This window comes from Phoenix dactylifera, chromosome 16, assembly GCF_051530095.1.
Source record: "Phoenix dactylifera cultivar Ajwa chromosome 16, Ajwa_hap1_PhDact_Kaust_v1.1, whole genome shotgun sequence".
Lineage (NCBI taxonomy): Eukaryota > Viridiplantae > Streptophyta > Magnoliopsida > Arecales > Arecaceae > Phoenix > Phoenix dactylifera.
The window spans coordinates 7210871-7355049 of NC_143205.1; the positions used below are offsets into that span (position 1 = coordinate 7210871).

At 41.2% G+C, this 144179-nt stretch overlaps 3 protein-coding genes across 11 annotated transcripts; all 3 read right to left on the bottom strand.

The window, feature by feature from the left end:
- Positions 1-12074: 12074 nt before the first annotated feature.
- LOC103720178 (serine/arginine-rich splicing factor SR34A-like) lies at positions 12075-59285 on the bottom strand. 4 transcript variants are annotated; one of them, XM_008809772.6, is made up of 14 exons: positions 59017-59285; positions 55182-55409; positions 54917-55027; positions 47782-47847; positions 47633-47707; positions 47446-47557; positions 47049-47095; positions 46914-46971; positions 43705-43754; positions 43566-43622; positions 26688-26773; positions 26520-26606; positions 26370-26406; positions 12075-12410 (listed from the first exon to the last, which is right to left on the bottom strand). In XM_008809772.6, the coding sequence occupies exons 2-13, from the start codon at positions 55212-55214 to the stop codon at positions 26379-26381; spliced, it is 810 nt and encodes a 269-aa protein (XP_008807994.3). In that variant the 5' UTR covers positions 55215-55409; positions 59017-59285; the 3' UTR covers positions 12075-12410; positions 26370-26378. The 4 variants fall into 4 exon arrangements, with proteins under 4 accessions (XP_008807994.3, XP_008807993.3, XP_008807995.3 ...); XM_008809771.6 differs by having other exon boundaries at positions 55176-55409; positions 59017-59228; XM_008809773.5 differs by lacking the exon at positions 55182-55409.
- Positions 59286-71645: 12360 nt separating this feature from the next.
- On the bottom strand, positions 71646-72521 carry LOC148699721 (uncharacterized). Its single transcript, XM_088712892.2, has one exon. It carries the CDS (start codon positions 72519-72521, stop codon positions 71646-71648), a length of 876 nt encoding a protein of 291 aa, XP_088569018.2.
- Positions 72522-85035: 12514 nt separating this feature from the next.
- On the bottom strand, positions 85036-108470 carry LOC103696585 (polyadenylate-binding protein-interacting protein 11-like). Of its 6 annotated transcripts, none has more exons than XM_008778258.6 (10): positions 107526-108470; positions 107293-107382; positions 92908-92952; positions 92758-92830; positions 92548-92660; positions 92363-92422; positions 92221-92268; positions 92049-92117; positions 85802-85863; positions 85036-85699 (listed from the first exon to the last, which is right to left on the bottom strand). In XM_008778258.6, the coding sequence occupies exons 1-10, from the start codon at positions 108132-108134 to the stop codon at positions 85642-85644; spliced, it is 1227 nt and encodes a 408-aa protein (XP_008776480.3). In that variant the 5' UTR covers positions 108135-108470; the 3' UTR covers positions 85036-85641. The 6 variants fall into 6 exon arrangements, 5 of the variants coding, with proteins under 5 accessions (XP_008776480.3, XP_008776478.3, XP_088569118.2 ...); XM_008778256.6 differs by having other exon boundaries at positions 107293-107397; positions 107526-108419; XM_088712992.2 differs by lacking the exon at positions 107293-107382 and having other exon boundaries at positions 107526-108419.
- Between the last annotated feature and the right edge of the window lie 35709 nt (positions 108471-144179).

Sequence of the window (144179 nt, forward strand, 5' to 3'; positions counted from 1 at the left end):
CGTGTTTTGTGGATCCTGAAGAGGAGCCTACAAATTCTGGTCAGAAGACTCAGTCAGAGCAAGAACCTGAAGCATTGGCACCTCCTCCACAACTAAGAAGGTCCACTCGTAGTACTCATGGGAAGCCTCCTCAAAGGTATGATGGGACTCTTAGTTATTTGTTGCTCACAGATAATGGCGAACCTGAATGCTTCACGGAGGCATTGGAGGTTGATACCAGGAAGGAGTGGGAGTTGGCCATGGATGATGAGATGAAGTCATTGGAGCAGAATCAAACGTGGGATTTGGTGGATCTGCCCAAGGGGAAGAAAGCACTGTCAAACAAATGGGTTTACAGGCTGAAGGAAGAGCAGGATGGGAAGAAGCGATACAAGGCCAGGCTGGTTGTAAAAGGATTTCAGCAGAGAGCAGGTATCGACTTCACAGAGATTTTTTCTCCTGTAGTCAAGATGAGTTCTATTCGAACGGTGCTGAGCATGGTGGTTGTAGAGGATCTTCACTTAGAGCAGCTTGATGTGAAGACGGCCTTTCTCCACGGAGATCTCGATGAGGAGATATATATGCAGCAGCCGGAGGGATACATTGCAGCTGGCATGGGTGACTTGGTTTGCAAATTGAAGAAAAGCCTCTATGGTTTGAAACAGGCACCCAGACAATGGTATCTCAAGTTCGATAGTTACATGCTTGAGATAGGATACAGGAGATGTCAGGAGGATCACTGTTGCTACTTCCGGGACTTCGGTACATCTTACATTATCTTGCTATTGTATGTTGATGACATGTTAGTTGCAGGAGCTAGCATGCATGAGATTGCAAAATTGAAGCTAAAGCTGTCAAGAAAATTTGCAATGAAGGATCTAGGAGCAGCAAAACAGATCCTTGGGATGCGGATCAGCAGAGATAGGTCTAAACATATCCTCAGACTATCTCAGGCGGAGTACATCAGCCGAGTACTCAGGAGATTCTGCATGGAGGGTGCCAAACCTGTTGGCACACCGCTGGGTGCCCATTTTAAGCTCTCAAAAGGGCAAAGTCCGAAGACGCGGGTGGAGGAGCTCAATATGTCAAAAATCCCGTATGCATCGGCAGTGGGGAGCTTGATGTACGCTATGGTGTGTACAAGACCAGACATTGCTCAAGCAGTGGGAGTTGTGAGTCGCTTCATGAGCTGCCCAGGCTTGGAGCATTGGCGCGCGGTCAAATGGATACTGAGGTATCTGAAAGGCACTGAGCACATGTCATTGTGCTATGGAGGTTCTGAGATCCGGTTACAGGGCTATGTGGACTCAGATATGGCAGGAGACTTGGACGGCAGGAGAAGCACGACAGGGTACTTGTTCACCTTGGGCAGTGGAGCTGTCAGTTGGATTTCCAGGTTGCAACCAATTGTTGCATTGTCGACTACGGAGGCGGAGTATGTGGCAGCCACAGAGGCATGCAAGGAACTAATATGGCTTCAAGGCTTGATGAAGGAGCTTGGGAAGGAACAGAAGGATTGCATGTTATATTCAGACAGTCAAAGTGCAATTCATCTGGCGAAGAATTCAGCTTTTCATTCAAGGACGAAGCATATTGACATACGGTACCACTTCGTGAGGTCATTGCTCGAGCAGGGACTCGTCAAGTTGGAGAAAATTCATACAAGTCAGAATCCTGCAGATATGTTGACGAAGGTCGTCACGGTGGAGAAGCTGAGGAGTTGTTCAGCTTCTGCTGGTCTTCATGCTTGAAGACGTTGAGGAGGCATCATACCGATTTCATTAGGATGATCCAGTTTCAGTGGGAGCACAGAGGAGAACCAAGTAACAAGAGGACATACCCAAGGTCTCCAAGTGGGAGATTGTTGGGGTATGTGGAGACCTTTGATGATGAAGAGAATTGAAAGAGAATCAATTCTGCATAGTTCCGTCTGGCGGACTGTCAGAGTCGACTCGGGCTACAGTCGAGTCGACTCGGGAATAGTCGAGTCGACTCGAGGTCTGTCGAGTCGACCCGAGAAGAGAAAAGCCGCAAAAACCATGTTTCTGTCTGGACTGTCAGAGTCGACTCGAACTACAGTCGAGTCGACTCGGAGCATCGTCGAGTCGACTCGAGATACAGTGGAGTCGACTCGAGATCGTGCCAGTTAAACTGGAAATTGTCCAGACGTGCCAGAGTCGACTCGGACTTCAGCCGAGTCGACTCGGGCTCGCGGGAAATCATACGGATGAGTTTTTTCTTTTGGTGTTTTGTTGGCGTTTCGACGGCTATGATCATCTGAAGGTCTTGAGACTATATATAGGACTCATGAGAGCCCTAGGGTAATAGGATTGGCCGTATTTTGAGAGAAACTCTTGTTTGTGAGGCTAGGGTTCTAGAGAAGAAGAGGATTGGGATCCTACTTCTTGTGCAAGGGGAATTCTGTGTGAATCTCTTGTAGATCGATCGCTTGTGATCGTTCGGATGTGTGCTATCTCTGTAATCAGTCCATCCTTATTGAGATTTGGAGCGGTGGAGGACGTAGGCTATTTGTAGCCGAACCTCGTTACATCTTTGTGTTTGCTTTGCTATTTTCTTCCTTCTTCTTCCTTTGATCTTTGATAATCCGTTGCGGTGCTCAAGTGTTTTACCCTACTGATACCAAGGGGTAATCTTTTGCCCTTCGTAGGCGGAGCGAAGAGGTGATCCTTGAGTCCGGAGTCGAGGGAGCGAGAGAGTGCTTATCCTTTTGTATCTCTCTTGCTTGTCCGACGTCGGTGGCGGCGCTGGTGTGAGTGGGTTCCGGCGTGGGCTCCGACAACAATTGGTATTTGAGCTATTGGTTATTCTGCAATGGCGGATGAAGGGAAGTTGCGAATTGAGAAGTTCAATGGCACGAACTTCGGGTTTTGGAAGATGCAAATAGAAGATTACCTTTACCAGAAGGATCTCTATTTACCTCTTGGAGGTAGAGCAAAGAAACCAGAGAAGATGTCCGATGAAGACTGGGAGGTCCTCGATCGGAAGACGCTCGGCACCATCAGATTGTCACTTGCATCCCAAGTGGCATTCAACATCAAAAACGAGAAGACGACGATGGAGTTGATGGCAACATTGTCACGGATGTACGAGAAACCCTCAGCATCAAACAAGGTATTTCTCATGAAGAGGTTGTTTAATCTTCGTATGAAAAATGGCGGCAGCATTGCAGAATACCTCAACGAGTTCAATGGACTCACGGCCCAGTTGGAGTCAATGGAGATTAGTTTTGACGATGAGATTCGGGCATTGCTAATCCTCTCCGGATTGCCTGATAGCTGGGAGGGCCTGGTGATGGCGGTGAGCAACTCTTCGGCAACGGGGAAGTTGATTTTTGATGACGTTGTGGGAGTGCTTCTGAGTGAAGAAGCAAGAAGGAAATCTTCTGGAGCTACGGAGTCATCTGGAAGTGCACTAAACACCTCTGACCGGGGAAGACAAAAGAAGGACGGTCGATTTCGAAGCGACTCGAAGTCGAGATCCAGCAGGTCTCGAGCACCTCAGAACAAGGGAGCGAAGTGCTGGAACTGCGGGAAGACGGGGCACTTTAGGAGGGATTGCAAATCTCCTAAAGGGAAGCAAGGCGACCACACCGAAGGAGTCAGCAAGGATCTGGCAAATCTTGCTGAAGACGGTGATATGGATGCCCTCGTTCTATCTTTGTCTACCTGTGACGAGTCTTGGGTGATAGACTCGGGCGCGTCTTTCCATGCTACATCCCAACGGAAGCTTCTTGGAGGATATGAGAAGGGAGACTTTGGCAAAGTCTACCTAGGGGATGGAGAGCCTTGCACCATACAAGGAAGGGGAAGCGCGGAAGTGAAGTTGGTTTCTGGATCTTCACTTGAGCTTGAGGACGTACGGCACGTGCCTCAACTGCAGAGGAATCTGATTTCTGTTGGACAGTTGGCGAGCCAGGGGTACAAGGCTACTTTCACAGCTGATCAGTGGAAGATATCCAGAGGTTCGTTGACGGTGGCTAGTGGCAAGAAGGTTGGGACACTTTATGTCACCAACGGCACGGAGAACTCTATTGGAGTTGTTGCAGCAGATGTGGACACCAAGTTATGGCATTGTAGACTTGGGCACATGAGTTATCAGGGACTGGAGGTGATGCACCAGTTGGGAAAGCTGCAGGGTCTCAGGAGTGTTGAGATGGACTTCTGTGAGGATTGTGTTCTCGGAAAGCAGAAGCGTGTTTCATTCAACAAAGAAGGTAAACCTCGGAAGCAAGAAAAGCTAGATCTCGTGCACACGGATGTGTGGGGGCCTGCACCGGTTTCTTCCATTGGTGGATCTCAGTACTATGTTACTTTTATTGATGATGCTACCAGGAAGCTTTGGGTGTTCTTCTTGAAGCACAAGTCAGAGGTATTTGGGGTCTTCAGGAGATGGCAGGCGATGGTAGAACTCGAGACAGGAAAGAGGTTGAAATGCCTGAGATCGGACAACGGTGGTGAGTATTGTAGCAGGGAGTTTGAGGACTACTGTGCAGATGCTGGGATCGTCAGGCAGAGGACAGTTCCAGGAACACCACAACAAAATGGAGTTGCTGAAAGGATGAACAGAACAATTAATGAGCGTGCCAGGAGTATGAGGATACATGCTGGATTGCCACAGCAGTTTTGGGCGGAAGCAGTTAACACTGCTGCCTACTTGATCAACAGAGGGCCATCAAAGAAACTTGAATTTGGGATTCCTGAGGAAGCATGGACAGCGAAGAAGATTGATTTGGCGCACTTATGAGTATTCGGTTGTACCAGTTATGTCCATGTTGATTCCAGTCAAAGAAGCAAACTAGACGCCAAATCAAAGAAGTGTATTTTCGTTGGATACGGAGGTCAACAGTTTGGGTACCGGCTTTGGGATCCCGAACACAAGAAGATCATTCGTAGTAATGATGTGGTATTCAATGAGAAAATGCAGCAGAGCACTGAATCAGAAACAAAACCTGTTGAGCCGTGTTTTGTGGATCCTGAAGAGGAGCCTACAAATTCTGGTCAGAAGACTCAGTCAGAGCAAGAACCTGAAGCATTGGCACCTCCTCCACAACTAAGAAGGTCCACTCGTAGTACTCATGGGAAGCCTCCTCAAAGGTATGATGGGACTCTTAGTTATTTGTTGCTCACAGATAATGGCGAACCTGAATGCTTCACGGAGGCATTGGAGGTTGATACCAGGAAGGAGTGGGAGTTGGCCATGGATGATGAGATGAAGTCATTGGAGCAGAATCAAACGTGGGATTTGGTGGATCTGCCCAAGGGGAAGAAAGCACTGTCAAACAAATGGGTTTACAGGCTGAAGGAAGAGCAGGATGGGAAGAAGCGATACAAGGCCAGGCTGGTTGTAAAAGGATTTCAGCAGAGAGCAGGTATCGACTTCACAGAGATTTTTTCTCCTGTAGTCAAGATGAGTTCTATTCGAACGGTGCTGAGCATGGTGGCTGTAGAGGATCTTCACTTAGAGCAGCTTGATGTGAAGACGGCCTTTCTCCACGGAGATCTCGATGAGGAGATATATATGCAGCAGCCGGAGGGATACATTGCAGCTGGCATGGGTGACTTGGTTTGCAAATTGAAGAAAAGCCTCTATGGTTTGAAACAGGCACCCAGACAATGGTATCTCAAGTTCGATAGTTACATGCTTGAGATAGGATACAGGAGATGTCAGGAGGATCACTGTTGCTACTTCCGGGACTTCGGTACATCTTACATTATCTTGCTATTGTATGTTGATGACATGTTAGTTGCAGGAGCTAGCATGCATGAGATTGCAAAATTGAAGCTGAAGCTGTCAAGAAAATTTGCAATGAAGGATCTAGGAGCAGCAAAACAGATCCTTGGGATGCGGATCAGCAGAGATAGGTCTAAACATATCCTCAGACTATCTCAGGCGGAGTACATCAGCCGAGTACTCAGGAGATTCTGCATGGAGGGTGCCAAACCTGTTGGCACACCGCTGGGTGCCCATTTTAAGCTCTCAAAAGGGCAAAGTCCGAAGACGCGGGTGGAGGAGCTCAATATGTCAAAAATCCCGTATGCATCGGCAGTGGGGAGCTTGATGTACGCTATGGTGTGTACAAGACCAGACATTGCTCAAGCAGTGGGAGTTGTGAGTCGCTTCATGAGCTGCCCAGGCTTGGAGCATTGGCGCGCGGTCAAATGGATACTGAGGTATCTGAAAGGCACTGAGCACATGTCATTGTGCTATAGAGGTTCTGAGATCCGGTTACAGGGCTATGTGGACTCAGATATGGCAGGGGACTTGGACGGCAGGAGAAGCACGACAGGGTACTTGTTCACCTTGGGCAGTGGAGCTGTCAGTTGGATTTCCAGGTTGCAACCAATTGTTGCATTGTCGACTACGGAGGCGGAGTATGTGGCAGCCACAGAGGCATGCAAGGAACTAATATGGTTTCAAGGCTTGATGAAGGAGCTTGGGAAGGAACAGAAGGATTGCATGTTATATTCAGACAGTCAAAGTGCAATTCATCTGGCGAAGAATTCAGCTTTTCATTCAAGGACGAAGCATATTGACATACGGTACCACTTCGTGAGGTCATTGCTCGAGCAGGGACTCGTCAAGTTGGAGAAAATTCATACAAGTCAGAATCCTGCAGATATGTTGACGAAGGTCGTCACGGTGGAGAAGCTGAGGAGTTGTTCAGCTTCTGCTGGTCTTCATGCTTGAAGACGTTGAGGAGGCATCATACCGATTTCATTAGGATGATCCAGTTTCAGTGGGAGCACAGAGGAGAACCAAGTAACAAGAGGACATACCCAAGGTCTCCAAGTGGGAGATTGTTGGGGTATGTGGAGACCTTTGATGATGAAGAGAATTGAAAGAGAATCAATTCTGCATAGTTCCGTCTGGCGGACTGTCAGAGTCGACTCGGGCTACAGTCGAGTCGACTCGGGAACAGTCGAGTCGACTCGAGGTCTGTCGAGTCGACCCGAGAAGAGAAAAGCCGCAAAAACCATGTTTCTGTCTGGACTGTCAGAGTCGACTCGAACTACAGTCGAGTCGACTCGGAGCATCGTCGAGTCGACTCGAGATACAGTGGAGTCGACTCGAGATCGTGCCAGTTAAACTGGAAATTGTCCAGACGTGCCAGAGTCGACTCGGACTTCAGCCGAGTCGACTCGGGCTCGCGGGAAATCATACGGATGAGTTTTTTCTTTTGGTGTTTTGTTGGCGTTTCGACGGCTATGATCATCTGAAGGTCTTGAGACTATATATAGGACTCATGAGAGCCCTAGGGTAATAGGATTGGCCGTATTTTGAGAGAGACTCTTGTTTGTGAGGCTAGGGTTCTAGAGAAGAAGAGGATTGGGATCCTACTTCTTGTGCAAGGGGAATTCTGTGTGAATCTCTTGTAGATCGATCGCTTGTGATCGTTCGGGTGTGTGCTATCTCTGTAATCAGTTTATCCTTATTGAGATTTGGAGCGGTGGAGGACGTAGGCTATTTGTAGCCGAACCTCGTTACATCTTTGTGTTTGCTTTGCTATTTTCTTCCTTCTTCTTCCTTTGATCTTTGATAATCCGTTGCGGTGCTCAAGTGTTTTACCCTACTGATACCAAGGGGTAATCTTTTGCCCTTCGTAGGCGGAGCGAAGAGGTGATCCTTGAGTCCGGAGTCGAGGGAGCGAGAGAGTGCTTATCCGTTTGTATCTCTCTTGCTTGTCCGACGTCGGTGGCGGCGCTGGTGTGAGTGGGTTCCGGCGTGGGCTCCGACAACAATACCCATCGCTCGCTAACTATCCAATAGAAATCAGATTCCTTTGTAGCCGAGGTACGTGTCTCACGTCATTCAACTCTAGTGAAGTACCACCATTGATCTTTACTTCCACATTTCCCTTTCCTTCGATATTGCAAGGCTCTCCATCCCCTAGATAGACTGTGCAGAAGTCATCAATCTGATATCCTCTGAAAAATTTCTTTTGGGATGTAGCATGGAAAGACGCACTTGAGTATATCATCCAAGACTCATCACCGGTAAACAAAGATAGGACTAGGGTATCAGAATCACTACCTTCAGCAAGATTGGCCGAATCTCCGCTGATTCCTTCCGTGTGGTCGCCTTGCTTCCCTTTAAGAGAGCTTTGCAGTCCCTCCTAAAGTGTCATTTCTTACCGCAGTTCCAGCACTCCGATTACGTCATCGAACTTCAGCTTACCCGTCAGCGACGAGTTGCTTACTGCCATCACCAGGCCTTCCCAGCTATCTGATAATCCAGACAGAATCAGCAACATCCGAATCTCATCGTCGAAACTGATCTCCACTGATTCCAACTAAGCCGTGAGTCCATTGAAGTCGTTGAGGTACTCCACCACGCTACCGCCGTTCTTCATGCGCAAATTGAACAGCCTCTTTATGAGAAAGACCTTATTTGATACCGATAGTTTCTCGTACATCTTTGACAATGTTGCCATCAAATCCATCGTCGACTTTTCATTCTTTATGTTGAACACAACCTGTGGAGAGAGAGTTATCCTGATTGTGCCAAGCGCCTTCCAATCGAAGACTTCCCAATCCACGTCGGACATCTTTTCTAGTTTTTGTGCCTTCCCTCCGAGAGGTAAATGGAGATCCTTTTGGTAAAGGTAGTCCTCTATTTGTATCTTCTAGAACCCAAAGTTTGCACCGTTGAACTTCTCGATCTCCATCTTGCCTTCGCTCGCCATATATAATGAACCTTGCGCTCTAATACCAGTTGTTAGAAACCGTGGTATGCTCAGATACCACTCATTTGAAGATGAACAAACAAGGAGAGCCCAGAATCCCTAGCAGATTTCGACCACTTATTGGGGAGGACAATCCTAACGCGGAACCACAGGATTTTACACCTTGTACGAGATGAGAAACAATACGAAACAAAACACTATGAAAGACAGTTAACAAGACACACTAGAATTTATCGAGGTTCGGCAAAACTTGCCTACTTCCTCAAGACCGCCCGATTCTATTGCAGTAGAACAATTACAACGAAGAGCATAATCTTGAGTCAATCACAAACCGATTGCTCAAACAAAGGAGAAACAAACTTCTTTCTTTTATAGAAGAAAAATCTTCCTCTCAATCTCTCACGTTTTATGTCTCTCTCTGGTTTGTAACCCTGGCCATCACAACCATTTATGTACCCAGAGTTTTTGGCCACGAATTTATATTCTTGAGATCCCAAAAATAGCACTCCTTTTCGCCTATTTTAGTAAATTTCCGTAAATCCCGTCCGACCTGGAGTCGACTCCTAAAGTGCTTGAATCGACTCCCCAACCTCGAGTCGACTCCATTGCAACGCGAGTCAACTCTCTCTCATATGAAACAGAAACATCTGAAATCTAGACAAAGTTCGAGTTGACTCTGGCACAGTGCGAGTTGACTCCAACATGGCGCGAGTCGACTCCATCGCAGAGCAAGTCGACTCTCTCAGACGAGATAAAAACATCCAAAATCTGGACCAATCTCGAGTCGACTCCGGTACAGTGCGAGTCGACTCCGAAATTGCTGGGGTCAACTCCATTGCTGCTGAAACCTGTAGAAGCATCCACGTGTAAACTAAAACACCTTGGGTCTCCACACACTTTAACATCTGATACTTGCTGTCTATTATAAAAAATCTTGTTTGGCAGGAAAATCTAAAAGAGATCAATCTACAAACATCACAAGAAAGAGTTGCTATTGATGTTTTTCTAAGGCTGGCACTGTGGCTGCGAGCCAACGCCTTTGGCATTGTAATGCCATTGCATGCCATACATTGGCATAGCATGGCATACATTGGCATAGCACGACATAAACATATAAATGCCAATCTGCCGTATCTTCAATGCTTGATATTTAAGTTCTTACATTTTGTTTGCACTTAAAATTTGGATTTTTTTTTTTTTTGAATGCTTGTACTTTTCTAGCCAGTGTCAATTAGCTGCAGCTAGCTGCCTAAAGTTACTTCTTTATGATGTAATTTATTTAAAATTTTCAGTGACTATTGAACTAGCTAGTTTTATGACACAATAAGATAGAAATTCTGTTTAGTTGGCTTGGACTTTTGGCTAGCCGTACCCTAATTTTTTTAAAACTTCAGTATACTTTGCTTAACATAGACACTAATTCGCACAACATTTATTTGTGCAGATACAAAGGAGCAGATGATATTTAATTTTGCTTCCATCTTTTGCTCACGAGGACCATTTTTCCTTGATATTTTTGACTTTCTATAGTCAATTGAAATTCTACAACAGGTAGCATCAAAAAAAGATCTCCTTAAGACTTGATCTAACGTCTATACTAGAAATTATAAGATTAAAGAACATGAAGCCTACAATTTTGTCAAGATTGTCAACATATTTGTGCATCAAAAATTAAAACATGCATTGCTAATAAGGCATTTGATGAACATGTTGCATAGGAAATATTCATTGAGTTAACTCGAACTATTGGAAGTGAATAACAGAAATTATATTGGCTTCAAAATAGGAGTCATATCTACATGGAAGCTCGGTTCACAATATAAATCTAGAAGACTACATAGCACCATATAACACGGATCGCATATTTCTAGGTTGGACCATTGGAACTCCATCTAATATAAATATACAAGCTCGGCTCCCCATGTCCACCTAGCATTTAATAATGCGAGAGTTACATCAAAGTTCTAGATATCCAGGTTGGAATGGTTTATTTATTAACAACAAAATATAAGCTTTTACCTTTATTCCTCTGACAAGATATCACTACGCCATGACCTACTACAAAAGAATTAATGGGGTTTCAGATTTACCATGTTCATTTGGAAGGGTATGCATTTCCTAACGATGGGGCAACTAAATTTCCAAACCCTTGCAAAACAACATTAGGATGAGCTAAGATTTTTTCAAATGCCGTCTCTTGTACCAGGACGACTTGCGTTCAGAATAAAACAATTACAAGTGTTTATGTCAAAGATTTTAGATCGTATCGATCATAACCATCTCTTCATGCATTCCACCTTTAATATTGAGTATTCATCCCCGGCACATCTAAATAGGCTGAAGCTTGCTTTTTCTTCAATCTTCTAACACTTTCTTTTCATATGCTTCAATTTCCTTCTCAAACCATATACCAAGCCTTATGCCTCAATCCCAAGAAAGTGGCATGAAGTGTTGCAATGGTGAAACCACAGAAAAAATCACACATGGACAAAGAAACGAAAGGAATTAAAATAAAATGAGCAAGACATGCCAAGTATAGAGCTATTCTAAAGGCAGGATTTTCACCAGATCATAGATGCAGATAAACTACCATATCATAGTCCCAGATACTACAATACCCTGTTGATTTATAAAACAGAATAGCAAAGTTAAATATGAACAAAGAAATGAAACTTAATAAAAGATTTTTAAGGAGGTCGGTAGATACAAAAAGGGAGAGGGAGATTTACACAGATTTCTACACAAAAAAATACAGCTCTCTTTCATATTAAAAATGAAGGGTTGTGCCTAGTAACAGTTGAATACCAAATAGTCATAAGCTACAGAACCCGACAGTCACCTCAAAGGAAAAACTAAAGTTCCAAAGCATGCCTATTAGAATCCAATAGTCAATTTGAAAATACTTTAACCCAGCAGTCCAAAATAGTGAGAGAGTAGCTGGAATCATCCTTCAGTTCCAACATTCAAAAGAAAAAAAAAGAGCACCTGTTTCAGCATTCTGAGTGCAGAAAGATGACTCTATGACTGATCCATTTTGTCCGTAAGATGGCTGGCCATTTCATAATATGCGAAGATTGCACAGTCCCAAATACAATGAAATAAAGAATACGTGCAAACCGTATATATCTAGCAGATTACCTATCCGTAACCTTGAAAAAGATTGGTTCGTGAAACATCATGAACAACCAATGTCTGAACTCTTCAATGGGAAGTTCCAAATTTTGAGTCTCCAAGTAGCACAATCATCGGATATGATGGCCACATTGCTATATTTTACTCTCCACTCCATGTCAGGAGAGCTACTTCCATATACCTTACAAAACCCTTCAGTAACATCCATTCAAATGAGCTCAAGCTATTGAATAGACCATACTATCCTGAAGAGTAAATATGACTAGCAAAATAATGCATTCTAACTTATCAATCGTTTCATAATACATCATTTGGATATGCTGATCACTTAGTTGAGAAGATTCACAGAATAGAGTTAAAAAGAACATAATTGTGATAGCCTAGTATTTCAAGATCAAAGTTACCAAAAGCTAACTTCTCTGTCACATTTCAGAAAGTAGATCCACCCGAATACTGATAACCTGAAAACTAAGTGTCACCTCCATACAACATGGCTGCCATGAAGCAATAGCAACCATTGATAACTTTCAAGTAGAATAACGCAAAACAAGAGTCCCGAGCACTGCACAGTGCCTGACTGCACCTGAACAATTTCCTGCATCATGACACCAGGAAAACCAAAAAACACAAGATCATTAGTGGCGTTAACAAGCTTGGATTAGAAACTTGTGAGATAAATAAAAGCTTAAAGGAAAAACATATGTACTAATTGAAGGGTTCTAGCATGTTATAATGCGCAGCGGAAGCTAGGAATTTTAAAATTTTCTTAATAAAGTCCCTATGCATGAAACCCTTTTAAGCCTAGATCACCTTAATGATTACAATCAAATGATATAATATAAATGCAGAATTAGTAGAATACCTCAAACGCTAATCCAAAGTGTACAATCTCCACGAGGCGTCCAAGTGTCCGCCCTCCAATGGTGATCCACACGAAAAACTTGATCAAGAATTTAGCTCCAAAGACTTTTGATCCTTAATGCAGAATTCTTCTAAAGAACTCAATTGGCTTGCTTTCTTTCCTCTAATTTTCTTTCACCTTCTAAAATCACTTCTAATTCTTTTGTCCTAAAGAAGACCACCTTGTCTTGGATTAGGACACCCTAGAAGCAATCCTAGAAAGAAGGAAACTAATGTAAGAAAGAAGGAATATGAGAGAGAGAGAGAGAGTTGGATTGATTTCCGATAATTAGAAAACACCGGGAGCATTCCCTATTTATAGATGGCGTACGGATGCATTGTAGCCATCCATTCATGCATGAAGAGGGGCGTGAGATCAACGGAGGCGTCATTTGATGAGAGGGCATATCAAAAAGTGGTTAGGATGAGATCAAACGCTTATGATATGGCGCTTCATTCCCTAAGCACCTCTTCATGAAATGCGCCGTACTCTTCCCTTCTTCTCATGCATGAAAAATAGGAACCAACCTTATCCATTCATCAAGGGTTAATGATGATCCAAAGGCCATGAAAGAGGGCGCCACATATCCCTTAGGCGTGATGAAGAGAGAAGAGAGAGAATGGATAAGATCAAATAAATGGTTCATCCTTATCCATTTAATCTTCACGTATTCTCTCTCTTTCCTTCACCTATTTTTCATCACCACGCCTCCCAATGATATCCATCACGTCATCATGATCTCCCATCATCCTATGATGAAAATCCAATGGCTCCAATTCATGGCGCCATCTATTTGATCCATCTCTTCATCCAAATGTTGATCCAATGGTCAAAAATGAATGATTTATCAAATCTAATCCAATTAGACTCAAACCAAGCCAATTAGGTGCCAACTCTTGGCTAACCCATATTAGAATATGATCTAATCAAATTAGATCAATTAAGAATCAGATTCGAATCCAATTCGAATCAGATTCGATCCAATTCGAATCAGATTCGATTCCAATTCGAATCAGATTCGAATCCAATTCGAATCAGATTCGAATCCAATTCGAATCAGGAGCTAAGGTTTGCAACATCTGCTAGGATGTTTATCTTGCAAACATGATCTAATCCAATTAGATCCTTGATAAGTTTTCTTGTGTGTGACCCATTGGGTTCCATACTTAGCCAGCAATGGGTGTGAGTGCAAGTTGACCCAACTTGATTAGAACTCTTCTAATCGATTTAAGTCCAAACTGCGCGAACCCGAACTTAACAATTAGAATCCTTTCTAATTGGTGATCGAATTAAACTCTTTAATTGATCAAACCTATAAGACAAGATTGACGTCTAGCAACATATCATGTCTACCCGGAAAATATGGAATTTGGTAGAAATACCAAAAATACCCTTCAGTGGCAAGTTACCGTGCAATTCAATCCTTTAATCAAACTGCATCCCAAATATGTATATGAGTATGAATATATGTCAAACTCAATTTCATATTCATATTTTTCTCAATCTTTTAATGATAATTCAAATAATGAAACATTAGAAACTCTTTCTAATTTTCATTCTGCTTTGATCAAAGGCTTTCTGAATTATCATATGATTAGAATAAATAGGATGCTATCTTCTCTTACTAGAAGTGATTAATTTCTTGTTGACCTACTCATAATCTTCGTACACAATTCACCATATCCAGAAGACCTCGTACACAACTTATTGTCATGAATGAGTGTAAACCAAAATATGGGTTCATGTGCACAAGATACCATGGTGATCTCAGGTCATAGGATCAGTTGCACAACTCCCACTAAGAGAATCATCTTTTGACATGTAAGTAAGACTTCATAAGATTTCTCTTTGTAGGTCAATTCAGTGAACTCATTCTTCTAATGAGCACCCACATCTTTGTATTAGTGTCTCTACACAAATGATTTGTGAAATCAATCATCCTCTGCATCGAGCATACATAAGACGTGCCAGTCTTTCCGGTAAACATTGATCCCCGACTCAATGTACCAATGACTGAAAATATTTAAGATTAGGATTTTAGGGTTTTAGGTCTCACTAGTATGATCTCATCATAGCCTCAAAACCATTGCTCTAATCTAAGGGGTTTATCACAAATATAATCAACATCATATGATAAAACACAATGCCTTTATTCATATTTAAATGTCATGTATATGATTTGGACAAATCAAAAAGAAAAACCCTTCGCAATACATATTGCGATTGGCTTGTAGGGCATCTACTCTTTCAATCTCCCACTTGCACTAAAGCCAATCGCTCTTATATTTCATCCCCATACAATCGAGGCGGCGATCGAACTGCTGTTGTGGTAGAGCTTTAGTGAACGAGTCTGCCAGGTTGTTCTTTGTGTCTACTCGTTCAATGACTATGTCTTGTCTCTCGATAATCTCTCGAACAAGATGGAAGCATCTTAGAATGTGCTTGGATTTGTGATGAGACCTTGGTTCCTTCGCTTGAGCAACAGCTCCAGTGTTATCACAATAAACTGGGACTGGTCCAGCAATCTCAGGAACTACTCCTAACTCAGAGATGAACTTCTTCATCCAGACAGCTTCCTTAGCGGCTTCACTTACAGCAATGTATTCTGCCTCAGTAGTTGAGTCAGCTACAGTTTGCTGTTTGGAACTCTTCCAGCTCACTTGCACCACCATTTAGGGTAAAGACATACCCTGAAGTGGACTTGCTATCATCTGGATCTGACTGAAAACTAGAATCAGAAAATTCTTCTAGTTTCAACTCAGATCCTCCATAAACTAGAAAAATATCTTTAGTTCTTCTCAAGTACTTAAGAATATTTTTCACAGCTATCCAATGATCCTCTCCTGGATCAGCCTGGAATCTGCTTGTTATGCCTAAGGCATAAGCAACATCAGGCCTAGTACATAGCATAGCATACATAATCGATCCTACTGCCGAAGCATAGGGAATAGAATTCATTCTATTTCTCTCTTCAGATGTCTTAGGAGACATCTTCTTAGAGAGACGTATGCCATGATTCATAGGCAAGTAACCTCTTTTACTTCCTTCCATGCTGAATCTTTTCAACACATGATCTATGTACCTAGACTGGGACAAGCCTAACATCCTTTTAGATCTATCCCTATAGATCTTTATACCAAGTATATAGGATGCTTCTCCCAAGTCTTTCATGGAAAAGCTTTTTGATAGCCAAGTCTTGACCGATTGTAACATTGGAATATCATTTCCAATGATCAATATGTCATCTACATACAATATTAAGAAGACAATGGCACTCCCACTAGTCTTCTTGTACACACATGGTTCATCCACATTTTTGATAAAACCAAACTCTTTGACTATTATATCAAAACGGATGTTCCAACTCCTCGATGCTTGCTTTAATCCATAAATGGATCTCTTAAGCTTGCATACTTGATTTGCTCTCTTACTTGAGATAAATCCTTCTGGCTGTGTCATGTAAACCTCTTCCTCAAGATGACCATTAAGGAAGACGGTTTTGACATCGATCTGCCAGATTTCATAATCATAGTATGCAGCTATTGCAAGCAAAATCCGAATAGATTTGAGCATAGCTACTAGTGAAAAAGTTTCATCATAGTCAATTCCTTGCTTTTGCCTGAACCTTTTGCCACCAATCTAGCCTTGTAGGTTTCTACTTGGCCATCTGCTCCAATCTTTTTCTTATAGACCCATTTGCAATATATAGGGTTTACACCCTCTGGTGCATCAACCAAAGTCCATACTTGGTTGGTATACATAGAATCTATTTCGGATTTCATGGCTTCTAGCCATTTGTCAGAGTCACTACTCATGACAGCTTCCGAATAGGTTAGAGGATCATTATTCTGAACAATGTGGGCTTCATCATTCTCAATGATGAACCCATATCTCTCAGGTGCTCTTTGCACTCTTTTTGACCTTCGGAGAGGAGATGTGTGTTGTGGTTGTACCTCATTTATGGGTACATCTGGTTGAAGAATTTCTTGTGTTTCTATTTGTAGGTCTTGAACTTCATTAAGTTCAATTCTTCTTTCACTGCCCTTTTCTAAGATAAACTCTTTTTCTAAGAAAGTGGCATGTCTACTAACAAATACCTTTTATTCAGTAGGGTGATAGAAGAGATATCCAATACTTTCTTTGGAATAACCTATAAATGTACATTTATCTGATCTAGCACTTAGCTTATGTCCAAAATTTCTTTTGACATATGCTTGGCAGCCCTATATTTTAAAATATTTAAGATTGGGCTTCCTACCTCTCCATATCTCATATGGAGTACTAGATACAGATTTTGAAGGTATCCTGTTTAGCACATATGTGGCAGTTTCTAAGGCAAAACCCTAGAAGAAAATAGAAAGATCTGTAAAGCACATCATGGACCTTACCATATCTAATAGAGTACGATTCCTCCGTTCAGCTACACCATTTAATTGTGGCGTATACGGAGGTGTCCATTCAGAGAGAATACCCTTTTCTTTAAGATGATTTAAAAACTCACTAGAAAGGTATTCACCTCCTCGATCAAATCGAAGGATTTTAATACACTTTTCAGTTTGTATTTCAACCATACTTTGATACTCTTTAAATTTATCAAAGGCTTCAGATTTATGTTTCATAAGATACACAAATCCGAACCTTGATAAATCATCAGTGAATGTGATGAAGTAAGAGTATCCACCTCTAGCTGGAGTTGTCATAGGACCATATACATCTGTATGTATAAGTCCTAATAACTCACTTGCCCTTTCTTCATGTCTAGTGAATGGAGATTTGGTCATTTTTTCCATAAGACAAGATTCACAAGTTCCTAATGATTCATAATCATAAGGATCAAAGAACTCTCCTTTGTATAACTTGTGTATTCTTGACTCACTAATATGACCTAGACGGCAATGCCAAAGGAGGGTATTATTCATCTCTTCTCTCTTTCTTTTATTACTTTTATCAATATGATAAATATTGTCATTAAGGGATAGAACTAGAAGACCATTTTCCATAATGCCATTACAAAGATGCTTATTAGAAAAAGAAATAGAGCAACCATTGCCTTTTCCATTAATCTCAAATCCTTTCTTTAATAACAAAGGAATAGAAATTACATTTCTAATAATCTTGGGCATGTAATAACAATCTTCTAATTGTAGGAGCTTTCCCGAAGGTAACTCTAAGTTGTAGGTTCCAACAGCTTCAGCCTGGATGGACTTTCCTCCAGCGCCATACAGCTCGAAGTCACCTTTCTTCAAACTTCTAATTCTCTGTAGTCCATGCAATGACTTGCATATATGAAAACCACAGCCGGTATCCAATACCCATGAATTTGAATTTGAAGAACTTAATGACCAACTGGCATGTAACATAAACATACCTTCTAATGCAACTCTTGCATCAGGCTTTACAGTTGCAAGAAAACTCTTGCAATTCCTTTTCCAGTGGCCAGCTTTACCGCAATGGAAACAGGTACTTGATCCGAAGATTTTCTTTCCTTTCTTCCTCTTTATCTTACTACTTTTAGTAGCATCATCCCCTATTGATCCAAGATCAGGGGTTTCAAGTATATAGGAAATTTTCTCCTGAGTGAGTACTATCTTTAAATTCCTCAACCAGTCCACATAGTTTGGACCAGTCAACTTGTTGGCATCTAAGATGCCTCTTAGTGAAAGTGAAGAAGCCATTTATGCAGAATTTTATTCTACATATATAAAGAACAAAACTAACATAAGCAGACCAATCATGATGACACATATGTAATTAGACTAGGACTTTAATCTAATTTGTCTCCTACTATTTTTATCGAATATCATAGCCCTCTCCTATGATAAACGTGAAAATATAATTTTTCTTAGTAGGGTTGAGATCCTGATTCATCATAAAAAGCCTTGTGGTTACACAACAAACTCTTATGAGTTCAAAGGTAGGAAACTCTTTCCAGTTGCATCTCATGCAATTCTCAACTTTATCTTGTCCTCTTAAAACACTTATTGCCTTGTGTTAGCACAACAAACAATAATGTTTTAGTTAAGTCAAACCCTTCATTTCCATATAGTCATATTCGAATAATATTGCCCTTATGGTTGCACAACAAAGCAATATATTAAAATATGCCATAAGCATCTTAATGCACCAAGACAATATAAAATCAGTCCCCATAGCAAGCCTTGTGTTAGCACAACAAACTAGCATGGATCTTGACATAATAATGTCGAGGCATGAAGGAAGGCTATCAATAGTGTTATATAAATATTAAGCTTATCCATAATAGGTAATCAAACAATTGGCCAGGTAAGCAGGTGGGAGGCTCCCCTTACTCAGAGAGTAAGGTCCTAATTAGAGAACCACCTTTAGTGCTTTCCTTAGACACCAATTAGATTAATTGTTCTAGAATGGGTTAGCTCAAAGTTTTTCAACACTATGACTTAATATAATTTTTATTGAGGGCTTACTAGTCTCTAGCACATTCTTTAATTGTAACATATATTTAACATGTCTAAAATAAACTATCATGCATCATGGCTATCTCATAGCATGTATAAATTATAAGCAATTGATTGAATCAATTAACATGCTTCAACATATCTTCATATGGAAAATTTCATATCATGACATTTTATTACATATCACATCATATATGAATCATATATTTCAGCATTTCATTAAGCATACGACATTACTATCTCATAGTAAATTAATAATCATACATCATGCATTATTTGATTGAACCAACTAAGGACGGCTCTGATACCACTGAAGGGTTCTAGCATGTTATAATGCGCAGCGGAAGCTAGGAATTTTAAAATTTTCTTAATAAAGTCCCTATGCATGAAACCCTTTTAAGCCTAGATCACCTTAATGATTACAATCAAATGATATAATATAAATGCAGAATTAGTAAAATACCTCAAACGCTAATCCAAAGTGTACAATCTCCACGAGGCGTCCAAGTGTCCGCCCTCCAATGGTGATCCACACGAAAAACTTGATCAAGACTTTAGCTCCAAAGACTTTTGATCCTTAATGCAGAATTCTTCTAAAGAACTCAATTGGCTTGCTTTCTTTCCTCTCTAATTTTCTTTCACCTTCTAAAATCACTTCTAATTCTTTTGTCCTAAAGAAGACCACCTTGTCTTGGATTAGGACACCCTAGAAGCAATCCTAGAAAGAAGGAAACTAATGTAAGAAAGAAGGGATATGAGAGAGAGAGAGTTGGATTGATTTCCGATAATTAGAAAACACCGGGAGCATTCCCTATTTATAGATGGCGTACGGATGCATTGTAGCCATCCATTCATGCATGAAGAGGGGCGTGAGATCAACGGAGGCGTCATTTGATGAGAGGGCATATCAAAAAGTGGTTAGGATAAGATCAAGCGCTTATGATATGGCGCTTCATTCCCTAAGCACCTCTTCATGAAATGCGCCGTACTCTTCCCTTCTTCTCACGCATGAAAAATAGGAACCAACCTTATCCATTCATCAAGGGTTGATGATGATCCAAAGGCCATGAAAGAGGGCGCCACATATCCCTTAGGCGTGATGAAGAGAGAAGAGAGGGAATGGATAAGATCAAATAAATGGTTCATCCTTATCCATTTAATCTTCACGTATTCTCTCTTTCCTTCACCTATTTTTCATCACCACGCCTCCCAATGATATCCATCACGTCATCATGATCTCCCATCATCCTATGATGAAAATCCAATGGCTCCAATTCATGGCGCCATCCATTTGATCCATCTCTTCATCCAAATGTTGATCCAACGGTCAAAAATGAATGATTTATCAAATCTAATCCAATTAGACTCAAACCAAGCCAATTAGGTGCCAACTCTTGGCTAACCCATATTAGAATATGATCTAATCAAATTAGATCAATTAAGAATCAGATTCGAATCCAATTCGAATCAGATTCGAATCCAATTCGAATCAGATTCGAATCCAATTCGAATCAGGAGCTAAGGTTTGCAACACCAGCTAGGATGTTTATCTTGCAAACATGATCTAATCCAATTAGATCCTTGATAAGTTTTTTTGTGTGTGACCCATTGGGTTCCATACTTAGCCAGCAATAGGTGTGAGTGCGAGTTGACCCAACTTGATTAGAACTCTTCTAATCGATTTAAGTCCAAACTGCGTGAACCCGAACTTAATAATTAGAATCCTTTCTAATTGGTGATCGAATTAAACTCTTTAATTCGATCAAACCTATAAGACAAGATTGACGTCTAGCAACATATCATGTCTACCCGAAAAATATGGAATTTGGTGGAAATACCAAAAATACCCTTCAGTGGCAAGTTACCGTGCAATTCAATCCTTTAATCAAACTGCATCCCAAATATGTATATGAGTATGAATATATGTCAAACTCAATTTCATATTCATATTTTTCTCAATCTTTTAATGATAATTCAAATAATGAAACATTAGAAACTCTTTCTAATTTTTATTCTGCTTTGATCAAAGGCTTTCTGAATTATCATATGATTATAATAAATAGGATGCTATCTTCTCTTACTAGAAGTGATTAATTCATTGTTGACCTACTCATAATCTTCGTACACAATTCACCATATCCAGAAGACCTCGTACACAACTTATTGTCATGAATGAGTGTAAACCAAAATATGGGTTCATGTGCACAAGATACCATGGTGATCTCAGGTCATAGGATCAGTTGCACAACTCCCACTAAGAGAATCATCTTTTGACATGTAAGTAAGACTTCATAAGATTTCTCTTTGTAGGTCAATTCAGTGAACTCATTCTTCTAATGAGCACCCACATCTTTGTATTAGTGTCTCTACACAAATGATTTGTGAAATCAATCATCCTCTGCATCGAGCATACATAAGACGTGCCAGTCTTTCCGGTAAACATTGATCCCCGACTCAATGTACCAATGACTGGGAATATTTAAGATTAGGATTTTAGGATTTTAGGTCTCACTAGTATGATCTCATCATAGCCTCAAAACCATTGCTCTAATCTAAGGGGTTTATCACAAATATAATCAACAGCATATGATAAAACACAATGCCTTTATTCATATTTAAATGTCATGTATATGATTTGGACAAATCAAAAAGAAAAACCCTTCGCAATACATATTGCGATTGGCATGTAGGGCATCTACTGTTTCACTAATTGATTTGAAAAATATATGTCAATAGATACTTTTGGTCAGAAGATCAGAGCAACAAGAATCTCTTGAAAAACTGTCCCTCCATATGTTAATCCAATCTATGGAATATCAATTACCTTCTTCAACCAAAATTACTTACCAATAACTTCAACTAGAGGATGGTGTGGTACATGAAAAAAATCCAGGATGGTGTACGTCCATAGTATATCAGGTTTCTAACATGGACTTACAAAGAGAAGCAAGAGGACTCTCGTAGTGCTTTTACTTAATTTGTTGAGTTGATCTATCTTGGTGCATTTCTATTTAGGAGACACGTGAAGAAAGAAAATTAGTTACTTGGTTCTTAAAATCAAAATTGCCTAGAGGCGATCTTGAATAAACCAAGGATGGGAATTCATTACAGGAGTACCATGGTAACTTTTGACATTAATTTATCTTTGTTAGGCTTGAACCTATAAACTCATTTCCCCATAACTAAGATAAACAAAGAGGATTCAAAACATGTGTTCATAGGGTGTCAAATGTGAAAGAGTGTTAAGATGTCAAGATTCCAAAAGCCTAACAAGATTTTTTCCATGTAATTTTAGATAGGCAAAGGGTTCAAGGTTCAAAGCTTCGGTTTAATTTTGCATTTTAGTGGGCCAAACAAGTTCAAGTTTTGACAGCTTTAGTGGTTTCAGCTCCAGTTTCTTGTAAATATAAAATTGTCCAAAGTTGGGGGAAAATATAAATATCTAACTAAGACAAATTATTAAAATAAGTTCTGGCTTTCATCAATAAATAACTGTTATGCATAGTATGTATTGTGTAACCTGTATTTGTGCAGGTGTTTCTGCTTATGACTTTTCGTGAACTTGGGCATGTGCTCATATGATGACTATGTCTCCATGGTATGTAATTGTCCAACATCATATGGGTGTGGCTAAAATTAGTAAATTACCTAGGTGTTTCTATATGCACTGCACGTGTCAATGAATCTGTGTTGTTTATGATATTTATATTGTCAGATATGTTCACATTATAAGTTCCTTGTTGTATTTTCCCTTTTTCTTCTTTTGTTGTATTTGGCGCCTTCACCAAATCAGGTGCCTCATTGGCACCTTGAACCTAGGCTACAAGAGAACTTGGCATCTCGGTGCCCCTTGAACCTTCATAACTTGGCTAAGAAACAACTAAGTGGACATCTATAGAGTCTACGAGAATGGCACAAATTTTGAGCATTTATGCAGACCAATTTAACAGGACCAATTGCACCCTCAATCATTATTGCACTGTTTATCTTTACGATCTTAATTTCATACCTTATTGAGGGCGGGCCTTGGCACAGAAACAACGTTGCTCCATTGTGAGCTAGGCATCATGGGTTCAAAACATAAAAATTTCTCTTCATGCGAGGTAAAGCTATATACATTTGACCCTTCACAGACCCCACAGAGGTGAGAGCCTCATGCACTAGAGATACCCTTTTTATAACGTTCTTACCTTATTTTGCACATCAAGAAAAGCCATGCCTACTTCTAATTCCTCTTCACAAATACGAAAAAACAAATTGCATGTCAAAGGTGGAGCATTCCATTTTCTTTTCCCTTAATATTCAGCTAGCCTCATGCATTGGGATGCCCTTTGAAAATGTTCCTACCTTATTTTGCACGAAAAATTAAGCCTACTTTAAATTCCTCTTCACAAATATGGAAAACCAAATTGCATGTCACAGGTGTAGCATGCCATTTTCCTTTTCCCTCACCATGTTTATAATTCCTTCTAGATACTATAATAACTTGATAGTGCTGACTAATTCTCACCTACCAATCTAATGATAATGCCCAACTTTGCAAATATTCTATTATCTGTCCAGTCACAACCTATTTCATGCACCGCACCTAGACTGAAAAAAGGTATGGATGATTACATCAAGAACTACAAGGCATCCAGACTGGGGGAGAAGCATGACCCAGACCAACCCATTTTTCTGTGGGGCCAATCATTTTGGCCAGAAAGAGTCAAGCATGACCCAATCCCAAAACCAATGCATTCAAAACAGGTGGATCAGGTAGATTTTTCCAATGCAAGATAAAGATAAGTACCTAATCCATGTATGATAGAAAAAAGAATACTGATATATACCAAGCAGAGAGAGCTGTAAGAGTGTGTCAATCAAGGTTGCTACTAATGCCACTGATACAAACATTAACAATAGCAATGGGTTTTAGGCAAGACTTGGATGAGCCAATGTTGCCCTGGATCAGGTCATTCACGGTTCAACTGGTTTAGACCAGGTTAGTACATGGCTAAGGCCGCGTAGGAAAAATAAGACCCATAGCCCATCCAATTTTTAAATCAGTTAATTTATCAGATCTAGGCCACGCCTGCTGGCCCAAAAAATTGGCGCAACTCACCTTACTGGCCCACAAAACCAGAATAGCCCACTACCATAATATGGGCATCCAACGGCTCCTATGATTCAAGCCCATCTTGATTTACACACAAGGTAGGATCATGTGGCACAACTATATATGGGTTCCTGGACATAGTCTCCTTGGTTCCTTGGAACTCACCATTCATAGAAACTTCCGATGTAAACCACATCACTAACATATAGGTTGCACATGTCCTAACCAAGTCAGATCCAAGTTGGCTCACATGTTATATATGTAGAGGAAATCTGTTATTAAATTTAAAAAATAAAATAAAGAAAAAGGTTAAGGACTTTTTCAAGGTTATATGCACAGTATATACTGATGTTGGTGGATTTGAGGATCTAACATGCTGAGGGTCATGCTCATGGTAACAACTTGTGGAGCATGAAGGCCTTTATAGATCTGGAATATCAGTTCATTTCTTAAGATTATTATTCTTCTTAAGATTTTTATAACTTTTCTCTTTGCTTGCATTAAAGAGATCAGAGCACATTTTGCTGTGCAAATATAAGAAAATGTATGCACAATTGAATGAATGAATGAATCAAGAGAAACAAAGATCCACTACTAAGCAGTAACTTAGAATCAAGAACAAATCTAGTTGCATAAGTCTAAATCAAGTTTTTTTTTTATTTTTCTTCCCCCAAGAATGGGGCAAAAATCCAAAATGATTAGCAACCAATCATGAGATTATTCACTTTATCGCCCTGTCATTGCTTTTATAAGGCCAAAAAACACTTCTTGGAGTGCTAAAAGCACTTTTGGATGATTTTGAGGTATTTGATAAAAATTTAAAAATAGCTTTTCGGCTCCTAAAGCTGAACAGGGTCTACTAGGGAAAGCTCCAATTTTGAGCTTTTGGGCAAAAATCTACTTCAGATAAGTCAAAAGTTATTTTTTGGGGCAAAATCTCATCCGAGAGACTTGAGTTCGAGTCTCAGCATTAACATTTTTTAAAATAATTTAAAATACTTTTTATTGCCATAATTATTTAAGTTGGTATCATTTTATTGCCATAATCATGCAATTAAGAATTTTGAGTGTAACCTTATGATGATGATGAGGATCTACTCCCTCCTGATGGTTTAGAGATTGAAGAACTACGGGAACAAAGTGCAGAACAAAGTCAAACATTAAATAACCATGAGTTGGATGTTTTGCATAATCGTATTATGGCTCTTCTTGAACATTAACTTGTTTATTTACGCTTGTAACATGGATATCTAGAAATATCAGTGAACATTTATGTTTCTTTTAATTGCAGATATATGAACAATTTTATTGCCATTTGTATCCGCATAAACAAAGTCAAACATATATATTGCTATTAAAATAAAAAATATCCAGTTTGCAATTATAATATGATTTATTATTTCGTAATCACCATAAAAATTAATTTATTTATTATTTGGATTAAATGTAAAGAAATAATTTATTTAATTAACAATATTATAATATAATATAATAATAATATAATATAAATATAATCGTATTTATTATTATAATATTATCATCACTATTATTATATTATAGCAAGAATATAATAATCTTATAATATATTATTATTCTAATAAATATAAAAAATTATTTATTTATTAATAAAATATCAAAACAAAAAAATTTATAAATTACTACTTTTTAATAGCAGTTTTTGATAGTATATACAATTGGATAATTGAAAGCACGATGCAATGACCTTTATTATCATATCCTAATAATAAAAGTACTTTCCCAATTTTATTACGAAATAACAAACAGCTTTTTATCAAAAGCTTTACTAGTGAAAGCTCTATTGCCAAAAGCTCTACAAGCTCTACTCTCTAAATAATGTCAAACAAGACCTATTTCACATTTTGGCTTATGTAACATAATTGTATCCAATCCAACAAACTGTCTAAATGTAAATAGTAGTCTTTCTAATCTCAATTATCGCTAGTGTGATGTGACACTATTGTATGAAAGGACTATTTGACTGGGTTTTGCATTAAAGCTTCAATAACTGAAAGGCATCCAAAAATATACTCTCACAGCACAAATTTTGCAATTGTGTTAAGGGTAGATAAGGCCATAAAAACTGCAACATGAAGAGATTACCTGTCACAATCAGCCTGACCTCGACCTAGATCTTGATCTGCATATTCAATTTTTTTTAAAACAGCAGGGATTAGCAAGATTGATTGATAATAAATAATAGAAGTTTCAATATCAGAACTTATACAACCTATCATATGTACTTATAACTACCTTGAAAATCTGGCAGGAGAAACAGATCTGGATCTTGGAGAAACAGATTTTGATGGTGATCTAGAGACAGGCCTTCCCATTGACTTGCTGTAGAGGGAAAAAAATGAAATAAATTGTAAATGAAAAGAGGACCTCCAGCTATGCAGATATGCAAAAGTAAGAATTCACCTCCGACTCCGTCTAGGGCTTCTGCTCCTACTAGGGCTCCTGCTTTGGCTTCGACTCCTCGACATGCTTCCTTCATAGCTTCTTACCTAAAAACAGATCAAGTTTTGACATTAAAATAACATCATATTGGGCAAATTTGATTTTTAAGTATCATGGTCTGATTTAGTGCATGTTTGTTGTTGCTTAAAAAAAGTCTTTCTCTACCTTTTAAAGCAAAAAAATGCTTCTATGGAAATGCAATCCACACCAAAGAATTTGTGAAAGCAAACATGAAATAGAAAATACAGATGACATATTGAACTCCTGGTGAGCAGAAGCAACAAAATGTGTGGCAAAAACTATAAATAATAAATTTCATGTTGAGCTCACCCCTCCCAGTAGTACCAAAGTAAATGTCACTTGAACTTTAACAAGCACCAAAATTCTAGGACATGATGATATCATTACTGTTGATTGTACTGGCAATCGACACTAAATTTTCATTGGTATCTGTTGTTCAAAATTATGAAATATAACTGAAATAAATCCACAAAAGACACCAAGTATTGGTATATATAACACAGAAGGTTCATAAAGGGCTGAGTAAACGAGGTTGCTTCTGAAAGGCAATTAATCTATAAATGAATGAGAAATCAGGATCATAGTAAATAGGTGGTCAATTGTAAAATATAATCCTGGTGCAGAAGCATGACCAGGGAAAGAACACTAGCTAAAATAATATGTTGAGTTCTAAATATATATTAATGACAATAGCAGAATATCATAGACAACTAATACATAGGCCATTTCATGAAGCAATGCATGGCCATATTAGCAATTTGAAATTTTCGACAGTGATTCATGGAATTCACTTCAGAGTAGTGTTCTAAAAGGAGGCTGCAGTATGTGGGCAGTCAAAGGATTGCATAGTGCATACGAGGTATGCGGAACACATATGCCAGCGCATATGCAATTATTATTTTTTAACTAGTTAAAATAAATATAGCATATTAAATACAACAATAACAATAATAATGATAGCAATATCTTTCTGGATGGATAACAACAATATTAATAACAGTATCAACCAAACAATTAGTGCTTATTATTCAATACCTAACACCTAATAACAATAATATAACATAATTCATATTTCTAATACCTATGTCAGTCTCACTCAGAACCCACATCAAACCTAACCATCAGCTTGAACCTGCTTCACCAACATGGATCAACATAGCAGTAGGCAGTATATGCGACTCCAAAATACCAAGTGGGCTCCCATAAGCAGTCATGCAGTACTAAGCAGGCCATGTATGTGGCCACACAATGCTAACCAGATCACTTATTCAGTCCATATGGAATATGACCACATATGGTAACTGCATGTATACACAGAGGTGCGATCAAGGGACTATGCATATCTAGGTGTGCATGTAGCAGTATACACCTCATTTTAAAACATTGCCACAAGGCAGCTCGGGCCCCTAAAGAATTTTGAGGTGGTTTAATAAAAATAGGGCTAGATCTATTCAATTCTACAAGTTAAAAGTATATTGAATGCTTCCTAACACAAACTGTTTGAGAACTTTATCCAACAATTCAATAACATATTGTTGTCACTTGGATCTTTGAAGGAACGTGCATACATCTAGTATCTCAAGGAAGTAGTTTCAAACATGGTCATGGGCTTCGTACATACCTGCCAGCCTTATAAGTCCAGGAAGAACTATTAGAATGAAAGCAAGAAACACTTCATTTGCATGGGAATGGAAGGAAAACATGCAATGGGAGGGACAGTGGTTTTTGGAGGGAGATGGCATTCTCATTGACTATGCTGTTCGACCCCTTTACAAATTTATGGTAGCAAACCAAACTCTTCTCCCATCTACCAAGAAATCAGTTTTCCACCTCACATAGCATTTAACAAGGAAAACAGATCAAGACAACACATCTTTAAGACTCTTTTTACCTGCCAAATATCTTAAACACATCTTACGAATATCAATAACAAAAATTAGGTAGAAGATAGTGGAAAGCTTAGTTGACATATGTTTACGAATATAAATAAAAAAAAGAAAAGATAAGGAATATAATTGTGCTTGTCTTTCCAGTTGTTACTCTATAGTTCCTTTATGGTAAACAGATGTTTTTGCATGTTTTTCAATGATATGGCCTGATTCCTGCATTAGAGCAAATCTTCGGCATACTTTCCCCTTAGTTGTTGTTATTTAACTCTTCGAAGCATTAATCAATGTGGTACATATGGTTGTAGGGACTAAAAAGAACTCCCAGTTGCCCACATCAAGATTGGGTGCAAGAGTGAGAAGTGGAGCTATCAAAAAAGCATACGTCAAAGTAACGAAAAGTATTACAAAACAATATAAATCTTCCTGCAACCATAGTAACAGGATTCAGCAAATTTTTGAAAAATCCACAAAGATTTGCAAGGAGTTTACAGATGAAACCACAATTGGATGATCCTGTAAATAGTTTGGCGGTTTTACAATCATGGAATTCACAAGAGATTCACAAATAAAATGAGAACTTTTGTAAAAACTTCAACTCCTAATGCTTGCAGTTATGGCCTCACGTGTTCAAGAGTGTAGGTGGGGGGTCATAGGGGTTTGAGCTATTAAATGTGGAAGGGTAAAAATTGTTCCAAATCTATCAATGGTATGTCCGATTATCTTTCATGTTCTCAAGTTCCCACTCTCAGCTTTCATGTTCTCAACTTCCAGACCTCTTAGCCCCCCTCGCCAAGGTTTGTTATACCAAACGATACCGTACCATATCAGGCATACCATAACATACCAAGCATACCATACTGTACTGGTACCGAACAGTATGCTAACCATACCGTACTGACACTTGGTATACACAATTGTATCATATCAAACCACGTACCGACAATATAATAGGATGATACCGGTATATGAGGTCCGGTGTTGAGACAGCGAACCTTACCCCTTATCATTTCTAGTGTGGACACCAGTACCAGACCGCCTGTGACGCGGGTCTACGATCGTCACAGGAGGAGGGTCCAGCCACTCTCGTTATGGCTAGACTGTTTTGATGTTAGTTTATTTTATGTTATGTTGCTTGGGTATATGTACATATTGTTATGTTATGTTAGGGTCTTATTGGGATTAGTTTATTTGGAGGGACCTTTTTTGTATTTTGTAACCCTATATATGGGTCTGTGCATGTGTTGACTGGATAATGAATGTATATAACAAAAAAAATTGTTTCCCTTCTATTTTCCCCTCATCTCCCTTCTCTGTTCTTCTTCATCCTCTTCTCTCCTCTTTCCTCTCTCCTCTTTTCTCCCACTCCTCTCACGAAGCAGTGCTGCATCAGTTTGGTGTCAGAGCTTTAACAGGCTTGCCACTGTGCTAAAGCCTCAGTCCCTTTTCTTTCTCTTCCACTGTTGCCACTGTTCTCTTCCTCTTTCGATTCTAGACAAAAAAAAAACAAAACAGCTTCTGCTGCCTCCTTCCCCTCTCTCTCGGATCTCGCACCAGAAAAAAAAAAAAAAAGAGGAACCATTCTTCGTTGGCTGGTTCTCCCCGTCGTCGCACTTGAGCCCACCGCTGCCATCAGTCGCCGCCAGCAACCTCACAACGCCGCCGCACCACTGATTTCTGCCGGCGAACGTCGACCCACAGAAGCTCCACCCTGGTGTATGGCGGAGCAGCGTCGGATTCCAAGATTCCGGTGGGCGCACGAGATCTATGCTGTACCCCGAGCACCACGGATGCCGGAGCATGTTGACGGGCCACGTGCCACTCCCGTTGCCAAAAAGAGGAGCATCGCCTCTCTTTTTTCGTCTCTGTCCCTCAGACCTACAGTAGCAGCCGCCGGCCACCGCACACAGGAAGAGAGCTAGGAAGACACCACTAGTGAGAAGAGAACCAGTGTCGGAGCGGGTGACCGGTCGCCGGCCACCATCACTGGCCACCGAGATCCACCTGCAACCGCTAGCGAGAACTTCGGCACGATCGGCCGCTGAGAACCACCAGCAACCGTGGGCGTCAATCTCGGCACGTTCACTTGAAACCGTCAGTGAGTTCAAGTTGGTTAACGGGTAGGCTCCAAACCCGTTAACCCTCGTTCAGTAACCCAGATGCGTTTTCGGGATATTAAAAAAAAAGGAAAAAAAAAAGGTCACGTGACCTTCACGTGACTCCCGCACGTGACTTCCGCATGTGACAACCACAGGCGAAAGCACGTAACTTGCACGTGCTGTTCAAAAAAAAAAAAAGCGTACCTTTCGTCCCGACGAAGAACCCTAGATCTAGGGTTCCGCCGCCGTCGACGCATCGCCGCCACGCACGCTAAGTCGCCACTCTTGCCACCTCGCCCCACACTTCTGCAGCCTCTTCGCTGCTTCCGTCACCTCCCACCACCACCACCATGAACGCCCCCCATCCATCCCCCATCTCTCCTTCCTCCATCTTCCCGACCTCCCACCACCTTTTTCCACCCCTTTTTCACCTCACTGGCAGGAGGATCGGAGGGTCCTGAACCCTCCTGAGCATCTTCTACCACCTCACGGCCAGTCGACATCCGGCTGTCCAACCGCCACCGCCTTCGCCCGAGTTTCACGACCACCCTTCCGCCGTTGAAGAACCACCACCTCTTTCGTTTCTTCCGCTACCACCCCATCTCCCTTGCTCGCCACTGCCTTTACTTTGGTTGCCGCCTTCCTTCTTCTCAAACCCATCCACCTCCCCGATCCCCCATCTCATCGCTCCATTCCCCTCTTCCCCTCCCCACTTCCACTCGTTCACGGGCCACCCTTTCATCAGGCCCGCGCCCGACTTTCCTCAGGCCCAAGCCCGAACGCCCTCCTCCCTTTGGACCTCGGCCCAGTGGCCTGACCCGACTTTGTCCACACGGACCAGCCCACAGGCCTGCCACGTCACTGCAGAGCCCACTGCAGCTTGCCCTTTTCCCTCCTTTCTTCGGACCACAGCCCAGCAGGTCAGATTTGCGCCGATTGGCGAGCTGGTTTGCCGCACTTGAATCGTCATCTTCCACCAGATCAAGTTTGCCCTTGATATTTTTGTTTGCTTTCATTTTGGCATCAAATAGTTGTTTTGTGCTTGGTGGCATATTCTGAATATCCAAACACACGCTCTCACACACCTCCACGCAACACACAGCAACCCTTGTGACAACCCTCTTTATTATTAATTGTAGAGCTAGTTATCGTTGGGGCCTACAAGGTTTCGTAACACCTGATAATCCACTGGACACCTACTCTACTTGACTGCGGCTACTTGTTGGCTTGCGTCCCTTTCTAGTTCCCAGTTTGGAGTATTTCTCTGTTCGAGCATAGTCTTGTGTTATATTGAGCATTCACCTTGCATCTTAATCATCTATGCATGCAATAGGTCTACTTCACATCAATATTATCATCCTATGATAGGATAGCATATAATTAAGTTTAATCTTCATATGCACCTTCGTAGTGGTCGTGTCCTCTCACATTCCGACACCCAATTTACCATGGACGACCGCATCGAAGCCATACTAAAAGCTGTTGAAGACTTAACCACTAAATCCACTCATACCAATGCCCGCCTTGAGTCAGTTGAATCTTCCCTACATAGGCTCATAGAATCCAAAGAAGATAGTGCTGCCCACTTCCCCAATCTCGACTTCGATGAAACCCTAGCACCCCACGGCTCTGTTGGACAGGAAAATTTTGACACTGTACCCTTACCAGGACGTCATCATGCCTACCCATGCCCTAGAGGATCGGACACCATCCATAATGCTAACTGGGGTCATCGCTATATTGTGGAACCTAGACAGCCTCGTGACCATGAGGACGATGTGTTGAAGGGCATTCGTGTTGAGGCCCCCACCTTTGAAGGTCGCCTAGACCCAAAGGTCTTTTCAGACTGGACGCACAAAATGGACCACTTCTTTGAGTGGTATAATTTGTCTGAGGACAAGAAGGTCCGGTTTGCTAGGATGAAGCTAGTTGGTCGCGCCAAACTTTTTTGGCAAAGCACCGAACATTTGCTAGCTAGGAGACATCAACCCGCGATTATCGACTAGGTAGAGATGAAAGAAAAACTGAAAGAAAAATATCTGCCCTTTAGCTACCAAGATGATCTTCTCGATCGGTGGAATACCTTGCGACAAGGCAATCGGTCCGTTAGTGATTACATTGCCCAATTTGACGAATTTATGATGCGATGTAATGTGGAAGAAAATGAACGGATGGTCCTGAGCAGGTTTCGACGAGGTCTTAATGATGAGCTCAGGAAGGAACTCATCCTTCGAGAAATATCCACCCTCGACCAGGCATACGCATTCGCCCAGAACTATGAGCAGGTAACCAGGTCTACATTTGCTCGACGTCCTGACCATCGCGGACCACCCACCAGCACTTCCCCTTCAGGATCCCGACATTCGCTTGGGCCCACGCCTTCTAAACCTATTTCCTCCAATCCTACCTCTAACCGGGACAATAAGGGCAAGGGCATTCTTGGCGAAGCCCCAAAGGCAAGTTTTCGAATCCAATGCTTTAAGTGTCAGGGTTTTGGTCATGTCGCTTCTCAATGTGTGAACACCTCTCTTGTCATTGCAGCGCAAGAACAAGAGGATCAAGACGACGAAATTGAAGAACAAATCTATGAACCAAATTTAGACATCCATGATGTCGATGATAACCAAGAACGTACCGAAACTTTAGGATGCATCCAAACCACAACTCCATCGGTTGTGACTGAATCAACTCAATCTGCTATGAATGTAGTACGGTGTGCTCTCGCCCAACCCACAGAACAAGCTGACTGGAGGCGTACTTCGATCTTCCACACCTATCTTAAGTGCGGAGATAAGGACTGTAAAGTTATCATTGATAGCGGGAGCTGCATTAATGCAATATCATCAAATATTGTCTCTCGTTTGGGTTTGACTCCCGTTCTTCAGACCCGACCTTACAAGGTCTCCTGGATCGATACGTCTTCTATTCAAATCAAAGAACGGTGTCTCGTCCCAATTCAAATTCTTTCGTATAAAGACACCATCTGGTGTGATGTAATTCCGATGAACGTAGGTCACCTAATATTGGAAAGACCTTGGTTGTTCGACCTTGATGTCACCATCTTTGGTCGTTCTAATTCTTGTTCCTTCCTATTTGAGGGCAAGAGAATTAAACTTAATCTCCTACGGTCTAGGACACTTGACGAGGGCAAGAAAACAAGTGAGACAAAGGGCAAGGAACTCCATATCCTGAGTCCGTCCAAATTTGAACGGAAAGTCTCTAGTGATTCTATGGTGTATGCTTTACTTGTCTTCGAACACCAACTGCTTCCGCCAAGTGAGCTACCATCAGAAGTTCAGCTCATCCTTGAAGAGTTTTCTGAAATTTTTCCTGTGGACCTCCCGGATCACCTGCCGCCTTTGCGTGACATACAGCACGCTATTGATCTAGTTCCGGGAGCTACCTTGCCTAATCTACCCCACTATCGAATGAATCCTTCTGAGCATGCTGAGCTGCAACAGCAAATTAACGAGCTCATCCGAAAGGGGTTCATTCGTGAAAGTTTAAGTCCGTGTGCCATACCTGCACTCCTAACTCCAAAGAAAAATGGCACGTGGAGGATATGTGTCGACAGTCGGGCCATCAACCGAATCACGGTCAAATACCGTTTTTCCATCCCTCGCCTCGATGATATGTTGGATATGATGGCAGGCGCCACTATCTTCTCCAAAATTGATTTAAAAAGTGGGTATCATCAAATTCGGATCCGTCCAGATGATGAATGAAAAATGGCTTTTAAAACAAAAGCTGGCCTGTATGAGTGGTTGGTCATGCCTTTTGGCCTCTCGAATGCTCCTAGTACTTTTATGCGAGTGATGACACAAGTATTACGACCTTTCATGGGCAAATTTCTAGTCGTGTACTTTGATGATATCCTCATCTACAGCCAATCAAAGGAGCAACACTTCGATCATTTACGACTGGTATGTACAGCCCTGCGGAATGCCAAACTTTATGCTAACCTTAAGAAGTGTCCATTCTTTACTTCTTATGTCAACTTCCTCGGTTACATTGTCTCCTCCGAAGGTTTGTCCGCTGACCTTGATAAAGTCACTGCGATAGTCGAGTGGCCTGAACCTAAAACCCTCACCGAGGTTCGCAATTTTCATGGGCTTGCTACTTTTTACCGTTGTTTCATTAAGGGGTTTAGCACACTTATATCCCCAATCACTGATTGCCTAAAAAGGGGCGACTTCCAGTGGACTAGTGCTGCTGCTAATGCATTCCACGATGTCAAGAAGATGATGACAGAGGCGCCAGTTATGCGTTTGCCTGACTTCAGTAAGGCATTTGAAGTGGAGTGTGATGCATCTGGCCTTGGCATCGGTGGGGTGCTCAGTCAAGAACACCATCCCATAGCATACTTTAGTGAGAAGTTAAATGAGACTAAGTAAAAATACTCTACCTATGATAAGAAATTTTATGCTGTAGTCCAGGCTCTCCGGTATTGGCGCCACTACCTCCTACCCAATGAATTCGTACTTTACTCCGATCATGAAGTTCTTCGCTACCTTAACTCCCAAAAGAAGTTGAAGAAGTTGGACACCAGTACCAGACCGCCTGTGACGCGGGTCTACGATCGTCGCAGGAGGGTCCAGCCACTCTCGTTATGGCTGGACTGATTTTATGTTAGTTTATTTTATGTATTGTTATGTTGCTTGGGTATATGTACATATTGTTATGTTATGTTAGGGTCTTATTGGGATTAGTTTATTTGGAGGACCTTTTTGTATTTTGTAACCCTTTATATGGGTTTGTATTTTACTATTACTAAGGCTCGTATTGAAGTTGAATATTTTTGATGTAGGACAAGAAGAGAGAATTATAGTAATAGAGAAGAGAGACGAGAGGAGGGCAGGAGAGGGGCGGAGAGAAGAAACAAGATGGCCGAACTGGGCTTCAAACCTTCATTCATTTCCGAAAAAAAAAAAGAGCAAACAAATCTTTTCATCGAGCCTCTTTATAAACTCAAACTTTACCTACAAGTTAATGAATTTTAGTCCTTTCAGGACTCTTTACAAAGATAAAACCAAATCCTTAATATAGCTATAAAGACAAGGGGAAGAGGGCAGTGGGGGTGGGGGTGGAGTCAATTGTAACTGACTGCTTAACTTGCCTAAATTGACTCCCGGACATCATAAAATTATGGAGTTAAATCTTATGAAACAACTTTAATTGGTTTTTATTAGATTTCAAAAAACCCTAATGATGTCAATCTAAATCCTACAACTGAAAAACTTTAAATCAGCAAACTTCAAGCTATTAAATGTGACAATTCAGTCCTACCTCAAGTCCCAAAACTCATGTACTTTTTATCCCTTTATAAAGATTTTTCTTGGATTAATAAAAAACTAATATTCTTCTTGAAGCTTAGGGTTTTTTTTGTAACATTGTAATTTGAAGAAATTTGATTATTTTATCGGTCATGATATGGAATTGTGAAAATTTAGTGAAGAATAATTTATTTTTCTTATTCCTAAGAAAATTCAAAATATTATGAACTATTCCCAAACTTTTTCTAGATTTGCCAATGAATTTTGAACCTTCCAATCATTTCAAATTGCTCCGAGTGCCAAATTTGTGACTTGCCCGCAAAGTCACAATTTGCTGTAAAGGTGTTTACGAAATGATCTATGATAAATAAAACAATTATTACTAAATTAAGGTTTATTTTGGTAAACCATGCGAGCAATAAAATTTGATTGATGGATCAGAAGTTAGGTGTGATTGGAAATGTAATGCAGCAAGAATAGAAAAGATTATAGCCAAGAATGTGTAAAAGTGAATTAAGAACGAAAAAAAGAAAAAATTACAGCAATACCCCTTCAACTTTTAGCGAGAAACACTTTGACCCCAAAACTTCAAATTTTTTTCAGTCAGACCCAAGACTTAATTTTTCATTCCAATGTGACCCAGTAGTCCATCTCTGTTAGGAACCGTCGACACGGGATCATCACGTGACATAGAATCAGGCCTCCTATTCTTTTAATGCCCTTCCTACCTGGATTAGAAGAGGGATATCAACCTAATCTCTCCATTCAATTCACTCAAACAACCTAACACAAGTTCTTCAAAAAGAAAAAAATCCCAAAACTAAAACCCACTGAATATCTTCAATACGAAAGACTAAATTTTCCCATCAACTCTCTGAACCATTGTGGAGATGAAACCCACAAAAATAATATTAAAACAAAAACCTCAACGGTGTCAGACCCACAATCGTTAGTGCTGCAGGTGAACTTGCTGGTTGTGGAGTTGGTGGAGAAGAGGGTGCAGCACTAGATATGGCCGGACCACTTGGCCGGCGCATCTGCGGCTCCAGATACAACCACATCGCCCTTATTACCCGGGAATTCAATTATTCTCTATCTTTATTTACTCAATCATTGCACATCCTCCACCATCTACATATAAAACTCATCACCCACTATGCCTTGCCTCTTTCTTCGATTCTCGCTGAGCCGCTTCAAAGAGGAGGGTCCAAGAACTCCACCAGGTATCATCCCCCAGTGCCCCGCACCTCTCCTCTCTCATTGCATTTTTTTTGGCTTTCTCCTGCTGCTAATCTTTGGATTGGTCTAGGACTTTGAGGGATTCCAATCTTCGGCTATGGCTTGAAAGAGGATCTTGAAGGAGCTGAAGGATCTCCAGAAGGATCCTCCTGCATCTTGCAGCAGGTATATCAGGTCTTGACTCCCACTTGTTATCTTTTATGCGATCTCTCTCTTTCCCTCTGATTCTAATGATTGGTCTGATCTGGATTCCCTTTTCTTCTCTTTTTGATGATAAGGGAGGCAAATCCACCTGTCTTTTACTAAATGCTAGTTAAGAGATGATACAACAGTGGAGGAAAAAAACAGAGAAAAGGTTCTGTTGCTGTCCACCAGCAGGGATAGGCAGCCAAAAAAAAGAAAATCAGAGGTCTATATACTACTCTGGTTTACAGAAAAGGAGAACGAAAAGGAGAACACAGCCCTCTGAAGAACAGTAGAGAAGAAGAAAGCATGCATTCAGTTGCTGGCTCAATTTAGAAGCAGATGATGACACCTCTCCAAGACCTGCAGGTGAGTTATGTTTCTCTTCTGACACCTCTCCGAGATCTAGATTCTGTTTCTCTTGTGAAATCCTTGAATTATGTGGAAATGAGAACTTTCGCTTAGGAAATAGTGTGATCTTTAATGTTATTTATCTTTTCATGCAATGGTCTTGTGATAGAATTCGACTGATAGGGAAAAACTATTTATTTTGGGCACAGTGCAATCTTTATTGCCAAATACTTCTCATGCAGTCAATGTTGTGTTCAAATTTGCTCAATGGGAAAATCGATTTCCTAATCATTTCATGCAGCCAAAGAACCAAACCTCCACATGCCAAAATTAATCCACCAACTAACCAAACCTCCAAAAAACAAAGAGCAGGGGGTTAGAGGAGTGTGGGTATACCGCTTAACAAGGTTCACCATCTCGATACTGGATCTCGTACCAGTACCATTCTATTACAGTGTCGGTACGTGGTGCGACATGAGTCGGCAAGGCATACTGAGTTCAATATGGTACCAATATGGTACAATACCAATCGATGCTGCAAACCTTCTGGCTTAAGGTTTGCTAATGTGAAGATTTGGCTCACTAGGTGGTGACAAGACCCAGGTGTCGTACCAAAAGAGGAATACAATAAAGGAGACCTCCCAGCCTGATCTCCTCCCCCTCATCGTCACCACCAAAACAAAGATAAGGAAGGTGGGTTCTTTCTCTGCAACAGGAGCTCCAAGATTGGTGCAGTGGGAGGAGATAGATGGTGGGCTCTTTTTTACCAAGTCAGGGATGTTTGTTTTCTATACAAGCCTTAAAGATTTATTACAAATGACATTTATTACAAGGCCTGGAGGAGGAGATGAGAGAGCTGAGAGGGATTAGCCGAGAGCCAGGCCGAGATTTTCCCCAAATTTTCTTTCTTCCATCAGTAATCCCCCGAGGGTAACTCAGTCATTTTCTACATGCCATTAATGGTGTTCGAACTCGGATGGGCGGCTAGACAACATTGCAACAAAAAAAAAAGTTTTGGTATCTAATTGAAAAAATTTGAAGTTTTGGGGTCAACTGTTTCTCACCCAAAGTTGAAAGGGTGTCGTCGTAATTTTCCCCCAAAAAAAAACATTTGGGTTCAATATGCCTAAAAATTCTTCGATCCATATTATTCTCATACAATGGCAAAAATACCTACAAACCTTAATTGACCTTCTATACAAAATACCTAATAACCCTAACATCATAACCCTTCATCCCACAAGGTTTTATTAAATCTCAGGCCTCCAAGTTTATTAAAAGGTCACATGCAAGCAAGGATTGCCAAACCGGGCCATACCGCCCGGTTCAGGCAACACCAAGCCGACCCGGTCTCAGATCGGGTCGGTTCGCTATAGAAAAACGGTTTCGGCGGAGCCAGAACCTCAATAAACTGGCCGGAAATGGTAATTTTTAGCCAGTACTGGCCAGAACCAGACTCGCTGCAAACCGGTCGGTTCGCACTGAGTCCGGAGCTATTGCCACAGCGGATGCTATGGCAATAATTGCCATGCCTTACTTAGCACCCGCTGTGGTTGTGGCCTAGTGTTCGGCTTTTTCCAAACTTATGAAACTAGTTCTCTTTCCAAAAAATCCAGAAACAACACTGATTCAGGCTATTAAAAGGAAGAGCCAAGGCTAGATAAGGTGTGCTTTCTTTCTCCTATCTTCTTCCATTTTTTAAAAAACTTTGAAAAAATAGCTCAAAAATTGCAAAATAAAAGATCACGCCAAATTTTTCGATTTGGGCTTAATTTTTTTATATGTTGTAGATCTATAGACGATGTATATGCTGACATCAAAATTTTTAACTTTCAGATTATATATTTTTTAAAAATTATAAATATATTTTTGAATTAAAAAATATTTTTTAAAAAAATAAAAAAATAAAAAAAATGTAAAATCAGAAACGTATTTAGAGGCCTGCAAGCTACTCTATATAAAAATTTAGTGTCCATTCACTCAAGTTTTTATGCTCATGCGCACAGTAACCTAAAAGAAATAAGTAACCTTTTATGCATACCCGAGGGCCATTATTAGGTTCTATATGGGTCTGAGCTGAAATTAATTTTTTAAAATATTATTATTAATATCAAAAATTATTTAAAATATATAATTAATATCAAAAATTATGAAAAATTAGTAGTATGTATTACATAATTCAGAAGTAATTTCTAAGGTAGAAATCATAAATTTATGATATATAAACATTTTTTTAAACTAAAAATTATTAAAAATATATAAATAAATACATAAATAAAAAAATTAGGGTTATATATTAGATAAATCAGATGTATTTTTGAGGTAAAAAAATTATTGTCCTGATATTAATAATTTGCTAATTTTAAATAATTGATAAACTGGCGAACTTGATCGACCTGATGTAAGAATGAAATCATCAAGGAAAAAGGATCCACAACGTGATATTGACTGAGAACATGGGCGAATGCTCTCGAGCCAGCACCAATGGCAGTGCAACTGGTGCAACCAAGAGTTCCGGAGAGGGATAACCAAGTTGAAGCAGCACTTACTGGTGGTCACTCCGATGTACCTATGGGCCACAAATGCCCATTGAAGGTTCGGCTGCTAATGAAAAAGAACCTCGTTGATTTCAAAGAAACGAAGAAGAGGGCTGCCAAGAAGAAGGCGGAGGTGGAATGCCGAGCGGCAGAGCCACCTTTCTATCACTCTAGAGAGTCAGAGGAGGTGTCCGCTCCAGATGACGAGGCACAAATCCAAGCTGCCATGCAGGCGAGCCTGGATGATCAGTGGCAGCAGGAGGTGGCCAGGCATAGGGCTCGATTTGGGCCCTTATTCTACGAGTCGGACTCCGGTTCTCGAGCAGCAGAGCATATCCAAAATTCACGAAAACCTCCTCAGTCAAAGAGGGTGCCAGTAGAGGCAGTGGCTGGATTGCATCTATGCTGGAGGCTTTTAGTAAAAAAAAGTTATCCAAAGAGATTCCACCAACAGTAGCAATCCATGATTTAAATCTGCATTCCTTCTCCAGCAGAGATTCGAAGCAACAGAGGGTTGACTCAATGCCGAAGAAGAATAAGAAGAAGGATATATGACGAGCTATTGGATCCTGGTTCTACTTTAGCCACATTCCAGCAAATGTGGCAGACAATACGTACTATCGGTCTGCCATTTCCGCCATAGAGCATGTCGGTTCTGATGTAGATGTTCTAGGCCCGAAGAAAATTTACATTCTAGGCCCGAAGAAAATTTACAGTGAGCTTCTTGGCAGCAATAAAGAGGAACTCGAGAAATGGATTGCCTCCTACAAGAGCAAGTGGCCCGCATATAGACTAACTGTGATGTGTGATAGTTGGACCAGTCCTACCAAGCGGAGCATTAACTTTCTGACATACTGTGATACGAAGACTTTCTTCCACAAATCGGTTAATGCTTTTGATCAGGTGCGCGACTCCATGTACATCCTCAAACTTATGGAGGAGGTGATTGATCGAGTAGGAGAGAAAAATGTCGTGCAGGCCATCACTGATAATGGGTCACAATATAAGGTCATCGGAGGATATTGATGGAGCCGAATGGTTAGAATAACCCAATCAGTGTATTTTTTAGTTTGTGTTTGTCCATGAGGCCCACTGATTTGATAGAAAAAATAGTGATATTTGAGTGTGCCAAGAAACTTATTGGCTGACGAAGAGGATGACAAGTTAAATAACAGGTAAGTAGGTGTGTGGGCATTCCACCGACATTAGAGCAACAGAAAAAATGGTGATCAAAGGGAGGATACGAGAGTAGAGTGGGTCCAAGTGTCTTAACATGCAAGGACTTTCGCCACCATCATACCACCATTCGAAGAAGATGGATTTGGATAGGGATGGGGGTGTAGCCTGGGCTACAATAATAGAAATCTAAATTAACACTATTCTTAAGCTTGACTGGTTAGATAAGCTAAGATAAAATAGAATTCATTAATAAGTTAAATGTCAAGAGATCCTTTTTTTTCAGATCACAATTTAATATCAATAAGTGGTTCCCCTTAACTGGTAAGATTGGTGCTATTATGCATCTCAGATACTTATCCTCACTATTATGTGCCACATGGCCTACTATCACCATACATGATAGGTAGTGCTACCTCACCTCTTATGTCATGAGCAGTGGAAAGTTGGAAAAGTTGGAAACCATTACTTACTATGAACACTTGTCCTTACTATTGTGTACCACATAAGCCACTATTCCCATATATGATAAGTAGTTTGACCGCTCCTATGCATAGTTGGTTGTAACCATTGGCCAACCACCACTAAGGCTTTGTCCTAGGCCAAAAACTCTTGCTCCCTAGGGTGTATAGTCTGTATACAATATTCACTTGATCTGCGCCCTTGATGTTTCAGCCTGCATCTCCCTTAATGTATCGGTCTCTTGATTGCAGTCGATCTAGATGTGGTGTAAACAATATTCCCATCCCATCAGTCGACAATCAGGAGGTTAACAGAATGTATCTGACACCACATCTATCGGCCTAATTTTAGACTTGGATATCTTTCAACTTGGCCGATTTGAAGAACCGGCTATCCGACTTCTCTTGGATGCACAACACCATTGCTTTAGTGGCCGAAGAAGTTGGCCATGCAACATCCCAAAAGGAAGAATTCGAGCTTGACACAACGAAGCCAAACCCTACAAAAGCTCCTATGACAACCTTCAGCCTAAAGTTGCATCCACCAAATAGTTGATCACTTCTCTCGAGGCTCAACTAGTAGATGCTGGCATCATGTTGACAAGGTTGAAGGTAAATTTGGCCAAGGAGAGAGCACATGAAGTGAAGTTGCAGGCTCTAGTTGAAGCATGTGCCTGGCTCTAAGACTACATATCTCAATTCCCTTCCCTCCTGGCCAAGATAGCCAAAGCTAACGAATTAGCCGAGTAGTCATAACGTGAATGGGAGCACATTAAGGACATAGGAGTTTGTAGACCCCTTTCAAATTGTAACACTTTGCACAAGGATGTACTTCGGCCATAAAAGTAATGGACGACCTTTAGCAACCATCATGTGGATTTTATTATACTACTATTTTAATTTATTTACAATTTCCACTTCTAGATCTAACGAACCATCTGCGGATATTGATGCCTGATAGAGGAGCATTTCATCCATAATCCACATGTGGGTCTCCAGTTATATGCCTCCCCCAACATATACACTCGGAACACACATCAAATGGAAAAACACTAGAGGCATGCATTGGTAAGGTTGCCCCCTAGCCCTGATGACACAGATAGCCGGTTCTATGAGGCCATTGTAATTTTTCCCCCTATTCCTTTGCGAGGGATCATCGGTTCCTATCGACGTATATTCACCAACTTCACTAGTAATTTTCTGCTAATGACCGCAACTTATGACTTCAAACACTGTCCAAGTACGGACTGAAGTATCAGTTGTTGGTTCGGTGTGTTGTAGCCCTACACTTGCAGGCAAAATTTCCACATTACCTCGATTTATAAATCCCAGAAGCCTTGCAATATACATCCACAGAAAAATTTAAATATCTTTCTTTACCATTAGTGATGGTTGACATTAAGTTGCAAGTTGATAAACTGCAGCTGGGAAAACCTCATATTAACCCAATAAAAAAAAAACTCCTTAAAATATACCACATATTGCCTAAACTCTATGATTATCCTCCTCTTATCAGAATTTTGAAAATACTAGAATACTAAGTTATGCTTTATAAAACAAATGAATGTCACTTACTTTTAAGAAATTATATCCACAGTACTAAGAGAACTTACCCGAATATAGGACGTCGAGAAGGGATTTCGGAACTCAGAATCATCAAGCTTCCGAATCTGATAATAATCAACAAATACATTATGTATCACAAAAGATGTGGCAAGTAGAAAAGGAAAAATAACAGAAACTGATGCTTACAGCATACTTCATGTCGTCATAATTAGTATAATCAACCAAACCCATGGTGCCTAAAATAGCAAGGGAAAAATCTAAGTCAGCAAGTCCATAATTAGAGACATAAATTCAACAGGTGAACTATAGGCAAAACAGTAAGCATGGAAAGCGTTCCAAACAGAGCATGTGATGCATGAAAGTTGTAGTAGAAAGTTTCATAAGAATACAATATCTAGAAGTAGAGATAGTTCATCAAGTAAACAATAAGCAAAGGAGAAATCAGGGAATGCATCTTAAACAGGAAATATAATGCATGAGAGCTGCAGTAGAAAGTTTCTATTAATTGGGTTGAATAATAACTCCATTTTTCTACTTGTAGCTTCAATGGCAATATCTATTCTCGCTATGATCCATTTACAAAACTATCTTCCTCATGTATAGGTGTTTGTTGGTTGAACTAAATGTGATATCAGCTTCCATATGTATGCTTCTCGTTTCACAAATGCAAATAGTAGGCATGTAAGCTTGCAATAATGACACAAAGTTTTAGCTCAGGCATAAACTATCTTAGCTATTAATTTTATTCTGATATGTCCGGAGTCAAACTGACCTATAAATCTTTTTCAAATACCTCAAACTTTAGAACAAGACATGCCATACCGTACCAAAACCGGGCAATATGGGGCGCACTATATTGTACAGATTCAATACCCATACACGGTATGGAGGGCGTACTGACACTTGGTATGCTGAACTAACCCCCATAATAGATGTACCGACACAGTAACAAGGTAGCACCAGTACAGGGCCTGGTACCAAGACATTGTACCTTACTTTATAAGGTCATTTGGGTATATTAACACAATTTTACGTGGTTTCAAGTATTTTAACTACATAGGTGCCAAAGGCTAAGCTAGATCTAGCTGTTACTGTTCCCGTAGGATGCTAAATTAGTATCTAAAGTTGATTATAATACTCTATAAAAAAGCAGGAAGGTAGCTTCAATAATTGCAGAAGTTGATGCTTCCAAAGAGCATCAACAAATTAAGCAGAATTAGGTCAAGGAATGTAATAAATACTCAGTATTTTCAAAATTTCTGCTTAGTATAGTTAAAAATTGGTCATCACCATCAAATCAGGCTATTATCTTGAGGACATAAATCCTCACCAATCAGGTAATTCCAAACATCTTTAAAAAAAGATATGGTTTCTTTCAATTCAAACTATGAACAGCCACCAATAAATGAAACATAGAACTTAACAGGACAAACTCAGAGTTTTAAAAATATAAGAGATATTTCAGAAGAACCTAAAAATAAAGTGTGTAAATCTGTCAACATTATATCTGCTCCCTAAAAATCATAAGGGATATATAAAACCGACCTCTATAAAAAAAAGGGTTTTAATGATTTTTTTTTTCTTTTCAAATACTGGATCAGGAAAGAAAGAAAGCCACAGGATATTGAAATTACAAAATCTTGTCTAAGGTTAACAAAATTTAAACAAATCGTCAAATCAAACCTTACATGGAAAAGTGTTATGTAAGGTAACACATCTTAGCCCCCACCAAAAAATGAGACTGTCAAACAAAGAGTTTACAATAGGTTGAGGAGCTCAAATTCTGGCTTTATTTCTAAAGCATCAAAGTAAAGCTACATTCAGGATCACATCAAATATTTTAAAAGCAGCCATGGAATTCAGGTGGTTGGTATATCGCATAGACAATTGTTATCTGAGAAATATTAAAAGGCAATAAGGTTTATTAAGATAGACAGACAGAAATAAGTGAAGAATAAAAAAAGGAAGCCATTAAGAAATAAGAAAAATTAAGCATAAATGTCACACTTATATGAGAGCCTATTTCAGTACAGCATGATATGTTAGATTCAAAATAAAAATAAAAATATAAACAACTGCTGTACTCTATGCTTAAATTTCAAGTAGTCTTCTAATGCAACAAGCAATTTGACCAAATATCAAATGTAGTGGAGAAGAGAAAAACAAGCAATTTGACCAAATATCAAATGTAGAGGAGAGGAGAAAAATATGTATCACTAGCACATGGCCCAGGCCACATATGCAAGCCAATTAGGCTGATGAAAATGCCCATGACCCACTATGTTACCTGCCCCCACATGGAAATTGCCTTTGCCCAAAACAGTGCAGTCAAATGACTGCATCTGCATATGCGGCTGATAAACCATATTTTAAAACAATGGTTGCAATGTACATGAAGGCAATCACTTTGGATAGATTGATCATTATATAGACCATACAGCATGAGGGAGAGAAAATTATCCAAGACCTGAATACAGAAACTAAAGTTGCATTTGGCATCATTTTCACTTTCTTTTTATTTCCTAGTTTCAAAGATAGGAAACACATTTTGTTTTTACTTTATTTTAAAAGTTTAAGAAATTGTAAAGATGTTTCATATAGTCAACTATTTTTTTTTTCTCTAGACACAGAAAAAATCCCTCTTCCATACTTGGGCAGCTGCAGTGGCCAATGGTGAGAAAAGCAGCAGTCGTGGTGACTGTCCCATGGTGGAAAGGGTATCGAGGTGGATTTTTTTGAAGTCCGTTTGAAAACTTCAGTTCTCTGTTTTTAAAAGAAAAAAAAAGGTGAAAGCAAGATATTTTTTGCTTCCACTTTTTCAGAAATCATCAGAATTGTTTTTTCAGAACAGAAAATAGGAAACCAGTACCAAACATGTCTTCAAAGTCACTTTCAATATTTTTATTTTAAAAAGAAAACAACGAAAAAAGTAATGCCAAATAAGCCCCTTTATTTGAGGAAACAGAAGCTAAATATATTACAACATGAACTCATAGGATTTGCATCACATGAAGTACTTTCACCATGACATGGCTGACGAGTTTCAAGAACATATTCTTATCATGGTGAGGAATCCAGGCCTTGAGCTTCACTCTTATCATTATGAGCAGTCACTTCTGAAAAGGAGATGTACCAACAAATGAATAGCATTATCTCCACCAGCAACAGGTTGTGCACGTAGGTGTGCAAATGAATGCAGAAGCACATGCGCATACAAGCACACATTCACACAATTTTAGAATCATAGGACAAAACTAATCAAGTTAATATGATGATCAGGCATCATTGATATCTTTACTGCAAGCCAATCATCATCATTCCTTGCTTTAAGATTTATTGCTTTAAGAATTAAACCAAAACCAAACAACAAATCGTGATAGTTGTAAAAGGCCTACCATCACCATCCCGGAAAACTTGAGCAAAACAAACATCCCCAGCCTTTCTCATATGATCCTAAGAATAGAAAAGGTTAGAAACAACAAGCTCGGAAAGGGGAAAAAATTAATAATTTTAGTAGGAGGTGCTCACACCTTTAAATCTTGCCATGAAGCAGAAGAAGGAAGCCCACGAACAACAACTGCAAAAGTTAAAAAATATTGAGAGCATGATATGCCATATGTACCAAATTGGGCAGTACGGGACAATTCCGTATCGTACCGGTTTGGTACCAGTATACGGTATAGAGGGTGTACCGATACTTGGTATACCAACCCGTCCTCCATACAGGGCATACCAATACAGTAACAAGGTGGCACCGGTATGGAGCCCGATACCAAGACGACGTACCTTGGTTAAGAGTTTAAAATTCAGTTCCACAAAAATAATAACTACCCATTTATTGTCGTGTTTATCAAAGCATATACAGCTATAATAACAGGAAATGAGAACTTCATTAAAATAAGATAAAATTCGATTTCTTGCAAGCACCTCGATATTCAGAACGGTGTGAAACTCCATATTTACTGCCCCTCCCACTTCCATAACCATTGCTCCGTCCAATTGAAGATGACTGCCCTCTGCCCCCATGGGCTAGCTCAACCTGCAGGCAAAACCCAAGAAGGATCAAATCGCTGGTGGTATAATGATCACAAAGACAAAAAATAGTCTCATTTACCCTCAAACGGTGGCCATCAAAATTATAGCCATCACGACCCCGAATTGCATTATCAGCATCTCTAGAACTTTCAAACTGTAGAATAACAAATTAAACACAAAGCAAGAAATAATTGCTGAAAGGTCTGAATGTTAAGTAATAGAGTTTACCTCAACAAAACAATAACCAGGCGGCCGAGGTGGGTTCTTTAATTCAATTTCCACTATGCGACCATACTGCAATCAGAATATAACAAGATATCAAAGGTACAAGCAGCCGTAAATTCCACGAAGTACAAACGTTAATAAGTTGCATGTTCCGAGAGAGGAAGAACAGGTCTTTATGACTGCTGGCACTTATACATATCATACATAACAGAATAGCTACTTGAGCATTCAAAAGATTGAGTTAAAGCACGTCTTCAGAAGTCTTCACCTCATAAAGCAATTATGCAATACAGGTTATATACTGGAGCACCAACATCATTTGGTTTGAGTCATGCAGCTTTCTACATTGGCTTCTCCCCTGATGAGAGATAACACAATCTACCACTCACTTTTCATATTTCATGGTATTTGAGCCCCAAATCATCGGACTCGATTATTTTTAGGAAAACCCCAATAGAATCAATCATTGTGATGAAGAAGCACCATGGTAACTTTTGTTACTGTCATTGATAAGTAGAGAAGCCAATGAGGGTTACATAATTCCTTCATGGTTATTTATGTTAAACTATCAATGATGTCTATGAAAGGCAGTGAGTGTTATAATGTCCTACCTAATACACCTAATACCCTAACAAACCAAATGTAATACCAACCTAACCAAATAAATGTAAAAGCAGGCTAGCCAAGAACTAAGAGGAATCTGTTGGGCACCCACTTGGCAGCCAGCCTGCGTACAAGTCCAAGACTAGGCAGTTCAACCCTAAGCCCTTTTAAAATAGTGTTGGGCTATAGTTTTTGTTTCTTATTTGTATGTGTAAGGCCCATATTCAAGGTCTAGATGAAAGATTTAAATCCTAAGGATCGGTATTGTAATAGTAGCAGGCCATTATGGAACGATCGTTGATAAAAGGGCAATATGCAAGGTTCGTTGTCTCGGAACCGGACCTCGTACCGGTGCCACACTAGCATAGTGTCGAACGATATGATACGGAGGTTTTTTTGGCGTATCGTGTCAGTACGCCACCCATATCGGATACCGATGTTGAGCTGGTACGATACTGTATGCCTTGTACTGCTCGATTCGGGCCGATTTGGATCCAAACCCGACCCGACTTGGACCCGGACCCGACCCGACCCGGTTGAAGGGTCTGGGTCCAAAATTAGGACCCGAACAAAAAATCGGGTCAGATCGAGATCACCCAGGACCCAACCCGACCCAACCCATTTGCACCCCTATGAGTGACACATCATGATATAGGCCCGATTTGCCTAATATCACTCTGCAACTCGGCACCTTTGTGCAAATTCCATAGCTTTGTCCCACAAGCCAATTACCACCTAGCAAAGTTCCTTCATGCCACAACAAAACCACTGTGACCCCAATCCACAAACCACCATGTTTCCCTTTAGGAATACATGGACCAAAATCACAAGACACAGCCATGCAACGCCACATCTATGCATGAGGCTAAGGCAAACCATCTTCTAGTGTCACTCAGCCGAAGCACTAAGTCTACATGCCTCGCAGTCCCCCAAAGCCATGGCTGATCGTGCAAGTTCGAGCCCTCCCCGATTCCACAATTCAAGCTTCCCCACAAGCTCTCAGGCCACAATCATGGTCTTGCTCCTCAGTGTGCCTACCCTTTCCATGGCCATACTGCTCGACAATATTCATGATCTATTCGCATATCCCTGTGCACTATCACAACCCTCAAGGTCCAGTCCATACCGCCCAACATTTTTTGTCCATGCTCGCATACATTGCGCACTGCCATGGCACGAGCATCCAAGTCTGTCCATCAGGTAAATATATTTGGTTGACAAATCCTTGCACCACACTATCCTCTCCTCAGCACGACCCTCTTAGTCGTCATTCATCCTTGGCCTAGCTCCAAGGCACAATATCAGACCGGTATTCGTTCAGCCACACTCATTCTCCATGGCTGATTGGCTCCCATGGATGCCCACAAGACATCACACCCTATAATGCTCACAAGATTGGCCTATCGGGGTAGGTCAAATCATTCCTCAACTAGTCTCCTATCACTTCTACACTCCATCATAGAGATCAAGAATGCACAAGGTAGCCCGGACAACTCCATAAGACCCAACCTCATGGAAATCCTCTTCGCACAATGTGGCCAACTTGTCCGACCAGCACTACCCCAAATGCCTCCGCACAAGACCCTCCGAGCACAGCACCTACTTGCCCTGCAATCATGACATGGCCGGCATGTGTCCCACGGGCCTGAGAGAGTCAAAAATGTCCAAAACACCACACCCCTCCTCAAATCTGTAAGGAATCCTCAAGCATCCCCAAAACTTGGTAGTCTGCCACCAATGCCAAATATCAAGCTTCCTACGTCCCTCGATATCATGCCATGACCATGCTACGCCGCAACAATTGCTCCTCTCAATACCCCAACAAGGCATCCGCTAGATGGTGACCCCAGGGGTTTCAAGTATCAACGAGTAGTGGCAAGCCAATATGGTACTACTCAGTGTCCGTCGAGCCGACCGAACCGGCGTACCGGTGGCCTCCGATGCCAAACCGAAACCACAAAAAAAAAATGACTGATGCGTGCGCACGTCCGCGTTTTAGCCACAGAGTGGCAATAAATGCCCACGCGGGCCGCGTGGGCTCACGCTCGTGAGCGGTGCCGCGTGGGCTCGCTACCCTGCGCAAGAAACCGCACGCAGGCACCGAAAAACAGTGCGAGCGCGGGGAACTGCGTTGGACCGAGGTTCCCTACGCGTGGAATCGCGCGCAGGCACGAGCGATTCCCCGCTCGTGCCCGCGCACGCAGCCCCGCGCGGGCCCGAGCGATTCCCCGCTCGTGCCCGCGCACGCAGCCCCGCGCGGGCCCGAGCGATTCCCCGCTTGCGCCCGCGCGCGGAAAGATTTTTTTCTTTTCTTTTCCCTTCCCTTCTTCCTCCTTCTCGAACTCTCTCTCCTCTCCTTTCTTCCCCTCTCTCCTCCTCTCTTCTCCTCTCTTTCCCCCCTTCTCCTACGAGCAAGGAATGAACCGTTGAGAGGGCCACATGCGCGTCGGGGTGCTCGGGAGTGGGTCAGCCCGAGGTACGTCAAACTATCTTCTTCTTCTTTTCTTCTTCTTCTCTTCTTCTTCTCCTCTTCTTCCTCTGCTTCTTCTTCTTTCCTCCGCTTATTTCCTCTTCTTTCTTCCTCTTCTCCTCTTTCTCTTCTTTCTTCTTCCCCACTTGGTTCCGGCCCCGAACCATTTTATGTGGTTGTACCGTACTGGTGGGGGTCAATGCCGGTACGGTACGTGCTACAGCAGACCATGGTACGACTATTGATACAAGGGCAGTACGCCCTGACATACCATGGTTATAAATGAGACAAAAAGAATGTACCGAGTGTTACGGAGTCAATGCACCTTAGTGTGTCTTGTAAGAGCCACACAACATGATACAAGCTTGACTTGCCTAAAATCACTCCTGTTGGTTCATGATCAAATAATGTATACCAGCCATTACAAGACAAATAAACACTCAATTTCAACCTTGGGTAGGCTCTTTCTAAGTTAAGGATTACACCTCACCACTAGCACATAGGAGCTCTCAATGAACTCTTGCAAGTTGGTTTGCCTATTTTAAGCCGGCAATCTTCACTAATCCAGAATTTTTTATCGAATTCATCTGTTTTTGTGTGACCCACCACCTCTTGTTAGTTCTCGATTTTGCCCCATTGGGCCTATTCCATTTAACTTGTAATTGTTATTCAAAGAAAGGAGAAGAAAACAAGGTAAAAGTTTTGCACAATTTTCAATTCTGGAAACAATCCAATATATAAAATGTATAAATTTTTTATATATAGGTGGTAAATAAAACAACAGAAGAACTAAAAAAAGTAAGAACAAGCAATTTTCATATACATACCTATAAACTATCCCTCAAATTCACGATCAATCATACATCAAAAGCTTGCCTAGGAAAGAGAATCTAATAACAATTTACAGAGGATATAAGTAGTAAAAAAAGACTCCAAGCAAGGTTTACATAAAGTAAAAAAAGAATCATGCAGAGTTTGGTACACTCAAAAAGTCAAAATATTGAATTGCTGAAAAACAAAAAAGTACTCTGGTTGTCTTAGTGACAAGGACTAAGAGTGTCAAAAAAGACACCATTGTCAAGGCAATGGAGCAAAACAAATTTCTTGTAAGTGTAAGCCCTAGATCAAGATCCGTAATCTCAGTACCAGATACCATAGCGGTCCTTATTGGTTTGGTACGGTACGGTGCACCTCTATGCCAAAATAGCTCTTTTACCCATTTTCTCAATTTTCATCTTGATACGTCTCGGTACGGACCGGTATGCACCCCAATACATACCTCGATATGCCTAGGTACAAGTCGGTACACCTCGATACGGGCAGTACGAAACTTGTACCGACTTGAATATGTGTTTCGTACTGGTTTTCTTCCGGTACAATGCAGTATACCTCATATCAGGTGGTATGGCAGACCTTGCTCTGAATCATACTTCATCTCAGCTCTCTTCCTCATGTTCCAAGACAGAGGCTCAGCTCTCTTCCTCATGTTCCAAGACAGAGGATAAAGCCCAAGAAAGATACAGAAGACGGCAAGGAGAAGCAAACTGTAAAACATCAAGCTAGCATGCATCAAAAAGGGCTCAAAGTTGAAGTACCAAATAAGACCAAAGGGACTGTTTGTTGTGGTCCTATAATATAGATAGCAGAGGTTACAAATAGAAGCATCTGAGTAGTTCATCCTAGAATTACAAACCGCATCGCCATATGTACTCTAGGCAATGTCATGGCAAGAGATTGAGAAACAGTACACATTGTCAACAAGCAACTGCAATGTGTACGTTAAAACAAAAACTTGTCTTTGCCAAGCCAAAGCTTCAAATGAAGCTTTATGAAAAAGCGATCCAAGCATCTATAAAGTGAGCATGAAATGATGTCAATCATTTACTTATGCTGACAAAACAGATATTTTCAAAATTATGGGTCCGCTTAAGTCTGAGGAAATAACAACAAAATCCAACGTGCATATCAAATTAATGTTGATGATATTTCTAACGAGTTTAATATGATGTGGGTGATCTCTATATTAATCATGTCATCCATCCATATGATAAAATGGGGAGAATAAAACAAAAGGCAGCATGATTACACTAGTCTTAGTTCACTCTGACTGTAAAGACATCTGGACTACATTTTCTTGAATAAGACCAAGGAGGCCGTTTAGTATCAAGAATTGCTAGACACAAACAAGTTATTTGGAAGGGGAAGACTACAGGAAGGCTACACCAAAGAATTATGAAGATCACTCTGAAGAGAGGCATTCTTCGCATATAACAAAAAGGCCACCATAGAAGATCACAAACAACAAGAACAATTGTGGATGGTAGTTATCCTAGAAAAGGCAAGATCAAAGGTCTAATAGTACATATTTTACTTTCTGATGAAGCCATAAACTATTAATCAAGCATTATGCCACCCCACCGAACCATCATATTCCTATTTAAGATATATTTGCAATTTTCCAAGTTTAGACGGAATGATTTTTCAAATGTGTAAGCTAGGGAACAAAAAGAGTCAGCAATAGGCTCCAACAATAAGCTACCATAAGATACCTCCAGACTGTGCAGTTATACATCAGTAACAGAAATCCACTTTGGTGATCTTGTCCTCATGAGCAGGATAGCAAAACTTGAGGGAGAGAAAGTGAAGCAGGATTGCATCCATGGAGACGTAGAGAATCAGCATGTTTATGAGTAACTAGCTGGATAAAGCATGGTCTTTTGGTATAAATACAAGAACTGGAAATTTTGAAAACAGAAAGGTCAGTCAAAATGCCATTGATGGAAACAAGATTACCATCCATGGAAAGATAATTGAAACAGCAGACAAAATAGCATAAGAGGGTAGATGCTCAAAAGCAGTAACATCTCAGGGACCCATGAATGATGCTCCATAGGCATCAAACTGATAGATTGCACACCCAACATTTAGTCTAGAAAGATGTACATAGTGCACACAGCTATGTATTTGGTTCAATTAGCAGGAGGAAGAAAAAGAAAACAGATTAACAACCAAATACGCAGATGAGAACAAAGAATCTAGTAACATAGATGATAAAGAAGAGAGCTAACAGCAGTTACTCTGGATGCATATAATTGATAAGATACACCAATGTTACAACTGCTAGGAGACAGGAGGTTGGAACAGTTTAGCAGCAAGAAAAGATTGGGTGGTCTCGAGGATGTAATAACTACTATTAAAACCCATTTTTTAGATGGATAACAATAATGTCTATAATAACAATGACTGACAGTTAGTACTTATTGCTTATTACCCATACCTAATACCAACAATTATATAATAATTAATATTTTAACATTACTAATACTTGTACAGAACCTACCTGAAAAGCTGAAACCATTATCAATTCTAACCATCAGCTTCCCCTGCTCAAGCATATATAAGAGTGGTCCATATATACGGGCCTTAGAATGCTAAGCAAGCTCACATATTAGTTGTACAATCTTGACCATGCAATATATGCGGCCGCACAATGCTACATGGAATGCCTTTTCAATCCATTTGCAATATGACTGCATATAGTAACTGTGCATAGGCAATGAGGTACAATCAAGGGACGCATGCTGGCACATATGCAGCAGTATGCACAACATGTTAAAACACTAATGAATCATTATATCAAACTATTAATAACCAAAGTTTATAAGTTTCAATAAATCATCCTATTTAATCTTTGTAACAATTCAGTGTCCTGATTAGAATGATGTTTCATCATCCCTTAGAACTCAGCATGATAGGCTTGTAAATCTATCATTTTTTTAAATCTGTTAGTCTGCTCATCAGATACTCTTCACAGACAAATAAATAAATAAAGTAGATAAGAACCATAGAGGATACTACACAGATACATGTGGTTATAACCACATAATGTGGTATTTAAATGTAGGCAGTCAACAAAGATACCGTTATTATAACACAGCTAGCAAAGCTGCATCCAATGAAAGATCGAAAATTTATATAAAGTAAATCTGGAGAGATGCATCACTAAAATGAGAACATAGTACAAGCAAAATTTAAAGACTAGAGAAAAGTTTGACCAATACAAACCTTGTAAAATAAATCTTCAATTTCTGATTCTCGTGTATCTATAGGAAGGTTGCCAACATAGATGGTACGACTTAAATGACCACTCATTATTGACTCAATAGATAGTAGAGCCTGAACAAGGAGAAAAGATAAACCATTAAAAACATGATCTCTTAACAAAACTACATTTCATCTTCAATCCAATTCTAACGGTGGCCAGTTCATAACAGCATGGATCTTGCGTGATGACTAAAAAATGAAGAAAAGTCAAAACTGTGACCCAAACCAAGAATGGTGCTCCACCAGCTCCATTGCTCATATCCACCAAAAGGCTCCACAGCTATAAATAATTGAAAAAATAAGTTGAAAAAATCATCCACTTTATCAAGGTGCAGAGTAGAGCTCCTCTTTACATGCCAGAACCTCTACCAAAATTCCTACTACTCCACTGACTTCTCCCACTCTCTACAGTCCTACTGACAGCTGCAAAGCTCCTATTTCCAGCATCTTTCATCTAGCATAAAGGAAGTGTGCGTGTTACAAGATGCATAAAATTTACAAAAGATCTATTGATTTACCTTGTTTAGATTTCTTCACAACAGCATTGAGAGAAACAAGACCTGGAATATGCGTGAACTACAAAACTTTGATTACCTCAACTCTAGTTGTGTTGATGAACAATGAAATCATAATAGTTGGAGGGATGATAGAAACAATATCCAAATGCTACCTTTCTCGAATGTCTACAAGGTTGACAATTAATTGAAACCATATTGCAGATCTCATTGCTATTTGTACCCTCATATAAATTTCAGATAGTCAAGACATTATGAGATATAATCAAAAATTTAAAAAAGAAGAAACCATAGCCATATTGTCAGACATATGTGCATATATATACAGGCACACACGCATACAAACATAAATACATACATATATGGCTTAGGTGACTCTCTCAATGGTCAACATAACTGCTCCTCTCCCCACCCCCCCTTCCATTTCTTAAAAACCACTATCCATTTAATAATGCTTATCTATTGTAATTTGAGTGAAATGCTTGTTCCATTTAGTTCCTATAAAATAAATCACTTAAATATCAACCATTAATTCCTAATAGCTTCATTTGTTAATATGTAAACTTCTTCTTTATCTATAATTATTTTCATTTCTATAGACATAATTAGTATACTTTTTGTAACATTTATACTTTTCAAGACTAAACATGCAATACACATGTTTATAGACTAGTATATATGTATAAAGGAGAGCGCCTATACCATAACCCAATCCAACATAATAGTTCACTCTTATTTGCTTTGGATATACATCAGAGCAAGCAGTCTCATCTGGACAGCCAAAATAGCATATGCATGGTCTCAACAATCGCTGGAAGATACAAAAAGATGAATATACCAAAAAAGAAAAAAAAAATTCAAGGATGTAGACTAATGAAATAAATAACAGTCATGACTTGAAAGAGCTCTGTCTAAATGTATTTCCTAACTTAATGTGACATGCTGAACTGCCAAAGATGCAAACTTATTGTAAAACAGAAGCACTAGAACATCTGACTGACCTAGCTTTGTTAAACCGTCTTTGTGAATCATTCCATTTAAGGCATAATTTCTCAGACATTGCAAGCTCTTCCAGGACTTCCTCAAAATTCTTTCCGGTTTTTCATATCATCTTCTTTTCCAACACTTCCAACAAATTGTTGATGCAACTGCTATACATGCATATGCATATGCAACACAAACGCGAATGCATGTGCGCGGACGCACACAAGGCACACACAGTAAAATAACTTCACTTTGATCTCATAAGTGTAGCAGTCAAAAAACAGTACAATAGCATATCCTTGCTTTAGCCAGCCTACTCTATGATGTTGCCTTAAACTGGTATGAAAAAAGTACTTGCTTGTTAAATCTTGGCTGCTGATTTTAAGTGGACCCTTGTTTGCAAATGTAAATACAAATAAAAAGAATTTCACATTTTTTACATTCAACAAAAATTTAGACCCTCATTTTCCAAATACAAACACATAGATCAATTTAACACCTGCCCTCCTTGCCTTTCTGTTAAATAAAACTGCAAGAAAAGCCCTACAGGATATAAGCCAAATATTAGTTGTCAACTAACCTATCTAATCTATAACAGGTGTACGAAGTGAAATCATAGAGCAAAACCTTGGTACAGTCTTTTTTTTTTCTTTCTGGTAGATCAGTATGGTCCTCTACAACAAGAAACTTACACATTTGTCCACACTACAGCTCATACTAACCTTTCTGGTGAAATTATCACCTCTATGTGATTGTATCAAGAAACTATAACATCTGTTGCAAAGAGATTATCCCGACACCCCACGAACTCTTCCCCACATTACCGAGAGGTGTGATTGTGCCTAATGAACGGTATTGAGACCATTTATATATTAATAGGATGCTTAGTTGCACAATATCCATTAGAGGACTAAAGGGAGACCCAAACAAGATCAAGGCCGGGGATGGTGAATGCCATCTTCACTTTGACATATTCAAAGCTTCCAAGGATTGGCTTCTTTCTATCAAAGATTCATCAGGTCTATAGGGGGATTTAGTTCCATCATGAGCCCTTCAAGTTATAAATGAACCCCTTTGATTGATCATGATTTTTAAAAGGTTACATAATCCATAACTAAGGAATGATGACTTCCATTTTCTGATTTCAAAAGCTATTCATCGTATAATCTGATGATACTCATGTTTGATTGGTGGAAAAAGGATGATCAGTGTCTTTTTTATGAGACCTCAACAAGGCAAAAAAAAAAAAAAAGATATTTACCTATGGCCTTGAATTCTATACATTTTTATCATGCCATGCAGCACTTGGAAAGTATCTTTTGCAACAGGAATTTATCATCTAGATTAATCATGAAAGCACTTTGGTTTATCAGTCAGCAAATGAAACCCAACCTGATCATGCTAACTAAAGTTTGTCTCTTCAGCAATTCACCCTTACCTCTAAGTAAAAATCAGTGGAACAGAACAAAGTGACAAATAACTTGAATATCGTATTACCTAGACAACTGATACAGATGTAAGGGTCCAAGTGTCCCAGAAGTCAGACATATGATCTTTCAAAAAATCAGACACATGGACATGTCCATATTATATAGATATGTCTGCAAATGTCATAGTTGTCAAAATACTCACTTGACCCTAGGAGATGGACCCTCCTATAACCTAGGTGACAGCCCAGGTGATTTGGTAGCCGCCCAGGCTACAGAATGTTTACATCATTTATCAAACAACTTATATCTTAATATTATCAGTTATTGATTAAAACTTGCATCTTTCTCAAAAAACTATCCATGTCACATGACATGAAGATACATCGGTAACAATTAATGCATGATTTAGACTTATGATATAATTACAATTTTATCTTTTGATCTATAATTGTAAAATGCAACTATCCAACCACTACAGATTATTGTTAACAAGATTGTGTCACTAGTATGACAACAATTGTGACACTCGTATGTCACTACAATCAAAGACATATTAAAAGACAGCAAACCAAAGTTACTTATTTCTACAGCATAAACAACAAAATCAAGAGTAAAAAATCAGAGGATTTCAAACCCAAGAGATAATCTTGAAGTTTTTTAATTAAAAAAAGAAGCATAAACTCTCGCAGTGCTTTCACAGTGTTTGTCGGAGCATTCTGAGCTCTCACGACCATAATAAAAATATTAATTGCTATAATCGAGGACAGACAACGATAGTTCAAAAGGTTCAGAATGTAAAACATAGCAAAATACTTGTAACAACTATTCTGAACAAGGAAAAAAAATTACAAAAATTGAGAATATGCAAAGCACATAAGCAATTTTTTGCATCCTAAGATTTGAATAGAACAAGCTATGTTTCGGAACAACAAATATAGGCTATGGAAGAAAATTCAAAGATCTTTCATAGACAGAGGGGGAAGGGAAACAAGAAGTAAAAGTACCGTCCTCTTTTGGAGGCTTGGAACGATCCTATTTCTCAGAGGAATTGCAACAAGATCTAAAGGAAAGCAAAAAGTACGGATAGGGAGGGGGGAGAGAGAGTAGAGAGAGGAAGGGAGGGAGGAATTACCTCAATCAACCGTTGATCAGTAGAGTTGTCGACCCCGATCCTTGCAAGCCTCGCCGGCCAGCGGCCGTCCACCAAGATCGAAACGAAGAGGTTGGAGAGCGGGAGCGAGACGTAAGCGATGGAGAATGCTCCCTTCTGCCCTAGGTTGGATGATAGCAAAGGGGCTGCTTTTCCTCCCCCTCTCCCTGTGTGCGCGTGCTCCTCCCTGCTCTGGTTTTGCCCGAGTCACTCGACCTGACTTGCCATCCAATTTCGCTCGGCGCGACTCCACTTAGGATGACGTAGGCGAGCGCCCATTTAAACAAAGCGACCAAGCGAGGCCCAATGGCCTTAATTAACGGCACGTTTGGTATCACATTTTCTTCTTATTTAAAAAATAAAATATAAAATCCGATAAAAAATATATATTTTTTTAGTTTTATATTTATTGTCTCTTTTTCCATCTTATCTCAAGTGAGGCTCGCTAGCGAAGTTCCATCTAGATATGGTTGAAAAGAGCGATGATAAGCCAGATGGCAAGAGTTGGTGCATACGAGCGTACCATCAGCATCAGACTGAGAGTTGGTAAAGTGCATTCAAGATCAATCAAAACTAACCAAGTCAAGCTCCATTTATTTCTTTGTATTTATTTGTTCAAGAGCTATACTTTATTGAGGTTACATATTACTTTTTATATTCTATTGTGACAAGTTTTAGAGACTGAAACTTGGAGAAAGGTCCATCCAAACCGTAAATTGGATTGTATTGAGCCTGGAGAATGGGGATAGGCTCGTTGTTGGTTTTAATTAATTAGCGATGAAAATTAACTTGGTTGATTGTGAACCTGAGTAAAACAATCGGGCTATAATTTTGAAAAGATTATAGTGGAAATTTTCAAGACGAGTGTCTTAAAGAGTCGACGTAGATGCAGGGTTAGCACCAAACCACTATAAATTTTGTATATTTGTGTTGCTTAATTTGTCTGCATTGATTTTCTGCATACTCACTTATTAGTTAATTGCTATTAATGTTCACCTATCAAGTTTTTATTCAGTTGCATTATATTTAAATTTTCGAGAAACCGAATTTACCCTCCGCCTCTTAGGCTGCATAGCTAGGCAACAACAACTCTGTTATAAAGCTGCATGTACACCGCCATTGCAATGAATGAACTATGTAAGTACTTTCTAGCAATCTTTCAAGAAAGTTGAAAACAACCCTGCAATAAAATGGACGAACTCTGCAATTTCAATGCCCGAATTTTGTGAGAATCTTGCAAAAAAAAAAAAAAATCCATTACAAACTTGCATGAATTTTGTGAAAAACTCTCTCACACTTTGCTACATTGTTGTAAACAAAACTATTACGAACCAAAATGAGTACCACTATTACAATGCATGAATTTTGTGGGAGCCAAGCAACTCTATTATAAACTTGCATGAACTAGACAATTACAATGCACAAACTTTGTAAGGATTCTTACAGCCTCTCAACAATATTGCAAACAACTCTATTACAATCCTAAATGACACTATTATTGCAAGACATTAACATTGAGAGAACTCTCCTATGACCTTTCTCAAATGCTACAAACAATTTTGATTCAAACCTCCACCTAGCATTGTAGAAATTTGCGAGAGCACTCTTACAGTGTTTCAAGGATATTGAAAATAACTCTACTACAAACATGTGTAATATCCACTATTGCAATGATCGAACTCGGTGAGAACACTATTACATCCTTGCATAAACGTCGCAAGCAAGTTTATTTCAAACCTGAACAAACTTTCCTATTACAATGCATCAATTTTGTGAGAGCCTTGCAAACAACTCTATTCCAAACATGCATGGACACCAATATTGTGGTGAGCACTGTGAGAACTCCCTAACAACCTAGAATAATGTTATAAATAACTTTATTATAAATAGACACGACCTATGTTATTACAATGCATGAACATCTAAAGATGCTTGCAAGAATATTGTTGTCATCTTTGTTACAAATTTACATGAATCACGCTATTGCAGTGCTTGATCTGTTTGAGAACTATTGGTGTGGACACCAGTACCGGACCGTCTGTTACACAGGGCCACGGTCGTTGCAGGAGGATGGTCCAGCCACTTTCGTTGTGGCTGAATTGACTTTATGTTATTTTATTTTGTTTTATTTTATGTTGATTGGGTTTGTTTGCATATTGTCATTTTAGGGTCTTTATGGGATTATTTTATTTGTAGGAGTCTTTTTGTTATTTCTTGACCTTATAGATATGGGTCCATGCACTTGTTTAGGGTTATTGAATGATTGAATGAAAATAGCCTCATTTTCTCTGAAATCTTGGTGTGAAGCCATGGCCAGAGCCAGGTGAGAAGTCTGATTCTTCTTTCTCCTCCTCCTCTTCTCTTTTTCCTCCTTCTTCCCTTTCCTCCCTGCAGTTGTCCTGCATCAACTATCTTACATTCTTTTATATTGTCGCAAACAAATTTCACTATTATAATGCATGGACTTCACTAGTGAAAAAGCTCTAACAACCTCAAATGAACACCTTTATTGCGATGCATGAACTTTAAGAAAAATCTCTAACAACCTCATAAGAATGATTGAAAAAATCATCCATATTATAATTGCGCGGGCTCTACTATTGCAATGTACAAATTTTGTGAGAACACTCTCATAGTTTTGCATGAATTATGTGAACAAATTTGTTACATGTATGATCTCCACTATTGCAATCCTCAAACTCTGTGATAATGCTCTTACAATCTTTTGTAATATTGCAAACAATGTTGCCGGTTAGTATGAATTCTTCTATAGCAATGTATCAACTTTGGAGAGCTTTGCAAGAATGTTGCAACTCTTGCAAGGCTCTCACAAAGTTTTTGCTTTGCAATAATAGAGTTTGTATTGGTTCATAATAGAGTTGCTTGCAACACTATTGCAAGGCCGTAGGAGTGTCTAAGCAAGATGGTAAGAAACTTCTCTAGTTTGGACCTTCAATTCCAAAAGATGATGGAGCAAGAAAGGTTACGCATTGTTGGGAAGGGGCATCGAATTTAGAAGGCATCAACATGAGACAATAAACAAATTAATCAAACAACAAGATTATTCTGACTTTAGTGATTGTGACATTTTTTTAAATTACTTTAGCGAAAAGCACATTCGCAGGAGAAGATAAATTTACAATTAGTTTTCAATGTGACATGCCTAGCTACTAACTAACATACATCTATCATTTGTTGATGCACCCAAGTATAGGAGAAGATAAATTTATAATTAGTTTTCAATGTGACATGCCTAGCTGCCAACTAACATACATCTATCATTTGTTGATGCATCCAAGATAGATGGCGCACCGCGATGAATGCACGTTCATCTTAGCACACTAGCGAATGACAAATGGATTATTGACAAAGAAAATCCTACACTTAATCATGCAACTAGAGTACAGTTTTGCTATAATTTTTTTGATGGATTGTGCACTTTTATTTAGCCACCCTAGAAGAATGCTAGATAAATCCTATTGATTTCTTTTATTAAAAATATCACTTTCTGTTGCTGGAAATTTGACCCGGGGGCGGCCGTCGGTTGAGAGGGTGGAGCTCCAGCGAGAACTGGCGGGCGGCGATCCGTCGGCGGGCGGCGTCATCCGTAGGGCCTGCAAAAAAGCTGGTGGCCGGAGTTTCCGGCGCCGGCCATCCGATGCCTAAGTCAGAGGGGGGCAAAAGTATAGGGAAAAAATGTATATCCAGGGTTTCAGCGTCCAGCCCCCTCTAAGGTGGGAGGGTTCCCCTTTTATAGAGGGGTATTGGATTACCTGTGATATGACGGGGCGGAGTTATCGTATGATTGAGCATGTCGTATGAATTAATGCAGGATTGTGTGAATTAATGCCTTGCCATAGGAGATTAGGCCGGGGCCAAGGAGCTGTCATGGCTGATCAGATGCAACCGAGCGGATTTGCCGTGGAGGGCTTGAGATCCGTAGATAGCAGGAGCCATGCGTATTAATTGTTGAGTAAGCCGGGGCTCTGCAGAGTCCATGCGCATTAATTGTTGAGTAAGCTGGAGGTCTGCAGAGTCCATGCTCATTAATTGTTAGCGGCAGTGGCAGGGGATGGTCTCTGGTCGAGCTGCAGAAAGATGTGACCGTGGCAGGTGGATGGTGAGGTCAGGCTTCCGAGGTCGGAAGCTCTCAGGTCGGGTGCCTGGTCGGGCGCCAGGTCGGGCGTTTGAGGTCGGGCGTCAGGTCGGATGTTTGAGGTCGGGCGTCCCTGATCACGTGCTGGTGACATACTCACGTGCTTTGGGGGGACTTGTATTTCTCCCAACACTACCCTCCGACTTTCGAGTTCGAGTTGCTCGCGAGCTCGGACGTGGGAAGTAGTGGCTTTCATTGCAGTGGTGGGGGCCAGGGAGATTTAAATTATGCCGGCGCTCCGCGCGCTTTGGAGGCGTTTTTAATGAGAGGAGAGGGGGCAACACCCTTTCGTCCTTCGAGGTTGCCTCGTGTAGTGGGCTCATGATGGGGCTCCGGGATCCGACGGGACACCGCCTCGATTCCGTATTCGAGGCGCCAGTCCGGAATGAATGCGCTGCTTCAGCTTTCGGGGCCGACACGTGGCGCAATCTAGACGGAAGGCGGGATCCAGCCCTGCCGATCTGGGCCGTCGGGAGGGTCTATATAAACCCCTCAATCTGGCCCTAAAAAGGTCTCGCTTGGCTGCTTCCCTCTTTTTCGCCGCTTCCATTCTCCTGTTCTCCTTTTCCAGTCATGACAGAGCCTCCCCGGCGGTGCCCTAGGGCAATTTCCAGCGATCCCCCTCGTAGGTCACCTCCCCACATTAGTTAGGGGGTTTTCTTTCTTCTTCTTTCATTTTTATTCCTTCTAAAATAGGTTTTGTCCAAGTGAGGTCGGGTCGAGTCTGTCGGGGGAGGAACTGGAGCTGGTCCGCACCCGATTCTTTTTTTGGCCCGGGTTTCACCTCGAAACTGTGGGGCCGGAGGACAGGGTGACGCGACCACCTCCAGGTCGCATCGGAGTGCATGTCGAGACACTCTGGGCCGGCCTGCGGTTCCCTCTTCATGAGTTCGTGAACGACTTGCTGGTGGAGTACCAACTCGTCCCAGCACAGCTCGCTCTGAACTCGTAGAGGACCTTTGTCGAGTTTTTGTCCCTTTGCCTTGCGCATGGGATCCCGACTTCGGTGAGCATCTTCCGCCGGTGTTTCTTATTGAAGACGAACCCGGCAGACGGAGAGTGGCTATACTTCGCCTTTCGGGGTGGTATGTCACTTTTCCGAGGTGCCCCTTCCTCTATCCATGAGTGGAAGGGGAGATTTTTCTTTCTTGCGTCCGAGTTGCTGTGCGGATTCGATCCGAGGTGGGGGCATCCCCAGCTGAAGGCCCTCAACAGGCTCTCCGAGCTCACGGCGGACGAGCAGAGGGTTCTCGACGCTCTGCGGAGTCTCGGGAAGGACATCAACCTGACCGGCCTCCTAAGAGAGGAGGCTTTGGTGAACATCGGCCTGAGCTCGGCGCGCCCCGAGGGTAAGAGCAGTCGTATTGCTTTGTTTTCTGTCTTATTTGTTTCCTTCTTTCCTTACTTAGAGTTTTTCTTCTTTTCTTTGTTTCAGATATTCTCCACATGCCGATCAGCAACACATCTCTCTTCTCCCATCTGAAGAGGAGGGCTGCCGAGGCCGGTGGGGCTCTTCCCGAGCCTCGAAAGAAGACCAGGCCGGCTGCTACTTCCGCCCCCGCCGAGGCAAGGGGCTTTGGGGCCGGGACGTTGGGGTCTGCCCGGGAGAGGGACCCAGTCACCGAGCATACGAGCTCGGGTTCTGGGGGGGCGTCGGACTCGGCGCCTTCAACACATCCCACCCCCATCTCCCAACGAGCAAGCCGACTGTCCATCTGCGGCGCTCGGGGGCCGAGCCGAGCAGGGGCCCCGGGGTCTCGAGCACGTCCCGCCCCGTCGCTACGAGCTCGGGCGGGCCGAGTTCTTCGGGGGGCGGAGGATGTTCTGGGGGGGAGTCGGCCGACCCAGAGTCTTCGCCACGAGGGCAGCTCGGCCTTCCGGGACGGTGACGTCGCGCGCGCAGTGTTATGCGCGCGATGCTCCCGGCCGACCAGGCCGAGTTCAGAGCCCTTGGGCTCGAAGAAGTTGTCGACCAGACGTACCGCAATATTGTTCGGGTAAGCCGCCTTCTCATTTTGTCTTTAGTCATCGGTATTCTCTTCGTTTTCACTTATCGTTGTTTTTCCTGCAGCATATTCACGAAATCGACACTCTGGTATTCATCGCCTTGGAATGCCAGAATGAGTCTCGGTGATTTCACAGACAACTGGAGTCGGCCAAGAAGAGGCTTGCAGAGTCGGAGGCCGCGTTGGCGGAAGCCATTGCACAGAGGGAGGCCACTAAGGTCGGGCGGCGAGCGATCGTCGACGAGCTCGAAGAAGAGAGGGCCGCGCATGCTCTGGCAAGATCAAAGCTGTGCGCCTCCGAGGCGCGCCTTGCTGAGGCTCGTTCTGAAGCCGCCGGCTACAAGTACGAGGGCGGAGTTCTCCGCCTGAAGGTCGAGCAGCTTGAGGCCCGAGAGAAGAAGGCACTCGAGCGAGCTGAGAATGCCGTGAAGCTCTTCAAGGAGTCGGAAGAGTTCCGCGACATGCTGGAGGAGGAGACCGTGGACGGATTCCTCCGGAGTTTTGAAAATTTTCGGAGGTAGATGGCGCGATACTGCCCCCAACCCGACCTTTCGGGAATCCGTCCAAGATCGGGGTTTGGCGCGGAGAGTGAGTTCGACCTGCCCTCGGCACTTGAGGACGAGGGGGAGGCCGCCGAGACCGAGGTTGAGGGAGAAATCACCGAGACCGAGGTCGGGGGACAGGTCGCCGAGACCGAGGCCGCCGAGGCCGATCAATCGGCTCTAGTGGCTCCCGCTGGGGAGGTTGCCGGGGGAGTTCCCGAGACTGTTGGTGGAGCTTTGGCCGAGCCTGTTGCGGAAGGTTCCGAGCCGAGTCTCGCCGAGGACCTCCAAGTGATCGTCGTGGACGACCCCGGCACCGATGAAGTCGCCGCCTCCTGAGACTTGTTATCTTTTTTTGTTTTTTCCTTTTGTTCTTCTTTTGTTGTAAGCAAGGTCGGCCTCCAAACTTATCGTACGGCCGGTCCTTAATTTTGTACTTCAGCCTTCGGGCTTTTGTTAATGAAAGAACTTCCTTTGTAAATTCATGTTTACCTTTCTTTTCTTTGCGTAATAGGTAAGCTTTTGCTTTAATCGTTTGAGCTGAGTCCTTTCCAGTGAGTTCCTCTAAGTGTTCGAGCTCGGCTAAGCTCATAGACTTAGGTTCGGATTGTGTTTGCTAAGTTATTAAGCTTAGGTCCGATAAGGATGGCATTTAGGCACCGGGCCCAGATCTCAGGAAAATTCACTAAGTCTTTGAGCTCGGCCAGGTTTGTAGACTTAAGTCCCGCGGACTTGAGTTTCAACCATGTTAGCTAAGTCAAATTCTCTTCAATGAATTTCTCTAAGTCTTCGGACTCGGCTAAGTTCGTAGACTTGGATTCCGTAGATTTATGTTTCGATCGCATTCGCTAGGGAAGGCTCCAAGCTCAGACTTTAGGAAAATTCACCAAGTCTTCAAGCTCGGATTTGAATCTCGCCAGGCCCTTGAGCCTGGCTCCTAAATTTCTAAGGCACTAAGCTCGGGCCTCGGACCCCGAAGGGGTTTTGTTAGGCCTTCAGATTTATCTTCCAAAATATTTGGCCAAGTTTTTGAGCTCAGCTTTTCGGACGCAGGTTTAGAAAAAGTTTTGGGGTCGGTCTCCGAGGAGACCGTAGACCAAAATCGAGTTGCCGTTGGAGCCTTCACGGCTGTTGGCCTCGGGCCTAGTCGAGGTTCCGACAAGTAGAATCGAAACCTATGGTGAGTGCCTCGGCACTTCTGAGCTCGACCATAGTACCAAAGGTCGGGGTCATCGCTGTGGACTGGCGTTGACTTTTCGATGTTTGGGCTCGGCCGAGCCCTCATTCGGAGGGGTCTGTATGGGCTGAAATGGAGATCACAAATGAGGAGAGCATGCACGGAGTCGATGGGATTTCGGCCTATGGTCGACTCAGAAGAGCATCCCGACCTTGGTCAGGGGAAGTCCCGAGCTTGCTCGGGATCTTATTAGTGATATAAGTAAATAGATGTAATGGAGCATGTGCTAAGCGGGATGTACCTTTCGCACCATTGGGGTCGGGTGCCCTATGTTGAAGCAAGCCACTTCGTTCCTCGGCCAGCTTTCGGAGGCGTTCTTCGGCCTAGGATCCGCTTCAGGGACACCGGCACATTAGGAGATGTTGCCGTTGTTGGGGATTTGCGTAGGTGTTGTTCCGTTGTCGTCGTTAAGTGCCACGAAGGGCCACGAAGGTCCTACCCATTTTTTGGGGTCGAGGGAGCCTGGGCTCGCTGTCAACTTTTCGGAGCATCCCGACCTTGGTCGAGGAGGCGCTATGGGGGGCTGCGAAGGTACTATCCCATTGTTGATGTCAAGTGCCACGGAGGACCGTGAAGGTACTACCCCGTCTTTCCGAGGTCGAGGGAGCCTGGGCTCGCTGTCGACTTATCGAGGCATCCCGACCTTGATCGAGGAGGCGCAACGGGAGGCCGCAAAGGTACTACCCCGTTGTTGATGTCGAGCGCCATGGAGGGCCGTGAAGGTACTACCCCGTCTTTCCGAGGTCGAGGAGGCTTGGGCTCGTTGTCGACTTATCGGGGCATCCCGACCTTGGTCGAGGAGGCGCTACAGAGGGCCGCGAAGTGTTAGATGTATGCCCTAGAAGCCAATCTGGCTGACACATTATTAATTCTGGGATATAAATTTGTACTTGACTTTATTATTATTGAATAATAAATGGGCATCTTTTCATTCATATTGTTTATGTGTCTATGAATCGTCCAAGGAATTAATAAGATGATGATACATATTCTCAAGAGTTGAGAATTTGAGTCATGTATCATTGATGATTAATTTTTAAAATGCTCCTGATCAATGGACCATCACGAGGATGGTGATCGATCCGATCAGTGCACAGATCGTTTCCTTATGGATGGACGAGACTCGAGTCCACAGTGTGGGAACACTGAAGTGATAGTGCAGGTGCTTGTTAGAGAACAAGGGTACTGAGCATGACCAAGACAAGAAGTCACTTGGATGTCTATCCACTCGTCAGTGACTTGCTTGATGTTGCAGTAGTATGACTGGTCCTTTGACCTGCGGTGCTTCGGCTGCTCACAGTGAGATTATTGTAGTTTGACTGCACATACACATGGTCTCTAGTCATATGGGTCCTTGTAGTGTAGATTGGCTGCAGTAAGTTTACTGTAGGAGTAGGGTACACACCTACATGGAATCTATCGACCTTGATAGATGAGGAGTGATCCTATGTGATTTATTAGACTGAGTTCTAAGACCTTGGCTAGGGCAGTAATATACAGTGAAGAAAGAGTTTTCCACTATCGAACTCAAGTCAAATAAATCTATACATATGACAGACGACGAGGTTTGACGAGTTATCCATGACCTCCGGTCTGTAGGGATCCACCATAGAAGGACTGTATCATACGATAACTGCACCTAGAGGTTCATCATTCTATTCTGCTGGGTGGCCACTATATAATGCTAGGTGTCACTGGTGGATGGTGAGACTCACAGGGATCATCTTGATGGTCGATAAACCCTGATAAGTTGAGTTGAAATTGTTTCAACCCATTGAAAGGAGTTTTCAATGATATTGTGATAGAGATCGCAATATATCTCACTACCAGTCAGAATGGAACCTATGGGGTCACACACATTAGAGTTAATGACCGATCCGATGATTGAATGTGATTAGGAATCACAAATAATCAATTAGATTGATAAATGGATAACCCGCTAAGAGTTAATAGTTGGAAGAAGGAACAATTGCAATCAGATTGCAATTTAATTTAATTAATTAAATTTAATTAATTGGACTTGATCATGAGTCCTACTTGGAGTAGGATCCTTGGAGTCCTAATTGGATTAGGATTTTAAATTAAATTAGAATCCTATTTGGAATAGGATTTCTAAAGTCCTAATTGTCTTAGGGCTGAAATTTAATAAGTCCTAATTAGATTAGGATTATTTTAAGTCCTAATTAATTTTAAATTTAATCTAATTAATTTTATGACTCCTAATTGGATTAGGATTGAAGAGTTCAATAGAGTCATGGTTCAATTAAATCCTAATTAGATTAGGATTTGGAGGAAATTGAAATGGGTTCATAAAAATTCTATTTTGACTAGGATTAGACTCATACAATGGACCCAAATTAAATCACCTTTTAATTTGATTAAATGGGAGATATAATTGGACTTGAGGGAGGGGCCCACGCCCCTCCCCTTGGGAATTGCGATGAAGAAAAAGGAGGGGCGTAAGCCCCTCCTTGCTGCCGAATTGGGGAGATAAGGGTGTGCTCCTAAAAATTAGGAGCTCATCCTTATCTCATGGAGAAATAAAAGGAGGAGGGGTTCGGCCCCTCCTCTTATCCTTCTTTTGGTGTTCACGGCAGCAAAGACATCCCCTTCCTCCTCCTTTCATCCGCAAGCAAGAGAAGAGGAAGAAGAATCCTTGGTGGCTCTCCTCCTTCTTCATTCTTGGTTCCAACAAAAGAAAAGGGAAAAGGCTGAAAGTGTTTTATTCTTGTTCCCTTTGATCCGTCCTTCTTCCTCCACCTCCCTAGGCATTCAAGAGTTGATTGAAAGGAAGGACTTCAGCCATCAAAAGCCATCTTTGCAAGGGAGCTAGCACCCTGGGGAGATACGTAGGCTTCGATCGAATCATTACCTCGTATGGATACCCGTAGAGGCCGGACGCATGTGCCGCTTCCATCGAACCTTATACAAATCCACATGAATCAGATTTGCGGAGACCATCTACCCGCACAAGGTGAAGATCTAATCTTCTTAATGATTTAAAAATACTTTAAAGTAATTTAATTCTAATCTATCTACAAACGAATGGTTTAAAATACGTTCATGCGATGAACGGATCCCGCATAGTTTTTCCGCTGCAATTTGAAAATTATTTCGAATTTTTATGGCATATGTGGGATCATAACAGACGCGAAGGTACTACCCCGTTGTTGATGTCGAGCGCACGGAGGGCCGCAAAGGTACTATCCCGTCTTTTCGAGTCGAGGGAGCCTGGGCTCGATGTCGACTTATCGGGGCATCCCGACCTTGGTCGAGGAGGCGCTACGGGGGGGCGCGAAGGTACTACCCTGTTGTTGATGTCGAGGGCCACGGAGGGCCGCCAAGGTACTACCTCGTCTTCCCGAGGTCGAGGGAGCCTGGGCTCACTGTCGACTTTTCGGGGCATCCCGACCTTAATCGAGGAGGCACTATGGGGGGCCGCGAAGGTATTATCCCGTTGTTGGTGTCGAGCGCCACGGAGGGCCACGAAGGTACTATCCCGTCTTTCCGAGATCGAGGAAGCCTGGGCTCGCTGTCGACTTATCGGGGCATCCCGACCTTAGTCGAGGTTTTTGAGGGAGATCGAGACCGAGCTCGATGTCGTCGCGGTGGGGTGTTCCAGGCTTGATTGGGGCATCCGAACTTGATCGGGCATCCGAACTTAGTCGGGCATCCGAGCTTGGTCGGGTTTTCTGAGGATCACAAAGGTCCCGATGTCAAGAGGAGCACGAAATAGTCAAGAAAAAGTTGTAAATAAACTAACATGAAGAGAAGGCGAGAATCATGTTCCCAATTGTCGAGGACCCCTTAGGGTTTTACTGGTAGTACATCCGGAGGTTTTCAGAGTTCCAGCTTCGTGGGATGAGGGTCCCCTCGAGAGACTTCAGCTTGTATGCTCCGGGCCGCTAGACTCGCGCGACCCGGTAGGGTCATTCCCAATTAAGGGCTAGCTTTTCCTGCTCGGTTGGCTGGGAAGCTTCCGCTCTCCTGAGGACGAGATCACCTGCCTTGAAAAGTTTGGCTTTTACTCTGGAGTTGTAGTATTGTGCCGTTTTTTGTTGATATCTCACCATGCGAACTCGGGCGGCTTCCCTTGTCTCCTCGACAAGGTCCAGGTTGCCCCTGAGTTGGGAGGAGTTGGAGGCCGCATCATAATGTTCCACTCTTGGAGAGGGGAGTCCAACTTCCAGGGGGATAACAGCTTCTGTTCCATATGCCAGATTGAAGGGGGTCTCACCGGTAGGGAGTCGGAAGGTGGTTCTATAAGCCCAGAGGACATTGTAGAGGTCTTCGACCCATTGCCCCTTGGATCGGTCGAGTCTGGTCTTAAGTCCCTGGAGGATGGTGTGATTCGTCACCTCGATTTCTCCATTTGTCTGTGGATGGGCGACCGAGGTGAAGCGGTGATCGATATCGAGCTCGAAGCAGAATTCTCTAAAACAAACGTTATCGAACTGACGGCCGTTGTCAGATATAAGGATGCGGGGGAGTCCGAATCTCCAAATTACTGACTTCCAAACAAAGTCACGCATCTTCTGCTCGGTGATCCGGGCCACTGGTTCGGCTTCGACCCATTTGGTGAAGTAATCGATGGAGACGACCAAAAATTTTCTCTGTCCGGTAGCCAGGAAAAATGGTCCTAGGATATTGATCCCCCACTAGGCGAATGGCTAGGGAGCACCGATCGAGGTCAGCGGGGCCGAAGGCCGGTGTTGGATGTTGGCATTCTGCTGGCATTGATCGCACCTTCGGACGAAGTCCGTTGCATCCTTTTGAAGCGTGGGCCAATAGTATCCCTGGCGCAGGATTTTGTGGGCCAATGCCCGGCCTCTAAGATGGTTCCTGCATATTCCTTCATGAAACTCTTGCATGGCGTAGTCCGCCTTTGACGGGCGGAGGCATCTGAGGAGAGGAGAGGTGATGAAGTTCTGGTAGAGCTTGCCTTCATATAATATGTATCGTAAGGCTAGACGCCTAATTCGGCGAGCTTCAGGCTCATTACTGGGGAGGGCTTCATTTTGCAGATAGCTGACGAGCTCATCCATCCAGCTCGGCTCAGTATCGATGAAGAGGGTCGGCTCAGGCTCTTCCATGCTGGGCGTTTGGAGATATTCGAGCATTGTTGCCTTAGGAAGCTCGCTCATACGAGAGGTCGCTAGCTTCGATAGTTCGTCCGCTCTCAGATTCTCCATCATGGGAATATGCTGGATGTTGAAGGAGCTCATAGTAGAGGTGAGGTCCCGCATCTTCTGGAGATATTTTTGCATCGTCGATTCTTTGGCTTCGAAGTCTCTCAAGATCTGGCTCACGACCAATTGGGAGTCACTGAAGACCTTTAGGTCTTCTACATTCAACTCCTTCGCCAGTTTGAGCCCGGCAACGAGCGCCTCGTATTCTGCCACGTTGTTCGAGGTAAAAAATTTGAGGCGTAAAGCCTGCTCTGCGACTACCCCGTCCGGGTTGGTGAGAATGAGGCCTGCCCCGCTACCCCCCGAGGTCGAGGAGTCATCCACATGTAGAGTCCATGGTTGCCTCGGGGTTTCCATCGCTGGCGCGGGTGCGAGCTCAGAATTATCCGGCAAGGTGCACTCCACAATGAAGTCAGCGAGCGCCTAGGCTTTGATTGCCGGCCTCGGTCGGTATTCGAGGTCGAACTCTCCGAGCTCGACTGCCCACTTTGCGATCCTCCCGGCACGATCCGACCGCTGTAGGATCTGCTTCATAGGCTGGTCGGTCAATATGGCCACAGTGTGGGCCTGGAAGTAAGGTCGGAGCCTCCGAGCTGAGGTGACCAGGGAAAAATTTATTTTCTCCAGTTTGGAATATCTTGTCTCAGCATCCCTCAGGACCCGGCTGGCGTAGTACACTGGTATTTGGAGTTTGTTCTCTTCTCGGACCAGGACCGAGCTTACCGCAACTGGGGAGATGGCCAGGTACAAATAGAGGCGCTCACCGTGCTGGGGTTTGGTAAGTAGCGGCGAAGAAGCAAGGAGGTGCCTAAGCTCTTCAAAAGTTTGCTGGCATTTCTCGGACCATAAGAAGTCTTTCGGTCGCTTGAGAATTTTGAAGAATGGGAGGCATCGCTCGGCCGACCTGGAGACAAATCTTTCTTGGGCTGCGACCCGGCTTGTGAGCTGCTGGACCTCCTTGACCGTCTTTGGTGGCACCATCTCTTGCAGAGCTCGGATTTTCTCGGGATTTGCTTCGATTCCACGCTGGGTGACTATGAAGCCAAGAAATTTGCCCAAGGTGACTCCGAATGCGCACTTAGCAGGGTTGAGCTTCATCCGATACTTTCTGAGTGTGGAGAACGTCTCATTGAGGTCAGCCACATGATCCTTGGTCGTTCGGCTCTTTACCAGCATGTCGTCCACATAGACCTCCATTTTTCGGCCTATTTGATTTTTGAAGATTTGGCTAACCAGTCTTTGATATGTTGCTCCGGCATTCTTCAACCCGAACGACATCACTTTATAGCAGTAGAGGCCCTTGTCGGTGATGAAGGCTGTCTTTTCCTCGTCTTCCGACGCCATTCGGATTTGATTATATCCCGAGAAGGCATCCATGAAGGTCAGCAACTAGTGTCCCAAGGTAGAGTCGACAAGTTGGTCGATGCTGGGAAGCGGAAAGCTGTTCTTTGGGCAGGCTTTGTTCAAATCGGTGTAGTCCACGTACATACGCCACTTCCCATTGGATTTCTTCACGAGGACCACGTTGGCGAGCCAATCTGGATAGGAGACCTCCCGGATGAAGCTGGCCTCCGAAAGTTTGTCCACTTCCTCGGCCGCTGCTTGTTGTCGTTCTGGGGCGGAGCCCCGTTTCTTCTGCCGCACGGGCCTACAGATCGGCTTCACCTAGAGCCGGTGGACCATGACCTCAGTGTCGATTCCGGGCATGTCGGCGGGCGACCAGACGAAGACGTCCATGTTGGACCGAAGGAATCCGATCAGGTGGTCCCTTTCAAGGGAGCTCAGGCCAGAGCCGACCTACACGGTTAGCTCTAGACAATTCTCTCGCAAAAGAATTTGGGTAAGAAGCTCATCGAGCTCTATCCGTTCTTTCCAGGGGTTGTCCCGCACCTCCAAGGTTTCGATGGGCAGCACCTGGTCTGATACTTGAATTGGCGCCCCGATTGTTTGCTCCTCTTGGCTTGGTGCTTTAGCCAGCTGCTTTGCTTTATAGGTTGCCATGTAGCATCGCTTAGCTACTAACTGGTCCCCCCGAACTTCGCCTATTCCTTGGTTGGTGGGGAACCGCACGAGCAAGTGGTAAGTCGAGACCACAGCTCGGAGGGTGTTAAGCCCTGGTCGCCCAAGAATGACGTTGTAGGCCGAAGGCAGGCGAACCACAAGAAAGTCCGTCCTCACCGTACTTTTTCGGGAGGCGAGCCCGATTGTGACGAGAAAACTGATCTCGCTCTCTACCGGACCAAGTCCCCGATAAATCCGACCAGTGGAGCGTTCATTCTCTGAAGCTGGCTTTCTGTCAATCCCATTCTTTGGTAGGTATGGTAGTACAAAATATTTGCCGAGCTTCCATTATCAATCAAGACGCGCTTTACATCAAACTTATTTACAATCATGGAGATGACCACAACGTCATCATGAGGAGTCTCAACCCCTTCCATGTCCTTGTGCGAGAATGAGATAGCTTCGGAGGTGCGTGGGCGCTTTAGGGGAGTTCTTTCCTCGGTTGGCTCTTCAACCGAGCTTCCTCCTCCAATGGCATTGATGGTGCCAACGATAGGCCTGTTGTCATTTGGATTTTCGGGCGGCACGATATTTTCCACTGGCCTCCTTTTCTCACATTGGTTCCGCACAAATCGATTAAGTACCCCGCGCCGGATGAGCGCCTCGATCTCATCTCGGAGCTGGAAACAATCCTCCGTGTCGTGGCTGTGGTCCCGGTGGAAGCGGCAATACTTCCTAGGGTTGTGCAGGACTCCTACATCCCGCATCGGGGGCGGGGGTCGGAAGAAGTCTCGTCCTTCAATCTCCATTACGATCTCGGCCCAGGGTGCGTTGATGGGAGTGTAGTTCTCGTACCTCCCCGAGTGCATTCGAAGCCGTGGCGGGGATCTCGGTCGAGGTGGGGACCTTGGTCGAAGCCGTCCCTGCTGTCGAGGCGGGCTCCTCAGCCGAGGCTGGTTCCTATCTCGGCGGGGAGATCGGCTTCTCGGGCAGCCGTGCTCCTCGCGGCGATTCCTTTGCTTCTTTGAGGCCGGCTCGGTCACGCCCCGTTTGGAGGCGATAGCCTCCTCGGCCCTCGCATACTTCCGAGCTCGGGCCAGCATTTTGGTGAAATCGGCGGGGAAGCTCTTCTCGATGGAGAAAAAAAATCTGTAGGAGCGAGCCCCAGTCTTCAGTGCCGACATGGCTATTGACTGGTCGAGCTCGCGGACCTCCCAGGTTGCAGTGGTAAAGCGTTCGAGGTATTCTCTGAGGGATTCCCCTTCCTTCTACTTGACATCCAGGAGGGAATCCGATGTTCGCCGCTGGCGCCGGCTGGCAGCGAAGTTGGTGGCGAACTGCCTGCCGAGCTGCTCGAAAGAAGACATCGAGCTCGGCTTCAATCCAGAGAACCAAAGTCGAGTGGTTCCCCAAAGGGTAGCTGGGAAGGCCTTGCAGAGCACAGCCTCCGAGGACCCTTGCAGTGCCATAAGGGCTCGATAACTCTCCAAATGGTCGAGGGGGCCGGTAGTTCCGTTGTAGGGCTCCACTTGAGGCATTTTGAACCTCGGTGGGACCGGCTCATCCTCGATCCGGCAGGACAGGGGGGACTTGGTGGTAAACTCAAAGTCACCCTCGTGCCTTGCCTTCCTGCTATGGAGCGCTTCAACCTGGCGCTCCAGGTTCTCGACCTTCCTGTCGAGCTCCCCAGCCTGGGGGATTGTTACAGTAGTCTGCTCCGACTCGTGGTGGTTCAAAGCTGACTCAGCTTCCGATGGCTGCGGCCTTCAGTCTATGCTCCTCCCCGGCATTTCTCTCCGGAAAGATGTCTGGGCTGAGCCTTGGTGATGACATCGTTGTTCATTATTGGCCCTTGAGGAGCCGTAGAGATTTTGGCCCTGGGGCACTGGTCCGTTCGGAGGAAGCACTGGCTGAGCCTGGGCCTGCGGAGGCGACATAGGCGGGGCTTCCTCACGCTGTAGGCCTTGGACAGCTGCGGCCAAGGCTTGGACCAGCTGCACCAGAATGTTGAACTGCTCCGGCTGGACTTTGGGAACCGGATCAGCGGAGACGGCGAGTCCTGGACGGAGTGTCCAGGACTTGGTGGGAGACGCCGGGAGGCATTAGAGGCTCCTTTACTTCTCAACTTCATGGCCACAACTCGGGCCCTTCCTCTAGCGCCAACTATTGCTGGAAATTTGACCCGGGGGTGGCCGTCGGCTGAGAGGGTGGAGCTCCGGCGAAATGGCGGACAGCGATGCGTCGGCGGGCGGCGTCCTCCGTAGGGCCTGCAAAAAAGTCGGTGGCCGGGGTTTCTGGTGCCGGCCCTCCGATGCCTAAGTCAGAGGGGGGCAAAAGTATAGGGAAAAAATGTATATCCAGGGTTTCAGCGTCCAGCCCCCTCTAAGGTGGGAGGGTTCCCCTTTTATAGAGGGGTACTGGATTACCTGTGATATGACGGGGCGGAGTTACCGTATGATTGAGCATGTCGTATGAATTAATGCAGGATTGTGTGAATTAATGCCTTGCCGTAGGAGATTAAGCCGGGGCCAAGGAGCTGTCATGGCTTATCAGACGCAACTGAACGGATTTGCCGTGGAGGGTTTGAGATCCGTAGATAGCATGAGCCATGCGTATTAATTGTTGAGTAAGCCGAGGGTCTGCAGAATACATGCGCATTAATTATTGAGTAAGCCGGAGGTCTGCAGAGTCCATGCTCATTAATTGTTAGCGGCGGTGGCAGGGGATGGTCTCTAGTCGAGAAGGATGTGACCGCGGCAGGTGGATGGTGAGGTCAGGCTTCCGAGGTCGGGAGCTCTCAGGTCGAGTGCCTGGTCGGGCGCCAGGTCGGACATTTGAGGTCGGGCGTCGCTGATCACGTGCTGGTGACGTACTCACGTGTTTTGGGAGACTTGTATTTCCCCCCAACACTTTAATACTAGTGAACTACTGTTCACTATCCCACTCATTTAGTTTGATTTTTTTATTTTTTATTTTTTTCGGAGAGAAGGTGGGAGGGGGGAGGGGTGTGTACTCTTAACTAGAATACAATTATGATTTCTACTTAGAGAGGAGCACATACAGAAGTGGAAAACAAAAGATGGTAAGAAATATTTCTAAAAGTACAAATGTTAGATGATGTAACAAAGTAGGCAGGAGACTCAAGAGAAGCAAGGGGAATCCATAGACATTTGTGGGGAAACTAGCAAGATAACAATTAGCAATGATTTGCCACTTGTTTATCTTTTATTTAGAATCGTTGCCCTTCTAGTTTTGTGCTCATTTCTTAATTAAACCAAATAATCATGCAGCTAAACACACTTTGTACAACATCCTTGGCTTAACATAAGCTTTACACTAGTGAGGACTTGGGACTTGGGACTTGGGAGAGATGAATTAAAGGGGGGGATCAACTGCCGAAAGCCACGTAACCCCAACTTGACAATAATCGGCAGGGTTTGCTTTGAAAGAGATACGAGACCATTTATTCAAGATATCTTTTGTTTGGTTTATAGTTTACATGGACACAAGAAGGTGATGTAATGACCCTTTGAGTTTTGAGTCACCAATTTCCACCAATTTCCTTTATTGGCATATTTATGTGATGATGGCAGACACACAAAGCTAGCCTGACCGCTAAAGGACTCAAAACACCTATCCTCTCTTGGTAGGACCATAACTAAGGAACCTTCAAAATTAAGCCAGCACACCAATGTAAAGAAATTATTGGCATCCCTTCGACCCAAGCTCAATGCCTATATAAAGCCAAAGTGGGAGAGCAAGCCCCGCATCTCAAGCTTAATGCCACCCTTTCTTTCCTGCTATGACAAAGAAAAAAGTGATAGAAGGATGAAGAACCTCCACTTTCCAACCATTATTCTTCCTCCTCTTCCTCTTCCCAATTACCAACGGAAAAAAATTGAGTACCCTCCAACCATGCAAAACCTAGGTATTCTATATCCTTGGCATACACTACGAAGGCCAAAAGGTTACCAATGCCACCTCGGCCATCATCGAGGTGCCGTCGTGGTCCAACCTCATGACCCTTGTCGGGTTCATGCACTTCAACAACATGGCTGTGTTCGAGAACCTACACCATCAGCAACAACCTACATTGCAAGCTGGTAAGCCAAGCTTAGGGCTTTGATTTTCACGACAAAAAAAGGTCTACATGGCATGGCTGGGCTTCACCTTTCTATTCAACTCAATAAAGCATAAAGGGACCATAAACTTTATCATGCTAATCCTCTCTCAAACAAGACGAGGCGTATCTTGGTAGTTGGCAGCATGGGAGACTTCTTCATGACCTGAGGGATTGTGACACTAATGATTGATACATTTGAGCCTTAAGGTCTATTTTTGCCTTCATTTCGATGTCAAGCTGCATGAGTGACACTATGAAGCAAGAAGTGATCTTGTGAGTTCATAAGGCAGCCCGGAACGTTTTATATTTGATATTTTTAGAACAGTTATGGTTAACTTTTTCTAAATATATGGGGAGTAAATGGTTTCAACTAGTTTCAAAGGGTTTAACTTATTTAAATAAGGAGTAATGGTGAGGTATAAACATTCTTTCTTTTGATATTTTTTGGCGAACCCTCTTTAATATTTTTGAGCTGTTATGATTCCTCAAAACATGAGTGCTACTTTCCAACTGATGGGTTGTCAGCATGCACTTATATATTTGTTATGATGATGTTTCATAGAAGATTTCTTGCTTTGTAACATCAACATCAATTATGAAGTGTGACTATCTGTAACAATCCAGAACCTCACCCAAATTGCTAGCCAGAAGGTATTATTTGAATTTCTTGATCTTGTATAAGTACCCAAGATCTACCCAACGAATAACCGATGTGGAACTAAATACACGTCCATACAGGTCCTCACATACTCCCTCCGTTCAAGCTCTGACGTTCTCGTCAGGCTAAGAATTCAAATCCATTCAAATCTAATCATAAGCACCACGATCGACTCGTGGTCAGCTCCAATTGATCCGTGCTGCAGTGTTTCCTAGTCCACATAAGCTATAAGCCGAGTCGGCTCTGATACCATTTGTAACAATGTAGGATCTCACCCAAATGGTTAGCCGGAAGGTATTATTTGGATTCCTTGATCCTGTATAAGTACCCAAGATCTACCCAGCAAATAACGTGGGACTAAACATACGTCCGCATGGGATCCTCACAATCTTCGTACTAGTCAAAGAAGAATATTCTTTTCTTCTGCCCTCATTTGACTGTAGTATAATTCTCTGATGAAGATTCATTTTGTAGGTTCTGAAGAACTATTCCCTCTTTTGTTTGTTGGCCTCAGAGTTAAAGTCCTTCCTTAATAATTCTTTATCAATTTGGAATTCCTCTAAATCAATGGCATTTACCTTGAATTCAGAGATTGAGGGCACATAGCTTTCTATATAGGTAGCGTAAGAAATATTGGAGGGTTTCAAATGACCCTTTTCTTTATCTAATATTGGTATTGATGAAGTAGAAAATCTTCCACCCAAAGTAATTCTTCTATTGGATGAGAAGTATATTTCTACGTCACCATCTGAATTTTCAATTATTTTTTTGGCCTCAATTTCCTGAGCCTTCTTTGGATCTACCGCTTTGGTTAGTGTTCCTGTTTCAGGAAGAGTGATTTCTTCCCACTTAATTTGTTTTGGCATAATGTAATTTAGCCATGAATAGGTTGTTAGCCCCTTAGGAGTGGCTCTCCTAGAACCAGGACTAATAGTCATTATGGCTTTGTGGTAGACTCTGGAGGTTACAGACACATTTTTTGTTCCTAGCTTCATTTCATAACCTAATGTTTGCAGGTGCAATGTTAAACAATCTAAATATTGGGATCAGTTAAGGACATCGAGAATCAAAATAAGTTTTAAATAAGACCTGCCCGTCGCTTAGGTTGGCTTCTATAAGACATAAGAGAGTCAGAAACTTTAAATTTCTACGGTCTCTTAGGCATAGCAAAATAGCTATTTTAAGACCTTTTCTGGTTAAAGGCCTTACTGCTACCTACACCAAGCCTATATATGGATATCTGCATTTTGACAAAGTCGGACCTCGTTTAGATCTTTGATCCCAAAAGTCAAGTCTTCATCCTTTGGGCAAATCAAGCCAATCAAGATAATGAGCCCTTTATGAGCCCAATTGAATCATGAGGTGAGCATAGAAATAGAGACCAACCATGGAGTGCCAAATCACATTGAATTGAATCTATTTTCTTTTTGAGTCTTAAGTCCAACATTAGGCGTCAAGTCATTTTGAGTCCTTGTATGTAAGGATTGGATCCTCTAGTTAGGGTTTGGTTTGATTTCTCACATTGGGTCCTAGATTGAGCCCTAAATTGAGTTGTAAGTTTGCTGATTTGAGTTTTCAATTAAGCCCATTTAATTGGTTGCCAAGTGGCATTTAATTGAGTCCTTGTAATAAGTGAAATTGGTTCACAAGTGATTAGAGTCTTCAACGCATAATTAGGCTGATTTCCCATGCATTGAAAGGGTCTTTGATTGAGTGGGATTGCACGGATGAAGTTCTAGTGGTATTAAGATTAGATCCTTGTGGAATGGAGGAAATCCTAATTGGAGTAGGAGAACCCTATGCGGCAAGGAAGACTAGTTCTAGATGGAGTAGAAATTGGGTGGAGGTTGGAGTTCACTTTAAACTCCAACCCACACACAATCTAAGGGTGCCACTTGTCCAATCCTTAGTTGGCACGTGGATTAGGAAGTTTATCTTTTGATTTTATTATTTTTAGAGTCCTTATCTTATCTTTTGAGTCCAACCAATCTGATCCTTGTATGTCGACCTCTCTTCTTTATAACAGAGGCTTTGATGAATGAAAAAACAGCTCAGAGTTGTTTTGAAAAATTCCCAGAAATTATTAAGTGATTGTCACGGCAAGGAGAGACTCCTTCCCAAAGGTGAGACACCTTTTCATTGGGGTGTGACACTCCAAACATCCTCCTTAGTGAGACTCCAAGGCCGGCTGAATTTGAGAGGGTGAGACTCCTCTTCTTCAAGCCAATCCCTTGAGGTTTATGTGGAGGTGGGACTCTTCCACATCAATCTCATAGTTATCTTTCCCTCAGCAATTCCATCACGCTGACCTATTATAAAATTAGATAACCATCAGCCCAAGGAAAAATGAAAATCTCTGCACGGTTTATCTTCCTTGCATTCACCAACCAACCATCTCGTTTCAGCCTTTTTCATGTTAATCCCTTTGTTGCATCATCCTTAATTCTTACATGTTAGTTTCAGTTAGTTACCACGTCAAAATCCCTTAGCCTCCCATAAAACCAACACCAATTAAGAATCTTTTTCCAAATAGGAGTCTGCAATTTCAGCCGCACCATAGAACAACCTTTGAATCGAAGATTTTTTTTTACAACCCCAATCATCTGATTCCTTCCATTCGTAATCACCCATCATCATGCCATCAGATCTAGGAAGTTTCTAATTAATTTGGAACTTTTAATTCTCCCATAATCTCGTGCCATATAAGAGTCTTTTCCCAATTAGGATTCTGAAATTTCTGCAGTACACAAATCCAGCAGCCATATGCCAACATTCATCACGCCATAGCCCTAAACCCTTCAAAGCACAATCCTCCTAAGTTTCAGGTCTGAAATCTCGCCCTAATCCTCTTTCTCCCCACATCCGATAAGCATAAACCCTAGCCTTCAGTTGAGGAAAAAGAGAGAAAGATTCAGTCATCGTCCCCAAAAAAATTCAGCAACCCACCCTGATTGCGTCAATTCTCCTATTGAGAAGAACTCGACTCCGTCGAGTTGGGGCTGAGTTGAAGATTCCTAGCCCAAGTGAAATTGGTCTACTGCATAGGCGTTGGTTGCTTGGCACGAGATGCATGACTCGCATAGCCGGTATGCATGACTCGAATGAACCAAGACGCGAGTCCAGTGCGGGTTGACTACGATGCCGAACCGTTGCGCACTCTAATGTAGGTGCACATGCTTAGCACGAGATGATCTCCTCTGAAATTTCAGAACCGACTTCCTCGCAGATCGCTGCTGAAATTGGCTCTTCCTTAGCCACTAGCAGACCTGAATTTTCAGCATCAATGGGTTCTTCAGTGGCCATCTGCTGATCTAAATTTTCTGCTGCAGAAACTTCGAATTGCTTGACTTTTACTACTGCAGAATTTTCAGTTTGTTGTGTTCGTGCTGCTGCCGAATTTTCAGAACCTTCTTCCTTGGCAATCGATACAAACATGGTCCCAATTCATGGCTCATCTCTGTCGAATTTTCTGAACTATCTTTCTTGGGCAATGCTTCTAAAGTTATATTAGAAAAATCAGAAAAAATAGGTTCAAATTTAGATGAGTTCACCTCTAAAATTTTATCTTCCACATTGGTTTCCTCCTTGTCCTCATTCTCAGCAGGTATAGAGAGAACTTCAGGGGAAGGAACCTCAGCGGCAGGGACATCATCAAACAGTGCTGCTGAATTATCAGAATCAGCGTCAAGATCTTCTTTTTCGTATGCCTCGGTTCCTTTGTTTACTCTGCTTCTTTTGACATCAGTGGGCTGAGCAGGAACATCAGAAAGTTCTATGATCTTATCCTCCTCACATACCAACGAAAAACATTGGTCTCTGGTGAAACAAACGACGATGGAACGGTCTCGACCGCCGCATTTATAGCAATCCGTAGGGTTCCTTCCTTGCGGTTTGGATTGGGGCATAGGTCCTTTGCCCCTTTCATTGGCCCGTGGAGCACATCTTTCCTGATAAGCACTTCGATTAAAAGAGATTTCAGATCTGAAAACAAGGACGCTACCTCGAGAAAAGGGACTTCTCGGCTGCTGCGTTCTAGAGGCCGTCACATGATCGGTATTTGTACAGGACGCTGTTATCGCTGCTGTGACTCTATGTGAAGTGTTAGTTGGTACGCCTCCTCCTTCTGCCATATGAGATCCATTCGATGGAGAACTTCAGCCAGCTTCTTATCTTGTTGGCAACGAAGTCATAGTCGTGCCTCCGTACAATCCATCTCTTCTTCTTTTCGTTGTTGAGACCGCCAATCGATGTTGGAAGCACGATGATGTAGAGATCGCCAATTAGTGTTGTAAGCATGGTGATATGAAAATCACCAATCAGCATTGTAAGCACGGGTCCACATTCATCGTGAACAAAGGATTTGCTCTGATTGGTGAGGATCATTTGCTATGATACCAACTGATGCAGTCGTTGTAGGTTGCTGAATTTTTTTGTGGACGATGGCTGAGTCTTTCTTTCTTTTTTCTCAACTGAAGGCTAGGGTTTATGCTTATTGGATGTGGGGAGGAAGAGTATTAGGGCTAGGTTTCAGACCTGAAACTTAGGAGGATTGTGCTTTCAAGGGTTTAGGGCTATGGCGTAATGAATATTACAAGGACTCTAATTACTTCATCCCACTCAGTCCCACTCAATCCCACTCAAGCACAAGCCTAATATAGAACTTCATCCGTGCAATCCCACTCAATCAAAGACCCTTTCAACTCATAAAAATCAGCCTAATTATGCGTTGAAGACTCTAATTACTTGTGAACCAATTTTGCCTGTTACAAGGACTCAATCAAATGCCACTTGGCAACCAATTACATGGACTTAATTGAGGACTCGAATCAGCAAACTTACAACTCAATTTATAATTCAATCTAGGACCTAACGTGAGAAATCAAACCAAACCCTAACTTAAAAATCCAATCCTCATATACAAGGACTCAAAATGACTTGATGCCTAATGTTAGATTCATGACTCAAGAAAAAAATAGACTCAATTCAATATGTTAGAATCCATGGTTGGCCTCTATTTCTATGCTCGCTCCATGATTCAATTGGGCTCATGAAAGGCTCATGCTTTTGATTGGCTTGATTCGTCCAAAGGATGAAAATTCGATCTCCACACACGCCCCATGATTCAATTGGGCTCAATATAATTGAAACTCCTTGTACCCCATGTAATTTGATGACCTTCCAAAAAAGAGATTAAATCACCTTGGGCTCATGCTCCTGCATCTCTCTATCTCTCTCTCTCTCTCTCTCATATTCAAAAATTCTTCTTCAAACATCAGGGCAGTTTCCATTCTCTAATGATTAGATGGTGCACAAGGGTGGCGACGGAACCCGCCCGCATACCAACATCAGTGGCTGTTAGTCCAAATAATACTTCCAGGCAACCAACCAATCTGTTTCTGTTAATAGGCTCGCCAACAAGATCCACTGGACCACAATGGTCATCCGGGTTCGCATGCAGTGCGGTAATAAGAAACATTTTGTGACCATCGCTTGATCCGCTTGAAACCCCAGAAGCTTCAGGCATAAGTACTCCCAAACAGAGGAAACGTTAACTGCTGTTTACAAAAGCATACATGTAACCCGATCAGCATGCCTTATAATTATAGCAAGATCTACCTGTATAATTGGTCTGTCTCATAAATAACAAACCTCCTAACAATTCATTAATTTTAAATTACATGCCAACCATGAATTGTTATAAAATTCTACATAGTGAGGGACCCGTTGTGTTATTTCTATCACATAATCCTTGTTTCGTGTAGGCTTTCAATTATGTATGAATCAAGAAAATAAAGACTAGACACATTCAAGATCAATCAATTCAAACCAATCGTGACCACCTTAGCCCTCTTGGCAGACATGATTGTGTAATTCATCTCTCTTACGATCATAAGCCCTTTTAAGAGTACATACAAGGCGATCAGGGTTAGACCACATCGACTTGTGACCATGAACAGAGGTTACAAACCGGCGAAGAACCCTGGAATGGATTCAAAACTGTGCTGCAATTTATTGGATTTTAATGGGTTCCAGACCAGTTGAGCTGTAATCTATATCTGAATCATGATACATGGCAATTTCTGACCATACACAAGCATTCAATCAATATTAAGCATTAATAATAAGAAATACATAAGATCAGACTATTCATAACAGTAGTGATCAGTGATCGGTAACAACATCCCCTCACTGATCGTCCCTAAGTTTCAAAGAGGTTATACATAATTAATCCACAGCCAAGAAGAGAGAATTCATCAGATGCGTAAAAAATTACCCAGGAAAAGTTGATGAACTTCAAAGCAAACCAACCCCTTGTTACAGCCAGTCAGTGCAGCAGGAAGCAAGCTTTTATTTAATAACCAATAGAAGCAACTGATTAGAACACTTTCAGGCAACTAGAACAGCTTCCTTCAGCAATATTTTCCACACAATTGATACAGCTTTTTTTCATAGATATGTTAAGGAAATTTGTCCATTGTCTACTGATAAACTGTCAAAAGCCTCAATGTCCCAACCAACTCTATGTGCCAGAAAAGAACGATCCACCCCACTAGACATATAAAGATTTGCCAGGTACAAAACATTAAGAAGCTACATAGAAATAAGTTATAATCCAAAAGAGAAATACCTTAATACCCCTGTATACTCTGTGTGTGTATAAAAGTTCTATCGGCCATGCCATGGACCTAAAAGTTTCAGCTCATGGGTTGACGAGGAGCACGTGGCCGCACAGGAGTCTTCGAGGGGCTTATCCTAAAATGTTTACAAGGAGATAGAAGACAGACATCAAGGAAAAAAGAAACCAGGGAAGGGCTATAACACGCATAAATTTAAATAAGATACAAGAAAATGTACCTTATAGGCAAGGATCCCAAAATCGCGCCACTACAGTTGAGGGCAGTAGTTGCACTCTCAGCCTGCAAGGGTGTTTTTCAAATAATGTATTTTGGCATCAAATTTGGATTTAAAATGCTTAAGTAAGACTTTGCACCATACTTGAGCAGACTCAAGGTCAAGGGCCCAAATAGGAACTAAAGAAAAGAAGCACTGATATACGATAGAATGAATAAGTGGTAAAGTAGAAGGTAGGGAGGACTAAAGGAGATGGCTTAGACAGCAAGCATAGACTGGAAATTCTACGCAGCTTCCCAAATTTCATGAATGCTCAGGATGCCAGAACAAGAGAAAAAATTTAGCATGTATTCAACATATCCAATGACTTATAAATACAGAGAAAAGACACAAATCAAATCATTTAATATATGGATGGCCTTCAACTATGAGCACTAGATCCTCTTTCAATCCCCCAACAAATGAACCAGATCTCTCCTCTTTCTAAACTTTGAAATGAAAGCCAAATTCTATATCCATTGAGGCAGATGTTGCATTGCAGTTTTAGTAAGTTCTTAGTTCATCATTTATCATCAGTATCTTGATTCTCATTCAACTGAATTTTCTCCAATTTTTCTCATAATTCTACCTAATTCTAATCTTCGACAAATCCATCAAAACTTCCAAATATTTGATAGAAATATGGCAGTAACAATCAGCATATGAATACCATCTGATGTATGACAGTATCCAAGAAAGGTGATCCATCAATGACTTAACTCTCATATCAATTTTCCTTTGTGAACTGGAAAATGTAGTAAAATAGATACAACACATCTAGCGAAAATCACCAGAGTAGCACTACATGTCTCCCAGAAGCTACCTGAAAAGGATGTAAATTGGGTCTCATCCAGTTCACAAGGATTGCACCATTGCAGTGTTTTTTAGGGTACAAAGGCTTATTTGTCATCAGCAGTTCACAATCCAGGTTTCCTCAGGCAATATACTGCACCTGGGAATATTTTAGAAGTTTTATTGTTATTATGGACTAAAAAAATTTGTAGTGCCGACCTGTCTCATTAACAGCAATCAAACCCACTGCATACATGAGCAGCCTGCAATAGCACAAAGGTCTTCACAGAACAGCAATTAAAAGCCACAAAAATGCAAAGGCCTTCCAAAGTCAGATATGGTTGCACACTGGCCAGGTGTGGGATCAGCTAAGCTTCTCCTAAGACTAGCCACCTTTTAGAAATATCCTAGCAATACATTAACGTTTCTACATTTCCCAACTTTTTTTGGCTACATTTACCAACTTTTCAATTCTCAGTAACTACCCTACTTAGATTTCTTTCTTAGGGTAGACTTTGTCACCCGAAAAGCAAAGGATATCCCCTAGTTTCCCCACTTATCCTACCAAAAAAACAATTTGGCACCAACAGAATAGGAATATTCCTTTCTTGTAATGCCCTATGAGATATTCCTCCCAATTACATCATGGTTGACTACAAGGGAGGCTCGGATAATCTTATTCTATGGTATTAGATGGAAATTTATTCGGCACAATTACCATATTACCCCTCCAATTATTCTTTTGCCCTTATCCACTATTTAAAAACACAAAAAATGGAAGGGCAATTTTGTCCTTGTGACAAAATTCAATGCACATTAAATGCACTTTGTTCCCTACCCTTATGCCCTCCCGCTTATTCCTCCAACCAATTGCCAACAAACCTTATCATGCAGAATAAGTCCATTCCTTCTACAACACCTGGATAACTTTTCTTTATTCCCTCAATTTATTCTGCAACAAAATGCAACATAGATGTTTAAACCATGCTAAACCAGCATAAAAAATATCCTAACATTTCTGGACTTGGGATTTCCATGATTTTATGTATGATAAGAGTCCTGCATACTCCAATCCAAATAAAGTAATTTGCTGGTCATCACATAACTCAAGTGTATCTAGATTATTAACATAATATATGAAATAAATATTAAACAATATCATGAATATGACATCTTGGTACATAACTCATGTTAAAATTTATCCTACATCTAAAATCTTCGATTGTAGCCACATGCACTTGCGTGTGCATTTTAACTAGTCTATCTAAACAGATCTTAGGTCAGTTTGGCCTAAACATCACTGCATGCCCAAGAGGATAAATTGGATCAACTGCAACATACGTTACCTCCATAATAGTATGGTAAAACTTTGTAATAGAAATATCATTATTTTCTATTAGAGATGCTTCGCCTGGACCAAAAGAAAAGCGTAGTCTAAGGTCCTGTAGTCTAAGGTTCTATTTCGAAGGTGGAATTGGGGCGGAGTAAGCAACTTATTCCTCCCTATTCCACCCGAACAGCTTTTTTTGCCTCCAAAATAGCCTATCCTATGACAGGCACAATATTCCCTACCAGAGGAAACAAGATTCCACAAGAGAGGAGAGGCTGTTAGAATTGTCATGCCCTAGTTTGGGCCCTTATTCCATCAGCTTTCCTTCTTTGCCCCCCTCCTTCAATTCCTCTTTCCCACTCCCTCCCCTTTTTCCCTTGTGGTGTTACTCCCTTGCCAGTTTTGAGGCCTCACAGGGCCCCCTCCAACTAGCGGCAAGCCAATCTAGCTCACTAATGCCCTAATCCATCGCCCCATCACGGTTGGGAGCTTCCTTTGCTTTTCCTCCTTTGAACCCTCCTCAAATTTCCCAAAACCCTCGCTTTTCCCCTCAAGTGTTGTTGCTGCCTCACCAATTTTGAGGCCCTACCAAGTCCTCTCCAGCTACAGGCAAGCTCATTTGGCTGGTGGGAGCTTATTTTTTTGCAGCAGACCCAATCGTGGCCTCCCTTCTTTGATGAGCTCTTATGTTGGTCTCCCCTCTACCGGCTGCTAGAATCACCTGAGGCCTCCTTTCTCCAGTCCAGTGCCAAGAAGTGCATGATGCCCGTCTCTCCCTCAGTTGTGCCTTGTTTTGGTTTTTTCTTCCATCACCAATGGTATGGATCCCTTGCTCTTGGATTTTCAGATTTGTATGTATGAAGCTATTTCACAATAGATCTCTATTTTAGTTGTTTCTGAATTATTTTGGACCTGCATGTTGGGTTTCTGAATGGAGAATGTAACTTTCTATACCCAAGATGTGCCTGATGTATGTTGTGAGGAAGGCTTAGAACCCTCCTATGCCCATAACATACTTGATAGCATGTCTGTGAGGGCTCCGGATGGGTCCACTCAATGATTTTCATCGTTTTCCATGTTTTGAGTCAGATGTTTTTGCATTTTTGTTTTACTAATTCAGGATGCCATTTTATGATTTTCTTTTCTCAAACCTTCTGAGATGCAATTGGATGGCTAGTAGGCAACCATTGTACCAGCAAATGTAAGGTGATGATGACATGCTGGATGCCAGGCTCTGACGGCCTTGCCAGGTATGGCATGCAGCTAGTATTGTTATGATCCACTAGTCGATACTTGGCATGGCATGCATCCTATGTAAAGCCAATGATGATGGTGTTTTCACAGCCTGCGCCTTCACCTTAATTTTGAAATAATTTTCATGGTTTTGATTTTTAGTTTGCTTTCATTGTTATTTATCCATGAGGTAGAGTTATGTTGTCTCAACATGAAGATCAGTTCGGTCATCCACCATCAAACACGAAAGCCAATTTAGTCATGCATTGTGACTGGTCGAGTTGGCGGGGAAGCACGAGATAGACCTTTTCAAGACGATATTATATTGAAATAAATCATTTAAGTTTGCATAATCTATATTCAATCACCAGTTTCATCCTTTTTCTTAGGGCCTAGGCGCAATAATAAGATTGCTCTATTGTGAACTGGGCGTCACAGGTTCAAATATGCAAACAAGCTATTCTTCATAATTTATCCAAATAACTTTCCCTTATTCCTTCAACATTTATTCTACAACCAAATGCAACCTAAAATTTTAATCCACGATTCACCATCCCAGTTAGCTTAGAAGTAGGTAAAACTAAAGACAACTATGTTTCCCAAGAAACAAAATACAAGTTTTCTAAACTTGCAGGTATTGGAAGTATTGAGAAACTGCTCGACAACGAAGCATGGCCCTTTTATTAACAGGCTGAAAACAAGTGATGTAGGACCAAGAGGATGGACTACAACGAATGGAAGGGCCTGAAGCCCTGAAGAGTTTGGCAAACTATGGTTTGGATCACATAAGTTACTTTGCCATCCTTCAACCAAAAGCAAGGCAGATAAAAGTTTTCTAGTGATATGGTATTATTAAAAAAAGGCCTAACAATTTCTGGTATGGGTTCTTAATGAGGTAGAACGTCTAGAGAACAAGTTTCTAGAGAAACCTTGTCAGTTGCTTGGTGGTATAGAGTGCTCCTATAACATAAATTCATATATTGGATTTCATATTTATGTTTAGAGTAAATTACAAAACCCCTTTAAGGTTTATATTTATTACACTTATACCCAATCCCTACACTTATACCTAGTTAAATTAACGGCGTTAATGAAACCATTTACCTCATGTGAAAAGTCAAAATTGCCCTTGGGTGGCAAGGAGGATGCACCCATTTTTTTGTGTCCTTGCATGGCTATTTTGTCACTTAAGGTTATTTTGGTCATTTTTGAAATTTTTTTCTAATGTATTTGGGTCCCATTTAAGGTTAACAGTTTGACTAATGTTCTGTTAAGTTATAGGTTAAACTGATGGAGAAACCTTAAGGGCGTAAGCGTGGGTTTTTCAAACTACTGGGTATAAGTGCAATTTACCCCTAATCTCAAAGGGCTTTTTGTAATTTACTCTTATGTTTAAAACAAGAGCTAGGTGGGATTTAGAATAGGAAAACCAAGGTTAATATTAGCAGAGATTGAAGATGAGATAAATCAAAAAGCGGGGGGATGCTAAAAATCTTTACAAACAAAATAACTCCTTTGAAACTCTAAAACACTCCTTATACAGGTCAAACTACTAGAATTCCTACTCAAGAAATGACTCTCTCAACTTACCTATTATGACTTAAGGCCTTTTTCAACATAGTTCAACATCAAAGGAGTTCCTAACACTGGAAACTGGATCTCCTAAATAAATCAACAGTTTATTTCCCACCAAATAAGATCCCAAAATATAAGGAACTAAACTATATCCAACCAACCATTTATTTACCTATTTTAGATTTATAAAAGTTATGATTGGTTCATGTACTAGTCACTATATACAATAGTATAGCATTAAAAGTGTTGAAGAGTAAATAATTAAAACAAAAACTTCCTAGAAAGTTCCCATAATTAAAAAAAAGAGAGAAGAGCTCTAGACTTTAGAGAAAAATTTTAGGCTCCAAAACAAATCCAATCATAACTACAGCTTGGACATGAGTCTCACGAATATGTCCGCATCCACAAGTCCAAGCTAAACCATGAATACAGATATCAGGCCAAAGCCCACGTACTAAACTACACCAGTCACAAGGGTCCGTTCAATGAACCAAGCCCAAATGCATCCCAGGTCATGAGATGCAATAGCAGAGCAAATCTTGGCAAAGGACCTCCCAATGGACAATCAACACCTACCACCAAAGCATCAATATATAGCTAGAACATTGAGTAGCATGCCCCATGAAACTTATTACTAACAATTAATTGGTAAACTTGTATTCGCGCACATTAGTACTGTGGGATATGATGCCTTTGAGCACACACAAAAAAAAAAGAAACTCTATTTTAATCTTTATTTGTTCCAATCACTCACAAATAATCTATCTCTAACATAGTGTTTGTGTTGTCATATGGAAGACTTCAAAAATATAGACATGTACATAAATAATTTAAAAACAAATAGCACAGCAACATGAGATGTAGGACATATTGACATAAGTAGTGACAAATACCGCTCTTTGCTTTTCATCAGCGAATAGAAGTCTCAAAACATTTTAAAGAAATTAAATTTTCTGAAGTGTTATGTGGGAGATTCTTGAATCAAAGCCATAAGAAACTACCTACAATAACTGAACAATAAAATTGGTACAGGGAACGATTGCTCAAATCTAGTTAAAATCATGAGGCAGCAAATAGTATTAGTTAGATAAGAGCTGTTTTCAGAGAAGACAAGAAACACAACATGCATGCTGATACAAGCTGTAGACTTTCAGTTTCCTTGAATCCTTTTTTTCCTGCACCATACTAATAAGTTTAACACTAAGAAAATTTCCTTGTGTCAAAAAGTTACACATGAATGGTGATAGTTTGGCATTAATGCAGAAAGCCAGAGATACGAACCATCACAAACTCGACGAATGCAATGCGAGTCGAATGATGATAATCTCCAAGCAATCTCAAGCGATAGACCTGTACCATACAAGATTATGTCACAATATTAAATAATAATAATAACAATAATAATATTTGAAAAAGAACAAATGAACACAATTTGAACATAGAGACTGCAAACCTCTCCGCATAGAGACTCAAAGAAGAGTTTAACTTCTGCCTGTGAAACCTGCAGAAAGCTTTGATGGGAAAAGTGGTTCTAGAGATGCATAAATGATGTAATATAAAATTTGGAAGAATGATTCAACAAATTTATAGTTTACCTTCTTGTCAATATTTGTACAATAAACAGTCCTTGCACACATCTCACGTTCATCATCGGACTAAAGGCCCCAAGAATGGTTAAAAGTTAACCACTAATCAACAAGATATCAAGACAAGGAAAATATTCACATATAACATGTATAGCATCTCCAAAGAAATAGCATAACAAATTTAAATCTCTTACCCTTGGCAGAAATGTCGGGTTAACAGGGGCAATTGCAGTCTTGGAAGGAAGCACCCTTACTGGGTAATATCCAAGCACAGTTCCTGACAAATTTAAAGCAGCTCTTGCACCTTCTGAAGTTGCATCATCACATCACAACAATCAATGATATTTAAAGTTTATAAATATGAGAAGCTAAGCAAGAAAATATATGTAAACATTGGTAATCACCCTCATCAGTGAACTCTATGAAAGCAAAACGAAGAACAGAGTTTGGATCCCCGCACATACGGCAGTCAACAACCTTCAGCAGTAAGGAAAAGATTAAACTTTATATGTATTAAATTCCACAAAAATTCAAAGGAGATGAAAGAAACTTACCTGTCCACAGTTAATGAATAGTGCTGCAAGCTGTTCTTCAGTAACCTAAATCCCAATAGTTATATGTCAAACCTTCCCCTCAATCAAATGAAGGATGAACGCAACAAGGTAAAGACGTCCTTATTAAAAAAAAAAATCCTAATGGTGATATAAACAGAGAATAAACTTCCTGTCCATAATGAAGAAATCATGTAAATCAAAGAACACCAAATTTTTTAGGCCTGTTTCACAAGTGACACAGAAGTTTCAAAAACTATAAACTATTACAGCAATGTGTAAACAACAATCAGCTGCACAGATCATACTTACAAATGATGTTTCCCATAGTAATTCAATCCAATGTTAGAGTACAGGCAAATTAGGCAAACCCACCCTCTGCATTATGGATTCCGATAAAGAAAAAGCTAGTTTAAAACAATTTACTTTGAAAAATACAATATGGGGCCAAAGGAATCAACAGATAGGCCTTGGAAAGTTTATTCGGATTCCAAATAAGGGGTCCTTTTGATTGGTGAAGGACACAAAGAAAGACAGAGATGTGAGAATGAATCATAGCCCTAGTCTTAGAGCTAGGAGCGAACAGTCACCTTCCTAGCCCAGGTACTTTACAGAGATGTGAGAATGTGCATTTGAGATAGAAGTCACAAAGGGAATACAGGACAATAGAAAGCTTCAAATGGGCAGATAAGTTCATTTAGATTAAAGTATTAACTTTTTGTGTTAAAGGAGTGAGATGTGAAAAATTCATAGTAATAGGTCTAAACAACAATCAAAAGCTTCTTATTATCTTATTGCAAGAGCATATCAATTGTCTGAATTTAATCAAACATATTTAAATTTACTGAATGTTTTGAGCATGGATAGTATTTTAGTCTCGTAGAACAATATGTTAACAAAGTTAGGTATTATTATGACAAAAGGATGTCAAATCCTTGATGTTTAGGACCTAATGTAGAATCCTTGGTGTTCGAGAGTGACAGAGTGACTTCAATATGCTCCTCTTTTCCCCTAATAAGAAAATAGTAAGTAATAAATCAGAGTAAAAATCAAGTTTATAGTACACCATACCATATCGAACTGGATGACACGCAGTATGCCAAACCAGCCCCATACCATATTACACCGACATAGTGATAACATCGTACCAGTACGGGGCCCGGTACTTGATCAAGATGATCCAAGGATATATGCATTAGCAATATTTTTATCAAGGTTCATCGAACTGGTACCGAAAACCATATCGGCCAGCAATCGATACCGTACTGACCCAATGTGTACTTGAATCAAGGGAGAGGATGGGGAGAGGAGCATAGGGAGAAGGGGAGAGAGAGGGGGGAGGGAGGGAGGGAGAGGGAGAGAGAACAATTCACCTAGGCCATAAAATGGCACTTCCCTCGAATCGAAGGCTCTGATCCCTCAAACCAACCTAGAAAGATCCTCGAACACATGCTTCTTGATCTCAGATCTGATGGCTTGCTCGCTTTTAGGTGCAAATCATCATCTGAGAAAAGGAGAGGTCGAGAGGCTTTGGTCCTGTGACCTTTAGGAAGGAGCAATCGCCAATCGGTGAGGGACACTACAGGAACCGACGGGATGGAGAGGGAAAGGAGAGGGAGAAGAGGAGAGAGAGAGATCTAATAGTCTGGGCCACAGATTGCACCTCCCTCGAATCTAAGGCCTCGATCCCTCGATCCAACCTAGAAAGATCATCGAATACATGCTTCTTGATCTCAGATCCGATGGTTTGGTTGCTTTTTGGTGTAGATCATCATTGATCAGGAGACTGAGAGGTCGAAGGGTTGAACGAGTAGACCCTGAAAGGGAGGAGCATCACCATTAGCCAGGCATAATCTTGAGGTGCTACGAGTACCACAACGATGGAGGTCGCCATGAGACTGGTAACGGCAACAATAGTCGAAGCACTGGAGGAAGAGAGGACGGCAAGGTGATAGAGGAGAGCTAGAAGCTTCGAGAGAAATAGTGAACCGATGAAGAGATAACCCAAAGATTAGTCAGACCACACCAATAAATAAACCACCATGAACTGAACCAAAAGCCCATTTCATCTCAACAACCAACCAAGTCGGGACAGTATGCCCTGAAGCTAGCAGTTCGCGACAATTCCACCATCCGTAGTTTTCATCATTAAGCAGTGCAAGAAGTATTTCATATCATATCTTGCTTGATTTGAAGTAGGATCTACACAATCCACACCATTAACACATAAAATCATGCAGATTTTAAACAAGATAGTAATAGTTAAGGAACTATTACACCATTGCAGCACAAAGGAGCGGATTTGCAATACGATCATGCAAAAAATCACATCCCATTGAAGAGTATAAAGAAGTGGATAACACAAGAATCTAATCAGGTACTTTAGGACACACACATATATAAGTATGCATGTGTGTACATATATGCACACACATATTCATATATACACATAAACATATATATGTGTGTATGTATATGTATATGTATATATACATGCATTCATCTATACATATATAGATAAATACACGTACATACACATACATACATATATACATCAACTAAAATATACGCATATTCAAAGATATATATACTTATAAAGTATTTAAAAAAAATCCATAAAGCAATAGTTTACAAAGTAGCATCAACTTTTACAAGCTTATCATTTGCTCATCATTCAAATCATACCTCATATTTTAATATTAGCATCAGGACTTTACCCTTCACAATTCAAAGGTTAACATTAATATCTAAAGAAAAGAAAGGAGATCCCTCCCCCTCCATTGTATCTAGGAAGAATGTAGAGTCTTTTTTTCATTTTGAAAAATATAATACTTAACACAAGTACCAGACACATATTTGATAAGTAACTGATGAGTAACAAATATCTGATATGGACATAACATGTAATTTGAAGCATCCATGCTTCCTAAAGAAAAAGAAATCAGCGATACTAGGGGAGAATGCCAATGTCTTCTAGATCTTTACATTATAAGAGGGTCGATCGACAAAGCAAAGAGCTTGGCATACTGAAGCTTGAGGCAATAGATATACAAGATTGCAATGAAGTTTCTTCAAGAAAATTCATAAGATTACCTCAAAGCTACCAATTGATAAGTCATCAAGCCAAAAAAAAGGTCCAACATGTTCGAAACATTACTATCATTTATAAATAAGCTTTTAACTCAAAGTTTTGTTACTCTCATATTGCCTTCTTTAACTTCTTATCTGATAAAGAGTTAATATTGTTAAGACTGCATTGATGGGCATAGCATGGCAAGTTAGGTGCTTAACTGAAATATTGTTAAGACTGCAAAACCACCATGTTTATCCTTCTTAAAAACTCCTATTTAACCCCCTCCCTTACGGTCGAACCATCACCGAGCCTCCCTTCCTTCTTCCTCATCTTTGGTGGTTGTCGCCCGATCGACCGTCACTGCCCCCAAACCCCCTACTCTCTATCAGATCCCAATGTGCTCTATTTTTCCCGATCCAAGTGTTGCCACTCATTTTCCGCTGGAGCTCGTCGTCCTCAGCTGAGATCCACCACCTCCGCCACACACCAGTGAGCTCTTTCCTCCTCCATTCTTCTCTAAGCCGAGCCCTATCCCTTGATTTAACCCAACTCGAGATGTTGATCCTCTTCAATCAGCCCTATTTACAACTGCTGCCGCCATCCTTGGTCATTGCTACCGCCGTAGTGGCCGCCTCAGATACCAGCTCTACTGTACCCAGCTGCTGAAACCCACCACGATCTGTCTTCTCTTATCTTTCCTCTTCCCTCTCTTCCTCTTTCTCTCCATTCTTCTTATTTCTTCTATTTTCTTCTCAATTTTCCCCTATTTATAATTAATTAATTAAAAAAGAAAAACCCTCTTTTTCTCTCTACTTGACTCGTGGACCAAATTACATTGATTGATCCAGGTCATTGACAAACCAAACCCAAAGCCCTGAGTAAAACTAGTTCAAGTCTCTTTTCCTATTTTGGTCGACCAAGACTGAATAGGCCAAGTCTCTGATTGGACCTAAACAAAGTAGATCAAGCCCAAAAGCCCAACTAACCTTAGATCAAATATCTCTCTCTCTTCCCTATGTTGGTTGACCTATGGACCGAATGCAATGATTTTGCCACATTGCCGATGAATCGAAATCCAAGCCCCTAATTAAACCCAGACTAAGTCTCTCTCTCCTCTATCTTTATTAGTTGACTTAGACCGAGTCTAATTTTCTTTTAATTGATAAATTCGGTCTAACCCTGGAACCTTAATCTGAACAGGTGAAAACTAGGGTCCAGATAGCGTGGAGGCATGATTGAGACTGATTCCTTTGCATTCAGGTAATCACAAACCCCATCTAATGAAATTCATATTTTGATCCAAGGGATGGGTGAGACCACTGGGCGTTAGGCTAGATGTGGTGGTCTCGACATGGACTAGATCCTACCACAAGACATTTTAAGTTATATGGTGTCTTATAGAAGTCTAATAAGATATGTAACTTTTTAGGTTTTGGGATGATTTCTCTGATTGGTGGATTTTGAGAGATTTTAGAGCGGAAATGGTAAGTTACCTCTTCCCCTGGTAATTAATCATGCACATGATTTGATATCTATTATTTAAAAATTATTCTATTGTTAGTATATTCTGCTCAAATTAAGCATAATATGCATAGTGCATGAAGATGATTGAATCGAGTATGTTTTATTTTACTTGGGCATAACCTGATTTTATTGCATCAATAAATGCGTTGATATTGTTGTGTTCTGATTTGCCACTTTAGTCCGACTATGATCACACAGGTTTAGCATCTAGCCTCTTTTTGGGCCTTCGTGGGGCGATCACGGGCGCATGCCGGCTGACGGCATGTTATAGTCAAGAGCTAGTTTCATTTCGAGCCTAGCCAGTTGGGGCTAATCGCTAGCACATGCTGACCAAGCATGTTCTCCGTATGATTACAGAGCTAGTTTCCTTCTAGGCCTCCAATAGGGCAATCACAGATCGATCGTGGCCATAGTCACAAGAACTAAGAGAGTGAAAATGGATAGTCCATCCCTAGTTTTGGAGAATTTATTTTTGGCCAAATGTATTATGAAATCTATGTTGATAGATGTGATATGTTTCATATATTTTCCACATGTTGTTTATGAAAAATCATGTAAAACTTATATTTCTTGCATAATATACTTGATCTTATTGGAGGTTTTGGTAAACTAGACGGGGCTTGGGACTGAGCAGTGAGGAGCTTAAGGTTTAGAAAATATATGATTAATGTTTCTTGCAATAATTTGATGTATTCTTATTATTAGTAGTTGTGGACTATTGAATAAATGCATTGGATTATTTATTCCTGCCATTGCCTGAGTTTGGAATGACATGAATGCGTATGAACCATACGGCAGGCCTTGCATGACATGTGGGTTAACCCTATGGATGTGTAGCCGTTTTCACGTGCTCGGCTTGGGCCATCGGGTCGGAGCGTGACAACCCCCGTGCCATGCCGCTCTAGCATGAACCAACAAGGAAACCAGTACGGGAGCAGAGAGGGAGGACGAAGAGGAAAAGAGGAGGGGGAGGAGAGAGGGAGAGGGAGAGTGAGAGCGAGAGAGGAGGGAAAGAGTGGGAGAGGGCCGTAGAGAGAGAGGGAGGGGGAGAGGGAGTAGAAAAAAGGAAAAGAGAGAGAGAGTGAGGGAAATGTTGATGGATTGTGAGAGAGGCAAAGGAAGGGGGGCGAGGGCTTTTGAAGTGTGAGAGAAGCTGAGGGGGGAAAGAGGGCCTTCGACCCTTTTTTTCATTGCCTGAACAAGGGTGGAGCCCCTATTCCATTTTGAAGCAGGGCCTTCGACCCTTTTTTCCTAAATTTGTTTAAGTCAAGTTGGCAACCACTACAATGGCTACCGACTTCACTTAAAACAATTAAAATATACATAACAAGGGCCAAACCCCTATTTCGAAATGAAACAAGGGCACCGCCCCTGTTCTAGCAAGGTGTATGGGAGAGGGCAATGGGAAAGCCCTCTTTCCCCCCTCAGCTTCTCTCACGCTCCACCAGCATCTTCCTCACTTCCTCCCTCTCCCTCCCTCTCTCTCTCTCTTTTCCTCTCTTTCCTTCTCCCTCTATCCCTCCCTCGTCGGTTTCTTGATCCAAGGCTAGAACCATCCCGGGTGGCCTCTGGTATGGCCAGGCACGCCCCGAACCAAGTAGATCGAGACTATACTACCGACCTTGGGATGTGGAGAGTTTCTATTGCTTACCCATATAGGATTTATAAGGCAACTAGAAATCCTAAGGGACTCTTCAAGGAGCCTAGGTCATGGGATAAGACAATCTCAGGGGTTTGTGTAGGAAAACGAGGGATTCATCTAATAATTTCTGGAGGAATGAAGAATGCGAGAGATTTTGTCGCCTCACTTATGGAAGGTAGTAGTTTGTATGGATTGTTTGATGTATGGGGTCTAGGTTAAGAAAAATTGTTTGATCTAATAGGTTCTATATAAAACATTGTAATTATGGTGTCCATACTGATGAGTTTAACTATATAAATCTACCATAAGATGCAATAAGATACTTTTGTTGACCATGGAGCATTTCTATTTAATCATGGTGGAACATTTCTATTTAGCCTTCTAGATTATTTCAAACCCTTATGCCCAACCAAATCCTTGTTTCAGATATGGACTCTTCCTCGCCTCCCAACCATAGTCTATAACTTATACTAATGTCACTGCATAAATCAAGTACAAACTCTAGGACCAAAGTCCTTAAACAGATGTCCTTTGATTTTATTTACTTGGAAAAGATAGATGATGAAATTCTTCAATCATATTGCATGCCACATTTGTAAAGATTCTTTGACATAGTCAAAGTGAGGTGAGTGGTTATTAACACCTAGACCTTCCAACTCATCTGTCAATGGTCGATTCAATAAACCATTCCTTATAGGTTGAAAAATTGCATAAAATATATATTAAATATTTAACTACTTTGGAAGTTTTTCTTTTTATATACAGCAAAAGGCTCCCTCCTTAGGTTCTTCTGCTATCAGAACAAGAACGATACCATTTGGCAGATATCTACTGGCTGACAGTTTAGGGCATTTGACCAGTAATTTGAATAGATAATGGAGGAAAATCTAAATTGGCATATTTATTTCAGTCAGTATTGCCGTGTAACTATGATAAGGTGAGGCTAGTTTTATGGTTGTGATTCTGAAGGATCTCCATTCAGTTGATGTTGTTTATCTTCGACTACTTGTTGTCAGACCATGATAAGTTGAGGCTAATTTTGTGTTTGTGGTGACGAAGGATCTAAATTGGGTTCTTAAGATTATGCACTGTTGTTGTGACACCCTAAATTATATAGCTTTCTGATTCTATGACAAGTCATTTCTGGCTGTTATTGTTAGCTAGTGGCTCAAATGTAATACTTTTCCCATTTTTATCCTTTCTCATCGGCAATCTTTCAAGAATTTTTTGCTTTATTCCCATCTCATTATTGTTCATCACCATTTTACTAAACATTTGTTTAAACATTTTCATAATGCTCAGTTAGTTTCAAACCAATAATAGGTTTCTTGTGCTTTTGGAATGTCCAGTAATTGGTAACTAGCATCAAACATAGATGAAACATGTGCAAGCGGCTCAAATTTCTGTTGATCCATGAGATAAAGGGATTTGACGACGAATTTTGATCTCCCATAGAGGGTTCTGCATTTGAAGTCTCCAAGTGTTACGATGGAAACCCATGATGAGTATCTCTTATCAGCATCAACAAATAAATTTCCACTATTTATTGATGCTCAACACTAAATCATTTCCTAGACATGCCTTGGAGAGATACAAATCCAAGCAAGGTCTGGTGTACGGGAACTCGCACCCGTGCCGGTAGGCCGACAGTACGGTACGGTATGTCCCAGTGCCATGCCGTCTAGCATGAACCAATAGGAAAACCAACAAGAGAGGGGGAGAGGAAGGAGAGAGAGGAAAAGAGAAACGGAGGAAGGGGAGGGAGAGGGAGGAAGGGAGGGAGAGAATAAAAGAGAGGAAAAGACAGGAGAGAGAGAGAGAGAGAGGGAGGGAGGAAGAGGGCAACGGTGAGCAACAACCATCGGAACAAGGCCGGGGGAGGGAGAGAGATGGTTTCCGATTTTAGTTAAAAAAATCAAAAAAATACATAAAAAAGGGACCAAAAGCTCCTGTTTTCTTTCAAAACAGGGGCTCCGCCTCTATTCCGATGCCTGGATGAGAGAGGGTTCCCCCCTCCCTTGGCCCTATTCTGGCAGCCGTCACTCACCACCGCCCTCTCCCTCTCTCACTCCCTTCCTCTCCCCTCTCTCCCTCTCTCTCTCTCTTTTCCTCTCTTTTCTTCTCCCTCTCCCCCTCCCTCGGCCCTATTCCAACGGTCATCGCTCACCATCATTGTCTCCCTCTCTTTTCTACTCTTTCCTTCTCTGTCTCCCCCTCCCTCGCCAGTTTCTCAATTTCATTACCGTAACTGCCCGGGTCCGCCGTTGATGTGACTCGGTATGCTTTGAACCAAGCAGTTCAGTATAGTTCCTCATTTCTTGGATCTAAGGCTAGGATGCAATTATTAATTTCCTTCATCCTACTTGGGGTTGAGCAAGGATGTCACAAGCTAAAAGGTTATCACTACATTTATGCAGAGTTTACATCATAAAGAACACAAGTTCACTCTTTCCCTAATACTCCCCGTCGTCCTTAGAGTTTTGGGGCATTCTTTTGGGTGTCCTTTCATTTTTATACAAGTATCTTCTAAGATGAAACAATACTCTTTAATGAAATTTAAAAGAAAAGTATTTTAGGTAAAATTCAGCTTTAGCATTGTGTAAAATCTGAAATGAAATTTCAGATTTTTAATGAAATGGCTTGATTTTCCTGAAAATTAAGGATCGGAAGAAGAGAAAGATCAAGACGAATGTATTAGAAAAAGATAGATGCATTAGCCATGAGAAAAAACTAATGGATGTAGTATTCACTGGAAAAAGGCAAGCAATATTCTCGCTTTAGAGGTCATCTAAATAAAGTATCTGATCCACACAAAGAGACACCAAGCAACTCCAACTCCATTTTCTAATCCATAAAGCACTCCAACTTGATTTAGAATATACCACAAACTTCCTCAATATAATTCTGACAAAACTAAGTTATAAAAAGAATTTTTGGTTATTTTCCCCCCAGAATGGATTACTACTGTGAATTAATCAACTTCAATAATCAAATTTCTCCAATTCTCCAAGATAAATCCTAAAGAAGATATTTGTTTCTACCAGATATGAAATACAATTAATCGTCGAAACTGGAAAATGTCACAAGCACAACAAAAATTATGAGTGCATTTTGTCATTCTGGAAAGAAATTCAACTTTACCTAAATCATAATAATAAATCTTAGTCATCTCTTTCCAATCTCCTTTCAGAAATTCACATTTTCATATAGTTGAATTTTCAACTTTCCTTGTCCAATATGGATTCATAAGATAATCACAATTTGTAACATCATAATTATATGACTTCATCTTTTATAAAATAAAGTATGAGAAAACAGGCATCTCATCTCATCTTTCTGTATCCTCCAACAACTAAAATTCAAAAGGGAAAAAGGAAAAAGAAATGAAAGATTTATCCACTTTTCACAACTTGCAGCATAAGGGTTTTATTCTTCTATTTGTAGCCAGCATCTTTTTGTAATTGACACCAAATGACAAAAGCAGAGCTGTTGACTCTTTCTTTAGCAGGTACTTCACCACTTAAACCCCAGAATTTTTCCTTTTTTTAATGTTTCTCATGCACAAATCATCTTTATTATCTTTGCTTGCTCTTATTACCCCTTACCTGATTTAATTCAAACAAGTTTCCTCATCCCCTTATCCTAAGTTTCAATTTTAAAACCAAATATGCATGTTTCATTGTTGAACAAGCCTTTTAAGTCAGCGAAAAGAATAAGTGGGCAAAAGTATATCGCATATAGAAGATCATGAACCAATAGATCTTATTTTATGGAGCAGTGCAAAATATCTAAGAAGATCTATCTAGTCAAATATTTAGAGTCAGGGCTTATACACCGAAGACTGATGAAAAATCTTCAAATGCTGATAAAGCCAATTATCATATAAGGTCTGATTAGTTTTTGTAATTGGAATGACCAATAAACTAAGAGTTATGATGAGTGAAGGTCAGTAACTGAAATTAACTCTAAATAGTGATGACGGAATACTCACTAATCATAATTTGCAGAGAAATTAAATTAGGTGACATAAAGACCGGTATACTAATTTGTATTAGAAAGATTAAACATATATATATAATACTAATCATACCCATGACATGATGTGTATTATTTAGATGTCCAAATTCATAGATGTTGCAAATGATATATATAACAGAAATTTAGCCATTTTATGCTAAGGGCAGTGGCATGAGATAATTTTGAGATAAGAAGGTGGTTGAAGTGATGAAGCACTTATCACCAGGAAGGGAAGGGGAAAAGTAATAGCGTTACTTGTCTCTCAAAATAAATGACAATTAATTTTGAGCAGGAACATAAAAATGAAAACCTTCACAACTTATGAAAAATAGGTAAACCTTTCCTTTTGTTAGTCGGTAGATCGTAATTAATAAAAACTGAGGTCATAAAGTAATAATAATGGTACAAATTATTATCTTGAAGATTTTCATCTTGCATGAAAAAAAACTTGCCATATCACAATGTGAAGTATGATTGGAACAAAAGATGACCAAGAATGCCATACAATTTTAACAAGCTCGAACAGATATTTCTTTTTTTTCGCAAGATGATACATGCACCCTTAAATTGCAATATCCAATAACATCCTGATACACAATTACGGTTCTCCAATAAATGTCGAGGAACTATTATGAGAAAGCAATAGTGGCACATAGTGGTAAATATATTGACAAAGTAGGGCCCCCAAGTGTTTAGAGGGTGTCAACTTCCTTCTCTAACTTCTCTCAATATGCTATACACAAGGTTAAATTATAAAAAAGGCCACAAAGATATGATAGGTAGAGCCAGTTCACCAAATCTAACTTTGTTAAGTCAATTTTTTGGATCCTTAATCATATTTTCCATTCAAGACAACTGAAAATAATAGCACTTCTACTTTTCAGTTTGGGCTATCCCCAAGCATCACCAAAATTTCAAAAATTATAAGTGTATTCGTACACCTGAACTTTATCACCATGCCATTCCAATAATAAGCCCAATACTTGCATCCAATAATAGAGGACCCATTTCATATTTTACTACTACAGAAATTCAACATCCACCCTTTTTTGTAAGTGAATCTAGCTTTACTAACAAGCTTAATTTTTTACTGAAAGAAATTGCAATGTGTTTGTATACTTCAACTGTTTTTTTTTTCATTCTTCTAGAATGGAATACGTAAACTTGAATAAATCAATACAAAGAGAAAACAGTGGACATTCAACAAATAAAAGTTATAGGTTGATGACCACTAAACACATGGTCAGGCATTTGTATTTTTTCAAGTATATTGTCCACATTTAAAGCATCCTAACCTTCTTTTCTTAAAATATATTTTTTGGTTCCAATAACCTAGAGAAAGAAAATGCAGAAAGCATATGTTTCAAAATTTTTGATATGCTTATTTCAAATGATAATATTTGGAAGCAGAGTCGGCGGAACCGTCCCGAACCGGACGGTTTCGGCCGTTCCGAGCTATACTGGCAGCCCATCAGTACAGTTTTGGCAACGAAAACGAAAACGAAAACCATTGCCAAAGGCGGAGAAAGAGAAGGAAAGAGAGAAAAAGAGAGCAAGCGAGGGAGGGAGGGAGAGGAAGAGAGAGGAAGGCCATGGCTTCCCCTTGCTGCCCGACGCCAGCTCTCCGCCACCCTCCACCGGCCTCCCTCCCTCCCCTGCTCTCTCTTTTTCTCTCTCATTCTCCCTCTTCCCCACCTCTTCTATTGTATCGGTACAGGCCCGGCCCGGCACAGTGCAGACCCGTACCGACTCATCCCACCGGAGAACCGGTACGGTGCCCGGTACCGGTTCGGCCGACGTTGCTTAAAAGAGGGGGAGCGGGTTCAAGAATCTATGAATAAGCTTCTTTCCTGTATCTGCCTAAATGCTCCAAATTTAAAATCAACTCGATTTTTCTTGTTAAAAGAGAAGGAAAGAGAGAAAAAGAGAGCAAGCGAGGGAGGGAAGGAGAGGAAGAGAGAGGAAGGCCATGGCTTCCCCTTGCTGCCCGACGCCGGCTCTCCGCCACCCTCCACCGGCATCCCTCCCTCCCCTGCTCTCTCTTTTTCTCTCTCATTCTCCCTCTTCCCCACCTCTTCTATTGTATCGGTACAGGCCCGGCCCGGCACGGTGCAGACCCATACCGACTCATCCCACCGGAGAACCGGTACCGGTTCGGCCGACGTTGCTTAGAAGAGAGGGAGCGGGTTCAAGAATCTATGAATAAGCTTCTTTCCTGTATCTGCCTAAATGCTCCAAATTTAAAATCAACTCGATTTTTCTTGTTAAAAGTCACCCTCGCCCATCCTTAATCTACCACCATCACCTTTCATGGTTCCAGGAACACCACCACCCATTATCACAGCAACCACCTCTCAGCGTCCAGCTTCCACCCCCACTAACTTGTTTTCTGCTTAAGGGTTAAGCCAAATACCACACACACACACACACACACACAAACCCTTCTATTCTTTCATTACACTTCCATGTTACTTAACAGGACACAGAGTTCCCACCATCACCACTATTCAAGGTCATGATTCACATGCAGGATGATTTTCTTTTTGGTCATTTCCTCACATTATCACAATCCCCATCTGCATAGTTGTCCCATGAATTTAGAGTACATGAAAACAGAAATTTTATCATGATGGCGTTAGAATAAAAACCACGTTATAAAGACATAGGTTCATCTAGCTGGTTTACTCAACAACCATCATTCAAACTTGTCTCAAACTTTGAAAAATGAAAATTACATTTTGCCATAAACATACCAAAGCATGTCAAATAGTTTATCAAGCAAGTCCCCATCATGCATATGTTTTTCACAATTGGCACAGATTCCTATCAATTACTATGAGTAACTAAGCACGTGGAATGCACATTCTGGAGAAAAGAGAAGAGAAAGCAAGTAAAAGAGTCCAATCTATCTAGAGTGGTATCTTAGAGTCCAATTGGTTTGGGAGCCAAATTAGAGAGAGCTAGAATTCAATTTCAGAGTTTTCAAGTGGATATACAAATATACTTCTTTCCCCTTCTTAGTTAAGAGAAGAATACAATAAATTAAACTAGACCCCCTTCATTTTCAATGACTTGCAAAATTGGATTTTTTTCAAATTGTTGCCAATCATTTAAAAACATGTCTTATAGCAAATTTTATGTGACCCAAGTCTTCTACTTTTCCAAATGGTCAGCACTCATCAGTTTTTCTTTGTTCTTACAAATTGTGTGCTATATATGAAAATGTTAAGTGGCATAATGCAATTTGCACAAGCATGCACAACAACACTTGCCTCCCCACCCTATCTCTACCCCTCCCACCCCCCCAAAAAAAAGAAAAGAAAAGAAAAACAAATAATAATAACAGCAGCAAAAAATCCAAGTGTCAAGACAACAAAACCCAAACTAAAACAATATTGATTATTGCATCAAATATATTACGCATCTCAACACTGTTATTATATATTTACTGCCAAACTCCTATGGATCTACAAACAAGGTTTTCATCTCAGCCAAGTTCTCAGTATATCTCAGTATTGGGCACCTCCTGATATGATGATATAAAATGATAAAATCCGAGATAACAGCTGATACAATACATTCATATTGGGCAATACTTTTCAATCACTTTTTTTTTACTTCCTTAAATAGATCTTTTTAATTAATAAATCTTGAAATCAATGCTCAAATATAGTTCTCAATCTCGACCAAGATTTCGATATCTCAATCCAGAAATTATCAACCGAGATCTCAAAAACCCTCAAATCTGTCTAAACTTGCCCACTTCCTATATTAATTGAGATGAACTAAGATCTGGTTCATCTCAGTCTTAATCATCAAGATAACTGATATATCGAGATTTAAAATCCTTGCCACACAATGATTAAAGCATTCTGCAAACTCATGTCATTGCCTCTATAACATTTCAAGCACTTCCAAACTACAGCAAACTCTAATGAACAGATGAGGGGATAGCAAAAGGCCAAAAACTTAGGATATTTGTTAATCCAGAACAAGTGCCAGTAGACATGCCTCAAGCTACCTCCTGCCATATCCTAGCGAGGGAAGCACAATCTAAAAAATGACGTCACGAGGCAAAGAATATTCAGAATGAAACTAATTCCAGAAGAACTAAAACTCTGAGAGTCATTACCTGATGATCGATATAAGAAACATAAACTGTTCTCCTTATCACTTCCTCTCGCTGTGCTAAAGTCGTCCTGCTGTTCATTCGGCGCTTTCCCTGGCCATACCCGCTCTTTTAAGCCAAACCGCAAAACCAAAACCATTATAAAAGAAGAAAACATAGAAATAATAACATTGGCTAGGCTACCGTAGAGAGAAAACGATCGAAAATAGGCAAGAAGATGTGGTTAAAACTCTTACCCGCCTTCTACCACTGCCATTCACGCCGCCATTAGCCACAGCGTGGTGCGCTCCAAAGCCATTAGAGTCAAACCCAGCGTCAACGACGCCAACTCCGCCGCCGGTGGCGGCGGCGTAGCTATGGTTGGCGAGCGACGGGGGCACGAACTCCTCCGCCATCGGGTTCAGCTTCGACAGGAGCTCCTCCAAATCCCTCATCTCCCGGTTAAACCCTTCGCCACCGCCGGCGGCCGCCGCCGCTGCGGCGTCCCCCTTCCTCCCGACGACAACCCCATCGGCCCGCTTCGCCACCACCACCCCAGCGCCGCTCCTCGCCAAGCCCTTCTCCAGGATGCCGCCGAAGCCGCCGGCCGCGCGGTGCTGCGGGTGGAACTGCTGCACCCTTATGTAGTAGGCGGCGGAGGCGGCGGCGGAGTCGGCGGCGGGGTCCTGGTGGGGGCGGAGGACCGGGAGGCCGCCGGCGGGCTCTACCATCCGGACCACCGGCTGGCGGGCGTCCAGATCCTTGGGGCCGTCCGACTCCGGCGCTCCGCCGGCGTCGAAATCCCGGCTAGAAGACCCCGCATTTGCCCCGAGATCGACGCCGCCCGCGTTCTCACCAACGGCCATGATTGATGTTCAACACCGATGTCCTCTCTTTTTCTTTCCCTCTTCGCAGTCGCTATTTAGAGAGGGCGGAGAAAAAGGAGGAGGGAGAAGAAGGGTAAGAGTGGTTGCATCTTAGAATAGGATGGTAGGCGCACCGACGGGATCCCTGCACGCCGGTTGCAGAGGGAGAAGGCTCCTGGTTGGTGGACAAGAGAAGGGGGTGGTGGGTCTTCGGATCGTCCGTTCCCTCGTGCCTTTTTGGACCTTCTCGTTCTCCTCTATATTTTTTTTATTTTTATTTTCTTTTCTGTAAGTGTGAACCTATGAGCTTTAGGAAGTGTTGCGCTAGCACCCGCTATTTTTTTTTTCTGCTTTCATTTTATTTTTCAAACTCAACAACAAGACTAGCGAACGCCTGGAGATTGGACCATCCCATGTACAAGATAGCACATGGAAGCCATCATCCATGGAGATGAGGCATGTGCATGCATGACATTTGGCATACGTGGAGCTCGTCGAGTGGCCTTGGCGTACGCCATGAGGCATGCGCATGGGGAGGAGGCTTCGTCCAGCTGCCACGTGCGCACATGTTTTTTTTTCATTATTCGGATAATGGGGTGGAATATGGTGGATAAGTTAATGAAGCGGTCGCTTTCGGGTGGCAGAGACCGCAGGCGGCGATGGCCGAGCTGCGGCGGGACATTCTGATCCTGGGGCAGCGGACCTGTCCGGGATGGGGGAACGGATTGGCTGTCTTGTCTGCCACACCAATCAGCCGTTTGAGATGACGTCTCGCTGCGTAAATACCACGCAGTTTATCGGCTATAAGTCCTCTAAGGTGGTGCCATACTGCCATGTGTCCCCTGGTCCAGTTTAGACGAAATGACTTGCTCCAAAATTTTATTTTCAGCTTATAACGGCTTGTACAGGAATGCTATATGACGCCAAGATCTCCAACCCTAATAATCTCGGACGGTTTATTATATAAATTTAAATTAAATGCTAGATATTAAATTAATTTATTAAAATAATAGCTAATCCGGGAAATTACCCTAATCCGCTGAATTCTTTATCTTTGCTTCCTTAATAATGATCCATGTTAAAAAATTAATGATTATTATTCAAACAAAATTAATGATTAATATTCGGAAATACCTCACGCTCAAAAGTTGTTCATGAGCCAAGGGGCCTGCCAAGTCATGCTTAAACCTCTAGCTTTTTGGTCGGGTTCGAGCTCAAAATTTTAGGCCTAACCGGCCAAGTTTGACTTGAAAGATAGGCCTATTTGTTAAATGCTCAGGTTTGAGAATTGTAACCCGAGTCAAATTTTTGATTTTTTTCATATGGTTTATTTATATTTGATGGATTTATTGATTTAATTGGAAATTGTTGTTGATGTGCAAACTTAACAAGACAATAGGCATGTTGTATGTTATTGGCAACTAATTATTCATATTCAGTATTTTAAATAGAGATAATTACACAATCACCCTTTCAAATTTGGACTAGACCACATTGATCCTAATTTTTTACTTTTTTTCAATTAGACTTCATAACTTAATTTTTCGTTGTAATGTAGCCCAACTGTCATCTATACCTAAACATTGTTAACGGTTTGTATAAAACATCTAAATTACCCTTTATCTTTTCCGGAGAAAATGGAAATAATGTTGGAAAAAAAAATTTCCAAGCTCCCAACTAAATAATCTAGTTTAATATCAATATCCAACAAAAAAAATATATTATCTAGGTATTAAAAATTAAGTACCAAAAAAATTCCATCAAATTGAATTATAACAATATGGCGCACATGCACTAAATTGACACCATCTCTCCTGTTTTATCCTTCTTTCCCTATTTTGAAACTGCATTTCGTATGCTCTAGCTTCATTCTCTTCCTCCTTGATCACTAGACATCACCATAAACCGCTTTTCCTCTCTCCTACCTTGGTCTATCCACTAGTTGTCACCGACAATCGCCGTTGTCAAAAACATCCCCTTTTTTCTCAGTCTCTTGATTCACCACCACACTTTGTTTCTTCTCTCTCTCATCGATCGCCTCACTCTGAATCACTCCCTTTATTCTCATAGAGCTCTATTCGGCTAAATGCCGAGCATTTCCCCAAGTGCAATTTGTCACCCCTTCAGTGACCAACCTTCCCATGCATCACTGGCTAAAGAGTGGACCAAGGGCTCCATTAACCATTTGGAACAACCCCAACACCCCCTTCTTTCCTTCTCCTCCCATGATTCTCCTTCACTTCTTCTTTTCCTCTTTCTTTGACGTCGTCTTCACTCATCCAATTTCTTGCCATCTCCTGCTATTAGCCTTCTGGGCTTCACACCATTGCCTTGCTGGACTTTCTGCTTCTTGTCGATACTCAAACACATATTTCCATCTCTTTGACCTCTCATCTCATCCCTGCCTCTCCTTCCCTTTTCTCTAACATTATGTCTGTACCTTAACTCCTTAGCCTACTTTCACCTCTCTCTCCTTTTGCTGGACCCATCGAGCCTTTGATTATTGCAGGATATTGTGTATCCGCTTTATGCTCTTACTGTTAGAAGTATGCCCTAGAAGCCAATTTGGCTGATGCATTATTTTGTTCAGAGACATAAATTTGTACTTGACCTAATTATGAATTTATTAAGACAGGCATTCTTTTCATTCATGTTCTTATGTGTCCATGAATCGTTCAAGAAATTAATAAGATGATGACGCATATTCTCAAAAGTTGAGAATTTGAGACATGTGTCATTGGTGATTAATTTCTGAATAGCTCCTGATAGATGGATCATCACGAGGATGGTGATCGATCCGCTGAGATTAGTGCACAGATCGCTTTCTTTGATGGAGTTGTATGGTAAACAGAGTCGCATAGCACGGTTTGAAGTATCCAAAAGGCTCTTCAAGGCCAAGATGCACGAAGGGTAGTCTGTCCATGATCATGGTTTGACCATGATAAAGGACTTAGAGGAGCTTGAGAAGCTCAGCATGACCATGCACAAGAAATTGCAAACGAATTTGATCCCGTAATCTCTTCCAGCTTCATATGAACAGTTTATTGTAAACTACCATATGAACAAGACTGTATGCACCAAAAATAAAATTGTTAAATAAATTGGTAACTACCTTAGGGACCTTGAAGAGTGGAAGGGGCATCATTCTCACTGTCGAGTTGGCTTCTACTTCCAAGAGAGAGTCTACCTAGAAGAAGAAGAGAAGCCTGCGAAGAAGCAGAAGACCGAGAAGAAGCTAAGGAAGGAAGTTTCAAGAAAAAGACCGATTGCAAGGGAAAGTGTTTCTATTGCATCAGGACGGCCATTGGAAGAAGCACTGTCCTACATATATAGGAAGTATAAAGAGCAAAAAGCATGACAGATCTTCAGAAGGTATATCAGATATGCTCATTATCAAAAGGATACTTAAAGGACTGTTACCTGCTGGTAGCAGATTTTTGATTTCTGTATCTTGTGTAGCATAGAAAGATTTTTATAAGACTACTCTTCCATTTATTTAAAAAATAAATTGGTTGCACGTGGTTTTATGATTGGCAGTCTCTATCACTTATATTTGGATGTGTCTGTGAATGTATCTGAGTAAACAGTGAGTACCATTAAATTCAAAAGATCAAGAGATGAGATAAATTTAAAGTATTTGTGGCACCTCAAGCTTGGCCATATAGGAGAAGACAGAATAAACAATTTGGAAAAATATGGGCTTCTGGGCTCATTAACTTCTGAGTCATATCCAATTTATGAATCCTGCCTTAAAGAAAAGATGGCCAAATTACCCTTTGTAGGATACGGGGGAGGTCCACTAAGATACTTACCCTAGTACACACTAATGTGTGTGGCCCATTCGATGTGCAGGCTAGAGATCGTAATTTTTACTTCGTTTACTGATGATTACTCACGGTATGGATATGTGTATGAGCTACAAATCTGAAGCATTTGAAAAGTTCAAAGAGTTCGGATATGAAGTAGAAAAACAAACAGAAAAACTCATTAAGTTTCTTCGATCAGATCGAGGAGGTGAATACCTTAGTGGAGAGTTCCGTGATTATTTTAAAGAGAATAGTATAGTTTCACAATGGACCCCTCCTAGTACACCTCAACTCAATTGGGTGTCAGAGAGGAGGAATCAGATTCTATTAGATATGGTCAGGTCCATGATGAGCTTCACTGATTTATCCTTATTTCTTTAGAGAGATGCCCTATTTTCAGCAATTTACATATTGAATAGAGTTTTCTCTAAGTCTATTTTCTACCACACCATATAAGATATGGCATAGTTAGAAGCCGAGTCTTGGTTATCTTAAGATTTGGGGATGTTCGGCCTAAGTCAAGCAATAACAGGCGGACAAGTTAGAAAATAGGACAATTAATGCTCATTTTATTGGATATCCTAAAGAGTCATTAGGATATAATTTTTATGTCCCAAAGGATCACAAAGTATTTATGAGCCGACTTGCTATCTTCATAGAAAATAGTTTATCCTTGATAGAGGTAGTGGGAGGAAAATTGAGCTCGAAGAGAAAGTCTCTAAAAAAGCAACGAGCCATTGTGCTTATGGAACCTATTCATATTGAGCCAGTACATTAGTACCTCCTCCACCTCGTAAATCTGGTAGGATCTTCCGTCCTTCTGAAAGGTACTTAGGTGTGCTTACAGAGGATGGAGAGGAAGTGTTCCTTATGGAAGATAAGGGATCAAGGTAAAGATCCCAATGCCTACAACGAAGCAATGTTAGACATCGATTCTGAGAGATGGTTGGAAGCACTGAAGTCAGAGATGCACTCCATGTATTCCAACCAAGTCTGGACCTTAGTAGATCCACCACAAGGTATAGTACCTATTGGGTGTAAATGGATCTACAAGAGAAAATTAAGTTTGAATGGTTAGGTAAAGACCTATAAGACAAGGTTAGTGGCGAAAGGATATAGTCAGCGCGAAGGTACTGATTATCAGGATACTTTTTTACCTGTAGCTATGCTGAAGTTCATTCGAATATTGCTTGCTACTGCAGCATATAATGATATTGTGATGGTGATCACAAGGTCTATAAGCTGCAAAGGTCCATCTATGGACTAAAGCAAGCATCTTGGAATTGGAACACTCGTTTCAACGATGTAATGAAATCGTTTGATTTCATCAAGAACAAAGATGAACCATATGTTTATAAGAAGATTAGTGGAAGGGCTATTGTATTCCTTGTATTGTACGTGGATGATATCCTTCTTGTTGGGAATGATATTTCCATACTAACTTAGGTCAAGGTATGGTTGTCTAAGAAATTCTCCATGAAAAACCTTAGAAAAGCATTCTATATTTTGTGAATTAAGATCTATAGAGATAGATCTAAGAGGATGCTTGTCCTATCACAGGATATGTACATAGAGAAAGTATTGAAGAGATTTGGCATGGAAACCTCTAAAAGGAGATTATTATCCCTTAGGCATGGGATAAATCTCTCCAAGAAGATGTGCCCCAATACATCTGAAGAGATTCAAAGGATGAGCAAAGATCCCTTATGCTTCGGTTATTGGAAGCCTTATATATACCATGCTATGTACACGACTTGATAGCACATGCTGTAAATGTCACGAGCATATATCAGTCAAATCCATGCGAGGAGTACTAGATAGCTGTAAAAAATAGTCTGAAGTACTTGAGAAGAACTAAGGACATGTTCTTGATCTTTGGGAGAAGATTAGAGTTAATGGTAGAAGGATACAGACATTTTGATGATAGAAAGTCTACATCAGAATATGTGTAATGGTGGTTCAGTAAATTGGAAGAGTTCCAAACAATCGATCATTGTAGTTTCTACCTTGAAAGCTGAATGTATCGCTGCCTCTAAGGGTGCAGTGGAAACCTTCTGGTTCAAAATGTTTATTGTAGAGTTAGGTATAATGTCATCAGATGCCATAACACTCTACTGCGATAATAATGGCACCATAACACTAGCTAAGGAGCCAAAATCTCACCAGAAGTCTAAGTACATAGAGCGGCGGTTTAACCTGATGCGCGACTACCTCGGAAAAAAAATAGAGGTACAGAGAATTGAAGCACATCTTGAGAAAATGAGGCTTAAATTTATGGCTGATTGGCTTTAGTGCAAGTGGGAGATTGTTAGAAGTATACCCTAGAAGCCAATTTGGCTGACACATTATTTTGTTCTAGGACATAAATTTGTAGTTGACCTAATTATGAATTTATTAAGATGGGTATTCTTTTTATTTATGTTCTTATGTGTCCATGAATTATCTAAGGAATTAATAAGATGATGACGCATATTCTCAAGAGTTGAGAATTTGAGACATGTGTCATTGATGATTAATTCTTGAATAGCTCCTGATTGATGGATCATCACACAGACAGTGATCGATCCACTAAGATTAGTGCACAGATCGCTTTCTTTGATGGACGAGTTTTAAGTCTTCAGTGTGGTGACATTGGAGCAATTGTGCAAGTGCTTGTTAGAGAATAAGGGTACTGAGCGTGACCATAGCAAGTAGTCACTTGGATGTCTATCCATTCGTCAGTGACTTACTTGATGCTGCAGTTGTATGACTGATCATTTGACCTGCGATGCCTCGGCTATTCACAGTGAGGTTGCTGTAATTTGACGAGCACATAAACATGGGCCCTATCCATTTGGGTTCTTGTGGTGCAGATTGGCTGCAGTAGGTTCATTGTAGGGGTAGGGGTGCATCTAAATGGAATCTATTAACCTTAATAGATTAGGAGAGATTCTATGTGATTTATAAGACTGAGTTCGTAAATCCTTGGCTAAGGTAGTTTTTTGGAAAAAGATTTTTTTATCTCAAACTAGAGTCGAATAAATCTTGACATATGACAGATGATGAGGTTTGACGAGTTAAACATGACCTCCATCCTATCGGAATCCATGATAAAGGGACTGTATCATACGCTAACTGTACCTAGAGGTTCATCTATTCCATTCTGCTCGGTAGCCACTACATTCTGCTAGGTGTCACTGGTGGATTGTGAGACTCAAAGGCATTCACTTGATGATCAGTAAATCCGAATGAGAAGAGTTGGAATTGTTCCAACCCATTGAAAGAAGTTTCAATGATATTGTGATAGGGATCACAATATATCTTACTACCAGACAGAATATAACTTATGGGGTCATACACAATAGAGGATCTGATCGATCTGATAGTTGGATTATGATTTGGAATCATAATAGTTTGTAATTATCAATTTGATTGATAATTGGTTTAACCTACTAAGAGTTAATGAGTTGAAGAAGAAATTAATTGCAATTGAATTGCAATTTGATTGAATCAATTGGACTTAATTGATTGAGCTCGATCTTATTTGATAAGATTCAAGAGTCTTACTTGGAGTAGGACTCCGAGAGTTCAATTGGATTAGGACTTCCAATTATTAGAGTCCTACTTGGAGTAAAATTTCTAAAGTTCTAATTGGATTAGGATTAAAATTATATGAGTCCTAATTGGATTAGAACTTCTAGAGTCCTAATTAATTATTGGTCTAATAGATGAAGATGACTCCTAATTAGATTAGAATTGAAGAGTTCAATTGAGTCATGATCCAATTGGATCCTAATTAGATTAGGACTCCAAGAGTCATAATTGATTTAATCTTATGGATAAAGATCTTGAATCAAATAGGAAGACTAATTGGGTCCTAATTAGATTAGAATTCAATGAACCAAGGGCCACCTAAATTCTAATTTGATTAGGATTAGAAGAAAGGGGCAAGAGCCCCTCCTTTCCTTGGACACTCTCGGGATCCGCGTCCTGGTTGGTCGGGATGCGTCTTGTAATACCTGGGCCCAAAAATCAACTGGGCCCAATACGCCTTTTTGGGCCCATATTCGAGCATTGGGCCATGACATCTAATAGGCTAACTGGGCCCATGGTTGGCAGCCCGTTTGATGGCTGCCACCTCATGCTTTGTGCATGGATGTGACTAAGGCCAGCTGGGGATTAGAAGAAGGCCTAGCTGTTAGGCTCTTCACAAGGGAAAAGCTGGGGGTGACACCTCACCCTAGCTAAAAGAGCCTCATGTATAGACCCCTTACAACTCTTCTTCCTCCCCAAGGATTTTCTGGGACGACCGCTGAAGCGCCAAAGCAAGGAGCACCGCAGATCATCCCTGAAAATGGGTAAGCTCCCTGATCATGCTCAGTCCTTCATCTTCCCTGTTTTCAAAAAAAAAAATAGAGGAGGGACTCCATGGACCTCAGCTGCAGTCGCTGCCGGCTCTCGGTAGGGGGCTGCAGTCGGCTGGAGCCCATTCCCCTTCTTCTTCTTCAGTGGGATAGGGGGTCTCGGTGAAGAAGAAGAAGGGAGGAAAGAAAAGAAAATGAAAGAAAGAAGAAAAAGGAGAGAGGGAAGAGGGGACTCACCCGTGTGCGGCCGCGAGCATCGCCGGCGCCGTTGGTCCCTGCCGCTGGCTCTTCCTCTCCCGAGATCCCTCTTCTCCACGGGAAGGAGAGAGGGTCGGCGACCACGGGCCGCGGCTGCTACAGGCGCCACGGGAGCCGCCGGCCGACCTCCATCCGGCCCCCCTCCCGAGCCCCGGCATGGGGTCGCCCCCTCTATGGTCACGAAAGAAGAGAGGGAAAGCAGAGAAGAAGGCAAGAAAGAAAAGAAATAAAAGAAAGAAAAGAAGGAAAGAAGAAAAGGAACGAGGACTCACCGGCTCGTCATCGTGTGCGCCGGCTGCCGGCTTCGGCCGCGAGCACCGTCGGCATGATCGTCGACTGCAGGCGCGACCGAAGGCGTCATGGGCCTGGCCGCGGACGCCGCCGGTCGTGGCCTGTCCCCCTTCCGCTCGCCGTCCTCCCTTCCGCTCGCCGTTCCCTCCTTCGTCGGAGAAGGGAGGAGGAGATCAGGATGAAAGAGAAGAAGGGAGCAGAAGAAGAAGCTTCGGGAAGGAGAAGAAAGGGAAAAAAAAAAAAGAGAAGAGAAGAAAAGGAAAAAAAAAGGGGAAAGGAAAAGAAAAAGAAAAGAAAAAGAAGGAAAAGAGAAGAAAAAAATGAAATGGGTTTAGCCAAATTTGACTAACCCAAGCCCAATTAGACTGGGCTAAGTCTAAATCCGAGCCCAATTAGATTGGGCTAAGTCTGGACGAGCCTAAACTATAAATTGGATTAAATCCGAGCTAATTTAAGTTAAATTGAAATGGGTCCGAACCCAATTAAGCAGAGTTGGTCTCAGCAGACCTAATTGATTGTGAATCAGGCTCAATTCAAGCCCAATTCAACTGATAGAAGGTCGAATTGACCTTGGGCTAATCCTGACTCAGGCCCAAATGGGCCACATTGACCAAATCAGAGGGCCCAATTGGCTGGACCCAATTATAAACGAGGCCCAATCCTTTAATTAAAAACCTAATCAACCCATGTGGACCTAATCTGGTTTTAAATCGAGCCCCAAAGGCTCTAAATTGGGTAAATTGGACTTGGGCTAGATCCTTGGATGGGATCCAAGCAAGTAAGTTCATAGTATGATGAACTAAGAAATTTTATAGTAAATAAATGGAGAATAATGTGATCCCTATGGTATTGTTTTAGGTGATTAAGGATTTGTCACCTGGACTTGAGAAATTTGGAAAGCAAATTGAAGTAAGTAATCTATTTTAATCTTATTGTGGATCATATGAGTACTATGTTTGTTAAGTTTTTAAAGTGTTATTCATGCATGATATGTTATGATGGATGAGTAACTTGCCTAATCTCATAAACTATGGCCATGTATGCACCATGATTATGCTTATATTTTAATCATGCATGCAAGTTAGTATAACGAAATACTATCTAGCCAAGAGGCACTATAATGGGCTCAAAGATGCTACTGATCGAATGCAACTAAGCTGGCCTTGCTAGTGGCCGAAAATAACTTCGCTGGCCTTGTTAGTGGCCGAGAATGACTAGCTGGCCCCGCCAGTGGCCGAATGGACTTCGCAGTAGCATCCGAGAGAATGGACCAGGGCATGCCGGGGGCACAATTTCATGTGCATGTTTTATGAAAATTCTGTTTGACTGAAAATACTGCTTTGTTTTCCAAGCATACATATTTTGCTATGATAAATTGTGAGATAATACGCATGTCAGCTTCTCAAACCCTGCATAAACATGGTTACCATTATGTTCGATCCAGTAAGATTATGTATGATTACTTACTGAGTTGTGTTGCTCATACCCATTATTTACATTTTTTTTCAGATCCTCACCACTGAAAGCTACCAGAGACACTTTAATTTTGTATCAGGGCTTCTTTCTTTTGGGGTAAAGCAAGTATATTTTTGTATACATAAACTACATAGAAGCTCTGTATTTGGGTACTGATCAGCATGTTGTACTAAGAATGCTTTCATATGAAAAGATTTGGTTGGTTTGACTATCCTGTTACCCATGTATGAGGCTGCGTGCTATTGTGGGCGGTAGTCGGCAATAGCACGACCGTGTCACGGATCCGGATCCGGGGTGTGACACATCTCGAGTTTTCGGGATGCGCGCCTCGAGTGGTCGGGACGCGAGACCCGTTTTGGGGCGTGGCTCCTCCTAATTTTAAGGAGGAGGCCATGCCTAAGGCTTCATGAAAAGAGGAAATAAAAAGGGGGGCGGCCCCCCTTGGGTTTCATAGGTCTTTTTGTGGTGTTGGCGGCCTCCATCCCTCTCTTCTTTCATCCATCCGCAAGGGAAAAGAAAGGGCAGCAAGTTGGAGTCTTCTTCCTCCTCTTGGTCAGCCGCATGGAAGAAAATATAGAGAGGAAGGTGTTCCTCTCTTCCTTTCTTCTTTTTCCATGGCAAAGAAAAGGATAGAAGTGTTTCTTCCTTCTCCTTCTTCCTCTTCTTAAGAGCAATCAAGAGTTGATTGTTTAGAGGAGTTCCAACCATCAAAAGGGATCTCTACAAGGGAGCTAGCACCCCGGTGAGATCACGACCTTGATCAATCCAGATCTTCGTGGGGATACCCGTAGAGGCCAGACACTTGTGCGGCTTCAAGCGAACCTGATTTCCACGATCATCAGATAGCGTGAAGATCTACCCGCTCAAAGATAAAGATTTGATCTTTACAATTTTAATTGTAGATCTAAAATTAATCAAGTCTTTAATTTAATCTATCCTTTAAATTTCATAATTTTCTGAGTTAAAGAACTCAGAATTTTTGAAATCTACATTTCCTAGGACGTTCATGCGATGAACGACCCCGCGTGTGTATTTTCGCTGCGATCGTCGCAATGCGTGCGAGGGCAACCCGACACTTTCCTTATTCTATTAATAAAACTACAGAAAGAAAATGAAAAGAGAATCACAAATTGGAATGAAGCAAACAGAGAATCCCAAAGATTCCTAAATAGAATTCTAGGTAGGGTTTCTACTACCATAAAAAGTAATAACTTTCTATGGTCTAATGCTTCCTGAAGATTCTTCAAGGCTTTAGTGATATTTGAATTCTTGGATTTCTAAATAAAGAAAGTCTCCTCTCATTCAAAAGAAAGACCAGTATTATTACTACTGCCACCGCAACTGTTTAAGTCAACTAGACAACAAGACTATAATAAGATGAACAAACAAAAAGAAAGTGGGAATTATGCATTGTGATCATCACGATCTAGATTTGAGAAAGCAATAAATTTAAAAAAAAATTATGAAGAAAGAGATAGACAATAATATCTAGCAGAATTCTTATAGATGGGATATCTAAGCTAAGGGAGAAGACGAGTTGGCAGAAGGACATCATTCAAAGGTTGCCCTCTTCAAGACTATTGTAACAGCCTGTTTTTTTTTCTTTTGGGCTAGTGGGCCGTCCTGAAAAAGCCAGACCCATTGACACTTAAGCGTGCTTGTGGCACGTGATGGGTGGAGGAGAAGACTCCCCATCGGAGTCTTCTTCCTCCTCCCATATCGTCGGAAGCCGAAATTTCGAGGGTGAGAAAACCTTATCAAAACTCCAGGATTTTCACCTATTTAAGGCCTTCTCCTCCTCCTTTGGACTCCATCACCGGTTTCTCCAAGAATCATTGTCGATGTCGACAATTATTCTCCGAATCTCCTTCTCGATTCATTGCTAGAAAGGGTTGTCGAAACCTCGCTAAACCAAGGTAAGTGTTCTTCATCTTCTTCTCTTCCTCTCTTAGTATTTTGGTCGTGATTCGTCATGGATTTGAGCTGGCAAATCGCCGGGATTTGATCCAAAATAGCATGCCTTATTTGGCTCCCTTCTTTCGAGTTTCATTGACATCAACCGTTGAGTTTTGGCCGAGCTTTGCCACTGTTTAAGACCTTCGTGATCATGTAGCTATGGGTGAGGAAAACAACCATAGTAAAGGCCGAGTTCGATCGAGTCTTCGATGATTTATCTTCTTCTTTCATTCTTCACGCCGGCCGACTACCATGGCTGGTGGTGCCATGGCCGAGGACACCCCCTGGATCGCCGCCACCAGAGCAGGCTACCTTGGTGGCCGCGCCACCTCCTTGATTTGAGAAGAAAAAGGAGAGAAACGAGATCTCCCTTATTTTGAGAAGGAAGAAGAGACTCTTCTCTCTCTCCCTTCTCTCTTTCTCTCCATTCTTCTCTCTCTTACTATTTTATCTCTTTCTCTCTCTACTCTCTCTAGAGATGATAGACCCACTAATCTTCATGATTCTGGATCTACCTCGGTGAAGGGTCCTGATCCATGGTCGACGGGTGGCACGCCAGCCCCCACCTTGGCCCATCCCGGATATTGCTAGAAATGGTCACCAGATCTCTACCGAAACTCCTATATCCCAGTGCAAGTATGATCAGATGAATTTCGCTTGGATTCAATCCCGTATGTATGACTTTTAGTAATTTCTGGATTGACCTAGGTGAAAAGTCCTAATCTAGGATTGTCGGACGGCATGTCAGCCTCCACCCCAACTCCTATAGATTTGATCATCCCGATCTTTGTTGAACCATATGTGCCCTAATTCGAGCATGATTCGATAAATTTCACTTTGATCGGACCGACCTAGATATTGAGCACTCCCTCTTGGTCAGTCTTGTGAGGACGTTAGAAATTAATATTTTTATTTTTTAAAAATAATTATAATGAAATTTTAATAAAAAATATAATTTTTCGATATTAAGCTCGAAGAAGAATTTTTGGAATTAATTGGATTTGTTAGTTAGATTGCGTTCGTAAGGTAGGTAATGTTTTACTATTTCTAAATTTATCGGCAATCATTAAATTATTTTATTCATGAATATTGAGTGGTATTATTCATGATGCATCAGTTTGATGGATAGTATATTATTACAGAAACTGTTATTTTAGAATATTGTAATGATATATGATCTTATTATGGATATGATTGATTAATTTTGACTCTGCATGAGTTTAAAACTTAAATATAAAAATTAGAACTTTTGAATTTCGACCTGGCTATGCTAAGGACTCCACCAATGGAGACTAATACGTCGGCACATAATTTGTCCTAAAGGTTGTGTCCAAGATAATTAGCGATATACCCCCAATAGACCAACAGTCCTAAAAGACTTTTGCTGCAAGATGATGCACAGCTCATCGCAAGAGGATTAGTTGGTATTATGACCCTCCTACAGGATGATGTGGTCATAGCTTCTAGATGGGATATTTAAGGTAAGGGAGAAGACGAGTTGACATAAGGACATCATTCAAAGGCTGCCCTCTCCTCTTCCAATCCTTTTTAGGCCTTGTAGGAAAAAAAAGGCAATGATTGGCGGCGATGATAGAAGGGCAGGCAAGGGAGAAGAGAAACTTCTCCAAGAACTTGGAGAGATCCTAGTTCTAAGTTAGTGGGAAGGGCATTTCAGAAATAAGAGACCTATTAAGTTATCACATGTTGGTCCTGTAATAATGATTCCTAATGAAAATAGATAGTTGAGCCACATTGCGATGAAAAAAATAAGTTATGGTATCTAATTGGAAAAAATTTAAAAAATATGAGTCAAAGTATTTCTCACCCAAATTTGAAGAGTATCGCTATAATTTATCCTTTAAAATATTTTAAGTATTCCAACAATTTCTGAAAAATTGAAAAATGATCATAAAGGTTGAGGCCCGGTCCAAAGCTCGATGACTAAATGAGGATCAGCCTTGGACCTGGATGGTAGGTTGGAATCTGAGTTGGCCCAGGCCTGGGCCTATCTAGCGTTGACGTTTGGATAAAGCCCAGCCTGGTCCAACCCATGTCAAGTCTGCCCAAGAGAGACATATACAGATCCTAATTCATCTTGTCATTGGCCGTCTAGTGAGATAAACAAAATCTTGACTATTAAACCTTGCTCGCCAACATTATATATCTAAAAACTTGGCTTCTCTATGTAAACTTAGTCATATGTTCTGAGATATCAACCGTTATTCTTAGCATATGGCTCAGGATCTTTCAATATTTCTTCTAACATCTAAAATAAGTTTTTCATAAATACTACAATTAATGTTGTAAATGGAAGTTAAATTAAAAACTTCTATATCGGCCAAGTATTAGTATTATGGATCTATTTGCTTCAAAAAATGGGGAAGAAATCAATATTGCAATCTCAAAATATGTTAGTTTGTTAGATGCGTTCTATCTTGACATGATAACTTGAGATATCAATCCCTCTTTCTTGATTAGATTTGAGTAACATTTTTTTAATAATGCTAGCATCACAATGTAACCAAAGATTTTTTTTCGAAATTGGAATTTAATTTAATAACCATTACATGTCTAGTTTAATCGTGGAAAATAATAACCATTGCATGTCTTAGTTTAATGTTGGAACAGATTTAATTTGAACGTGGCAACATAGTTTCTACAACATTGTTATCTATTGTAACGACCACTCCTTAAAACCATCGCTGGCCATTGGAACAGTTACGACAGATGTTTTTTTGTACCATCTTATGCAGTTTTGAACTTTTTATTATTAAAAAAATAATTATTATAATGGAGTGATAATGAGAAATAATGGACAATAACAAAAGAAAACAGTGGCTATTGCTCGTCTCATGGCCCACTCTAAAATGTTGTGTTTTTTTTTTTTTTTGCTTAAACGGGCATTTCATACATCACGGGTACGAATACACCCTAAAGAGTCAGAATACAAAATGTCCCGAAGTGCTCCGGGCATCTCTCTCTCCCCAGCCCATAGGGTGCCTCCAGAGTGGCTCGCAACAAACGCGGCCACCCAATCGGCCGCCCCATTGGCCTCACGATATACATGCATAGCCTGTAGCGTAACACCCTCTCTCACCATCATCCAAATGTCACGAAGCAGAGGATGGGCATCTCCGTGACCAACCGGGCCCCTGCGAATCCAGCTAATCACCGTAGCCGAGTCGCCCTCCAGAAGAACCGAACTCGCTCGAAGTACACGCCGCACATAGGACAAGCCCATCCAGGCCGCTCGCAACTCTGCCCCTGGGACCGAAGTATCAAAAATCTGACGGCCCCCTGCTGCCACCACATCCGACGTCGGGCCCCTAACAACAAAACCGGCCCCTCCCCTCCTACCACCGTCCAAGACAGAGCCATCAAAATTGACCTTGAGGAAACTCGGGGGTGGGGGCTCCCAGGTAAAGAATACCCTATGTGGAGCTGCCGAAGCACTGTGGGATCCCCAGATGTCCCGAGCTATCAAAGGTCTATGAGCTGGCTCTGCCTGGATCATCTCTGTCGCCTGAGAACAGGCCCGCTCCATCACGAACCGTAGGGATAAAATGTTGTGTTAAGCAATGCAAAGCTTTTGGAGAGATTGACTTGAAATTTCAATTTTGAAAAAAGTATGGTTTTATCAAGGTAATAATACAAATACAATTAATTACTACCAGACATTATAACATTAAAGCATGTTATAATAGCCATTATCTTTTTTTTATATTATTCATGCACGGTGCATGCATATACACACGAATATACAAATATCTACTATGTAATGCTTTCAGTGATGGTTGGTGACGACAACGACATTGACACAGTCGACAATTGCAAAAAAAATCAAAGAAGAATCCGGCGATGGCTTTGATTGGGGAATCTAGGCTCCCGATTTGGTGGAAGAGGGATGAAGGAGGAGCTCTAAATAAAGTTTAGCTATGATCGAATTCCGACCCGAAGTCAGATTCTGTCCGACCAACTTGGGGGAAAGAAAACTCTCATCAGGAGTCCTTTTCTTTTCAGGCAGGTGCACAACGTATGCCGATTATTTTTTTGGGGAAACTAATGTTCGGTCCATTTTTTGACCGGACTGTAATGTTTAATCCCTGTTGAATATAACTTTAACAACCGGTCTATACCCATTTCCAGTGCATAATAAATTTTCATGAAAAGACCATAACGCCCTTCACCCCCTTCATCTTCATTTTTCCTTTTTTTTTTCTGTTTTGAATCCTATTCCTTCCAACTTCCAAGCCATCCCGCAAGGTCCGCGAGTGCCCGTTCCCCTTCCGCATCATCGGCTCCGGCCTCCAGGCCAAGTGCAACTCCCTCTCCGCCGCCGTCTCTGCTGCCGCCTCCCTTGTCCTGGACCTCCACCCGTGCTTCTTCCCCACCGTGGCCGCCCGCGAGAGAATCCGAAAGAGAAAGGGTCTCGGCCGCGCTCCACCGGCCATGTCGCCAAGCCACTGCCAGCCTCGGCACTCTTCCGGTGCCGCCAGCCTTGCGGGAGGAGGAAGGAGGAGAAGAAAGAAGAAAGAAGAAGTGGCATTGGGAAGAAAAAAAGAAAAAAAAGAAAAAGAAAAAAAAGAAAAAGGAAAAAAAGAAAAGGAAAGAAAAAATAAATAAATAAATAAATGCATAAATAAGTAAATATATATATATGAATGAACGAATAAATAAATAAATAAATAAAATAATAAATAAATATATTTTAATAAAATAAAATAATAAATAACTAAATAACTAAATAAATAAATAATGACCCGACACTCTTCCAGTGCTGCCGGCCTCGTGGGAGGATAAGAAAGGAGGGAGGAGAAGAAAGAAAGAAGAAGAAGTTTCGGGAAGAAGAGAAGAAAAAATAAAAAGAAAGAAAAGGAACGAAAAAGAAGAAAAAAAAAGAAAAAGAAAAAAGAAAAGAAAATAAAATAAAAAAATAAAGAAAAATAAAGTTAACTCACTATTGCAATTAGGTTAGTAAGTTTGAACATAGTGCACACAGTAAAACTATCTCTACATGCCATTTTCCTCCATCTTAGAAATTTAGTTAGAAAGCAATAACATATGCTTAAATCTCGCATCACAGTTAGTACCTCATCTCAAACTTTTTTTGCTCTATTTTTGCTCCATATTGGGACTTCAGTGTGTGCGACGTTTTAGTACCTCACCTCAAACCTTATACATCAATGTCGACATAACACCTTATTGTATACAGAGTTAATTTAACTGTGTGCGTAGATAATTTATCTGTATGCCAAAATAATTAAATTGTGTATAGAGTAGAATTTACCGTGTGCACGGATAATATAACTGTGTTTCGGAGTAAAATAACAATCTTGAAACATTTATTTTAAATCTTATGCAATCTTCAAAAGGGTACAATAGCGTGGAAAACAAGAACACATGCATACGGCACATCCACTTCAAACCGATATCGAAGATCTTTGAATTTTATGGCTTCTTGCCTGCAAAAACAGCAAGAATAAAAAAATATCTGTGTATGGAATGTAGTCTAGTAGGAAGAGATAGTTTTCTATATGTTGTAAAAGTTGATTATAAGATGAGTACATTTGCATTTGATAATGTTTGGACTGAAGTCAAGTAGAAATAGATCTTAGACTAATGTGTTGTAAAAGATGAATGTAAATATGTGCATTTTCATTTTTTGTGTAATATAACATTTTAACAGATAATATGATTATGTTGATTATGTTCATATGATTGGCCTCCTTTTCTGTTTTTTGTCGTGCTCATTGCTGAAATGTCTATCATGGTGACTTATTATAGGTTTTGAAAGAGTTTTATAAACTGTGCCGGCACACTGTTAAAAGTGTGCCGGCACAGTTGTAATATGGTTGTGAGGCCATAAACAGAAACATAAGCAGGACATGCTTAAATGTCTATCACACTTTCAGAAAATCAGTGTGCCATTTGAATTTGTGTTCCTCCAATTTGGTAATTTAGTTTGGAAATTTGTTTAAAATCGAAGGCTGTACTCCAAATGGTTGATAATCGAAAGTAGGTACATAACTTTTCATTATCAACAGGCACCAAACTGATGATGAAGAGTACCAACAAATCTAGTAACTAAAGCGTATCGGAGTTTGAGAAAATTTAGCATGCCATTTTGCTCCATCTCTACATTTCAATTAGGAAACATAAACATAGGCTTAAATCTTGTGCCAAAATAGTTCAAGTGCTTAAAAACGTATCAGAGTTTCAGAAAAATGAGTGTGCCATTTTGGGAATTCAGTTAGGTCCCATTATCATTTTGGAAATCAACAATTATAGTTCCAGAATTTTAGAAATTGCAGCATGCCATTTTCCTTAAAAGCGTATTGGAGTTTCAAAATCCTCTGTATGCCATTTTTGGTTCATTTTGGGAATTATTCCATGGAAGCAATAACAAATGCTTAAATCTTGTATCACAGTTTTATATTATTGTTCCTATGCTTAAAAGCGTATCAGAGTTTCATAAAATTCAGCGTGCCATCTTATGCAACATTTTCTGAATATCACTTAACTGGGCGCACAGTTTAATTAACTGTGTTCGCAGTTAATTTACATGTGTTCGGAAACAAATAAACTGTGTACAGAGTAGAACTTATTTTGTGCATAATTGAAGTAACCGTGTTCCGGGGTAGAATAATAGTCTTCAACATAATTGAGAACCTATAAGTTACATTTCAGCATCTGAGCAATGAGCATGATAGCAAGTAGATAATTTGGCCAATCATATCAACATAATCTATATAATCTAATTTTTTGTTTAAATGTTATATGACACAAAAAAAAGCAAATGCACTCATCTTACAATCAACTTTTACAACACATAGAAAACTATCTCTTCCTACTTGACTACATTTCGTACATAGATATTTTCTTATTCTTGCTATTTTTGTAGGCAAGAAGCCATAAAATTCAGAGATCTTTGAGATCGGTTTGAAGTGAATGTGCTGTATGCATATGTTCTTGTTTTCCTCGCTATTGTACCCTTGTGAAGATTGCATTGGATTTTAAAAAAATGTTTCAAGACTGTTATTTTACCCCGAAACACAGTTATATTAACCGTGCACACAGTAAATTTTACTCTGTACACAATTTAATTATTTTGGTATACAAATAAATTGCCTGCTGTGGAGTGATTGATTATAACCCTATTTGATTTTGATGAGCTCAAAGCATTTGAGTATATCTTATGTTATACTAATGAATTCAATCTAGTGTTTCGGTCAAATATTTGTGAATTTATGTTTAAGTGTCTCTAGCTTTGGTTCAAAACACTTTGGCTAAGTATAGAAATCAATTTGAACCAAAGTCTGAATCTCGAGTCGACTCCGGAAGATTACGAGTCGACTCTAAGCGTATCAGAAGCACTGGCACAAGCTCGAGTCGACTCCGACATATTACGAGTCGACTCCGACTGAGAACAGACAGCCGGACATAAAGATAAATCTCAGACCCTGTCACCGAGTCGACTCCTGAAGAATTAGAGTCGACTCCGATGCTTGCCGAGTCGACTCCAGCAAAGTACGAGTCGACTCTATGGAGTAACAGACAGAAAGACAGAGAAGCCATTTTGGACTCTGAGAGCCGAGTCGACTCTGACGGTTGGTAGGTCGACTCCTAAGGAAGCAAGAGTCGACTCTCAGAGAAATGCAAGGCTAAAAGTCAGAGAGCCAACTTCGGTGTCTGAGAGCCGAGTCGACTCCCGCAAAGTCCGAGTCGACTCCAAGACAGTTCAACTCCAAAGACAGAAGACCGGTATTTCGTGTCTGAGAGCCGAGTCGACTCCCGCAAAGTCCGAGTCGACTCCGAGGCAGTTCAACTCCAAAGACAGAAGATCGGTATTTCGGTGTCTGAGAGCCGAGTCGACTCCCGCAAAGTCTGAGTCGACTCCGAGACAGTTCAAGTTCAAAGACAGAAGACCTGTCTTTCCGGCTCTGAGAGCCGAGTTGACTCCAAGGAAATTCGAGTCGACTCGAGGAAGTAAAATTGAGAGGATGATTTTGGAATCCTGAAGATCGAGTCGTCTCCAGAAGGAAAAGTCATCTCCGGACAATTGGCGAGTCGACTCCAGGTTCAGCCGAGTCGACTCCAGAACGGGACGACACTTTATTTCGAATTTTGAATAGTGGCCGAGTCGTCTCCAGTATAGCATGAGTCGACTCCAGCAACACTCGAGTCGACTCCGATCCCAACGGACACTTTGACAGGAGTTGCAGAGTGTGCAGAACGGTCATCAAAGTGTGTCTAACGGCTATTTTTCATTGGGAATGGCCTAAATAGCCTGAGTGAACAGTAATAGAGTAAGAAAGAGAGACTCCATTCAAAGAAAAAGGGATTTCCACCAACCAAAGCCTCTCTAGAGTGATTACAAGAAAAAGAAGGAAGAAGTGCATTGAAGTCAACTCTCCAACCATCTTCCTCACATTCAAGGCTCACCTCCTGACAGCAAATCTACATCACATTCAAGAGGAGTCAAAGAGTTTGAAAAGCCCCTTTCTCCACCTCCAAAAATCTGGTTGAGGGCTTCTAACTCTTCTTAGCTTATATTGTCTAAATACGCTTTTTGAGAAGCTTTCTCTTTTCTTGTTACAAACTATTTATTTCTTACTTGATTCAATCAGGGGATTGAATCAAGGGTGTTAAGGTTTGTTGGTGAGCCAAGGTTAAAACCAACAGTGTAAGGGTTTGATTGTGATCCCGGAAAAACAATCGGGTGGTTCTAGTCGGTGAGCCTGTGAAAACCGACCGAGTTCGTTGTGATCTCATAAAACAACAAGTTGGGTTGTGAACTTGTAAAACAACCGGCTGTAATCCGAGGGATTATAGTGAACTCCCAAGTAAGGCTTGGGGAGTGGACGTAGGAGCAAGGGTTAGCTCCGAACCACTATAAAATCGCCTGTGTTTGTGATTGTTTTATTGTCTCTTCCTTTCCCTTCATCCACGGCATATAGGAACTAATTAATTCACTTGCAATAAATTTTAATTAGTTACTCACAAAGTTTTTAATTGCAATAATTACTTTAAAACCTAATTCACCCCCCCTCTTGGGTTGTCTATTTGGGCAACAAGTGGTATCAGAGCTAGAACTTTTCTACCAAAAGAGTAAAAGATCAAAATGACAACCCCATTTGGATCTTCTCATATTAAGGGCCAGTCTACCCATAGACCTCCATTCTTCAATGGAACCGACTACTCATATTGGAAGGCTAGGATGAGAATATTTATCCAAGCACAAGACTATGAGATGTGGACCACCATACTTAATGGACCATACATCCCATCAATTTTTGTAGAGGGTGTTACTATACCCAAACTTAAAAAGGATTGGGATGACAATGATATAAGGAAGGCACAACTAAATGCCAAAGCAATGAATGTGCTTTATTGTGCTTTAGACTGAAATGAATTCAATAGAGTCTCTACTTGCAATTCTGCAAAAGAGATATGGGATAGACTTGAAGTGACCCACGAGGGCACAAATCAAGTAAAAGAATCTAAAATAAATATATTAATTCATAAGTATGAATTATTTAAGATGGATTCTAATGAAACTATCACTTGCATTTTTACTAGATTTACTGACATTGTCAATGGCCTAAAAAGCCTTGGCAAAAATTATACTAACAGTGACCTTGTCAGGAAAGTTCTTCGATGTTTGCCAAGGTCATGGGAGGCCAAGGTTACGGCAATCCAAGAAGCCAAGGACTTGAACAAGCTTCCACTTGAGGAGCTTCTTGGATCCCTAATGACGCACGAGCTCACAATAAAACAACACAGCGAAGAAGAATCCTCTCATAAGAAAAAGGTAATAGCTCTCAAATCTACTTCTTCTAACAAGGATTTATCTTGCAGTAGCAGCAGTGAAGAAGAAGATCATGAGGGAGATGATGATGAGGCTCTTCTCGTGCGTAAGTTCAGAAAATTCATCAACCGAAAGAAGTCCTTTCATCAAAGGAGAGGTCCCTCAAGTTCCTATTACAAGGATAAAGGTAAGGAAAGGAAAAATGAGGGAATCGGATGCTATGAATGTAAGAAGCCGGGACACTTCAGAGCAGACTGTCCTTTGCTCACGAAGGGCAGCAAGTATAAGAAAAAGAAAGTCCTCGTCTTCATCCTATCGGATTCCGATTCATCATCATCATCATCGGATGAGGAACAAGAGGAAAAGGCCAACCTCTGTTTTATGGCAAAAAAAAATGAGGTAATATCCGAAACGCATTTAGATTTTACCTTTGATGAATTGTATGATGCGTTTAATGAATTAATGGATGAATATAAGACAATAAATCTTAAGAATAAAGAGCTAAAACTAACCAATTAATCTCACCTCCATTAAAACGATAAATTAGTTAAGGATAAGGATTTTATCATTAAAGAAAATTTAGAACTTAAAACAAGCAAGCAAATGTTAATTTAAAAAACTAATACCTTAATTAAAGATAACGAAAAACTAACCAAGGAAATTTCTGAACTTAAAAAGGATAAACAAACTACTAAAGATAATTTCACAAAAGACTTAAACGCACTAAAAACAGAAAAATAAAAGTTGGCACAAGAACTTGAAAAATACAAACTTTTTGTAGAAAAGTTTACATATAGTTCTGAAAAATTAGAAATGATACTTAATAGTCAACGAGCTGTGTTCAATAGAGCTGGTTTAGGGTATAAACCTAAAAATAAGCAAAAGCTCCTTAGTAATTTCTTTGTAAAAGCAGGGAAAAGCAAAATTAAGAATATAATCTGTTTTTGCTGTAGAAAAATAGGACATAAAGCTAATGTGTGTGATCATAGAAAAGAAAAAGCTAAAAGAAAAATTAAAAAGGTTTGGGTTCCAAAAGGAACCAACATTACTAACCATGAAGGACCCAAGAAAACTTGGGTACCTAAAATTGTATGATTTTCTTGTGTAGGAGTGTCTTGCAGCCAAGGTCGACAAAAACTGTTGGTACTTGGATAGTGGCTGCTCAAGACACATGACGGGTGACAAAGACCAATTCTTCACCCTTGAGCCTAAAAAGGGAGGTGCAGTGACATTTAGAGACAATAACCAAGGTCACATCGTTGGTATAGGTAAAGTACAAATCACCTCCTCAACCTTTGTTGATAATGTACGATTAGTAGATGGTCTTAAACATAACTTACTTAGCATAAGTCAATTATGTGATAAGGGTTTTGATGTTCTGTTTAAACCATCCTTATGCATCATAACCAACTCAATTGATAATAGCTTAGTATTCAAAGGAATAAGACGTGGAAATGTCTATGTAGTAGATCTAGATGATCTTGCTAAAAACAGTCCTTGCTTAGTTGCTAGTGATACTAAGGCTAATGATGCAAGTTGGTTATGGCACCGTAAATTAGGACATGCAAGTATGGATACAATATCTAAGTTAGTTAAAAGAGATTCTGTAATAGGTTTGCCAAAACTAAAATTTGAGAAAAATAAAATCTGTTAAGCTTGTCAATATGGCAAACAATCAAGAAACTCCTTTAAATCCATAAATTGTGTCTCTACCTCTAGACCTCTTGAACTACTACATATGGATCTATTTGGACCAACTAGAACCACAAGTCTTGGTGGAAACAAAATGGTCTTGTTATTGTAGATGATTTTTTTAGATATACTTGAGTCATGTTCTTAGCTCATAAAGATCAAGCGTTTTCTGTATTTAAGAAATTTCATAAGGAAGTAACTAATGCGAGAGATGCTTCAGTCATAACTATTAGAAGTGACCATGGAACGGAATTTGAAAATCATCTATTTGATGAATTTTGTAGTAAAAAGGGGATAACTCATAATTTCTCTGCACCTAGAACACCACAACAAAATGGAGTTGTAGAAAGAAAGAATAGAACCCTAGAAGAAATGGCTAGAACCATGTTATGTGAAAGTAACCTCCCTAAGTATTTTTGGGGAGAAGCCATTAATACATCGTGTCATATACTAAATAGAGTTTTATTGAGATCCATTATAAAGAAAACACCTTATGAACTTTGGAAAAATAGAAAGCCCAAAGTAAACTATTTTCATGTTTTTGGATGTAGGTGTTTCATTCATAATAATGGCAAGGATAACTTAGGTAAATTTGATTCTAAATCTGATGAAGGTATCTTTTTGGGATATTCTACATCAAGCAAAGCATATAGAGTATTTAACAAAAGAAACCTTGTTATTGAAGAGTCTATACATGTTATTTTTGATGATACTAATGATATCTCTTCTAGCAAGAGAGTTGCTCCTGATGATGATGTAGAAATTCTTGAAGAAAAGATGGATGAGATGACATTACAAGAAGATGAACAAAAACTAATTGAAAATGCATCAACAAGCCAAGAGGCAATTGTGGATCATGGGCTGACTAAGGCTTGGAGGTATGCTCATGGGCATCCTAAGGAATTAATTTTAGATGATCCATCTCAACCTGTTAGGACTAGAGCATCTCTTAGGAACTTAAATAATCATTTAGCATTTGTCTCACACTTTGAACCTAAACACATAGAAGAAGCTGAAAAGGATGTAAATTGGATAAATGCAATGCAAGAAGAACTAAACTAATTTACTAGAAATAAGGTATGGAACCTAGTTGAACGACCCTCTGAATACTCAATAATAGGAACCAAATGGATATATAAAAATAAACTTGATGAAAATGGAATTGTGATTAGGAACAAGGCTAGACTAGTAGCAAAGGGCTATAATCAAGAAGAAGGTATAGACTTTGATGAAACCTTTGCTGCTGTAGCTAGACTTGAGGCAATTAGATTGTTACTAGCATTTGCATGCTCTAAAGACTTCAAATTATTTCAAATGGATGTAAAAAGTGCCTCTTGAATGGGTACATTAATGAGGAGGTGTATGTAGAACAACCTCCTGATTTTAAAAATCATCAATACCCCAATCATGTATATAAATTAAACAAAGCACTTTATGGTTTGAAACAAGCACCTAGAGCATGGTATGAAAGACTTAGCAAATTTCTGTTAGATCATGAATTCTCTAGAGGGAACGTTGATACAACATTATTTTTAAAAAAGAAAAACAAAGATATGTTAGTAGTTCAGATTTATGTAGATGATATTATTTTCGGTGCTACTAACAATCGCCTCTGCGAAGAATTTGCTGACCTAATGCAGAGTGAATTTGAAATGAGCATGATGGAAGAGCTGAACTATTTCCTCGGGCTCCAAATCAAACAATCTGAAGAAGGGATCTTCATCAATCAAGCTAAATACATTAAGGAGATGCTTAAGAAGTTTGATATGGAAGGAAACAAGTTAATCAGCACACCCATGAGTTCATCATGCAAACTAGACCAAGATGAATCAGGTAAATCAGTAGATCAAAAGATGTATAGAGGTATGATAGGATCTTTATTATATCTCACTGCAAGTAGACCTGATATCATGTTTAGTGTATGCATGTGTGCTAGATATCAATCTAATCCTAAAGAATCACATTTAATTGCAGTTAAGAGAATCTTTAAATACCTAATAGGAACAAAAAATATAGATTTATGGTACTCTAGAGAATCTAGCATAAACTTAATAGGGTATACAGATTCAGATTTTGCTGGTTGTAAACTTGATAGAAAAAGCACCAGCGGGTCATGTCAATTCTTAGGAGAAAATTTAATCTCTTGGTTTAGCAAGAAACAAAACTCGGTTGCACTATCTACGGTGGAAGCCGAATATGTTGCTGCCGGGAGTTGTTGTGCTCAAATCTTGTGGATTAAACAACAACTTGAAGATTATGGCATTAAACAAGATAAAATTCCCATTAACTGTGATAATACAAGTGCCATTAATCTAACTAAAAATCCAATTCAGCACTCAAGAACTAAACATATTGAGATAAGACATTACTTCATAAGAGATCATGTACTGAATGATGATGTGACACTTCAATTTGTGTGTACTGATGATCAACTTGCTGATATCTTCACAAAACTCCTGAGTGAGGATCGCTTTTGCATACTTAGAAGAGGGTTAGGAGTGATTGATCCATTCTCGTGATACTCTCCTCTAGTTCATAGATTTTGAGGATTAGTCTATGGTAAACATAGGATTTCTTATCTATGATCATCAATTCAGCTCCTAAATCATGGATAAGTCTATAACTATCTCTTGTGGCACGAAAATAACATGATTTTTGGGTGCGTGCCAGAGTTCGAGTCGACTCGGATACATTTTAGAGTCGGCTCATGGGGGAGTCGACTCGCGCATATTTCGGAGTTGACTCGAGGTCGATGGCATCATGGGGGAGTCGACTCGCGCATATTTTGGAGTCGACTCGAGGTCGAGTCGACTCGCGACTTACTGGAGTCGACTCGAGGTCGGGAATCCGATGTTTTAACCCTAATCGAAACGTTCAATCGACACTTCTATTCACAGCCGACACTGTTCCAAAACCCTAGAGCCGTCTCCGACCTCGTCTCCGACCCATTCTAGGTCTTCTCCATCGAGTTTTCCTCCATTTCTCCTAGTTCCTCTCCCGTGTCTAGGTCAAAAATGCCTAGGAAAGTAGTTGTACCGAGCCGGAAGAGACCCATCTCTGCGAGCGGGGCCGAGCGACGGTCAAAGGCTCGGAATGAACCCGTGAGGCTACCACCTCCGATTTCTTCCCCGCCTAGGCCGGTTCCCTCGCGTCCGTGCGCCGGAAAGGCGGTCTCCACCGGGAGGAAAGTCGACTTTGACTTCCTCTCCCGGGAAGGCTTCACCCTAGGGCATCGTCTTAGGGCACAAGGGCTAGAGTTTTTCTGTTTCTTAGACCTTCCAACTTACCCGGGGTTAGTTAGGGAGTTTTATGGGACTGTAGCCCGGGGTAGTGGTGGTATCCAGGGAACCGTAGCAGGTGTCCCTATATTCATCTCGGAGGACTTCATTTCTCAAGTCCTCCATCTTTCCCAAGAAGGGATCTCTCGCACTCACCCTCTAGATAGGACTGAGGCCATTACAGCAGTCTTAGGGAGTCCTCCACAGTCCCCCATAGAGGAGGTGTTTGCAAATTAGCTGTTGGCTGAAATGCGGCTTCTCCTTAGTGTCATTAGGACTCTCTTCCCAAAGACTGGGAGGTTTGACTTTATCTCAGAGAGGGACCTAGCCCTGATGTACCATATACTCCAGGACACTCCTATCAACTTTCCCAAACTTATCTACAAGTACCTCTGTGAGCCTCTAGATAAACCTAGGCTCAGTCTTCCCTATGACATGCTATTTACTTTGATATTTAGGGAGTTAGAGGTCCCCATTCCTGAGAGGGAACCCTCTCGCTCACTGCGTTACACAGATCGCATGGGTGAGGGGACTCTTCATAGGATGGGATTTCAAAGGGTAGAGGGAGTCTGGGTACGGAGACCATCCACTTCTTCTGACCCTACCACTCATCACTCTCCTACCTCTGATCATGACCAGGACCACCATCCTTCTACCTCTGGTCCTGCACATACAGAGCCCTCCACCTTCACTGCCCCATTCACTCAGCAGCAGCCACTGGAGGTCCGCATATCTTCTGAGCAGCTCCGGGAGTTACGGCAGGAGATCGTGAGGGATCTGCGAGATGATCTGCTGAGGGAGCTCCGAGGTCCTCAGAGTACTCCCTCCACCGAGCTAGTACCCTCCTTAGCAGCCGTGACAGAAATGGTTGCAAATCTGAAGAAGGAGATCTTCAATATCCGAAGCCTAGTTCAAGGTCAATACTGGAACATAAGTGACGTCAAGGACGACACAAGGGAGATGCGAGATAGCATCAAACATGAACTAGGCAACTAGAGTCAGGGTGCTGAGAGACTAGCCAATGTACTGATCTTTAAACTTGACACCCTCCAAGAAAGTGTGAACAACATATCTAAGATTCAGTCTAGAACCACCTCGGAGATACTCGAACAACTGGGGAACATCAATGAGGGGTTAAGCATGGTCATCCAACACACTAGACTGAGCAAGGGAGCTACATCGTCCACCACAAAGAAACCCTAGTATCTTTTGTTCTTTTTACTTTATGATGTACAGTCCCTTGAGGACTCACTTGATATGTAATCACACTTGTACTCAATTTTGGATAAATACAATGAGTAGAAATTCTTTTCAAAAATTGTGTATTCTTGAGTTCTTGTCTCTTACTGTGCTTTCTGCCTTTTTGCTATGATGACAAAAAGGGGAAGAAAATATATTGAATTGAAATGTAAAGGGAATCAATAAAAAGAAAACTTTTAAAGCACAAGGTAATTTGTTCTAAGTGGATTCGATACCTCGAGGCTCATTATCTCTCTGTTGGGGCTCCTAAAGGAGTAATCTCCAGAATCTATTCAAGGAATATTCGGAGATTAGTTGGATCATACTCAAGAACAAATTGGCAGATTTTTCCTCTAAAATCAAAAATATAAGCTCAAAAGCTTCAACACACTAAAAGAAAATTCAAAGAATCTAAACAAAGTTGAATGCATGTGTTGAGGGGGAGAATCTGAAATCTTAAGAAAGCAAAATCATTAAATATATATAAGCCAAACAATTGATTGCATGACATGAAGGCTTATATAATTCCAAATGAAAGGGGGAGCTTTAACTTCAGAATTTACTGTTTCACACCTTTTAATTTTGGATAAATTAAATGACTAGACACTTGAATTCATTTCAAAACTTTATTATAAATCTCCTTTTGGTTGAGCAATTCACTTTACAAATACTCAATGTTTTGTCATCATCGAAAATGAGAAGATTGTGGAGTGATTGATTATAACCCTATTTGATTTTGATGAGCTCAAAGCATTTGAGTATATCTTATGTTATACTAATGAATTCAATCTAGTGTTTCAGTCAAATATTTGTGAATTTATGTTTAAGTGTCTCTAGCTTTGGTTCAATACACTTTGGCTAAGTATAGAAATCAATTTAAACCAAAGTCTGAATCTCGAGTCGACTCCGGAAGATTACGAGTCGACTCCAAGCATATCAGAAGCACTGGCACAAGCTCGAGTCGACTCCGGCACATTACGAGTTGACTCCGACTGAGAACAGACAGCCGGACAGAAAGATAAATCTCAGACCCTGTCACCGAGTCGACTCCTGAAGAATTAGAGTCGACTCCGATGCTTGCCGAGTCGACTCCAGCAAAGTACGAGTCGACTCCATGCAGTAACAGACAGAAAGACAGAGAAGCCATTTTGGACTCTGAGAGCCGAGTCGACTCCCGAAGAACTCGAGTCGACTCCGACGGTTAGCAGGTCGACTCCTAAGGAAGCAAGAGTCGACTCTCAGAGAAATGCAAGGCTAAAAGTCAGAGAGCCAACTTTAGTGTCTGAGAGCCGAGTCGACTCCCGCAAAGTCCGAGTCGACTCCAAGGCAGTTCAACTCCAAAGACAGAAGACCGGTATTTCGTGTCTGAGAGCCGAGTCGACTCCCGCAAAGTCCGAGTCGACTCCGAGGCAGTTCAACTCCAAAGACAGAAGATCGGTATTTCGGTGTCTGAGAGCCGAGTCGACTCCCGCAAAGTCCGAGTCGACTCCGAGACAGTTCAAGTTCAAAGACAGAAGACCTGTCTTTCCGGCTCTGAGAGCCGAGTCGACTCCAAGAAAATCCGAGTCGACTCGAGGAAGTAAAATCGAGAGGATGATTTTGGAATCCTGAAGATCGAGTCGTCTCCAGAAGGGAAAGTCATCTCCGGACAATTGGCGAGTCGACTCCAGGTTCAGCCGAGTCGACTCCAGAACGGGACAGCACTTTATTTCGAATTTTGAATAGTGGCCGAGTCGTCTCCAGTATAGCATGAGTCGACTCCAGCAATACTCGAGTCGACTTCTGATCGAGCGAGTCGACTCCGATCCCAACGGACACTTTGACAGGAGTTGCAGAGTGTGCAGAACGGTCATCAAAGTGTGTCTAACGGCTATTTTTTATTGGGAATGGCTTAAATAGCATGAGTGAACAGTAATAGAGTAAGAAAGAGAGACTCCATTCAAAGAAAAAGGGATTTCCACCAACCAAAGCCTCTCTAGAGTGATTACAAGAAAAAGAAGGAAGAAGTGCATTGAAGTCAACTCTCCAACCATCTTTCTCACATTCAAGGCTCACCTCCTGACAGCAAATCTACATCACATTCAAGAGGAGTCAAAGAGTTTGAAAAGCCCTTTTCTCCACCTCCAAAAATCTGGTTGAGGGCTTCTAACTCTTCTTAGCTTATATTGTCTAAATACGCTTTTTGAGAAGCTTTCTCTTTTCTTGTTACAAACTATTTGTTTCTTACTTGATTCAATCAGGGGATTGAATCAAGGGTGTTAAGGTTTGTTGGTGAGCCAAGGTTAAAACCAACGGTGTAAGGGTTTGATTGTGATCCCGGAAAAACAATCGGGTGGTTCTAGTCGGTGAGCCTGTGAAAACCGACCGAGTTCGTTGTGATCTCGTAAAACAACAAGTTGGGTTGTGAACTTGTAAAACAACCGGCTGTAATCCGAGGGATTATAGTGAACTCCCAAGTGAGGCTTGGGGAGTGGACGTAGGAGCAAGGGTTAGCTCCGAACCACTATAAAATCGCCTGTGTTTGTGATTGTTTTATTGTCTCTTCCTTTCCCTTCATCCACAGCATATAGGAACTAATTAATTCACTTGCAATAAGTTTTAATTAGTTACTCACAAAGTTTTTAATTGCAATAATTACTTTAAAACCCAATTCACCCCCCCTCTTGGGTTGTCTATTTGGGCAACACCTGCACACACAGTTAAATTAACTGTGCACACAGTAAGGTGTTATGCCGACATTGATGTATAAGGTTTGAGGTGAGATACTAAAACGTCGTACACACTAAATTTCTAATATGGAGCAAAAATGGAGCAAAAAAAGTTTGAGATGAGGTACTAACTGTGATACAAGATTTAAGCATATATTATTGTTTTCTAACTGAATTCTTAAGATGGAGGAAAATGGCACGTAGAGATAGTTTTACTGTGTGAACTGTGTTCAACCTTACTGACTTAATTGCAATAGTAAGTTAACTTTATTTTTCTTTTCTTCTTTTTCTTTCCTTTTCTTTTTTTTCCTTTTTCTTCTCTTCTTCCCGAAGCTTCTTCTTCTTTCTTTTTTCTTCTCTTCCCTCCTTTCTTCTCCTCTCGCGAGGCTGGCGGCACCGGAAGAGTGTCGGATCGTTATTTATTTATTTATTTATTTTATTAAAATATATTTATTTATTATCTTATTTATTTATTTATTTATTCGTTCATTCATATATTTATTTATTTATTTATTCTTTTTTTCTTTTCTTTTCTTTTTCCTTTTTCTTTTTTTCTTTTCTTTTTTCTTTTCTTCTTCCCGATGCCTCTTCTTCTTTCTTCTTTCTTCTCCTCCCACGAGGCCGGCGGCGCTGGAAGAGTGCCGAGGCCGGCGGTGGCTCGATGACATGGCCGGTGGAGCACGGCCGAGACCCTTTCTCCTCCGGATCATCTCGCGGGCTGCGATGGTGGAGAAGAAGCGCGGTTGGAGGTCGAGGGCAAGGGAGGCGGCAGCGGAGAGGGAGTCGAACTTGGCCTGAAGATCGGAGATCTGGTAGGCGGCGGCCGAGTGGCGGAGGTTGCGGAGAGGAGGGCAAAGACGAGGGAAGCGAGGCGGTTGGGAGTGAGAGGATGCAGGAGGAGGAGGGCGGCGGCGGGGAGGAAGATTAGGAGTGAGGCGGCAAACTGGAGGGCGCCAAGGCGGTGGACGGGGAAGTGGCCGTCGGCCGCGGTGGGGGATAGGAAGGCATAATGGGGGAAGAAGAAGGTGAGTTTTGGTTTGGGGAGAAAAACTGGGTACTTTGAGGAGGGGTATTTTCGTCTCATAAAAATACTATCAAGGACCGGGAATTAAACATACTAAAATTATTGGACTGGTTGTTATATGACTAGTCAACAGGGATTTATTGTTATACTGGAGTCTTTTGAAGGGTGGAAAATTAATTTCCCCCAACTCCTTTGGGCTAATTACTCTAAGCCGGTCAAATGGACCGGGCCCAGATATTGGGTATCACACCTACAATTTGATTTGCATCTTATACTATATAAGAATAGTTAATGAACTCACATGAATGAAATTTATATTCAAGGATGCTTGGATAAATAATTTTTACACACAATCTGCAAGTACTAGATATGTGTATAGCATCTTAATTTTAATTAACACTAATTCTTAATTGGCTTCTCTTAAATTAGCTTTTATTATTAAGGTTAATTGAGAATTTAAGTATACAAAATAATAAGGAAAGAAATTTAATTCGAGAACATAACACTTATCAATTATCATGTATTTGTGACTAACTTATTTCTTAATTAATATAGGATATTTTATTCTGCCGTAGATTTAAGGATATTTTAGACAATTTGGTGGTACCAAAGAAACTAATTTGAGAATATAATACTTATTAATTATCATATTTTTGCAACTAATGTATTTTAAAATTTTTAACTAATCAATGCCTGTGTTCATGATATTTTTGGTGATAATTCCCTCCAATCAAAAAGAATATTTTGGAAACTACGAGCTTATTTTGGAACACTACAAACTCCCAACAAGGAAAGTTCCATCCAAAGTACCTCAATGGTCGATATCACTCTTCCTTTGACGAGGGATTAGCAATACGAGAAAGGTAAAAGCCTCACCGTAGTTCTTTTGGGACATTGCATGCTGGCAACATTTATAAGAAACCATTTATTGCTATTGTAAACAATCAAACCTTTCCAAAGAGCTGATCACAATAAGTTATTGTGACTACAAGTCTACAATAATGAGAACTGTCTTTCAATAGACTCTTTCAATTGTAATCAACTAAAAGAGCCTATTTCAATATGTATAAAGCCAACATCAATTCATTCAATAGATTCTTATTTTGGGTACTGCATATCATCAATATCTACCGAAAGAGAGCACAACAATACAATGGCCATGTGTCATGCCCCCGCCTCCGCGGAGCACATGAGGCACCTAGTGCCCACGTGGGGGCCACATGAGGGAGGAACACGGAGCTTCCCTGCAAGATATTGTCCGGTTCCGGGGCTTCACGCAAGTATCCTTCACCTCTTTCCGGTTTTGTTTTCCACCCAAAACGCGTCTGCAGGATTTGGAGACACCCGCCTCATATGCCCAGGCTCTGGAACGAGTCTTTTCGATGTAGGACTATTGGGCCGCACACCCTTCCCACCATCGGACAAGAGCCGTCATCGGCTCTGATACCAAATGTCACGCCTGCGCCTCCGCGGGGCACGTGTGGTACCCAGTGCCCACATAGGAGCCACATGAGGGAGGAACACGAGACTCCCCTGCCAGATATTGTCCGATTCTGGGGCCCGCACGCGCGCTGCACGCACCGCTCAGACCCCTCCCCGATTTTGTTTTCCAACCAAAACGCGTCTGCAGGATTTGGAGATACCCGCCTCACATGCCCAGGCTCTGAAACAAGCCTTTCCGATGTGGAACTATTGGGCCTCACACCATGCATCCAAAAAGACCTTAAGATTACAATCGGTCCTGTTGGGGTTGAAATTTGGCCAGAGGGTGACCATGCCGGAGGAAGCCGAGAAGACGCCAGCTGGGATGGAGAAAGGGGAGAAAGGGAGCCACCTCCTGTGCTCCGAGGTACCTGCACAAAGCCTTGGTTGGGAATTCCGGCGAGGGCCCTCCAATGGTTAAATTAGCAGAATTTTTGGAGAAGTTCTTGGGTGTTTTGAATTACTTTTAATGGCTTCTTCTTGCTTACCGAGGGCCTTTCCTACCCCTTTTTATAGGGTGAGGGTCTCGGTCGTTACCTGAAGTCTCCAACTGAGCTGTAATAGTTGGCCATTAGCTGGTGGCAATCCCGCGAGCGGAGGATTCGAGAGATATGTTTCCAAATGTGTTCTAAGGATCCGCGGGATCTTTGACGGGATCAAGGTTGATAGGACCGAAGTCAGCTCGGCCTTGAGCCGAGGTCGGCTCAGCCTTCAGCGGGGTCCGAGGTCGGCCTAGCCTCTGGCGGAGGTTGGCTCGACCTTCAGCAAGGTCCGAGGTCGGCCTGGCTCTTAGCGAGACCGAGGTCTGGCCTGCTCGGCTCTAAGGTCTACTCGGCAGGAATTGGATGGTTCCTATGCTACATTATTCAAAGAAATGATCATTCACTTTGCAAGAAGAATACTAAGAGTGAAAGGCCTAGACCTAATAAACATATTCGCACAAAGTCTATTCTAATCACAAAAGTAGTATACCTAGGTGAGGAAATTAAAACCAAAAGCCTAAAACTAATCAAGAGGATAAAAGATATATAAATGGGAAGGCATTCGAATTGAGTGTTGAATAGAAATGGGATCATCTTCAATGAGGGAAGTTGAACTCAGTGCCGATTTCTAAGACATGGGCATCTCGCTCATCTTCTTCTTATTGTAAGTAGAGTATACCCTAAAAGCCATTGCATATTTAACATAAAAAATATTAGTTGAGAAATCATGGATATCTCTATCCACACAGTCATATACAACATAGGTAAGATTAAATATTCCTAAGTGCTCAAAATATGCTTATAGATATGAATGATTAGGCATTGCACCTACAAGGTTGCTTGGGTCCTCCTTCACCAAGGTGAAACTTAAACTGACACCTGGGTATACTATCACCACTGAACAATCAACATAGACAATCTACCTCATAAAACACTTGTCAAGGTCCGTCCCTTGACTTGAAGGACAGGGCATCATTGTATTTTAGTCAATAAATTTGCAATCAAACCCATGCACTGGTAATGATATCCCGGACCATGTCCTTGATAGGGAGCACGGTAGTTTATGAGGTCCAGATGTGAGTGAGGGTGTTTGCACCACATCCTAACAACTTATAGAATGTTGACCTAAAGGGTTGATTTGGATGATTCAAAATAGTTGAATCAAAAGTTAACTAATCTATTGCTTTGAGTTTAATTGATTAATTTTAGAAAGCCAAAAAAAAGCTTTCCGCCATTCTCAAATGAAGATCATCCATCTGAAGCTCCACATTAAGAAGCTGAACTCCAAAAAGGCTATAAAAGCAATCCTTGAAAGCTCACATACAAGACAGAAAAAATCATCTTTAGCTACCTTAAGAATCGACCCTAAGCTTGCAATGAGTCGACTTCGGTACACTATCGTTGACTGATATGCCTTCACAAGCTGATTCCAGCTGATCACGAGTCGACCTCATAACAGTCTCAGAGGATAGACAAAAAACCAAGAATTTCATCACATTGATGAGTCGACCTATGAAGTACTAGAGTTGACTCCAGCTTAGCAAGAGTCGACCCTAGAATGGCCATAGAGAAAAGACAAAGTTTAGAAAATTATCACATTTGTGAGCCGACCCATAAAATTATGAGCCTACTCCAGTCAACTAGAACCAACCCTAAAAACAGTCGAGTTGACTTTAGAACGGCCACAGTGGAAAGACAAAGAGCAGTGAAACTTAGTCCGTTGAAAAGTAGACCCTTGAAAGTAGTGAGTTGACCCGAGTCATATGACGAGTCAATTCCTAAACTGAGAAAGCCGACTCCACAAGTGCCACAGAAGAAAGACAGAGCGCAATATAAAACGAAGCAAACTTGAAACGACTCCGAAGATCACGAGTCAACTCTTAAAAATCTTGAGTCAGCTCCAAAAAACGGCGAGTCGACCCCTCTGCATCTGACAATAATAATAGTTAGTTTTTCTGTGAATCAGAATGGCTGTTTTCATCTCACAATAGCTCTATTAACTATCTAACGGTTAGAAAAGTGTTTCAACCTTCTCCAAAGAGTATAAATGCATGGAAACACGAAAAAAAGAGAGAGCTCAAGTACTACAAAGATAAATCCACAAGAGACGAAAAAAAAGTAGAAAGAGAGAGCTTCAAAGAAGATATCACTCAAGTGCTTTCATTACGAGTTGATCGATCATATCCAAAACTTTAGAGAGTT

Excerpts from the sequence above, each read along its gene's own strand:
- LOC103696585 (XM_008778256.6), bottom strand. The coding sequence starts at position 108,134 with ATGGCCGTTGGTGAGAACGCGGGCGGCGTCGATCTCGGGGCAAATGCG. Across the intron at positions 92,953-107,292 it reads TTTCTTATATCGATCATCAG|GTTACTGAAGAACAGCTTGC; the intron begins GTAATGACTCTC and ends ATTGGGATTTAG. Across the intron at positions 92,423-92,547 it reads ACCCGACATTTCTGCCAAGG|TCCGATGATGAACGTGAGAT; the intron begins GTAAGAGATTTA and ends TGGGGCCTTTAG.
- LOC103720178 (XM_008809771.6), bottom strand. The coding sequence starts at position 55,214 with ATGAGCAATGGAGCTGGTGGAGCACCATTCTTGGTTTGG. Across the intron at positions 43,755-46,913 it reads AGTTTTCCGGGATGGTGATG|GCACCATGGGTTTGGTTGAT; the intron begins GTAGGCCTTTTA and ends TTGCTATTTTAG. Across the intron at positions 26,774-43,565 it reads TCTCGACGTCCTATATTCGG|GTAAGAAGCTATGAAGGAAG; the intron begins GTAAGTTCTCTT and ends ATCTGTTTTTAG.
- LOC148699721 (XM_088712892.2), bottom strand. The coding sequence starts at position 72,521 with ATGGAAACCCCGAGGCAACCATGGACTCTACATGTGGATGACTCCTCG.